The following is a 144179-nucleotide window of genomic DNA, read 5'->3' as shown; positions in this document are numbered from 1 at the left end:
GTTCCTATATCCTTATGGAATATACATTCCAATTTTATAAAAATTTGAATTTAATCCCGATTACTTTTAATATGAATAAAATATTAAACAAATCATGTAGTGGTAACCTAGCTGTAGAGGACTGGCTCTAGCGATCGCAGGTCGCAGGTTCGATTCGCGGGACTACTAACTTGTATTATAATATATATATATATATATATATATATATATATATATATATATATATATATATATATATATATATATATAATATGTATACTACTAATTCACATTTTGTGTATAAATTATTTAAAATTGACACTACTCGCAAACAAGTTTCCAGAGATTTCTAGCAGCTTCCTCTGCATACCATAACACCTCACTTCGATCGCCAACCCGACTACGTGGCCATCTTGCTATATCTTTGGGAAGGCCCATGTTCAACAGTGGGCGTCTATGGGTGGAAACGATTAAGCTTATAGAAATATTTATTAAATTAATTAGACCGAAATTTGGTAATAGAAAGTACTTTTAAGGTAAATTAATATTTTTATTCTTATTTATCTATTACTATAGATAATATTTATATTTAAGTACCTGTAATGTAAACATAAATAGTTTTTTTTTTTCTAATAAATTTGATATCTAATATTTCTAGATTATTTTATAATTTTTCAGGAATATGTTTTGAAATATTTTTTCTATTTATTTATCGATTTTTAGTTAGAGGCTATATAATTACAGCCAAGACTGTTCGCATACAAAAAACAAACATATTTAAATTTGTACAACATTATAGTTATAGTTATTATAAAATATTTTGCAGTAAGCGTACCGTAATTTTATGTACTACATTTTTAATCGTGTTACATGATTCATGATATCAATAACGTGATTTCAATTCAACATAAATGTTATTGGAAATATAATTCAAACTAAACGACCAAAGCAGCTTAGGAATTGAGATTCCATTAGTCTAGTTAGAATAACAAAGAGCTCACCGGGAAAGCCATTTTCGTTTTACTGCGAATACGTAGCTAATTAACTTATGTTGTTCTTGTTTTAAACATTCGTGAAGTAAAGACAAACTGATTTAATTTTATTCAAGTATTATATCTTTGATATTACATTATAAGAAATAATAATCTATTAGTATTCAATACAGAACTAATATTTGCATATACCATTATAATTTAGCATAAATTACATATGTTTTGTTTGTTATACATATATTATATGATATCCACTACTAGAAGTATGCTTTCCTCACAGATTTCCAATAAAATCGATAGGAAGCGGCCTGCATACAGTCTTCCGACGACCTTAACGAGGTAGTCCATTCATCTTTTATTTGGACGTCTTACTTTGCGCTTGATGGTATGTGGTTTCCAGAATTTCCCAATCCCAATATATACACGTTATATTCATATTTAAGCGATGCATGCTAAATAGCAAGCCCGACTAAATAGTCGGGTCATGAAACTAACTAATTTTGTTTGCGTTATTGATGTATATATTTATTAACGTATCTCAAACTGCAACAAAGAATTAATTAGAGTAACATCTGTACCAAAAATACCATACATTTAGATAAGCCAAGTATTTGTAAAATCAATACGTTGATACGCTTAATTATTTTTATTACTTTTTCTTATTAAGTGGTCGGGGAACTTACATACTATAAGAAAAGAATGCTAAAAGAGCCCGCTTGGCCCAAATTCGCCCTTGGTTTGAAAAAAGAACACGATAATATTAAGAGGGGTGTATTGTGATTACTTTCTCGAATTACCTTCAAAAATATTTACATAATTTCATTTCCAAATTCCATTATCACATAAATATCTATTACACTGTAATAGTGTTTTTTCCTTTCTAAGTTTTCGACGAACTTTTTAAATGTATTGCATCGTAATTCTGGATTATTACTGAGGAGTTTATAAAAAAGAATTTACGGTTACCAACAAAGAAATTAATATTTTATTAAATCTAGAGAAAGTTATATTACATATAATATTAATTATATGTGCTCAGTACCTAGTGTACCTCGTGGAAAAAGAGCCTTTTTTACTTTTCGTAGAATTTAGAAAAGATTCCCTGTAGTATTATATGCAATTATTATTTCCAGTCAAGGTATCCGTGTTACCGCTACTACGTAATAAATATTAAAACATTAATAAGTAATCTTAACTATAAAGCATTCTCTATTCCTTCATGTCCACCTTTTTATTAAAATAAATATATTAAATTTAACGTCAGCTTGAGGAGTATCTTCTAATATTTTTTTTTGTTTTTATTTCTTTATCTAAAGTAAAGCGATATTAATTATTAATAACCGATTGAATAACAAACTATGTATTAGTCTCTTTTTAGTAATTGTAATCCATACATTTATAATCTGGTGTACACATGTTTAATTACAATTTTTTTTTTCATCGTATATAAATGTTTTTGAGTCTAAATTTTTACGGTGAAATAGATTTATTTCTAAATTTGAATTAAATAAATTAAATAACAAAACGTCAACGTAGTAAGGTGTAAATTGTGTTGACGGAATACGTGATCTTCATGATAAGCGGGCCCTGCCGGACTGACTAGCGGCTGAGAGTAGCGACATTCATCCTTACTGGACGATTATTAGAGAAACCTTTAGTTGAATATATGTTATCTTTATAATATCTTTCTAGCCTTCTAACTGCCAATCTGTGGCCAAGTTTGGCCATGACTTCCCCTGGTGCCAAATGGAAATATCATTATGTACTGAGACCGCCGGCGACCTTCATGGCACTTAAAGGCAACATAGTACTCGGTGTGCCATGAGGTCGCCGGCGGATCACGTTTTTGTAACACAGAAAACACGATAGGTTTTCAAAGCCAGCTTTGAAATATGAATAAATTGTGAATTCAATACAAAGAAAGGTTTCTATATACATATTCTAATGTAAATTTTATATAAAAAGTGTGGTCTTTATGGCACTTAAAAGGCTAGAGACAATACTTCCTTTCAAATTATATGTTACAGCAAAGTTGGGCGAGCGTCTTATATTTGTATTCTTACCATCTCCCTAGAAATATGGTATGCCATATATGGTATGTTTAATTTATCTTTCAGGATTGGCAAGGAACCACCGAAGAATCAAAATCACCACCGTAGCTCAAAAGATTGCTCGTCTTAAGTGTCAGCGAGCAGGGTGCACCGCTCGTGCAACCGGTGGAATGGTTCTCAAGTGGCGACAACGAACCAATTGACTCTAGGAGGACCGACGACATTGTTATGGACGAGCGAAGTCGCTGGCAGCAGGCATCTCAAGGTCGGTCGTCGTGACGATTTTTGGAACAGTGCTATTCTTTGTCGTGCCGTCTAGCGGCTTAACACATTCAATGCCGCTGTCAATGTAAAGTCTATCATATGCCGGGATTTGTTAAACGTACAAGTGTGTCTGTACAATTTGAGTATTTGTACTAGTTGTGATTAAGTACTTTGTGTATTATGCGCATGTTTTGATAATTATTATATGGAATCCATCTTTTGTTAAAAATAGGAAAATCACGGCGTATTGTGTACTCAAACATGTACATCTCCACGGCGCCGTGTATTTGGCATTAAATGTGTTAAGAGAAGCAAAACGGACCACACCATTATCAGGGAAAGAGTCAGGAAGCAAGTCAAAACTTCGGCGACTCTTTTAGTGGGTTTTTTGTTCACTAAAACATATGCAAATAACTTAAATGATTATTATTAAAACTAAAATGCATCGTAAAAACACTTTAGTATTTATCAGGCCTTCTATTAAATACAAAAGTGCACAGTGAAAGTAGGAAATAAAAACAAAACTGATTTTTTCATGAACTGACATCTAGATTAATGAAACATGGTCTGGGATTGACATACTACTAACACAGAGTTTGTTGTATCGCGGCGTTGATTGACATTAAATTTAACTAGGTGTTATAGTTTATCGTATTATTCATAACGTTAGTTGACAGACTTGCATTGGAATTTAAGCGAGACAAACATTTTTACGAAAGAAACAAATATTTGATTGTTATTTTTTATTTTTCATTGAACATTAATTTCATGATTTACACTAACCACTTTTTAATTACAAAATAAATATAATTTAAAATATGGTTCGAAATTCTAACACAGGTATTCTCTATAGAACAGCTATATTTCTATTGGAACAAGCCGTCGTATTTATTTATTATTTCTTCAAAGGATGGTGTTCAACATTATTAATTTTAACGTCAATATTCAATATCAAGTTATAATAAAACGTTTGCTAAGTTTATTATACCAGAAATGTAAGTGTAGAATAATCCAATGCCGCACAGCGGCTCTACTCGGAACTGGGGAGGCATTAATCAATAACCTTACAAGTTCCGTTCATCCATCAAGCGCACTACTTCCTATTGTAACGGAATTAATCAATAAACAGTCTTTGATAACTTTCAAACGTTAACGTTTTAATAATATTTTAACGACTTTCATTTTATTGACAATTAAATCAGATAATGCTTCAATTATTAATTTGTTTTATGATAACTATACTATAAATTAATCCGAAGATTTTAACTTCTCGAAATCAACTTTATGTCAGACGGTAGACGCCCGCTGCAAGACGTAGGCCTCCCACATCCAAATGTGACCATTTGATGATTGACATTTTATCACGATGATGACTACGACTATTGATCCAGATGACCGGTCTTCCACATCCAAAGACTTCCCTCATATACTTACATATACTATTCTGTCGTCACACCTGACGGGGGGCCAACCCACGCCGCTTCTACTTACTTGCAGTAACCCCTTCTAAACCTTTCAGCCCCAACAGCGGTCGAGGAAGTTGGTTCATCTACGGATTTCCTGAACTCTCACTCGAAATCTTTAATAATATTTTGTAATAGTGATTTTAATACTTTAGTGTCAAACGTCGAAAAACGCTTATAACCTAAGTAGAGCTTTTCGAATGACAAAGAGCATACCTAACTCATGTCGTTTCTGTTTTAGAAAGTCAGTCGGTAATTGAACCCAATTCAAACACTATAAAGGGTACGTCGAATACAGCTATGTAAAGTTTCATTACTGAAAAGAATTCGTTTTGTACAAGAGAAAGTATTTTGAATAACAAAGCAAAGCAAACTGGATAACAACGCTAGTGAATTCACATTTATTATTTCTCTACAACTAATAAAGGATTAAATGTTCCTGAAAGAATTATATTTAATTTATTTCATAATCATATGGTTTCATATATAAATACTTTGTTGTTTTTGTGTTTGTTTTATTTTTACAGTTACACTGTTACGATATTTAATGAGTATTCATTTATTCAATTATTACTATTATTACACTTACGATCATTAACACTAGTGATTATGTGGGTAGAATACTAAAAAAAGATTAGTCTCCCTTATTTAAGGCTATATTCAACTTAAAGCTACAATAGTTTTTTTATCGATTTGAAATTACTTTCACAATATTCATAGAATAGTAACAGAGCGATACATTTGCAAGCTATGTCACTTTAAAAATAACTTACACTTTAGTAGAATTCCTTTGCAAATTTTAGTTTAATATTCATCTTAAATATACTGCGCGAAAATGCAGAGATATTAGACGGGATTGTGCGACTATAAAACCGTATGGGTAACCATAAGATTTACAATAATTACATATAATCTTATGTAGAGTAGTTATATCAAATTTATTTATTTTTCTTGTATTAACATTAGTATCACAAAATTTTTATAAGCAATTTGGCCAGATTATCGTATATATATCGACTACATAAAGCTTACAAATTAAAAAAAAATCATTTTTGATGACTAGATACATTAGTTGCTTATTATTCGAATAAATAGATCGAACTAACACTCCTTTGCGAAGAGGTTTGTATTATAGCATTCGAAACATTGCAAAGATAATACAAAATGATACATTAAAAAGGAGAGGTAAATAGCAACGAATACTCCAAAGAAGGGTTAACAAAGAAATGGAGTTTAACAACAACAAATAAGAATGGTTGCAGCTGAATAAAACAGATTGTGGCGGGTTCGTAGCACGAAATAAACTAAACTTGACTGCAGCCAACTGGAAACTGTAACAATGTAACATCGCATAGTGGAACCACACACTCGGAGTTAAATAAATAATGCATCTGTTATTCGCAATGGAAAACTTTACGATGGAAGATCCTTCTAAATTTAAAAAAAAAATTGTACTATTTTTACAAAACTCAACAAATGTTTGCGTATTTAACTTACCCTTACTCTTGTGTTTTTTTTTTCATTGATCATTAATCTAAATATAATAATTCACGTAAGTTGTTGTTATGTAAAACAGTTTCTAAAACAATAATTTTATTTATATAACAATATAAATTTCAAATCCACTCTTACCAGAAAACTTTTTATAGCGCCTGAAATAAAATTCGCTGCAATAAACATTTTGAGAGCTTTTGTGGTATGGACACGTACGCTTTGAACAAAGCTAACGTTTTGCTCAATTTACTCAACACGAAAATGCTGGTTAAAATTAATCACATAAGAGAATTGTATATTTCACGTAAAACCTTGTATTATGTTAGCTACAAAATGGATGTACTTGTTCAGTGTCTTGAACATTTACTTATTTAGTAAATTGAGTTCTACGTGTTTGTAGGTTTAATTAATACTATGTTATTAAAAATAGTTAAGTTATGAAAAACATCTTTGTTGAAAGTAAAAACACTACTACTATAGAAGTCGCATAATCTACATAAACTTGGTCAATATTCGATGAAAGGGAACAAATATTTCTTTCTTATTTTAAAATAAAAGAAAATTGATTAAGAACCTAAGGTTTTACATAAAAATGAATAAAATATATTTTCATTCCGAGAATTTTTAGAGCAACTTCATTTTTTTTAAGAACGTGACATAAATAAAAACAAAAGAGTATCGCTATAAGATAGTTTTTAACTGTCATTTTGCAGTATTTTTTACGAAACGTTCATTTTAGTTCAGTCTTAGATACATGTAAATATTATTTAAAACTTGGTACACCGTTTATGTTATAGCTACCGGCATCTTTGTCTTTAAATAGCGAAATAACTAAAGTATATATTAAAAAGCACTACATAAACAACAAGAAAATTTCAACTTAAATTAAACACAAATCACATACGCAACTGCCATTTATTTATAAAGTAAATCGTTTGTATATAGATGTGAAATTTAATTGTGTGTGATACAATTTTAAAAAGTTTACTACCACGGTATAAATATTATCCACGGATACATTTACTATAATAATAGGTTTTAATACTTTAACCAAATACATTAGACAAACAATATTGCAATTACAATTTTCGCAATTTAGCTCAATTTTTTATTTTAAAGTAGTCTGATTTCATACTGCTGACGTTATTGATTTCTTTGGTTGTTTCGCCTCTTTGGTATTCAAGAGGCGTCCGACATTGCGAACTTCGTAGTCGCCAATCGAAGCCGGAAAAATCCTTCATTCATCACGACGAGCTTCTAAAGAAAGGATTTTATACGAACCTTTCTTTCATTGTGACACTTCTTTGTCTTCTTCGGTGAATCGTAATCTCTTTTCAATTTTCTACTTATAAACTTAATCTTTAAGCGATTTCTCTTCACTTTCAAATTAATTATTGTTACTTGCAATATATTACTTATTTTTATGTTTACTTATATTTCTATTCTTTTATTTAATACTTCAGTCGTAGGTTGCCAACTGCTGGACCAAGGCCTCCTCCATGTATTTACAATAGAACCAGTAGGATGTGACCTGCATCCCGCTTCTTCCAATAATCTTAACAAGAACATCTATCCATATTGTGAACGGATGTCCAACGTCCAATGTTTGGTCGTTTAATTTGTGTAGAGAAAGTATTATTTATTTAAACAACATAGACAGCAAGAAGTTAAATGATTAAGAAAGTAACGTTTAAAGCAAATACTTGTACACTAAATAAACGAAGAAAATTATTTTAACTGTCCTTTTCTCAAACTTGATCAGAGTTCAAGTTTATTAGCCCCGTTCAAGTTTCAAGAGCGATTCTAAAATTAACTTTAACTTTATATCGGGTATTTTCAGGTGCTTACTCCTTCCGCAGATATACAGTTAAACATTTTTTACAGGAAAACTCCTTTGTAATATTATGTACAAAAAGTATTTTTTCATTCGTTTTATTTTTTATTTTTTAAATTCTATTTTCCTGTTGAAATTTACAACTAAAATTTAAGGTGCCACAGCTCGGAAGGAGTTTATTGTAAATCATTTATTACAAAAAAAAACTAAGCTCGTGACTATCCAAAAAGCTCGGTTCAGTTTATTTACTTATGTCTTCAGCCTAAGAGGCTGCCAATCTCTATGTTTGCTTAGGCGGATACTAGGGAGTAACTGGTTCCAGTATATAAAGTAATATTAGATACATGTTTATTAAAACTTGTGGCTCTTAAAGGTAGAATTTTGTGAAAACAAAATAAATATTAAGAAACACATACATATTCTATAATGAATATAATATTATTACTATGATATAATATTGATTTATTTGCTCATTATCATAATATGTTATCTCATTGTGTTGCTGCAATTCAAAAATCATCGTGTTTTTATATTAATAAGTTTTTTTTTTCAGCAACCTTACTTAACTTTGAATTAAGCGTTACATCAAAGTTAAATCGGAGCACGCAACAACCTTGGATTTACTACTGTATAAACTATTTAATTATCCGCTTTTCGATTTTTAAATGTGTAAGTAGCATAAATAGGCTTTAGCTTTTAAATATATACATTAGTTATATTTTATTACATTAGGCGCCTTATCATAAATTATAACTACTCAGTTCATTTATATAATTGCTATTTTTAAATAACAGGCGTTTACTATACACGAAATTATTTTGAAATAAACGTGAACGTAGTTAATTTTTAAATCTATACTCACTTAATTACTACACATATTAACTATTACAATACCACCACAATATACAATGTTTTAAAAGAGTTATATGTACATCTAAAATTATTACGACAGACAAAATTACATTATCCTTGAGATAATGAAACAGTTGGGTTCAAAATACTTTACGGAATTGTGCACAGTTTGACACCGGATGTCTTTGTGGTAGGTATCTTTTGCTCAAGATCTTTATTGCGATACCTTTAGAATTCTGCCAAGCATTGTTACTTGGGATAATGGCCGGGTTGGACCATTTCACGAACAGTATGATGAGACACTTCCTGGCTTTATTATGGTCTTACAACTTCCAATTAGGTTTGTTGTTTTCGTTTAATAACTGTTAGAATTTTAAAGTTAATTTGGCTTTTATTTCCATTCATTAATTGTGGTAATTTTTTATCTGGAGTTGTAAATTGTTTGAGCATTCCTGTAGTTAAAATCATTAACTATTTAAAGCATTCTCAAAGTTCAATTCAAAACATTCAAACATTCAAAAATCAGAATTATTGAGATAATCTCTCTCTCTCTCTTTCTCTCTTCAGTTTCTATCGTCGTTGTTAGCCTAGTGGGGCTGTTATGGCTTCTTCGGTCACGGAGCTAAAATTTGAATTTCCCCCTTAGTTTATGTTCTATGGTGTTTGAGGAAGCAGTCCGTTCCGTAGCTGTTGCCGTCGTTTTGTGTTGAAGTATCCTTCTTTTTAGATTTCTTGCTTCCGGCGGTCCTCTTGCAAGGACGTGCCTAGTCCGTGTGGTGACTCATTTTGGTGGCAGCCCTACTTTTGTGAGGCGGCGCTTGATCCCTTTCGGGGTCGATGCGTCGAGTAGCGGTAAAGCGTGACGTGGCCTATGCTTTGTTTTGGGAGGATTAACCTTTAGTGTGCAATTTGCCGCTGGGACAACTAGTTTGTTAGGATGGTGTTCGGCGTCTGTGAACCTACTTGACGCTTCTCTGAAAAAATCAGGTATTGTCAAGAGGTTCAAATCGCTATGATTATCGATATTTCTCTGGTATGGCTCAGCGTTGATTACATTTCGGGCGCATCGATTTTGGATGACTTGCAGACGATTCAATTTGCCCTTGTTGACGTGGGCGAAAGCGACGCCCGCTTAAGTCATTATTGGCCTTACGCCAGACTTGTACAATAATATTTTGTGTCTCAGCGCGAGTTGGCTGGACAGACGGATTAGCGGGTATAGTCTGCCTAATGTTCGCGACCTTGTTTCTCACGTTCTCGATATGTAACATGAAGTGGAGATTGGAGACAAAAGTGACTCCGAGATACTCATGGTATTGGTCGGCAGGAGAGTGTGATATGGCCCAGCTTCCTCCGCTGGGGCAGTGGCTTCAATCTAGGCTTCTTTTTTCTAGTGAAGCCTCTCGTAAAGTATATGACTTCGATCTAACCAGGTGGATATCAATTCTCTACTTCTGTAATCATTCATCTAGGTGATCAGCTGCAGCTTGGAGGCGAATCCTAATACGGATTTAAAAAATCTAATAAATAACGCCCCGAAATTCCTGGATAACATTTTAAAAATAAAAGTTTATTGTAATAAAACCATAGATTTATTATAAAAATGTAAATAATTTAGAGATATAATTAAAGTGTAATAAAAATATTGAGCAAACAGTCCGTAATCCAACAAGATGGCAGAAATTTTTGAACAAAATGAAAAGGTCTCAATGAAATATTACCGTAGGATGAGAAAGTATTTTTGAAACTCGCAAACAACTATTTTAGAAGAAAAATGGTTTTTCTGGTGGCGTCTAACGACTCTGAAGTAACGAATCAGGATTGTTTTTAAATTTATCTATTAAGATTTAATTTATGAAAATATAAACTTTATTTTACATTAAACACATTTATACACATTCCTACACACACACACACACACACGTATATTCAGATAACCATAGAACATAGTTCGAGAATGAATGGTCTTTTGTCACATGAATTGTGAATGTTTATTGTTATGTTACTTCGGTGATAAATAACCTTTTAGTGATGGAACTTGAATGAACAAGAAAGTAATTGTTGGTTTTATAGTCTCGGTTGGTTTTATAGTCTTACCTTTGATATTATCACAATAATAATATCTAAATTTAATTAGATTACAAAATTTATAAAAAATATTGGTTATTCGGCTTTTTGTCGCAGGTTTGTAATATTATAACAAATACTATATTTAGTAATATTAATATTATTTTTTTAAATGTAATTTTAACGGCTTTATTACATTTGGGAAATAATGTAATGATTTAATAATTTCATGACAATTGCAGTTGTATCCATATAAATACAAGACATTTCTGCCTATGTACTGACACGTCTAAGTACCTCTGGAAGTACACTCGCGTGCAAGCAAATCGACTCACTCTCCAAGCGTGCATTCAAAGCCTCTGCATTTGAAAACGCAGATGTATTTTTCTTAAAAATCTTTTCTTAAATCTTTAAAACTAAGTATTAAGGAAGGACTAACTAACTATTAAGGAAATTTATACGGTAGTTATTATTTCTTGCTTCAAAAATGAGTCGATTTATTTGCATGCGATTGCATAAGGCTTAGAGACTTGAATTGTGGTAAAAAATATTTCTTTCGCCGAGTATAGGTTAGTTAAGAACGGATTTAACAAAATTTCATCTGTGATAGAGTCGAAGGACGTGCATTATAAAACTGTATATTTTCAACGTACAACCGATGGCCGTTGGGGCCGGAAGGTTCTGGACTGGCGACATCGATCTGCTTGACGTGGCGTGGGTAGCCCCCCCACTAGGGGGACCATCGGTATAGGTAAGGTTGCAGGAGGTCGCTGGATGCGGGTCGTAGCTTTGGGAGATCTTTAGCGGAAGCCTATGCCTTCCAGTGGGCGCCCATCGGCTGAAAAGAAAAAAAAGAAAATTTATCGGAAATAAAAAAAATCCAATATTTTAATTAATTAAGGAAAATATTTAATTTTACTTTATAATGGTGTTAAACCTCCTTGCTGTCCTATATTACACAAAAAGACAAATATGTTACAAACATTCTTATCTGTGGCACCGTTCGTTCGAAATCTGTTCCTTATTTAAAATATTTTATTTCCATTTCGTTTATAGCACAAACGCATTAAGCAAACGTTAGATCTGTGTTGAAAATAGTTTGTGGTTATGATTGTTGCGTAGGAAGGAACGCGGAATACATTCCTTTCCGTAGGGTTTTTTATGTTCAGCAAAACGAGCAACACACGTACAATCGACAACATTAACACCGCGCCTATATCTGAGTTAAACCTGAAAACTGGCTTCTAATGTATACTGACTAACTTAAATATAAATAATATCTATTGACGTTTGCAAAAGTTCAATATAGCCTACTAGATTGCCAAGTTCAACTGACAAAGATAAAATTAGTTCATTCAACACTGGAAATTTTAACAGATCTCTTATTGATTTTGTACTCATTATTTTTGTTTTTATATTTTATATTTTTGACGTTGCGCTGCTTGGCAAGGTGTTATAATTGTGAAGAAGAAGCAGGAAGAAACTCGCGCAACAGATATGGACTGTAGTAGAGATCATTAATCGATCAGAACAACTTAAACATTGTTAAGGCGACGCCAGGTCATTCCAACCAGTTTCAATGAAAATCTTGAAGAAAAGCCAGTGTCCAGCACCTTCTGTTGAAACAATGAAAAAAGTAATAATGTTCGCAAAAACACGGCATTCGTTTAATTACAAATACAATAGAATTACCAATACGAGTGCCATTCTAACACAATCATAACATTAATTGATTTTTCCTGTTGGATGCGATAGACAACTCATGATTCTTTTTTCTGTTCATTACCTCTGATTACGCTTTTACGTTAATATCTAATAATTTCTAAAAAAAAATAATTTCTGAAAATATCCTTGCATATACTATATACGGTGTACATTATAATATTTCACACCAAATGAGGTGTACATTCATATGTCTAAAACTTTCTGACATATAATGAGTGTGCATATTTTTTTGATCAATAACATACAATGAAACTTTGTGTGGTTGTGGACTTGCTCAATAATTAACAACAACATTAACAACAACACATTAACACAGAATTATTAAGTCACTTTGGTTTTGTGTCACATATTTATAATATATACTCTTTTAAGACGAAAATTAAGTAAAGAGCCTAACCGCTAAAACAATGAAAAACCATCGTTTAATTCGGAAAAAGGAGCCTTATTTATTATCACAAAATTATGATACAACAATTGAATTTATTGAAATTATTTAAACTTAAAAAAAAAAAAAATTATAAACAACAGAGCCTTTATTCACCAATCTTTAGGTACAGAGATATTTGTCACAATCCCCGGCTTAGATTACAACCGGACCGTTGCTCTGGATTAATTCATGTGGCCATGGCTCTTACTGTTTGATGGACATTCCGTTAAAGACAGAATTAACTGATTTTGCCGCTGAGTAAATATAATTAGGACACTTTTATATTTAATCAGCGTATAAAAATAGTGTTATTGGAATACAATAAATGCTATTAGTAAAAACAGACAATTTTTTCACATGTATGAAAATATATTATATTTAAATAGATAAAGTTTAACTGTAATTTTTAGGAATCCTAAGAGTTAGATAAATTATTCATTAAATATTATATAAAATAATTATATAATCTAGTCACTAAAATTTAAAGAGAAAAGTCAAAGAGGACGATGTTTTTTTTTTACATAAAAACTGACAAACTATTTAAATTTGTTTAGTAATTTCACAGACCTTTCTTTTGATTTTATTTTATTGTAGTTGAACCACAAATTATGATGACAATTACTGTCATATACTGACATTTTCATTTTTTATTCGAGCAGTGCCCACGTTAACTACGAATATATAAGGTTAAGTTAAGGACGAAGTTACTCGTATAATAAAAAAAATGTCTCAAATTGTAAAGAACATATCAGAGACAACCGATGCTCGGTGACATAACGTCTTATATCGTGAGAAAAGTAATTCAACGAAGCATTGTTTACGACCAATGTGAACGGTCATACCAGTAAATTTAATTATGAAATGAATTCAACCGGGCATGAGTTATAGTTGATACATTTGGTTTTACACATTTAAGGAACAAATAAATATATGGAGATTGTAGTAAAGTGATTAAGAGCTGTGACTGACTACATCATATTAGGTTACGGATTCAATTCCCTAACAGCACACTTTGATAATGGACTATTACTACTGCGCATTGTCAGCAAATCGCTATTGTACAAGGTTGTCTACCAAATATTTTTAATAAGACTGGAAGAGCCCAGCATTTAACGAATGCCGAAGATCTTTACGAAGTTGTCTTTTCACCATGTAGATGGACGTCCTGCGCTTATCGGTCCATGATCTTCAAGGCCCTAATGGCCATTTATTTTGCGAGACATAGGGCATCTCCACGGCTACTTCAACTGGCCAATTCACTGGGCTACGTGCGGTTGTTACTTTCATCCATCTACAGACGTTTCCATTCCTGATTCGATCTTGTAGATATATCTCGAACCCAGCCTACTCCGTATCATGTTGAGCAATTGGAAGCTTATAAATAAGGCGTGAGAGACCGCGTTTTAATGGCGTAAGTCACAGATAATACATATTGATCGTAGAATTTCAACTTTAAATAATGAAAGATTTTCGACGACGACGTTGTCGAAGACGTACAATAGTTTTCTAAATTCTACCCAGCCAAGTAAGATTCAACAAATGACCTCTTTCTTGTAGGTCGACAATGAATGATATATAAAAATATCATAAATAAACTGATATAAAGAAGGAACAAAAACATCAAGACAATTGCTGTGACCACCGAAGGAAGTTTGAGTATAATTTATAGTCTCTCTGGGTGGAGGCGTGTAATTCTGTAGTGCGAACATTGCAACAATGTTTACAAAGATACAAATATTATAAAGGCTTGTTTAGGTCAAAAGTTTGTATTGAACAATTATTTATTTCAAATATTTAATATTGGCGAGTGGTTTCCGTGATAATTGTAAGCCAGTGAATGGAAATACAATCATCTGATAATGGTTGATAATAGGAAAAACAATATAACATGTAAAAATATGGAATGGATAAGCCAATATAATTAATAAAGGTTTTCACAGACTATAATTAAGGCTTAATTAACACGCCTTGTTCATCTTCATCGTACATATAAATAAAGGTAATTTCACAAAAACTTTATAACAGTGGAATACATTTTCTGTTCAAGCAGTTTATTACGTCATTAAAACATACAATAGAATGGATAACTCTGAAATTATACGTTCGTATAAAAGCGAGTTTAATGTTATAGGTATGTAGAATAATGGTACTTTGAAAGCGATATAAATTCCACATATGCGGGTGGATGTACTGTTATGTGGGCCACATCTCTCGTGCCCTAAATCTTTCTAATGGGCGGCTTCCGTTCACGAAGACATTTTATAAATTAAAGGACATAGCCAAGGCCTTTATGATACAGTAACGTTTTGGTCAAACAAAGATTTCTGGTGTATATAAAACATGTTCCGATTTCATTTTTGCGTAGTATATTTTATGTTATATGCATATAGATAATTAAATATTATTGGAAAATTAACAAACATATTTTACGCAATATGCTTTAAAACTATGTTTTAGTAAAAAAATATATACATAAGTTTATTTCCAGCATCATTAACTTCTCTATTGATTCCGAGCTGGCAATGAGAAAATGAAATTACGCAAGCATCGACTTGCTTCATTAGATCCCCCGTATTTCCAATGACGCTTTACTTTTTTGCTTCAGCATATATATGGCTTACTGCTGTGATGCTGAAGAAGCCTGTTTATGATTTTCAGGAGCTGAAGACAATACAATACCGCTTGTCAAACGTTTACTTTGGAATTTTGACACGCTCTAACCATGTTATCTGAAAGAAAGACAACACTTTCTGAGACTTATTATCTCGAAGTAGACTATCTATATTACGATGGATAGACCAAGTGAAAGCTCTCATGAAATCACCCTTTAATCTGTCACCCTTCCGTGAACAGAACGAGACAGTAAAGAAAGACCGAGTAACATCTTCCATAATCATAACCACTTAGCTAAGAAAACCAAACTTAGAAGATTCTTTAACTAGTTTCTTGCATGTTGATGGATTAGTTTCTAAAACTATCTTACGGTTTTGTACGAAGCACGAATGTTCGAAATATTCCACGTACATGCATTATTCGATGTTTATGCATTATTTACTCTTCTAACATGATCCTTTGTTTGGTTTTAACACAAAAACAGAACGTTGTTAATGAACTGTGTCTATTTGCCGTATCTAAACTTTGAACCCACTGACAGCATGCGTATTTCTACTATTTTATGATATATTTCATACTCACTATACATCGCTTATTTTCATAGAAAACAAAATATGTGAAGAAATAAAAGTTATGGCATATGAAGCATTGGAAAATAATAAAATTAAAACTTTATTTAGAAAGCCATAAAAATATTAGTAAAAATATGTTTTAACTAAAGAATAGATACGTCACATTATCAAATTTTGAATTAAATTAAAGAAGAATGGGAATGTTATTAAACATAGCTATCTTTGTTTTGTTCTTTGAAATAAATGAGTAAAAGCATTTCTACAGGGATGATTCCTGTCTAGTGATGACAGAATATAATTAATTAACGTACGCAAATGCTCCCAACATGGCCTAAACTTTCATTGTACTATTATATGTAGAATTTTACATTGACACAACAAGGTAAACTGTTCTTTATAATTTAAATACCTTTGTTCAGAGTTCACATAAAACTCAAGTAAGCTAATTAAATGAGTTTGTACCAAAGCTTTTAGTTTAAATTAACTTAGCTAAAAGATCCTTAGATGCATGAACAGTTTCATAGGACAAAACATGTGGTATACAATAGCAGAATATTTAAACATTAATCTGTTAACTTTCTAGTAGTTGTATTTAAAAATGTACAAGCTAGACTCGTTGATACGTTCGCTTATAAGAAATGTTTTGTTTTTAAATTCGTACAATGAAAATTATTGTTCATACGTTTAAATGAAATATATATATTTCTAAATGAAAAAAAAACATGGAAACATCATTGATTATTTTACTTCTTCTTTACTTTTTTGTTTATAACCTTTGTCCGTTTCTGTCCCTCGTCTAATACATCTGCAATTTCTATGGAATCTCGGCCATCCCTCGTCTTCAAAGGAATTTATTCAATGAAAAATGCCGAGAGTTGATGGCGACCGACCAGGTAAAAATGCTTTTACGTAATCGTCACTTCATTGCTTAGAATTTACAGTCCGTTACTGAGCTGTATATTTTGAGAACACATAAAAAAATATATATTATTCGAGAAATTTCTTTCAATAGTTACAGATCAAGTGAAATACGAAGAAGTAAAAATAATCGTGTTAAAATTTAGTGTAATAATTTATTGCCACAACAAGTAAATAAACATATGTAGTTTTAATTATTATCATCATCATTTCAGCCATATGAGGTCCACTACTGGATAAGCTTTTCTCTCATATTTCCATTAGGATCGGTTGGTAACTCTACATCCAACGCTTTCCAACGACCTTTCCAAGGTTATCTGTCCTCTCCAAAACCATAAAGTCTCCACCCAGCGACCATCCGCTCTACACGCTTTGTGGACTGTCTTATGCCATGTTAACTAGCAAATCCGCTAGGCTATGACAGATACTTTTGATCATTTACGTATCTCTTCGTTGTTTAATCGTCCTCGTAGAGACATTACGAGCATCTCCATGACTTGATGAGCGGCCATGAGTTTGCAGATAAGACCTAAAGTGAGAGACCATTATAATTTTTAAAAAACATATTATCAAACTATTAAACTTGATAAACAAATGTATTTCTAACCTTAAATATTTACGTTGTTGTCTTCTTGAACAGAAAATGAAAACATGACGAATAGAATATGTGGGTGGTCTCTTTTGGACTGTAAATATCAGCAATACTAATTGCTATAACTCTGGGCAATAAATATCTTACATTTCTTTACCTTTTGTCTCATAGTTGAACGTTTTAAAATTAATCTGCATTTAGTTATTATTGGAAAGATTAAAACTATGAAAGATAATTATGTACAGTGAAAGTATTTTATTTTTGTTTTAATATATCTAGTTCAATTTTAACCAATTCAAAAATTTCTAAATATTCCATTCCGAGATATTGTTTGCAGCCAATGTCATCTAAATGCCTTTCGCAACGTAAATTGTTTACGTAATTTATAGGAAGTTCTTTCTATTATAATTGTATATTGTTTTAGTAATAAGGATTCTAATTAGTTTATATTAAAATTATTAATTAAAACCCTGGACATCAAGCTATGAATAAATAGAGAAGAAGAACAACAACAAGAGAAGTTAAAAAGAAACTATAGAGAAGGGCTGGCGAAAATTGACAGCTGTAGATGACAAATTTCAAGCAGATTTAAGCTAAAGTAATAAACTTATGCAAGCCATAAACGATATCTTTCTTATTTAAAATAATTATTCACTTCATCACTAAAGAAAATTTTGGTCACCGTTGGTTATTATATATTGAGATTACAACCGTTGATAAGAACTAGAAGATAAACGGAAGTAACTTCTCAGCATTTCTTTATTTCATCTTGTAGGTACCGGGTCCTTAACGAACGGTACTTGGGACTGACGATTCGCGTAGTAGGTTAAAGGAGGTCTTGCAATGTACACCTTCACCAACCAGATTCCTCTTCCTACCAAACCAATATTAACTTAACTAGCCCATGCTTTAGCACCTCTTTCCAGAAATGAATTAATGTTTGCTACAATTCGAATTTAAAAATGGAAGAAGAAGGTGAAACATATCTTTAATAATAATTAAGTGTGTGTGATCGAATATTAGCAGTAACAAAGTTATAGAAAGGAGAAAAAATATAAAAAATAAACCTTGTCTTATCGTCCGCAATTTAAAATATGTATTCTGGAATTTAGTAATGTTTCCTCGATAATAAATATGAATTTCTTCAAATTTTCCCAATAAACCTTTATATAAAACCTTAAATATTATATTACAAAACGGTATAATAGTTCTGTATTGAGGCCTATCAAAGAAAATTAATCTACTTTTTTGGGATTTAATAATAACGTGGCTCTGGGCACCTACGTTCATATTTAGTTTTAATGTCTAAGTTAAGAAATAACGTTTGCGTTAGTAAAGATGCTTAGTTTGTTAGTAATAGATTATGAGGCTATAAAACATTGTTATCTATATACACTACTAAATTTAAAAAAATATTCTCTAACTCAAGTATAAAATATAGTGAATTGTAATTTTCAATTCTGACTCCGAAACACTCAACTATCCTGTAAACAAGACGACAATGAGACACATGGTATATAAAGTAATTTGCAGCTAATTAAAAACAAGTAATCCTCGTCATAGCTGAAGATGGCTCTTGAAAACGTACCATGAGAACCAACCTAAGTCATCTTAGATAGAAGACTAGTTTCATTCGCCTTGAAATGGTTACACTTACCTAGGGCTTACAATATCGGGATTCCGGGATCCCGAATACCGGAATCCCGGTATTGATTTTTGTCCGTTTTAAAAAGCCGGTGTTCATGTAAAAATACCGGTATATTGGTATAACATTAGTTGATAAAATTGAATATAAATTTAATTTCATAGGAACGAAAATTCGGTCCTCGCTTGATGATGAAACTATTGATTGTTTATGTTTTTTAAGAACATATTTTAATAAACAAAACGCAAGATACTAATTTTATTTCATAAATACTCTCAATTTAATCATATTTTTTCCTTCTTTAATTATATAATGCCATACGAGCCCGCTACATGTAAAATGTAACATACAATTTAATGTGTACTTATTTTTTCCTTCCAATTTTTTTTGGACTTATCTACTCCTACTCTCTGTGTAATAGAATAAATAATATTTTCTTATTTCGGAACAATATTTATTGGATTTCATATATTACTTGTTAACAAGTCATTATAGCAACTGAAATTAATAAAAACATAACCAATAAAATTTTATTAATAATACCGGTTGTAATGCCGGTATCCCGGTTTTTCAAATTTCAAATATCAAATACTGGTATTCAGATTTTAGTTCGGTATTGTAAGCCCTACACTTACCGAAGTGATGTTTTAGGGCATTAGTAACCATACAAGTGACCAAGAAGTAACATATCTCAGGTCATTTCTTACTATCTTTACTTAACCAAGTGTTGTTGTAAGCAAGTGAAGTTACACCTCAGCTTAAATGCTATTGAAAGGTTGTATGTGTACACCTATTACACCAAGATAAGTGAATTGGCAGTGTAAGACAGACGACCTTGTTGTGGTCGTACAAAAACGAGATATGAGCAATTTAATAATGTCTATTTCTTGTAGCGTCATTTAGGCATAGGCATACGAAATTACGCTTTAACACATAGGTGGCAAGAGATAACCATAATTATTTCGCCATGTAAATAAGACTACATAACGTGTAACAAAGTTTTTGAATGTTGCTATCTCTGTTTACCTGCTTACTGATCCAATCATTTCATGAGTATAAAAACGAATCTAATTTTTTTATATCTATCCCTTTAATTGAAATACCTTTAAGTACATAGCTGTTTCAATTCAACATAGATACACCCGCTTGACTAAGATTGCTTTATCGAGTCCAAATTACGTTTTACTTAGGAATAGATAGGTGCACGTGTAGCACACAAAGAGACTATCTTATAAATCTATTCGACAGATGTAAAAACTGGTTATTTCAAATTCACGTGTATTACAAAACTAATATTTATCGTGGGATTCAAAAAGATAAATACTTCTACGCACTCCAAAAGTATTAAAAGAATTATTAGATTTGATTTTCTTCTTTGACCGCTTTATTGAAGATATCGTAGTCTTTTTTTAATAGATAATGAAAATAACTCTTATTTCAGACACAACTTCTAAAGTTAGTAAAAAATTTTACCTAAAGGTTATTAATAACAAACTAGTACTTTAACAATTTAATCAAAATAGTTTTTTTAGTAACATACTTAACATTCCTAAGCAGTATAAATTAATAATACTAACACTAGAATAAAACTGTCTAAGTGTTAATTAAAAAAACGAATATGAGTCTTTATTTTACATTCCCATAATTAGTCATCAGTTAGCGATCTGACTCAAGTCGCTTAAAATTTATGTAATCATTATCTATTCATATAATTCGCGAATACTCAAAGCGATGTGGCCTTGAAAAGTTCATTTGCTTGTTGGTCGTCGCTGGTAATAATCATAAAAAGCCAGCTATTTGTCTTCCTGTAGCGAACTTACGAATATTTTACCCAAACACCTTTTTTATTATCGTCATTATTCGAAAAATACAATTTTATTAATGATTCTATAGAGATACTAACCTTTACTTTACCAAAGCATTAAGTAATGACTTTAATAAAAAAATCCACTGTACAGTTTGGTGTAATACATGTTTTGTAACAACAACAAAAATTAAAAACATAACTCTAAATTTCTTTGGTAAACATGTTCTTTTGTTGGTATACGGGATGATTGATAATTGCTGTAAAAGCTTCAAAGTGGTAAAGCTCATTTGTTCTCTATTAATTAATGGTACGTGATATCCGAAAATAAATGGTTTTAAAAATAATAAACGTAGTTACTGGCCGGTAACTTATTTTAGAGTGATCACTTGTGCTATATATGTAATTCATTTAAATAGACGTAAAACGTTTAAAGTTTTATTTGTCAACAAATAAGGTAGGTGTATATACATTCGCCTCTTTAAGGCTTTTGCACCTACAAACACTCTAGTAGTTATTTCAATGTTAGATTTATTTAAGTATATCGGAAGCGATTGGAATATAGAGCACAAAAGACTTATCTAAGCTGAGATATAAACAAAGACGTCTCCGCTTTGCGACCGCAATTTATATAACGATTTCCGGCTCTACATCCAAAAGATTTCAACTATACACAGTGCAATTGCGAATTTTGTTTTATATGTAACATATCTAAAATCGTTTAAATCTTAACAAAGAATTTGGTATTGACTTTTTCGTTTTTACAGAATAAACTTGTAGGGACAGAGCTTGGAGGGGGGGGGGGCTTTTAGGAACCTCAGACAGGATCGATACGTCACATGCATTACTACCGGATAAAACAGCCGTCAAACTCTTGGATCGCTAAGGCAGGCGCTCCATTGAGTGACTTACTGCAAGTACGCCCCAAGAAAATACCTAGGCACGAGCTGTCACACATTATGCTTTATAATTTGGAATTGTAATGACAAACAAAACTTGGTGATTTAGTAAACAAAACATGATAGAGATATTTTGCATTGCTATTTTGTATAAAAAAAAAAACATGGATTTTTATTTCTGTTTGCATGAAGCAGCATAAGATAAGAAACATGTCTAACAACGTATCAAAGAAATAGACATTGAACATTAATAAATTTTGTTCCTACAAGTAGGCACTGTTGGTATGTCATTGCAATTAAATACATTATGCAATAATGTTTAATGGTCGAAAAACGTGATTTAAAATTACTGGTCATAGGTTTGATCCTTGGTAGGCATACCAATGCACAATGTCTACTCCTTTTAAAAGAAAATCATCTTTAAAAAGCCTATACATTTTTGTGATCCACTAATCTACCTTGTAAAGTAAAACCCGACTTTTAAACTTTAATTAAATTTAAAAGTATAATCTAATATATAATATATGTAATCTAAAATTAAATAAAATTTGTCTATGGTGCGATAAATAAGCTGTGCAGATAAATATTAAAAGAAAGTTAAAGCTTTTGAAACATATAAATATCTCCGCGCTCTGCAATCATCTATCCAGTGAAGCTATAAATGCAAAGAGTAAACAGCATTTATCAACGACGAGAAAGATAGTCATTGAACCCATAAAATTCTAAGATTTTTGCACTTTTAAACTGTTATTTAACCTGTTGGTAACAAAAATGGAAGATGAATTATTCAGTGTTAAATGAATGATTAGATATAGGACGAGTTCAATAGTATGCAGATCGGGGCCAAGAAGTAAGATTAGGAAAAGTAAACCAGCGTAATGAGATCGACGAAACAAAGCTAGGTAATCTAAACTGACAGTCCAGAAGGAAGCACAAACTTTTGTACATTTTGTTTTCATGTTTTCGTATGGAGCAGAAATTTGAGTTACCGTCGAAATATTTATGAATAAACTGTGATTGATTGAAATTACAAGGGATCGTAAGCTGATATGGGTGATCACTTTAAGGTACTGTAATACAAATACGTGACTCAGAAATCAAGGTAAAGTCACAGATTTTATGCTTAGAGTTGCAAGGCTCAGTTCAAAATGGGCCTGCCTTATTGCCAAAACTCAGGAACCCTGATCCAATGCTACAACGGAGACCATGCGACTATAACAGTCATAGATGCGATAGAGATGATATCCTGGACATTCCGAGCAGTAACTGGACTACCCAAAACAAAGAAGAAAGGAGAAAAATTAAGGAGGTCTAATTTAAAAGAACTACGTGTTTGTTTGCTAATAAAATGGTTTATGTAATTGCTTACCTGAAATTAAACATTAAAAATTTCGATTATAAACTTTTTTTTAATTTAACGAACATTAAATTGATTCAATGATAACTGTCAAATGAAATGCGAAACAAATTTTTGGTGAAACATTAAAACAATAGTGTAATTACAACATCGCTCACGCACAAAGGACAATAACTTGTAAATCCTGTTATGGTAGCAATAATTGCGCTTCGAGTGGATGACACGAGCCCTTTTTAAAAGTACCTTTTGTTAGGAGCGTAGGAATGCTTTGTTTGCTCTCTTGAGAGATGAGAGCCATTTGTAGAAAACAACAATACTTATTTTTTAAGAACAAATTGCGTAACAGATTACCAGTAGAATTTCGATAAAGTTTTTTTTAACTATTTTTTCTTAGATAACTAAAACTCTGAATAACTATACTATGGCGATTTTCTAAAATGTTGCAATAAGAAGGAAGTATTGATTACCCAAGGCGTTTGCTTTGTTGTAAATTATACATCTTGCTTGTAATAATGTAGCTAGTAGCTAGCAACATATAATATAGAAATTTAAACTGCAAATCTTTATGTTTGCACATTTACATAGTGGTAGATTGTAAACGAAAAGATGCGTATTTTAAATTTACACATCTATGTTGTATCAAGAGTTTAAACCAGAAAATGATTATCTCTCACGAATTATCTCATTAGATAATAATAGCCATAATAATACGTTTACACTGATACGAATTGTCAGTCTATGACTGTATATCGGTGCGAATGTGTTCTCTTGTTTTTTGATAGATTCATGTTTGCTCATAAATGCTTTTTGTCCAATTTAACGTGTTTTTGGATTTATTTCTAATTATCTGGGCCATAAACTTTCAGATAGGTACTGTTAAGTTTTTATAATGTTATTTTCGTATGATACACATAAAAAGGTTATTTGAAAAATTTAAAATAGGCACATGTGAACGCATCTTTGAACTGATTTGTTACGTCCTCTGCAATTGTCTATAGTGAGAGCATAATATTATCTAAATCCTGTGAGCACAGTATAGTCACAGCGCTTAAAACTTACGCTCTACTAGAAGCGGCCAGGCAGTACAATGACGGCAGTTATTTAACGCGAGCGCTATATTAGCGCGTTTTTTAAACATTTTGGTTTATCTGGAAAAATACCTTATTTCACTAGGTATTTTTGTTGTTGCAAAATGTTTAAAAAACGCGCCAATATAGCGCTCACGTTTAATAACTGCCGTCATTGCACTGCCTGGCAGCTTCTAAACGTTAATCTAGTGAAATAAGGTATTTTTCCAGATGAAACAAAATGTTTAAAAAACGCGCCAATATAGCGGTCTTCAATAAGAAATAGGTAATGGACAAATAAGGACAAAAAAATATGAAATTGCTCTTAAGAAGATCGTAAATACAACAACGTGCTTTCTTTTTTAGTTTCAGCCGATCACGATGTCCGGTCTTGGGGTCCTAGGTATCGGGTTAAATCCAGTCTGGCTAAAGCTGATCTAAATTGGCGTCATGTCCAATACGAACAAGGTGTCCGGTATTGCGCTGCTCGCATGCAGCAACTTCCCACAACCCTAACTATTGCATCGGTCCACCTAGTACAGTGGTGGCATACGGACGCCGCCACTACCAGTTCGTGGTTGCCACTCGAAAATCTTTCGAACGCAATAGTTATCGGTTTCACGTGCGATGTGCCCCGCCTACTGTCTCTTTAGACGAGCAATTGTTCGAACTAAGTTGGTTACCGTGGTTCTTCTGCGGCTCATTCTCCTCATTACTCATTTTTAATACAATATGCTTTATTTTTGAGACATTGCGGGGCTGCATCGAACGACTAAGTAGCTAGACCAAGGTGCGTGTTATAAAAAGGCAGGTGCGAAATGGACAGATAAAACTATCTAAACTTATAAAATAACAAACTAAAACAGGTATAGCAGATGGTGTATAATCATAAAAAGAGTTTATTAAGGGGTAAACTCGCTGTAATTAAAGTGATGTATTTAAAATTATATGATTTTGCTGCTTAAAGAAATAATTAAATCATATAAATTTTATGCTAACTAGTGTCATGTAAATTCTCTTTTAAATATTTCATGCTTTACCTTGTTCGATTTTGCTGTTCAATAAGTGTATGAAAATATAATCTATGGCTACAAAAACTTTACAGATTTTTCCAGAATATAATAAAAAACTAGAAACAAAACGAATTTTGAATAGTGATAATATTTTAAATTTTGACTTAAGTTTTTCGAGTTCAAGACTATGACAATTTATACTTCTTTACAATAGATTCTCAGATAATGTTTAAAAAGCTAAATTTCTATTATTAAAAAAATAAACCTTTTTTTTGCTAAAGCTTACTACAATGTGAATGATATTATGGAATATAGGACACAGAACAAACTTTAGAATTATTTGTTTGTCTCAAAGTCATTTTAATATTTATTAATATGTTTTAATTTAATTGTGTTTAATTTCATATTATTTCTATATCTGAGTTAATTTCACCTGTTCTTCTCAAGTCTGTGATATTTATCATCCGAACAGGTGGGAGAGACTTTTCCAAGTCTACCTATTCGCCATATATAAACGCCTTTACAATAGCTCCTTAGATAATGTTCAAGAAGCTTCTATTGCTAGAATTTAAAAAAAATAGTTTGTGAGCCAAAGGTTACTACACTGTTAATAACTTAACAGAAGATAACACAGCTATTGTTATATTGATTAATGAAATTTAATTTAATATGTTTAATAATGAATCATTTCAAAAAATTTATGTATAGTCCCGTCCCTTTCGCCAGGTTTTCACAAGTCCGTGGCATTTATCAGTGAACAGTGGTTATCTTCGTGTCAATAAGATATTCATGTTGAATTATGTAATTTCTCAATTTTGCTGTTCCTAAAACATGTTTATAGCGCAGGAAAATTCTAATCACACTGTGAATCAGAAGCTAAATGAATCTAAACTTTGTGTGGCTGGGATCCGACTAAATATTTGGAGCCTTACTTTGTATCACTTTGAAAATCTTCGTACTTAGTAATCTTGCCGGACTAATGACTTGAGTTATCCGAACCATTTAGTTTTTTTAAGATCCTGCACAAATAATTTGCGTTAATTTCAATCCCAGGGTAATTTAACATTAGATTATCTTACTGTCTCTCATTTGGCACAACGTTACGGTATTTTTTTTGCAAAAATATGGTTAAATTCTTTGCTCTTTTTTATTTGGATTATTAGTCAAACGAACAATCTAAGGCTGTACATCGAATATTTTTATTATTATGTTATCTGTTGGACGATGAGCACAAGGCTTGTACTATATCATTGCTATTTAAACAAGTCTTTATCAAAAGGCCCTCAAGTGTTTACCCTAAGCTAACTTAAAGGCAATTGTCTTTATAATTTAAGTTAGGTCTAATTCATGGAATATCTACAGGACAATCGCTTACAACTGCTAAAAGCTTTAAATTTGTGAATGTACAGAATATTAGTCTTAAAAAAGCCTTAAAGTTCTTTCTATACTCTGCATGATGTGATCACTCTGAAATATGGTACAATATTTTTTTTATTTCAATGGACAGGTCAATAATTTCGGGCGATACAAGATACCAGGGCAAATAGTAAACAATGATTAATTTGAATAAATTCTAATCTAAATTTTGACGACGCTTTTTATTATTCTATTATCAATTCATTATTTGTTATTTCAGAAACTGTTGATTTTTGATAAAGTGTACTATAAATTAATTAACAGCAAATGAGCTATACATTCACCCCTTGCGTTTTTATAAAAAAACCGTGATAAATGTAACAGAAGAAATCTTCTAATTAAAAAAATTAAACAATCTGAGACTTAATTATAACACTGACTGAAGACTTAATTATATATAGACATGGACGCAAATATTAAGTTTAATATACCTGGTTTGCAAATATGAACCATTATTGCTTACATTGTAGTCTTGTGTATATAGTTTGGAACGATGTTAGCTGGTAAATATTTATTTTAGAATATCAAATGCTCGCTTAATATTTGGCCATGTTTCATATTAATATGGTAAATATAAATTTTACTACTCTTTTGGTTGTTTAACTAAGTAAACATTACATAATAAATTACCTTTTTCGACCGAAATGTTGAACATGAGTAACATAATAAAGGTCATGAAATTCTATATTTTAACCATTAAGGTAAATTCATCCGAATCTCGTTACACTAACGATGTATACACGAATCTTTAAATATCTAGATGTTATGTTTAAATGTTTATAGGTAATTATTAAATATTTTGAGCAGTGGCCCAGTGGTAGAGGACTCCTTGCAAATGTAGGACGCAGGTTCGATTTCCGGGATACAATCTTATATATAATTCACACATTGTACGTTAAATATATAGGATTGTCGCTGCTCATAAACAAGTTTCCAGAGGATGAGTAGCAGCGTGTTCAACGTAACTTAATACCACGCTGTGATCGCCAACCCGCTTTCAAAGCATTCCGATTATCGTATCTCGCAGTGGGCAGTTATGAGCTGAAACAACGACGAATATTAATCTATTATTATTATTAAATATAATATTATTGGAAACTAGTTATTAAAGGGAAAACACATACATATGTTGTGGCCACATCTTGGTTAAATTTAACTATTAAGGGTTAAAGAACAACTGATGGGAGATACAGACGGACAGTTTTGTCGTTTGAACTGCCAAATAGCTGGAAATTTTTCGGACATTGTTACATTGACAGTTTAATTTTAGAATTTCTGAAACTGTTTTGTTTTAGAATTGTGCTGTATTCACTATAATTATGTTATATATTTCGACAAATCTGACATCACTCTTTTAAAAATCTCTCCTGCGCTTATTTAAATATTTCTTTAACAACATTTATTATTGTTAAAGATAATAAAAGGAGTTAGGTGTCATATACTAAAGCTTCTACGTTCTTTTTGATAATATATATGCAAGGTGATTGTTTATAGGTGTAAAAGATTTAAAGGGGTAAATATATAACCTCATTTGTCAACAAAAAGCTATATAGCTATTCCCAATCTAGAATATAGTGATCATTTTGAAATACGAAATAAATGTCATATATATTTTTTTACTGTAAACCTTGGTTCGGTACAAAATCTGCTGACAACTACAATATGTAGTACAACGATATGTAGTAACAGAAGAATATGTAGTAATCAGACTTTTGAAAAAGCTTTTTCTTACTATATTATTAATACGTTATTCATTATTTCTGAAACCGCTGATTTTTGAAAGGTTGTACCACACATTAATTGACGGCATGAGCGATACATTTATTTGTTAAATGCTATTACGTATAACTATGCAATCTATATTAATAAACATCAATGATTTAAAAATATTTTGAAATTAGTTCGTCTTTTATTTCACACTGGCCTGCGTTTCCTGATCTAGTTGGGTTCTCAGTATAATTCGAAACTATATGTAACTAGAATTCATTCCTTGCCTACATGTAATTTTTATGTCATAAAATGATAAACTGTTGACGTTTTTGGTAATAGTTACTACGAAAAATGTCTATATATATTATTCATGTTATTTTATCATAACTTTACATATTTTATCGATCATTTTTTAAAGTAAAACAGTCGTCAAGTATGTATCACTCTTGCCTGCTTAAGCACGTCTTATTTTTTACGTGATACACAATGAAACCTTAGTCATACATTCTACATTGACTCGTTAGTAGAGAATCAGCTGGTGGTTGTTTTTTCGTCCTTACACGTGCTACTAAGTTTTTATAGCACCGACACTGTAATGAAGCGTACATTCGGAAACGACCGGCGCGCCCTGGCCAGGATATCCTGTTTGAAAATAAAAGACAACCCCACACCTTTACATTCATATGAAATCCCAACATCAACCGATTTTAATCTCTATTACGAACACTGTTGAATGAAATTAGGCTGAGAATTTTTAGTGCGTAGCGTTTAAAACAGACGCCTGTTCGGTATAAAATAAACCGGGTTTCTAATTCGATTATTTCCCTGGAAAAGGGTTTCATTTTGTGTAATATCATAAAGTTTTTTTTTCTCTATATTCATTGAAAAGAAACGCTGGTTTTGTTAAATAAAGAAAAGTTATTTCCTTTTTACAAATATTGCTTAATTTAGTTTCCTGTCTTTGATTGTTCTGATAGTAAATGCTTCTACTGCTTTATATGTTTAATTCTAGTATTATTTAAATTTACGTTATAATTTTAAACAGGATTTAAATTATATCAAAACGCAAATATTTCTTGTGCGCCATTATATTAAAACGTCATCACAGAGAGATTTCTTTGTTGCCAAATAATGATGGAAGATATATTAAATTTGGTTAATTTTCTTTGCATTACATACATTATAAATAAAACATTACTTTAAATGGCTAATATTTTAAAACAATTTCTAGGTTGCGAAGCATGCGAAGCAGATTTTTATAACATTCATTTTGAATGCATAACCAATCACACCCGCCTTGCCAATAACATCTATAGCAGCAAATTAGAAGTAGACTTCTTTATAATCGTAATTTTACTAACGAGCATGTTTATTTAAATCATAATGGCTATTTAAAAAAAAAACAAGTTAGATTAACATTTAATTCAAAAGGTAACCGTGCCTTTTAATGAAATTATAAGGAGTGAAACAATGACAGAAAATTATGACATACAAGTAGACATCAGTCTGATATGCAATTTATATTTTATATATATAATTAAATTACTTATCCACCATTGAGCTTCATTAACAAGTTATATTAATTTTTTTATTTATAAACCTCGTAAAATACGTTTAAATAAATATTTATTTTATTAATATATTTTAGTTTATTAAAGTCGATGAATATAGAATTATAAATCCATTTATTAATCAAAAATTTTCTTTCAGAGAAGGATGACATAAGCCGATTTTTGTTAAAAAAAATTCGCTTTGATATTGTTGTCCCTATCTTCATAAGCAAAAAATGATACTATATAACACATGTTAGACACACACACACTGCCCTTATCATTCGTTCCCTGTATTCAAACTCATTCACCGCCGGCAGCTGGCTTACGAAACTCGTTCACCGATCCGCGAGTTAGTATAGCGCTGACCGCCAATGAAGTGATTGTGTTCGTACGCATGCGCTGTGGTCTCTAACCTCAAATTGAACTGTCATATTTACGTACGTAAATAAACAAGTGATCTTATTGTTTCGTGCCTTTATTATAAGTCTGTGTAATATTTTTCTAATAAGAAATATTTCGATTAAATATACAGATACGTGACAATTTAGTGAATAATTACTGGTGCAAGGAATTTGCGATTGTGAGTAAGTATAGTCTTTTGTTTTTTTCCCTGCACACCGGTCGGACATGGCTTTGATTTGTTTTTGTATAGCAATTTGAAAATTATATACGACCGTACATCTATTACAATAAGTTATTTCATTGGAATAGATACATATAAGATTAAAATATAGGTTTTAATACAAAAATGATTGATTAGTCTAACGTACTTGACCCATTATGCACTGCTTTTAAGATTTTCAAATTTTATTGTTTTATTTAAAATGTTCTATAGTTGTGTAAGTCATAACTAATTTTAATATATGTAGGAAAATAAACTTTTTTGTTTTAATCGTAAATTTGTTAATAAGTGCATAATTTCATGCAAAGCATTTTGTGTTATCTTACGTAAATTTAATTTCAAGAAAAAATCATGTAGTCTTATGTAATAAATTTAGTTTAACTAGTATTCTGTGATAAATTCTTTATTAGTGGCTATTTAGCTACTAAATAGCTATTTTGCAAGTAAACAGCTATTTAGCTGTTTAGTAATTCGTACTAGTTATAGCGTGCTAGATCAAATATATTACTAAGAAAGTAATATTAAAAAAATAACATAATTCATATTACTGTACATTTAAGAAAAGCTGACTAATTTATGTTGGTTGCTTTGCTTTCTTTAAAAATTGGTATGATGAATCATCGAATCATGATAGCATATTTTCCTTGATAAAATTGTTGTCATATTTTAAAAATTTTTGCTGGATTTAATGGGACAGAACCTAAATTTTAATTTAACAGTAATGCTTGGTAAGCAGTAATTGAAAGTGAGTAAAAGTGGGTTCGGTAGTATTTTTGGCGCAGAGAATAGTTATTTTTTTTAACTTCACAGTAATAGTAACACTAATAAATGAAGCAACAATGAAAAATGCTTGTATGTACACGTGTATCCTTGTTGATACTTTGACATTTCTTTACAAAGAACCAAAGTTATGAATAGGTAGATCAGCCTATTATTATTATTATTATTAGTATGATGAAATAAATAACAATTGTAATTCAAAAATACAAAGCAAGAAAAGGTCATAAAAGCTCATTTAAATGAGAGTTCCGGCGTCTACATAAGTAACTAAAAAGTTGCTAACCGGCAACATTATTTGTCGATGACAAAACAAATTCGAAAGACTATAAAAAGAAGATACGACTAAGAGAAGGTACAAACGGTAGCAATAGTAGAGGTAGTAATAGAGAAATGCCATAATCAAATTTTACTTCTTTTGCACAGAAGATCGAATTACCCTGACTTGCTAGTGTATTATGGTGTTCCGATGCGAAGATCTTTATAGAGGTCTTAGTATCCTATGGATCTATGAGGAAAGTAATGGAAAACTTTTAGTCTAGTTCTTTTAAAAAGAGAGGCTTTTTTATTAAGAATCTGTAAGACGTTTCTACAATCCTCCGACATAAAACAAACTGAGATTTGGCTCTCTCCGACAAACAATTGAAATTCGGAATGCAAAACGAGCTACACAGTGACAGCTAAAGCCAAGGTCATCTCTTGGAGGTCCTTGTGTCCTGTCAATCCACGGTGCGTACGTCGTAGCGAACTAAGTGATTCTTCTTCGTATTTTCAGCCGCTAGACGTCCACTGCAAGGAATAGGTTTCCTCGAAAGATCAGCAAGATGACCGGTCTTGCATTGCCCGCATCTAGTGAATTTCCGCGTCTTTAAAAATGTAGATCTAAGAGGACCTATCGGGACTCACACGCCGCGTCCAAGGATTCGTGGTCGCCGCTCGAGTACCCCAAAAGCGATCGATTTTACGAGCGATTTGTTTAATTAATTTAGTGAAATCGCCTAATTAAAAAAAAAAAACGTATTTTTTTGATTAGGGGATAGTTGATTGTCCTCGGTGGAGTCTAGAGCTTATTAATTTTAATCAAGGCGGTTTAAATACTTATATTTGCCTTATATTGCCTTGGCAATCTGCATATATATGAATGAATCTCTGTTCGCCTTGATTACACACATAACTTTAGAAAGTTTTAATCGATTTCATTAATATTCCTAAGTTCCCTAATAGTTTGTAGAAGTATCTTAAGGAAAAAGATAAAAAAAATTTCAGAAAAAATAATGACAGTTGAACTTTTGCCTACTTGACAGTTCGCAATTAACTTCGTGCGTATGATAATTTACTATTAACTTCGCCCGTTGCAAATTTATATTGTTGTTTGATCTGCATTGGTAAGTAAATAAATGTATCTATTTCATATTTAATCTATCAAAAAGAGATCACCTTGGCACATTAGGGTATATTATTCGCTTTATTCTATTGGAGTGTTGCATGTGTTGTTTGGAACAGCAAGTAAAATGTTAAAAGTAATAAAGAGATAAAAGCCATTGAAATTTCCCCCGGTGCCGTCTATGATAACTTCCTAGCTTTGAAAATACTTTATTATTATTTCTGGTTAAACGAAACAATTTATCTTTCTATCTTCTTTTGCAAAAGTGATAAATTGCTGATTCATAGCTGTGTATTATCCCATTGTTATCTTGTTGGGTATAAAAAAATTTCTGGAATCGCCGCTGTATCCAACAGCGCCTTTATTTCTGCACGTTTGAACTCATAATTAAGTATATAAAGATATGCGAATTAATATAATAAGGTAAGAAAGGGTAGAAATGGGATTATAGATTAAATGAAGTGATTTGATGTTTACATCTTAAATAAACGTTAATTTCAGATTGTTTTTAAGAGATGTAATATTTTCTCTTTTAGAAAATAATTTAATTCCATTGTTGTTAAAATAATACTTAAATTTTATTTTTATCACGGATTTTTTTTAAGTTTACCACAACTCTTAAAGCTTTGTGCAATTTACAATGGCAAGAAGGTCGAGTATAATTGTGGGCATTCGGACAAAAGTGTTATGAGCAGGTAAACACGTCGCAGATACTTGTCGCGCCCTCCAGATAAGCTAAATACTGACTTCCTGCTAACTATGGTGGCCACGCGTTCACGTGTTTCAAAAGTTATAAATGTAAACGTGTTTTCTATGATCTATTTGCTTTTTTTCTATTTTTAAAATTCATTGAAAGTAGTCTAAAAAAAATTAAAAGTCTAAAAAATTAACAATAATTCTATTGCGATACAAGTTTATTTCTTTAATCGTTTTATATATATAATTTATGTATGTATAGTTCCAATGTTTCCTCTGTTTAAAAGAATGATAAAAGTACATTCAAAATGTACACATGAATACGGCAGTATTTTATATATTATATTTATAATAACTTGAATGTCCCGGACTTATTTAGAAATAAAACAAACAGACAAAACGTAATTGTATTTTGAAAAGACTTTTTGTGAGCAATTGTTTATCTATATTTGTGTCTCTAAATAAAAAAAAATGTTGTTAAACATTTATGGTTCTTTTATAATCTGTTAATTGTGGATATTATTAATTTATTACGCACGCAGTTATATAAAAACTATTAACCGGTTGACATTATATCGTTACTAACATAACGTTCAAGGAACAAGGAGTTTTTCTCACATCTCATTAAAATTAATAGTTGAGACGTGACTCAGACAGCTCCGCTGTATATGTACATACATTTATGTTTTATATTTGTTGATTAAGTCGAATACCGATGGACATTTGACCGATTGTCAACATGCGTTATAACAAAAACCTTTAGGAATGTTTGCACCGGCCGCCCCATTGGTCATTATATCTACGAACAAGAGCCATTCGAAGTAAAACACTTCAGTTCTACACGGCAAAGTTTAAATAGCTTAGGTGTATAACTACTCTCTTCTAAAGTGACATCATCAATTTATTCGACGGTTAGCTCTAACTAGAGCTTTAGGGGGGGGGGGGGGGGCACGAGTAAACAGGTAGTGCGCCTTGCTAACGATTTTTTTAATATTTAAATTCCTTATTTTTTCCTTAAAAACATTGTCAAGGGATAGGAAAGGTGTATAAGACATTATGAACTTCAACTTTCCGAGAATTAGGGTGCCCCCAAAAAGAAGTGACAAAAAATATATCTGTTTGTAATTGAAATATCATGAATAGTCCAAAATAAAGTCTTTATATTATAAAACGTCATCGTGGTTAGTTAAAAGCGTACTTTTTTTTCTAGATACCCTGGTCAAAATTAAAGTAAAGATTTCACCGAAGATGCAAAGGTACTGGACGTCATTTAAAAAGAGAGATTCTAATAGCCTAGATACTTTGATCTTAGTCTTTTAGATGTGAGAGATTTAGAGTCCTGTAGGTGCTTATTCTAGATTTTTATGGAGTAAATAAACTCGAGTTTGGTTGTATTATTAATTTAAACATATTGGAAAGTCAAGTATTAAGGGAAACTCCGTGAAGTGATTAGGCGCATATGCCCCCGTAAAAGATTTCGGTTGTTCGTATGTCCATATGATTGAAGGGTGACTGAGAGTGCTCAATTTTGGCTCGATTGCTTATTAATAGTGTTGCAATATAAGGGCTTTTAGCTAGGTTGCACTTGTAGTAATGTAGGTAAGTTAAAGTGTTGCCAAAACCGCTGTACAACGCCTTGGGTATATTCAGCGAGGTGATACTCTTACTACAGAGCGATAACGGCTGGTACTCCTTTCTGTGACGCACTAGACCACCTTTGTCAATAGTGAAACGAGTAAAACATTGAGATAACAATTTTAATCTGACGGGTTGATTTTATATTTTATTTTGCATACCAAAGATTAGAGTTAAATTATAGCAAAAAAGGTAAAAACAATAAAATAATTAATAAGTAACGAAGCTTCATACGGAATCGTCTTAATAAATCCTTTTACTTCTAGTTAACAGGTTTGTCGGTGTTGGCCATATGAAGGAGATTTATTACATTGCCGAAAAAAACAGACGAGTTAGAAATAAATTACGGCCAAGGAACACCATTTACTCTTCAGGGGAAAAATACGGTTCGTACTTTATCGCATTGCGGATAAATAAAAAATTACTGCCGCGGCACGGGTAATGAATAATTTTGGCTTAAATATGCCCATGAGAAGTGTGAAACGCAATGATAATATGTTAAAGAGTTTTTATTTTCGTTTAAATTTCTTTGTCAAAGTCAATATCTACAAAGGGTTTCTAATAAACATGCAATATGTTAATAATAAGCATTTCCTAGAAAAAAAAAGTTACTCTCTATGTCCAAGGCGGATGTTTGAAATTTTCGATCAAGCAAGATTTTTATTTTGATCGCCGGAAAAATGGATCGACGGTGATCACAACGCCGCAGTCCTATGCGCTAGTTCCAAATCAAGATCGAACACAGCGAAGATGGAACAGACAGCGTAACATAGTACGCGACAAACTTTTCAAAATGGGTTACAATCCTCAACAGCGACGCATACGAAACAGGAAGCAGTAGAAAATAAAACTACCGTTATTTCTGATATTATAGTACAACGGCATAAAATTAGTATAAATAATTGACGAAAATTATTTTAAATGTGCCGAAAGTATTAAATGATAAATCTATTTGGTATGGTTGAGAAGCAAGAAATTACAAATTAAATCAATTTTATATCATCTATTGTAATTACTAACAGCAAATACGCCTTTTCAGAATACTATTATAAAATAAATTTAAAAGTATTTTCAATACACGATGTCTTATGTAGATCTATAAGAATAGCTTTTGCAGTGACGAATTTGTTTATATGACATCGGCTAATTCTAAAACAATGTATGTATTTTTCCAAAGTTTAAACTACACTCTTTGTAAAACGTGTGATTTCGTCGAGACGTTTATTTATATTCCAAAGATTTGCCCAAAAATAGTTTTCGTTAAATAACGAACTCAGAGCCCCCACGCGTGAGTACGGTTCAACAACCGAATCGTAACTTCTCAACTCTAGTTATTCCAACCATAAAATATCACTGAGAAAGAGCTCTCCGTACGCTCGTAAATTATTGTAAGTGTGCGGGATAAATATCAAAAGAAAGGTAAAATAATCTTTCATTCATAATATCGGAGGCAGGTAGCGAATTTTGAAGTACCTGGCCATTACCGTGACAAATTCTTTAAGTTGTGTAACCGATTTATTTACAATTCGAAGACAATGGATTACGGGCCGTTCAAGTGTCCCCTTGTTCGCACTATACGTACGTCACTTCATACTTCCTTCGTTCATTCATTGAGTTACACTTATTAGTGCCAAGAATTAATGAATGAATTCTGTAATATTTTCAAAATATACCTGTTTTTTGACGGATTTTTAATATTGCCCTCTTGCCATGATTATGTAAATTAGTAGGAGTAGATTGTAGATGGCGCATAGACTTATCCTCCAGGGCTCCCACGGGAGTTTCAGCTTGGGCTACTTTCTACTACTGAGCTCTTAGATCGCTTAGTACTCGTGGCACATGTGTGTAGGTTTAGTATATACTTAAGACGCGTTTAGCATTCCGCGCCGAGCCTCCTTCTAATTGGTTGTATCTATGTACAATTTTTAAATATGACTTAGAGTTAATCTATTATTAGAATACCGCAATTTATATCAATGCCGCGCTTACTTATCCCTTAAATTCGATAGCAGCAACGGATTGGGTTATGGTTAGGGCAAGGGGAAACACACTAAACGCATTTTGAATGACAACCCAACTAGTTGTTCACTCGCAGGGTACTTTGCACTGAGACATTCCATGAAGCGTATATCTTCGCGACCTGCATACTCGGTGAAATAAAAAATGTGGACGGGTTTTTGTAATGTTTACTTTCACATTACTACATACATAATTACTTATAAATTCCTTCACAATATTATATGATATTTATAAAAGTTTTGTATACTACAAAGTAATATAAATTTTATATTTAATATACCTCAAATAACTAATAAGGTGTATAGTGAGTGATACACAAGAGTGACTCATTTGAGAAAGATATAATAAGCTTATCTTATTTTAATAGTTTAAAATAGACTTCTGGTAGTATGCTAACGTGAATTCTGCAGTGGATAAGGGAGAATAAGTTCATATTATTGCAGTGTCTTTAAAATTGATGTAAGGCCTTTAGATAGAAAATAACGCGTTCACATGTAAATGAAATGTAAAAAGGCATGGCCACACTAGCGGCAGTGGCGTTGACTTCACCAGTCATCGCGGGCTCGGCCTCGACCCCCGTGAGTCTAAACGCTGTATTTTTAGTTTCATTGCATACCTAAATAACAGAACTAGTGATTCAGAGCTAGTTATACATGTACGTAGGCAGCTATTTGTACGTTGTGAAGTTTATGGTTGTTTAAATGTGTTACAGTATGACTAATTTTGCGTTAAACTTTTCCACTTCATCATTTAACTTGGGCGACATTTTCCAGATGAGACGAATAGAAGCTTACTGTGTAATACAAAAACTTGAACTAAGATGAATTAGATAAATTGAGTTTTTTTATAAGCGAATGTCAATGTAATGTCGCTGTCGAACCATGAAGGCACTTGTATCACTGATAAATGATTGTAATAATTAAAATAATAGTCATTTGACACACATATGCAATTATAATTGTAATAGCTGTCCCTCGACCCTTTTTCGCATGGTCTCAACCATTTATTTAATATAGAGAAAAGTATTAAATTTTGTTATTTAGTTGCCGCCTTTAAGTATTAGTTTAAATATTACTTAACTACCCAAACTAAATTATTTTTGTGGAGGTCACTTTGCAAAATCCGTTCTTAGCTGACTTCTACTTAGTGAAACAGATATTCGAACTAAATTTCAAGTCTCCAAGCCATACGGTACTAAAAATATCGCGATAAGCCAGCGCATAGGTAAAAATTTTTTATTTTTATTCATGATATTATTTTGCTCGTAAAAAAATAAACGTTTTTTTAGTTTTAATCTATTACACATCTCTTCTGCATCTCTGTCCCTGTCTTTTTTTTGCTATTATGTGTTAAAAAAAACACTGAACATATGTAATGTTTTATGTAAACGACATTAGTAAGAGGAGAAAGTGTAGAAAAATAAAGCGTGTGTTTAACTTGACACATTAAGTGAAACAGTACTTCTATTATTATTAATGAACAGTTTTTGTCAGTCTCATTAAGGGTGGACTGAATTCTTTTAAACATTCTCTACCTGTACAACTATTGGAGAATTGAAAAGTTTTAGAAACTTAGTCATAAAAACGAAATCGTTTCTTAAAATTAATATAATTTAATACTATAAATGAAAATAAATTAAACACCTTGGTTTCTAGACTGTAACAAATGTGAATCGATGCTCACAGACACACGCGAGATACATTACCCTCCTTTTACGGTGTGCGTTCTTTCAACTTTCCATACTTATTTTTAATTTGATAGAATTTAACGTGCGAGTTAAAATTAAAACGTAAACTCTACCGCGCGTGTTCGAACCTAGAGCTACTTTTTAAGTTAAACATTTGACGTTTATGTTAATCTCTGCTACTTTAATAGGTACCGGGTCGTCTTTAATGTTTAAGCATTAATGTTAACTTGGTTTTTATTTACTTTAATGATCCAAGTTATCAGAACGACAATTTAGTGATTATACACGTTGACTGTACTAACTTTAAAATGGTCCATTTGCTGTTAATTAATGTATAGAACCGCCTGTCCAAAAATCAATGATTTCAAAAATAATAAATAAAATAATGATTATATAATAAAAAAAGCGCTATTACATGTTTAAATTCATTATTGTTAATTATCAATCCCTGCAGACTTTGTAGATGAGGCCTCTCGCATTTCAATAAAAAAATTAAATGTATTATATAAAAAATTAGAGTAAATATTACGGTTGTTCTTGAAGATTGATGCATAAATATTAGCACGAATACAAACTCAAGATCGGTTATTTGCATAAAAGTGCTTTTGAAGATCGTCGCAAACTTGAAAGCGTTTTGTCTGCAGACATTGAAGGTTTGTTGACTTCGTCTTGAAATATTTACCCAGTGTTCCATAAATAAAACATATTAGCCTATATGTGTATGATATTTTTGATCTATTTCATTGTCATAAATATGTAATAAATTGTAAATAAATTAATAAAGTAAATGTATATCAGTCAAAAGTTTTGTACGTTGTAATATATAAGACGTCAGTTGTATTCGAATGACGCGTCTGACGAAAGGAGGCAAGTTCAAGAGCTGTCTGGCGGGGCACGAGCTCGTCGCTTTGTTGCTCGGGTTATATCAATCACGTCGTGTAATTGTGTTGTTGGTTATGATGCACGGTGAGCGAGAAGACTGAACATTATTATACTCAAAGGAGAGATTCATATATTAATTAAATACTTTAAGGATCTCAGCGATGTGAAAATAAAACTGTGATAACCCATTAAAGCGAGTAATATTTCGATTTATTACCTTGATTGAGTTTGGATTAATAAACGCTACACTTTCTTGTGACTGATTGTTACCTATTTTAAGCTCAAACCTCGATCATTGTAGCAATGTGGTTTTTATATTTAAAAACAATAGTTTATTTAATTAAACCGTCGGACATTGTTACTTCAATGATTATAGTTATATTAACAGAGTGTTCACTTTTGAAAATAATATCAAAAACAATTTTGTGGCTTGAATAAGTTTTTTAATAAACAAAAGAACAAATAAAATATTATTTTGTTCATTATGTTACGTCCATATCGACAAAAAATACGCCTGCTAGCTTCTTTAGCTTTGGAACTCTCGACATTTATATGTTTCACTTTAATTCAGAAAGTATTTTCGAAGAGTTACAGAAAACTCCGCTATTTTTTTCTGGGGACATCCCCCAAAGAAGGCGATAAGTCTGGGCGTTGTAGTAGCTCCATAAAGTAATCTCTCTACGAGTGACATTTTTAAATTATCAATTTTTAATCAGATTAGTTGGCCACAACAGTTGTTTCACTTTGAGTTCTAAAAAACTCAAATGCTATAATATAATAACAAAGAATTTCTCAATACGCTTCACTAATACGATAGCGCCGGTTCAACGACCTCTACGTCTTATTATTATACTTTTATATTGATTCTTTTTGTATGCACTGCAAAGTTTTTGCAATCATTAGAAGAAAAAGTAGTCTATCCCGCCGGTTTAAAACAGTATCATAATTTTTTTGCGAATGTTTTTAACATGGCTAATTTTTTGCATTCTCATCCATTAATTTCTCAAGCCTTTGTTCAAATGTATACACGGCCTTAATTATAAATAATAACGATGAGTTATAGCGGGAGTCTGAATGTTTAGATTGCTTTGTATAAAGGCTACAGCTTCCGATGATCAAAGAACTTAATTGTATCATTAGTCATTTTATCTGCATTAGGTTCAGAAGCTTTATAAGTTGCTTTCCTGTTCAACATCTTGATCTTTGTGATACGATATACATTTAGCATTTTTTATTGTACATGTTAATTATTTTTATATAATATATATTTTATTTAATGCTTTTGACTAAGACATATACTTAATCTATATATTACATAAAACGAAGTCGTGTTATTAACACCATTTGTAATTCTAGAAAGGATTGTTCAATTTTTAGGATTTTTTGATTCTGTATATGACATCATCCGTTATAGAATAAAAAATTATATTGATTTATAAATAAATTTATCATTAAAGTGTAAAAAAAAAATTTAACAATATTCTGTTAATCTAAAAATCAGAAATATGCTCATTTATTGACGGAATTATTTTAGGTCATCTAATCATGAATAATACGTACCAGAAAATCTCCATATTCTATTACATACAACGTTTTTTATTCTTAGTTTATACATTAATGTAATAACTTTATTAAAATATACATTCAAGCGACGAACGAAAATATACATTCATTCACAATGATCTCTAATGGTTTTTATACCGTTCTCTAAACGTTGAGGCCAGTTATCAATAGCATCGCGCAATCTCTTCATGAGAATGAATGAATTGATAGAGAGACTGCAAATTATCAAGGCGTTTTGAGCATACCGTAGCTTAAAAATGACCAAAAATCAGTTCTGAAACTAAACTAGCGGTATTCTTTAACTCTCAATAAGTCCGACAATGTTGGTTATCAAGCATTGTAGGGAGGATGAAGTTTTATGACCCCATGTCGCAGTCTTGCTGGAACATCATTTATTTTTTTACAACAATATGGTAAAAATATCATTATAAACATTTCATATCTACTTAGTCCAAATATTTACTACCGATTAGTGCGAAAATGAGAAAAAACAACAGATATTTATACAAGAAAGACAGTGACACTGGTTTTCTGTATCAAATTGCCTTGAGTGATAAGATCGCCTATAGATTTTTAAGCATAACATCTATATATTTATTTTCTAACCTGTACAATAAAGTTATTAAATAAATAATAAATAATAAATAAATTCCAAAGTGAAATGTTTTTTTTTTTAATTGTAACAGTATTTACGGTCAGACTAAGTATATTTAACATTTGAGTTACACACGCGTTTAAGAAAGGCATGTCGTGTTGTATAAATATTCAGTGGAAAAAAAAAAAGCTTACGGAGACAGTTAACAAGGACAATGAACTTTATTAATTGGCCCACTTTATTTTGGACCGACCTTTTATACACAAAAAGGCTCAAATGGCTCGTTTCCTAGATGGTTGAATATTTATACGCGCCGTGGGAGAGCGGGAGGTGCTAAGTAACAAGGATTTGACGGTTTTAAAGAACTTCCAATGTTAATTTGACCGTACTTCTATATTTCGTTAAAGTATTTCAACCTGTAATATCTTTAAACTTGTAGAACAATTTTAAAAGTATGTGTTATAAGTGTAAAAAATCTATTACAAAACTAAAGACAATAATTTGTCATCACGCTAATTTCAAGAAGTTACGGAATTTTTTTTAAATATCGAGAAATAAGTCCGTCCTTGTATTAGGCTTAATTATTTACTGCGATAACCATGGAAAATGGACTCTTTTATTTTAAAATAGTTAATTAGTATTTCCTCTGAAATACAATTAAAAACAATCATTACTACAGTAATTTCACTTCAAGCTCTTATTAGTGTGTAGAATGTCAATGTTAATCTTTATTAAGTTTGTTATTATAGGTGGACATTTTATACAATTATTCAAAAATCTAAATTGTTTTAAAAATGTTTGTGTACGAGATTACCTTCATTCTGATGTCATGAAATAATGATTATTAAAATAGAGTTATATATTTTTGAACCGAAGAGTAAATAAATTGATTTATGCGTTTTAAAGTATTTCATTGATATTGTAACAATCATCATAAAATCATTTTAATGGCAGATAAAAGGTAATAAAAAGAGTAATTTGAATCAAGTCGAGACTAAAGGTTAATTTAGTGCTCTGAGCTTTTAATACTGAACTTAGATTGGAAGAAAAATTATCGTAAATATTTGTCTGGTTAGTTTTCGTAATCGATCTTAATCTGAAAAATTACTCAATGATTAAACTGATAAATTTGGTCAAAAATGTAACACTACATAGAGTGACTTAATGAATAATACAGACGGGGCCAACCTGCGGGTCGCGAGCCAAATGTGGCTCTGAAGGATTATCTGTGATTCTTTATAAATATATCCGAGTCCCAATTTAATTTTTACGTTTATTAATGAAAAGAAATTATACGTATGTGTTTTAAATGACTTAAATTATTGTTATGTAATGTGTAAAATCTATTGCAACTTTGCAACAAATATACATATTTTGTACTTTAATTTATTTTTATTAATTAATATTTAATGTAAAAAGAAATGAAACTTCTATTGCCTACCTTTAAAATACAAATTTAATTACGGCTTCACAAAAAATATCAAATTTTTAAAAAATGGCTCGGATTATCAAGTAGCTTGGCCACCCCCGGTATAATATATCTGATAATCCGCTTACTTACTTCTGGTTGTTGAAAAAACCTAATGCATTTTTCGAAAATATCAGTTCCTCTTATAAGTTCTAGAAGAGTCCTGCGGTAATGGATTTTCTAAAACTGTCACAAAAGTATCAATAAATGAAGAAGTCAAAAAAGACACTTTTTTAAGTTAACTTATACGGATATTAGCTTTGATTAGTTTGTTTATTTACTACCAACTATAAAAGTTTAAAGCCGGACGTACAAAGGATATGCTGTTATTAGAACTATTGCTTATTACAGGTTTGTACTTTTATAGTCAGAAAAATATCTAGGGCGATTACTGGACATTAAATCTATTTATGATTTGTTTGAGTCCAAGTGATATATTTTCGTATTTACATCTGACAATATCGGATCTAAAATATCTATTGAATTAGCAATTAAGGGCTCAACGTTCGTCTACGTTTAAATATTTACGAGCTATTAGTGGTCTGCTGTAGCTTGGAGTTAGTAAAATATATAATCTAAAAAAAGCTAGAGATTCATCATGATCATTTGTGATGTTTCACATAGGTCCTCCCCCATAAATTTCCAACAGGATTGTTTGGAAGCGTCTTGCGACAACCTTAACAAGACCAGCGATTCGTTCATTTTATTCTTTCATGTCAGTCAGTAGATGCCGACTGCAAAGCATAGGCTTCCCCCAAAGATCGCTACGGTGACTTATCATGCGCTGCCCGTATTCAGCGACTTCTCGCGCCTTAAGACATAGTCAAAGTCTCATCTTCAATCTCTATTATCTATTTTATTACCAATTGCTTCAGATATATAGTACTAGCTGATCCCGCAAACGTTGTTTTGCAAAAAAAAATTGATATTTTAATTTAAAAATAAAAAATAAGGGTTGATCGTAGAGGGGTGAAAATTTATGGTTGTATGTATTCTTGTATGCTGTATCATAAAAAAATAAAAACAAAAAATTTCGTTAAAAAAATATTTTTTTTAAGTGTGAACACTTAGGGGAATAGAAAATAGATAGTAGCCGATTCTCAGACCTACTGAATACGCATATTAAATTTGGTAAAAATCAGTCAAGCCGTTTCAGAGGAGTTCAAGTTCGAACACCGTGACACGAGAATTTTATATATTAGAAGATTTATATATTAGATGTAATCTGTGATAAAATGACGTCTAGGCAGATACCATTGTGTTCTTAAGACATAGATGATTCTGGAATTCCTGTACCGTGTAAGAAGGGAACGGATAATTATTTGCTACTTTTGTGGTAGCAACGTGGTGATGGTTTTACTTTTGATCGAGGAGTGTACGAGAGCTTGCCGATGTAGTAGGAAACGACCTCTGACTGCTTGACTTCATTACGGTCATTGTGCACAACGAGATCATGTAGAGCTAGTATAACATTCTGTGAAAAAATAGTAGATGAACGAGACTAACGATAGGTTACGGAAAAAAAAACAAAAAAGAGAAAAACGAAGTTCCTCGTATGCACCCGGTGACCTGGACGTCTTAAGTAGGTTATATCAATCCTTCAAACCCACGTGGACTTAATGAGATATTTCCTGGTCCCGCGGGGGCGTGCGAATTAATTTTGTTCGCACTATAACGCGTGGGTAGCACCTGCTCTACCCTATGTAATTTAGGCTCTAGGCCAACGCCGATAAAAATCGATGTTATATAAAGGGGTTCCAATAGTTTTGACAAATTGCGTCAAAGCAGACCGTAGCTGGTAGGAGTAATGTCAAGTGAAAACAGTGGTGCGTTATTTCTAGTTATTATATTATATTTAGTGCTATTAGTTTATTAATGACTTGTTAAGATCCTCTGATAGATCTCAAGGAAATATTTGCTTTAAATAAACAAGTAATTACTATGCAGTATTTTGATAGTAACTAAAATTTGTAGTGTTGTATATAAACATTACACTTACGATTACAATTATATTATGATGTTGAAGTCGTTATACTCCGCCATCTTGTTAAAATTTTATTAGATAGATTGTGTCTTTATGAATAATAAATATTAAATGTTAAAATATTAATATCAACGAAAAAAAATATTTTGTTTTTGAGTTCTTAAAATTGTCATAACATGACATTCCTTCGTCATTATCTTAAATGACATTTAATGAGCTGTCATTATTTTTAGTTTTTTTTTTTAGTTTTCACATTTTTTTATTTCCCAAGAAGCAAAAATGTTTGCGGTCAACTTACATCCACGTATAAAAGTATGCGGTTAGACGTAAGATAAAATGCGAATTTTAAGAATTTGAAAGTGTCCGCTACTTGAACAAATAAAAAATCTCTACTTAAATTTACTTTATTACGTGTTTGAAACAAACAATCTCTGAAGACAAATCTCACAAAACGCTTCCGAGTTTTGGAGAATTGCGGAGTTTTGTTTTGCTGAATTAGTTATGACAGTTTATGGTGCCTTTGTTATTTCACTTTAGCGAATTTTAATGCAATAAGAACTGTTTGTGTTCATTTTAACCTAGTTTAACAAATGCTTTCTCTCACATTTTATGTATTCATGTTTTATTTAAAATCTGATAATAATATTTCATTTTTGCACACAATTAAAACAGAACGAACTAAAGAAAGCTTACTGAAGTACTGACATAAATAAAATAAATTAATTGTGAAACAAAGAAATTTACTAACAATAAATATAAACATTATTTTTAAAAAAAGAGTAATTTAAGAAAACTCTTTGTTTTACATTAAAGTAGTGAGAAAAAAAAATATTTCTCATATACTATATACTGCTATTCTCATAAAATGATTATCTAATACAAGAAGAAATTACAAGGAAAAATAAGAATTACAACCAGCAGTATTACATCGGCGAAATTTTTCTCGTAACTTTTAGAAGGATTTTTCACCAAGGAAAAATAGAACGGCCACAGAGTAATAATAAGGGTTCAAAATCAAAAGAACCTATATAATAATATAATGTGTAATTATAAATCATATCGTAGAAATAAAACTGAAATACATAAACAACACAGAATACCATGTGTATATTTATTCAGTGATCTAAAATACTTTAGTGGCTTGTTATGAAATCTTACAAGCCTTTTTAAAACAAAAAAAGTTTTTACTTGCTTTACGTTTCATCCTCGGTATGGTACTTTTCAGTACAAAGTACAAACATTTATTCTAATCGATTAATTTTTTTTCTTTGAATAGCAGGCACATAATAAACTCCAATTTTTTAAATCCGAACAACTTAAAGTAATATACGTGATTGTCAATTGGGTTTCGTTCCGGAAGAAGCGAAACCTAAAAACTACGGTATTTGAAACAACTAGAAACCTTTAAAGTGCAACCAACGCTCGCCCAGCAGTAACTGGTTTTAAAATATTTAAAATGTCTTTAACAAAAATCATAGGCTGATTAGGTTTGTAATAACTAAATAGGAATAGCTCATCAGAACCTCTCATCAACAGCCTCCTCTAACTTCCGTAACATCTACACCTTGACGGCGGATTTTAGATGATCCGTCACACATATGTGGACTTCGCTATGGTGGGAATTATTTCTGCTTCCACTTGTAACACGTGGGGAGCTTCGACTCTACTGTTGAGGCACTTAGAGAGCGCCTTTAAAACTGCGATAGTATGAAAACACATTTGCATAGTTTTGACAACAGGCGTTAAAAGATGACTGTGAAGTAAAGCCGGTAGGTGGTCGGCTTTTCTTGCCCCCGCAATGAAAGTGTAGAGAAAAACATGTATTTTTGACGTTTTTTGTAAAAATGTTTAGTAGAATGTTAGGTTTTATAATTAAAAGATTTTTGAAGTGTCCAATAGTTGTAAGTAATATGGATATAAAGTATTTGACGCTTCAATTAGGGTTGACAGTTTATATTTACGTTTATCGCACAAATAAATGTCTTGCCTCCTGCCAGCCCTATGCGAACAATTAAATATTGCTCTCGTATCGAACATGTGCAAGTCTCATGTGTAGTTAACTTCTGATTTCATATTAAGACATGTCATGACCAGTTCATACATGTCGCGAACTTGACTGATCCCATAACCTTTGTTTAACGGATGCCTGTTAAGAAACATCAGTTATTTAATTAATATACGATTAATTGATATACAAATAAATTCAAACAATTTATTCAAATTTAACGAAAGTGTATTTATTATTTGCCTAGTAAAGCTTTATTTTTGTCTATTTACTGAAATTCTTTATGAGTCTGATTATTTTATCAGCATTTTAAATAATATTCAATCAAATTATTGTACATCCCATCCAAAAAACAATGATTATAGAAATAATTATATAAATAATAAGGTAATGATAATATACTAAGAAAAGGCGTTTTTAAATTCGGATAACAACATATTAAAAGTAATTATTGTTTACTATCTGGCCCTACAGGCTTATTTTTGCTAGAAGTAATTGGCCTGTCGCGTTCGAATAGAAAAAAAAAACTTTATACATACAGGTGAACGGAAATTGGTGTAAAAGCTTGTTATTGTTATGAAGTTTCTTCCTACTTAACAACTATAACACTTTGCGAAGCAGAGTCCAAATTAAAAAAAATATATTAATAATAGGTTGATAATTAACACGATTTATGTTAAAAGTGCTAATGTTGAATAAATTAATTTCATCTGTTTTTATATTTAATGATTTTTGCTGACAGATGACCTATACTTACACTTTATATACACATAAGTACATTTCACATACACTCTAAAGATTTTATGTATATAACAAAACAACCTGTATATCACAATTACAATATTTTCATTCTGTATAGTAATCGTATTTTCTTTACAGACAACGATAAAATGTTTATTCACACGTAATATTATTCTAGTTTTAACTTCGCAAACACACAATGCAAACATATTTAATTGTGTCTTCAACTCCACGGCTTATAGTTACCTAATCATGAAGTTCTCATGACACCGGATATCAAAAAAGTCGTTAGGAATTTCTCAGTCATAATAAAATAGAATGCTGTGGTTGTTCAAAAGATATGACCGTAAGCTAAGGTTGATTATTAATATTTTTTTTATTTTCTTCTTACGGTTTCTTCCTTTTTCTTCTGTCTGTTATAGATAGTCATTATCCTATTGTGATTTATGAATAAATAAATATATCGAAAGTATTTCAGATTAACCTCTTTATGGCTTTAATTTAATGTCTCAATAAACAATGAAAACTTACAAACGTAACTTACGTTTGAAAGTGAACTACTACTTATTATGTTTTCTCCGTAAGTTATTTATGTAATTTCATAAAAATCATTTCTACTTCTTCAAACGTTTAGTTATAATGTAATAATATTTTTATCGGAAACCTTTATTGTACCTGACACTATTATTTGGTTACATCCGAACACGACTTGTTTCGATTTGATCAGCGTTAAATTCTTCATAGATGTACGTGTATAGCTGTAGATTAGTTAACATACTTTATGATTTCTATTAGAAACAGCTGTTTCATCTTTACTGCATAATTCATTTCTTTACAATTTTTAAACTTGAAAATATTAAAAAAATAGAGGAACTTATCACGCGGTTCTTGAGTTTTGTACCTAGATACACATTAGTTGATTCGTTTTTTATATAGATTCGGTACATTTTATTCTCGAGATGTATTTAAAAAACAAAATATATTATTTCTATTTCTACTATGAAATTGTTTGGATACATCATAGCGCGATATGAGAAATAAAGAAGAAATTAGTAATATAACATTTGAAAGGAGTTTTTAATTTATATTCTAACATCAACCGAAATTTTCTTAAGGCCGCAAAAAATTGACTTTAGTATAAAAGATTAAAAAGAGTGGCGTAACATAACTCGCCTTTCAACAGAATTCTGCTTAAGCACAAAAGTTATTTTCTTTTAAAAACTTAATAAGTCTGGAGCATTAACTTTACGAGCACCGAAACTTGTTCCATTGTGTATCCAGTTTCAAATTATCCGAGCGATTCATTCCCTCGTACGAGTTTTAATTTTTTTCGTAGGAAGTATCTTATTAACTGGTTGCCGTGTCTCTATGACAGGCTACTGATTCACTTTTATAAAAATAAACGTACAAGCGGAACTAATTTTAAACGCTTTGTTATGTTGATGCTATTTGTAATAGTCGTACCGGTTCTACGAGAGATATCTTTATAATTGTTTTATAACCTCTTTTAGTGTCATTATGTAAACCGTTATTATCATAATTTTAGCTATACGCCGTTGAGTTTTGGGCATAGGCCCTCCTTTGTCGATTTCCGATAAGACCGGTTGCAAGCGGTCTGCATCCTGCGTTTTCCGATAATTACTCATCATCAGGTCACCTGGCTACCTTGTGAGTGGACGTCCTATGCTTACGTTGTTCAGCAGTGTTCTTCACTTTATAACTTTAATGTCCAGCGGCTGTCTGTTCTGCGTGATATGTGGCTCGTCCACTGTCACTTTGACTTCTCTATCCGCTGGTCTAGGTTGATTATTTTCGTTCATCTACGGATATCATGACGTTTAATATTAAATCTTATTAGTCAAGAAAATTACTTATTATTTATAAATCTATCGTAAACGTATTCATATTCAATATTAAGTATGTAAATGAGGCTTAATTTTGCAATTTCCGTACTATAATATTTCGCGGTAAAGTATGGATTGCTCGGCATATAATGACCCCTTGTAGCTCGAGAGCGGATATCCTCTACATATGTTTTGGAGGAAACAAAAAGAAGACCATTTTTTATCGAATCGCTACCGTTCTCTTGTTTTTGTTCACTCGTATTCGCGTGTCGAAAATTACTCATATTACTTAGGAAACTGCATATAATATTAACACGCTATTTACGCAATCTTATAGGATAACCCTATAATTTTGTATTTATTTTGAAATTAAACATTTACGTTAAAATTTAAAACCTCTGGTTAGTTGAGATGTTTATTCCTCCTTATCACTAACCATGTATTATATATATGGTGTAGTTTAAATATTATAATAGTATGTAGTTTATTTTTAAGGTATCTATTCCTGCCATTTGCTAGCTTCGTGTCCCGCATTGCCTTTTTATTGGTAATTTTTATAAATTTCATTCTAGACAATTATTTATATGGCAAATACTATTCTGGCTAAGTTACATAAGAACTATAGTTTAAAAATATGCATTTATTTTAATAAACTCGCCCTTAAGTATTTTTCGGTTCTTAGCTGAAATCTTACCGGCAAACGAAATATTTCTATAAAATTCCAAATCTCTAAGCCGTATGGTTCTAGAGATATCGTGATGAGTCAATATATTTTTTTTATAAATAGATTATTGCATATACTTTGTTTTATATTCTGTGTTCTATATATGTACTGTTAGTAATATGTTGTATGAATGTACATCCATTTTTACACCTATCACTAGATAAGACCGTCCTCTGCACAAATGTTTTTGTGATTTAAATTTATGTCCTGATGATGTACGATAAACAGTCAGTAAATATTTATATTTATGTTGCGATGTATTGCTGTCTAATTTGGTAAATAAAGTCCTGAAATATACTAAAACGTGTAAATATTCAGCGACAGTAGAATGAGGCTATCAGAGGTAATGGATTTTAGAATAAAGAGACTTATAATAATAATTCCTGATATGTATGTAAAAAGGCAGTGCATAATTTATTAAGATTTATTAAATAACGTCTAAAGCTAAGCATGGAGGAACGATAAGTTTTATTTAACTGATCTCGATTTCGTGTCTCGAGTTGTTTTCAATATCAGGTTTAATATAAGCGAGCTGGAAGCTGCACCCCGTAGCGTTCTAACCACTCAAATAACCGTTGATGATGAATGATTGCTGAGATTTCATCTAATAACGGCCTCCGCGGCTTCCAATCGACGAGACGTTCCGACAGCTTCAACTGTTTTGCTCTCTTTTCTACATCGTGTACGATGTATAATGCAGTTTCTTTAAAAAAATATTGGTTTTATTTATATTTTTCCTCCTTTCATAATATTAATCAACGTATTATGTTATTACATTAAAAAGTTTTCTAAAATGAATACACAGGAAATAATTATAAGTTGACATTGTAAATATAATACAAAATAATATGTATCGTAAGTTTAAGAAGACATAGCATGTATTACGTAAGAAATAGAAAGCAAATATTAAAGGATAAAAACAAAAATAATCAGAAACATTACTCTCCTATATTTACATTCGATATAATAATAGATAAGTTATAAATCTTTTCCTCTTATACCAACAGATAGTTTATAATTTGATACAAATTTCACGCCTACGTAATTTTAGTTGGTCTATAAAAGGACTGCATGACTAACATATCTACAAATTTTAGTTTCGTTGCTACCAAAATTATAAACTTCTCTGGTGCTTCATGGACGCTTGTAATAAAATCTGAAATTTATTAAATTTATCTTCTTAAAATTAATATAATGAAAGTATCGAAGGCTCTTTTCGAATTGATTGAGCCATCTCCAATCCTTTATCGGACTACTAGACGCAGGCAAAAGTTTCATCCATACTTTGTTGACATACCCAAAAGTCAAACTAAACGGTTTGACAGCTCGTTTTTGGTGAGAGTCGCCAAGATTTGCATCGACCTTTAAGGGTAGAGTGAGCAGGTTACTTTTGGATGGGCGTGTACCACCTCCGTCTTCATCTACACTTTCCATCAGGTGAGATGGAAGTAAATCGTCTATTCCATAACAACTATATATAAAAAAAGTATTATAATACTGCTTTTCCATGTTTTAGACGACTATTTAAATCGATATGAAATGAAATTATTCGCAACATTATGTTCATCTGTTCCGCCGTAAACTGGGTTTATTATACAGGATGAATGTATTTCTCGTTTGTCGGTAAAAAGCACAAGGTGATCATTTTAATACAAATGCGGCAGGCTGTAATAAAATATGTAGTAATTCGACATATGAAAATGATTTTTTTACTTCATTATTATTACGATATATGTTATTTCTAAAATAATTAATATTTAGAATTTGTATACATTAATTGACAGTAAATGACTATTAGCTCTTTAAACCTTTTACACTCATTTCCAATCAACCCTGTATTACACTTTTATGAAAGAACAAGCAACACTTATTGCCTTGATCCCAAACTCACCAAACTCCTATTATCCTAACATTTACATAAGGCAATGTAATACAAAACTGGCGATATTACCTAAACGAGAAAACTGATTACGAATTCACACATCCTCTCCCCGAGGTAAGCTTTATGCAAATCATGTAATGCTAGTGTGAATACGGAATACGGAGGCATTAGTTTCGAAGTCTGTTTGGTTGACTATTGAGATTGTTATGTATTTATGGATATATATTTGTTAAACAACTAATACTCTGGGTAAAATATCGACATCGCGATCCGTAGACAAATTGGCCTTAATGCTATGGGGTGGAGATCAAGGATTGCCAAGAGCAGCGTATGACGTCTAACAAGACATATAACGACCTTCCTAAGTCGTTAGAATACGCTATATGCAGTCCGCTTCCAACCTTTATTATTCGAAATCTATAAGAGAGGCTTATGTCCATCAGTGGAAGTTCATCTGAAATAATGCTGATATTTAGATATATTACCTAAAAACCTGTATAAGTGTCAACGAATTTATATAAACTAAAATAATTCTCATAAAATCATTATACAGATTGTAATTTCCTTGCTATTCTTAATACGTTATTGAACTATGTTCCTAATAGTGCAGTCTAGAAATTTAAGTGACATACTTATTAAATTGCTTTGCCGTGTAATTGGAAACGGTAGGTAAAACCTAAATTATTTCTTAATGGAATATAGCAAAATTGTATACGTCAGACTTCAGACTGTCTAAACTTGTCGACTTGTAACAGTCCAATAGAAGAAATAAGTAATTAAAAAGATAAAGATCACTTTATATATACATTAATTATCTGTGAAAAGATGCCTCTTCCTTATTGTAATCGTTAATTCGCGTCTTCTTCAAGCCTTGCTGCTATATATCCAAAGTTTGCTCCATTTACGTACTTTTAATAACATTACCAACATATTCGCTAATTAGTACCGAAATCGCTATTAACATTGAAATTACAAGTAACTTAAAAATAATAATTTATTAAAAATTAGACGATGTATTTGTTTTACCTATATTGAACGTAGTGTCTAGATATTAAATACTATTCAAAGTTTGTATTGTAATGTTGAAAACATTAAATTGTATGTAACAGTGTTATTTATCAAACCTGTATTGGGAAAAAATCAAATATTTATTAATAGTTCTTAATTATTAACCCTTGGCGCTTATCATATGTCCATTATAGTATATACAGTATATATTCGCCGAGAAGAGTCGGTAAGTAACTCGAAATTTGCTTTTTTCAATAATCCAAGAGCATTACATAAATTTTCAATACAACACGTATTATTATATATCATTAGTAGATGAAAGCGTAGCCAATTGTCCCCGAGAATCTTTTTCATTCAAATATTCTTTATTTGTGTAGTGTACCTTTGGAAAATTAATGGTTTATGACTAAATTTTAAAACTTATTTACCAAAAGGTTTAGAAAGGGCTCCGGTATCTAGTAGTAAAGCGTATACTTAACCCTACAGGATATCGGAATTCTATTCAAGAGGAGGTTGAGAATTAGAGTTGTATCTACTGCTCGCACTTCATTTCAACGATTTGATAAAAAGTAATGTTATTTTTGATGTTCCTCCCCCTCGAGTGCGTGGACTTAGAATGCGACTTTAAAGGAAGAGACCAGGTCGTCCCGTGTATGTATTTCGGAATGCGACTCGCCGTGGGCGCATGAATGGCGCAGGAGTCGTTTGTTGACTTATCGCCGTGAACTGGTTATGATGTAATGTAACGACCCCATTTAATATGGGCAAGTGATACAAGATACAACGCGATGACGTTAATCTAGTTTACGATTACATTTATGCTATTTTAATAAGCTACACAATTTTCGTAACAGCATGTAGTTGTTTGAAAGTTATGGGTTGTTTATTTATTGGTTACGGTGGACACTTTTGTTTACTGTTTGCAAGTGGCGTGAATTAGAGGAATGATCGTAAAATACAATATACGATATTACATTTTATCTCAATCCTGAATCCGGTAATTTAGTATAGCTGTTCGTAATATTATAACTGAAACAGCTTGTGTAAGACAGCCATAATATTCGTGATAGCAAATACTTATTACTACCATAGAATAACACTATTTAAATTTTTAAATAAAATAAGATAGTAAATAATTGAATATATGGACATTTCAAAACGAAATCGCTTAACAAAATACTACTGTGTGATTAAAATTAAAATATTCACATTTTTTAATTATATCGAGATGTAGTACGAAGTTAGTGGTAGCGTATTCTAAATGTTAGATGTAATTGGAGCTATGAAAGTAACATAAAAACATAATGGTTGCGTGTCCAGTTTATTTAGTCGCTTTATAAACCCATACATCTTGTTATTAAAATTCTAATAGTTTTAATCGCACAAATTTATTAATTTGAGAAGTTAACATACAAGGTTGGAGTAATATGAAGTTAAGTTTATTACTTTTAACTTCCTTAATGTTAAAATGTTCTAAAATATTCCACGACATGATCAAATTTAAAGTCTGGAACGGCGCTTAACATTTGCATTTACAAATATTTAAGATGGTAATAAAAATCGAATAAAAAAAAACGGTAATTCAAGCTATTGTCCCGACCGCCATTCACCCGTCCTCTTCAAAAACTGGCAACACTACTGACAGGTGTGTTCCCGTCTTGCCCCTTTTTTGTAACGTCCGTTCCTGTTTCAGGTCTCTAATAACCTTAACTGCCGAAATTTTGTATTATTAATTTTAAACTTTATTCCATATTACTTAAAGACGGAGATTGCATAAACAATATTCGAAATATCACGGGAGCGCTAACAATGAATGGATCATTTCCCTTACGATATGTTACAACGATTTTCGTCTAGAACGAGTAAATATCAACCTTTAAGATATCCATTTAAGTTTTAAATTTGACTGTCGGTAAATAATATCGCGTATCGGCTATAATTGTGTTAAGTTGGTTTTAATTTATTTTGGGACACAAAATCGTACTCGGTCATTGTGAGAACCTTGGAAATGTACTTCATCCACGCTTGGCCATTCAAATTTTAGAGTGTGCAAATGTGATTTTAATAAAATAAGGTCCTAAAACTTTGTCACGAAAAATAGTGAAAGTCATATTTTGTATGCGAATAAGAAATAGTATTATAGCTTCGGTTAGAAAATAGATACTAATTTACATATATTTTCAATAACCTCGTCGATTACTTTAAAACGAAGATAGAATTGTTTTAACTAAATGTTCAAATAAATAAACATTGATTTTTAAGGAAACGGTTAGTAGCTGTTGGTAATTATGTAGAGCAATTGTTTAGTTAAATTTGCAGTTCAAATCTTAAGTTATAGTATTAGTTTATTAATATATAAATATGGATCTGCAACCAGAATGTTTTTGTATAATTTTTTAAAGGAATTTAAAACAGAAAAAGTTCTATCGTCCCTCCTTCCCAATCAATATCGATCTAGTTCACAGACCCTTCCGCTCCGTGAACTCATTAGCGACGAAACTGTAAAAGCCTTAAGGCTAACAGCATTAACATCTTCAGAAACAATACATTCAATATCATGATAAGTTATGGTATAAACAATAGAATAAATATAACAAAAATATTTCAATTACACCTTCATAATCATTTAGTCGTCATTTTAGTGATGGATGTCCATTATAATCGTAAGCCTCCCCATAAATATCTATGGTGGGATACACCATAATCGCAAGCCGGCTGGGTTGGCGATCCCAGTGTGGTATTATGGTACGCAGAGGACGCTACTGCCTACCCCCTGGAAACTTGTCTGTGAGCAGTGGAAATCCTTTATTGTTAACGCATAAAGCGTGAATTTTTAAAGATTGTGTCTTGGAAATCGAACCAGCGATCCAAGATCGTAAATGACAATCCTTTATCGCTGTGCTACCGCTGTTCGAACCATTTATCTATGTGTGAACTATTGGATGAAAAATTCATTTTCAAGAAATGATGTTTTTATGTATCAATTGTATGAAAATGTTACACTAACACATTAGAAATCAACGATAGAGTAAAAACAACAGCTCGGTCGATACGAGAGTAAGATATCTATAGAACAAATAATTCGCACATTCTCTGTGAATTCTCATGAAGTTCTAACGATCAATTTCTAAGCTTCACACGCTTTAATTATATCTGAGTCGATATTGGATTCTTCTCACGTTTTCGTCGTAAAAGTGCCTTTGTTAATAGATTGGTAAGCAGCCGTTACTTTGTCTGCGTTGTTTAATTATAGCAAATTGTTTTTTCTCATAAACGAAATTAGTCTATAAGAAAATTTGTGACATTTAATTAGTGACGAACCTATTAGGGGGACCGGAAAGAAACGTCGTTTCTGTCGACTTATTTTACTGAAAAAAACTTATTGATTTTTATTGCTTCGGCATTGAAAATTTACTAAACACTACTAGATGACAAAAGGTTGTACATAACGAAGTTGAATATATTGTTGAATAGAAATAAAAACTTGTTAAAAATGTAGTTGTGTGAAATTAACTTAAGAAAGCGACATTACTTCCCGGTCCCCCTAATAATAACGAATATTTTTTACATGCGAAGATCGTTTACTAACCTTTTATATTTGAATGCATAATTTATATTTCTAAATAAATTTTATCAGTAAAAGTAATATTTAAGTAGTGTAAAGTTATAAGTATTATCAACTACAATTGATAGGCAAAAAATCTGATTATTATACGCCACAGAACATTTTGTTTAAATTAGGAGAATAAACAATGTATGTGTTGCACCAATTTTACATTCTAATAAAGAGAATTGTTAGAATTAATATGAAATATTTTATAACAGTTCTTTTATCATAAATTGAAAATAATACACGAAACTAGGAGTTTAAGTTAAAAAGGAAAAGAAATAATACACTTTTCTAGCTTATGCAATCGATTGAGAGAAAGTCATTTCCTTCGCATGCCAAACCACCATAGGGCTCGATGTTCAATTGGGTATTTGTTCTCGGACATAAAAGATTTACTTACGATTTACTTCGTCAAACAAGTGAAGTCATGTCTGATAGAATGCAATTCTCCTCGAAGGCGAGAAAGAAATTTAAGGGCTTGGATTTTATGTAAATAGATTCTTATGTCGCGTGCGAATAATCGATAAAATAATTTAGTGTATGCCTTTGCTTTGAATATGCTGCATACCTTAATTATACCCGTGGAATGACCTTATGTAATTAAAAATTACACAATAAACATATCAATTCCATAAATCAAACAGATTACAAAATAAGTTATTAAACATGAAATATTGAAGTATAATCCGATCGAATATGAATGAAATTTTAAATATCATCACAGACCATAATATTAATTCGTATTATAGGTGTAAAATTGATAGAAATATTCTTGTGGACGACATATTTATCGATTTATGTTATATAGACTACTCATCCATATTTTGAAAAAGTTTGATGCAATATTTATGAAATACAAACGGAATATGATATTAATAATCTTAGACAAATAACTCACAGAAGTAATAACCGCTTGGTTTAGGAGTTCAAAATTTTTTGCACTTCCATTTTTAGTGTTTTATTATAACCCGTTCGACCTATTTGCTGAATTTTTGGAACGAAGGGTGACATTTTGGGACCTTATGGTTCTGGGGTGGAGGTTATGAAACCACAAGCGTAGTGAAGCACGTCTATCTACAAGGTAGATAGACGACCTTATGATCCCATAAGAAATTTATGCGGGGTGCCGAGGTCCAGCTGTGATCGTTTTAAGGCTGAAATGATGATTATAATGAACATGGTTACGAATTTCATTTCAAACGCAGAAGTAATGGTACTTACATATACAATATTTTTATTTTAAACACGAAAAAAGTAAATTATCAAGGCTTCCAAAAGAACAATACACTTAAAGAGTACCTATTTTACAGATCTCGTGCATGAAACCGATTTATATCGTATGATCGGCGAATACGAGCAAAAAAGAAAGGATGTGAAACCTCACTCCGGCCCGACCATCGTACATACCGAGCGACTCAAATAAAAACTAGTCGTTGATTTATAAAAATAAACTGACTATATAGTACCGGATCAGATATTAAATATATTCGATACTGTGATTTAGAATGAAGCGTTGCTGAGAAAAATATTACAAATTCTTTACGCGATTCATTAATACTAGTTTTTAGTTAACTATTATTTAACTTTAATTTTAATTTGAGGTTTAATTCTTATTTGAAAATGACGACCCACATTTTTACCAACATTGAAAAATAATTATGTAGGTGAGACACCTATCTGCAAAATCGTAGATACGTCTTCTGATATATACTCCGATAAATTAGATTGTGTGGTGCCAACATCGTACGGACTAAATTTCAGCTGTCTCGACAGTAATTCTCTCTTACTTAAATTCTTGAGTCAATCTATCAACACAATGAAATGTGCCAAGAATCAAAGTAAAAGAGAATTAATAATAAGATCAATGAGCTTTAATTAATCAACTTTAAAGCCATATCAAATATTAAGGATGCTATAAGAAATAAATTTTAAGACAGTGGTAAATATTATTTAATATTTAACTTTTCACGAACACCACCATCTCTCAATCGACACAAATTTCAGCTAAAGCAAATAAAAAAAAAATCTTACATTCACAAATTAGCTTTTTAGAGTGAGTTCTCCCCGAAGTGTTAGAAAGTATTTCGTTATAAATTACTTCCCTCGAGAATTTCTTCGCTTTATTTATTATTCGTGTACGTTTCTACATTATTTATCTGTCTTCACTTTACAAAATTATTCAAAGAATTTTCTGTAATTTTTATATATGAGCTGATTTTAAATAAATTGTGATACGTTACTGTAAATCTATAATTCTTAGCTAAATCTTTGTGTATATGTTTGTATGAAACATCCATACCATCGATATCTATTCTTAAGATATCTGCTTTATGTCTTTCATTAGAGCGTTAACCCTTGGAAATATTTTCCACGGTGATAAACGATTTACGATAGCAAGCCGAACCGAATCGGAAACAAGTAATGTTGTAGTGTTAATTGTGGCTGGGTTGCCAGTCTCCACCACCATTATAGCTCACCGTGAAGAATGAGAGTGGTAGCATGAGACGGGACATCTGTCGAACGCATCAGTTGTCATACTTTTCTGCCTTAAGCTATTATATTTTTTAAATACAACGTTTGGGATTATTCTAAAGTTTTGAAAGCAATTTTAACGCTTTTAAAAAGCTGTGTTTTTAAATAACTTCTGTACAGTTCTTTTGTAAACGATGTTTCATGTAAAAGTATATTTAAGACCAAGTATTTAAAATAAACATTTATATTGTATTTATTTCATCCAAAGACGTATACGGTGTATTAAGGTATTGCATCTTTAAAAGTATATAAGCTTATAGGCGCTCGCAGAAAAATGAGAGAAAAAAAAAACTTACATTCTAACGTTAACAGTTGATGTAAAAGGCTATATAAATAATATTTTCGTTGTAATATAACGAATTAAAATTTTATAAAGTCTTACATTAGGTCGTAAGGCATGTGATTTCAAGTACAGTATAAAGTTATTGGTAGTCTAGTGAATTCCCCTGAACTTCTCTCACATGTCAAATTAGAGGTTCTGAGACTTGGCAGCTGGTTAGGTAATAGAAAATACTTTTAGTTGCTATGATACCGAACAAATTTAACTGCTAAAATAATGGTTTTAAGATTTTTAATAAATCATAGATTTCGTTTTGTAATTCTGCGAAATATATTTTCTTTTTATTAAAAATGCCACGTCTTGTTGAATATTTGTTACAACTCACATAAGATTTGATTTACCTTTTCAATTATGTTGACTATAGGCACGATTATAAAAAAAATAGTCTCTTAAAGATAAGAAGGTACGAGAAGGATTGAAAATTTACAGTCGATATTAAAGGTACTAATTTAGTAACACGTGGAAGTATAATTAAAAGTAGTTCTAAAACCTCATCCATAGAAGTTAGAAAACGTAAATGTATGTGATGAATGTCTTCCAGAAAGCGACAAAAGCCGGTACTGCGATAATGGCAATCAAGGTTTCATTTCCGTTCGACAGTTGTCAGTTCTCTATGTAAACGTATGAACGTTAATGCTAAACGCTGGAAATCTAATGTTTGCTTAATTTCCTTTGTTTTCTTTCTTGCAAAGTTTGCAAATGTTCTTGCATTTGTTGCATTGGCAGTAGAGAATAAGGAAGAAATGCATATAAAAATGTAAACACGATAACATATTACTTTAAATATCATTATACCGATAAGACATCCTTTGTTGGATACATGCTTCATCCAGACTTCCGCTTAGACAGGTTGTAAACGACATCCTGCGTCTTCCGAAGAACCTTACAAGAACGTCTGTCAATCTTATAAGAGGACGTCTTTCACTGCATTTGCCGGTCTGTGGTTTCCACTCCAGAACCTTAAAGACCCTGCGGTCAGCTGTTCCTCGATCTATGGGGCCTGTCTATTACCACTTCAAACCTCCAATCCGCTGAGCAATGTCTTTTACTTTCGTTCGTTCTACTTTACCATACCTGTATACGCGATTAACGGGCGGCGCTGAGATGTCATCCTAGCAAGTATTCGTTTTTTTATAGCAAGGAAAATGATATCCTGGAGTAATTGTGATGATGTATTCAAACATTACATAGAGTATTTAGAATTTACATAACCATAACAACGGCAGCGATCACATCACTGACAGCGTCCGAATTCAAAATCGCGTGAAATAATGATTTAAAAATGATTTAATATAAAAGTTTTGTAGCCGTAGAGGCTAGCAGTACGGTCTGCATAAATCTACAGTTGTTGTTTCTTTGAAAATAAGAAGCTTATTCTCTGCATAAAATGCATCACTTAATAAGAGGTTGGAAAAATGTGATATTCGTAATATAATATGATTAATTATAATTGATACAAACAAAGTATTAACCAATAATTCCAAGGTTAAACTGATATTACTCAGTGGAAAATTAAAGTCTAAATTTGTTAATCCTAAAAAGAGGAGTTGTTTATCTGTGTTTATCTGTTTTTCTTATTATCGATTTAGTTTTAAATAAAGAAAAAAAATACATGTTTAAAAGTCATTTTTACTATATCAAATTGGACAGAGTCGTGTTTTGTCCCATGGAAGTTATTTGTGTTCGCCATTTTTAATAAAAAAGTAATAAAGTTCTGTAGGCAGCCTGAAGAGATTGAGTTTGTATTATCTGTTTGAGTTAGCTCGGGGAAGTTTTACGTTCACGTTTTTGTATGTTTCTTGGCTCATGCTCGGTGGCCAATGGAATGTTCACGGTCCGAGGAGCCTTTCGTAACAGTCTTCTTGAGCGTGCTATTGCGAATGTTTTTGTGTGGACACGGCTTAATAGTTTTGTATCGCCGTTAAAAACGATCTATAGTTTTATTTTTATTGATTACTAATTTAGTTTAGGTGTTTTTTCATGTTGTCTAGATCAGGTATATACTTAAACATATTAATAGCAATGACAAATTTATTGTTAAAATATTTCTTATTTGCCCGTTACATCTGTAAATTTATTTATAATAAGGTCTCTATTTTTTTGATAACTCATTTCAAAGCTACATGGAATTTAAGATTCTAGTGTCAGTGTGTGTCCATTTACAAGCCAGACATTAAGGTCATCGGAAGATGCTGGAGACAGGCCGCTTGCATTCGGTTCTATAGGAAGTCTGAGGGGAGGCCTATATCTAACGGTGGATACCTTTACGAGTGAAATGTTGATAATGATGAAGCTATGACAATGAATGAATTTAATTAAAATGTATATTTCTGTTCGCTTACATTTTAAATAAGTTAATTATCATTATTAATTCAATGCAGCGCTAAATGTGAACAAAGTCAATGACACGGCAAACTTGCATACACTCAAATTACAATTGAGACATGATTGCTTCATAATGGATTGTTCATGCATAAATCCGCGTCGAAGTTAGCAAAGAGCGAATGAAAGGTACATTAGGCGTTCATACTACATTAATTAGTCATGAATCACCGATGTTCAATATGTTAATTGTTTCATTGTTATCTTATCGGTTTGAAGCTCAATCACCGTTAAGAATATTCTATAAAGTGAAAACTACTTTTCTTTGTGTTTCTGTCAGAATTAATATTTAAAAATATTCCACAGAAAATTTTGAAGCTGTAATCCATACCAATCAGAGCACAAATTTTCTGTTTTTTGTTGATAATTTTACTACATCGCTATAGTAATATTAATAATAATTTTTATACCTATCACAGATTTTCAATAAATTTTATTGATTTCTACAGATTCTACACTAAGCACTGCTTGTCTTAATGTCTTATTGTAAAAATTGTAAATTAAAAATTTATAACAAATAACAAAATAACAAATGTGCTGTAATAAGAACCAAATATAACAAGCACTGTAGATGGAGAAAGTATGGTGATGTGCGTAAGAAGATTTAAATGTGATGAATAAAAGAAATTGGGAAGGATGTAAGGAAAACTAAAAAGAAATTGTGAAATATTAAAGGAGGAAGATAACCCGACATTGTATATTTCCTTTCTTTGTATTTTAGCTTCTCAATAGATTAGGTTGCAAATAAAATAAAATTTATTTACTTAATTTGTCCTAAAAATAAAAATAAAGAAAAAGTTGTTTTATTTAACATTGGAACTTTTAACAGAACTCTTATTGATAGTCAACTTATTATTTATTGATTTCATTAATTTATTTTATAGTTGTGGAAAAGAAAATGAAAGAAACTATTAAATCAGGCTTCATTGAGCGATGCCACTATACACGAAAATAGCCTATTGAATAGAGAAACATGAATCTTTTTAGCATGACTTCTCTTTGCGCTCTTTCAAATTCAAGAAAGTTTGATTTGGTTGTTCCGCCCTAGTTCATTATAATTTTTTTTAAGGATTTGTATAACATTATTTTTTAATCTAAGGGCTAGCTATGTTAAAAAGAATTTTGGAGGTGACTTGTGATTAGTGGAGAAACATTAGCTTTTAACATAGTGAACAACTTGTAGTCAAGTTTTTTGGTTTGTAATAAATATTGATTAATAAGGCTGCTGTCCAAAAAACGATGCTAGTGCAAAATTCCATTTTTTCCATTCCACTATATACTTTCCCTGAGTCATTGAGAAATGTAATGAATAATTGATAACACCGTTGGCTACCCTGTTCCTTCAGGGTAATTGGTTTGGGAATTGAGCACAAGGACCTCAAATATTTCTACTGAAGTAGTTTTTTTGGAAAATTGTAATTTTGGGAATACTCCTCATGTATTTGTTTTATTGAAGTATGCTGTTTACCCTTTAAGAGTAACAGCTTCATCGGGTTTTTCAAATATCCTTACAGCAATTAAGCACCTTGGTTTTTTGGTAACCTCGGTTCGGGCCGATAGATTATATATTCCTCCAAATTAAGATTAATTCCAAGGCACAGGTAAGCTATAAAAGAATAATCACATTGTATGTATAATTCTTTGCAAAAATCTTCGTCTGATTAGAGGAAGCTAGTATGATAAGTGCTATATACATTTTAAGTGATTTATCCAAAGAGAACAATTTTCAAGCTTTTTAATGTCATTAAATAAGATCTAAATTTTACCTTTTGTAGTGTAAATATGGAAAATTTTTGCCGCAAGCTAGTTACTGCTTGCATTAAGTGACTATGTACAAGTTAATAGGAATACAAGGTTTTGTTTAGATATTAAAGTCCCTTTATTTACAAGTTTACGTTAAATAAATGTTTATTTAATAAGACTATGTAGCGTTCGAACACAACTTTTATAATCAAATAAAACATTTTGAAGTTTAGAGTACGAGTAATATCATTATAAGTGGATACAGACAGTATTACAATAATTTGTATATAAAAATGATATTTATATAAAACCGATTGAAATAAATTAACATATTAATTAAAATAAAATTTCAAATTAATGAATATGGTGCAAATATAATTCAATTCATAATATTCAATGATTAAAAAAAAGTTAAAAACCGTTCACAGTATAGCAAACATTTGCACATGAAAAATAAAAGAATTAAAAATTTCATTTTTTGACAGAGAAAATTTTAGTAAGACGTGTGAATTATTGATAACTAGTTGTGCCCTGGGCATTCGATCCGCGAATACAACAACAACAAAAAGAGTTTTCATCATTTTTTGTTTTTATTTTAATTATGTGAGTCTGACATGAATTTCGTTATTCACATAAATTCTTATGTCACCCACAAGTGGAAACGTCATCTTTCGTTTGCTGATTTCGTTTCAATTTGAATCAGCAAGAACTGTCAGGGCAATAAATGAAATTAGTTTGAAAGACAGTGGCGCCATCTGTCGACATTGGTCAAATAAACTTTGTAAGTTCTTTCCTAGGATCATGCACAACAAGCTTGCTAAAGATCATCACACGATCAAATAAAAAGTTTAAGATCTATAAATGACATACTGACAAACATTCATTTTTATATATAGAAGATTCATTATTAATTTGATTCTTACGAAAGTTCTTAGTATCGTTTTCATTGAGGCAAGTCGTATCTGCCATGTATAGACGAGAGTATATTCCTCAATAACAGGTATTATTTAAAATTGTTTTTTACTTTACCTTATTCAAATTCTTCGTATACGTGCGATTTTAGTTCGTTTCAACGAACTAATTATACGCGCAGTAAAGTATTGGGAAAAACCTTGTTAAAATAACTTCAGTATAATGACGGTATGTATCGTAAATCCTGGAAATACGTATCAATTGAAACAAGGCTCCCGTCCTCCATTTGAATTGTAATACGCTACGTATTTCGAAATCAATTAAAATACATTCCACATTAATTTACTCCTGTATTTATTTGGCAGAGAATGCCGAAGCTTAGGTATGATTTTGCTGAGCTTCTATTTGTAAAATATTAATTACATTAGTCGCAAATTATGCATATCATATATAGAACTAATAACCACATCAACTATACAGGGTGATTGGTTATAGATGTAAAAGCTTTGAAGGGTGAGAGTATAGCTCTTTTGTCAGCACATATTTTATTTTACCAACACCTTGTATAAAACTATCGCTCTGAAATATGTTACATTATTTTTTATTTCTTCGGAACGCGACGGGTCAATAATTTCTAGTACAATAAAGTCCGATTTTCGAAAACGCTTTTTTTACTATGTTATTTATTCCTTCGGAAACCATTGATTTTTGGACAAGATGTACCAATCATTAATTGAGAATAAATGAGCTATACAATCACCCTTTATATAAATATTACTTGATCAACTATCAAATCAAAGTAATGATATATCTAAAAAGCGTGTAGAATTATCTATAAAGTCAGAATAATACGACATTTCCTACCAAACTGCGACAAAGAGCAGAACCAATCAATTTCATGGATCTAAAGAACGAATTTGCAAGAAGCTGGCTGGAATGTCACGTCGAGAGGCACAGGTGCGAGGGCGTTGCACCCGCGTCGTGCCCGTGTTGCCTAATAAAAAAAAAATCAGTCGACATTTTAAAAACACTAAAACAAGCGTAAAAATACCGCAAATTGAAATATTAAGAATGACCTGTATAGATTATACATACATTATATCTAAAATAAATTTTTTAATCTACTATTTTTCGTTTCATATTTATATTTTTATTGCAATGATGGTTAATCGATATAAATATAAGTTATTGACATAGCTATGAAGACTTCTTCGAAGATATCGTTGTATTATTAAAGCAGTTGAAATCTAATTTGATTAGAAGAAATGATAATGCACTAAAAATGCGTAATATAGCATATTTTTGAATAAGCGATATCTCTTTACAGTCTTGCTTAAATAGTATAATCTTGGGTTAATGTTATTTGAATTCTGCGACATTCTGTGGCGCTTTGTATATATGAATAATAATGGCTATATATATGATGTTATTAATAATTGTATATGCATTTTTGAGAGAAAAAGTAAGTAACTTATCTGTGAAGTTGTTGTTAGTTTAAAATCACAAGCTGTGTCGAAGTAGCACTGTCGACACTTATAACTTTGGCACACTATACAAATAAAACATAAATTTTTGGGATGTTTTAAATTGTATGTAATATACATATGTATATACGGTACTTTAGATTATTTTTGTAAATTAGCATCAATATTACATTATAATCACGTGATATAGCTTTAGAATAAAGAAAAATAAATTAAATTATTTGCTTACATTAACCCTTTCAGGACCATAAGGTTACGGAACCTTATTTAATTAATTTAGCTAGATGTAATGAATTAATAGGCATCCTAAAAACATAATTTATACTAAAAATTCAAAAAAGTTTTACATTTTTTTTGGAAATTTATGGGACAAATATGTCCCTATGGTCGCTAAGGGTTACTTTCTACTTAAACTCTAAATTTTGGTTTACTTGTTGGTAAGTCTGTTTTGTTGTAAATAATGTACATTTGTTACTTAGTGTACTTTTTTTACTTGTTTATGAATAATATAAATATAATATGGCAAGTTATTTGTGGTACTCGGCGAAACAATTCCTGTTGTTAGATGATTGGTTAATGATTAGATGGATTGTTTTTTTGAGACGTTGAAGGTTCAGGTGATTCTTGCCGTTAAAGAATCGTCGTCTCTTCAACCTCGACATCAAATACCCCTTGGTCATCATCCTGTACTAGAAGTCTTTGGTCTTCGTCATCAAGCACTAAGTCATCTTCCTCATCGCTATTGTCGCCCACAAAAATTTGAAGAATTTTATTTTTTCGAAGTTCAAAAACTCCACGTCCCTTACGAAACATATTCTGAGAAAAATATGAATAAGAAAATGATAGTATTTTGGTATATCACCAAGCCAAAAGTTAAGAAATTCCGTATAAAAAGTATCCCTTTACGCCGACAGGGACATCCGTGTCCCATAATCTTTATAACGATTTATCACAGAATACAACATAAATACATTACTACTGAATATTTAGAATAACAATTTACTCACCAGGTAATGATAATTTGACATTGTAAAAACTTGAAAAGCACTTTTACAATATCGATTATTTATTCCAAACAGCAGATCATTCGCGCCAAAAGAACTCTAACGTTCCGATAACGATAAACAACAAACAGTGTTAGTTATCCTATATTGCTAGTAAAAAATAATAAAAAGGTACTTTCCGAAATATTAAAACAAAAAAATAATTTACAATGGTTACGTAAATATTTAAATAATCCATGATTTTTGCTTGGGACACCGGCGTCCCCGTGGTCGTGAAAGGGTTAAAGTATTATGAAATAAAAGAAAAAAAAATGCAAAATATTTGAAACATGAAAAGGATCATTTTATTTCACCAATCTCCTTCAGCATTATAAGGTTGATGTTGTTTCGCGGTGGGTCTCGACATTTGGCCTTTTAGTGTTTGCACTTCGCATTTCGTTTTCTAGTTGCGAAATTATCTTGAATAGGTCGTTATCCGTGAGTCAGAAAATTCAATCTGGGAATATTACACGGTATGGAATTCCGTACAGGTTATAAAATGAGTCCGTTGTTTCTTTTTTCTCTTTATAAATGTTCTTTAATTTGTGTTATGCTGTTTTTCGAAAGTAAGTGTTTTTTAATTAAAGCATACCTACAGAGTGGTTAAAGGTCCAGCTTTTAATCTTTTATACCTATTTTCAATCGACCTGTTTATAGTGGTCACCTTAAACATGTTTCATTAATATCTATTATATAATTTTTTATTGAAATACTAGGTGTGGCCAATAACTTTTGGCCGTATTAAGTCTGCATATTTATATGAATTGAATAGATAGTAAACAAAAATATTTATTAACGCTTTTAATACTAATTATTATTTCGAAAAACAATTGATTTTAGGATAGGGTATACCATATATTCATGATAATCATCACCATATCAGCCTAAACCTAACACCCTGTTTGGCCTAGGTCTGTCCCTAAGATCACGGCTAGTCTTGCGCTAACCACATCCAGCCAGTTTACGTGGTTACCCACCTGCGTCTACCATATATTATTTGGCAAAAAATGAGCTGAACATTTACCCGTTTAAACCTTTTACACCTATAACCAACCACCTTTTAAATACATGCAAATGTATGCAAAATAGATTCAGATAATTAATCTACGCTCTCATTTAGAAAGCTATTACGGCAACATGTTATATATAACCCGAATCCAAACTATTCAGATGAATAAAGCTATATAACAAATACTAGGATATAAAAAGTCCAAAAACATTAGACATTGCTAAGCAGAATATTTGATCAATATAGGTCATCTATATCCGCGTGGGCAGATAATGAACTCCTTTGTGTCAAGACATTTAGCTAGCATTATTATTTTCATATTTCATTGTCTATTGTCCTTTCATTGTTTAGTATGACTTCCCACGGCAATCTCAAATTAATCTTCTGTAATTACAACTCATATTACATAAGCTTTAAGCAAATATTCCGCTTGTGAGGACAATTTTGTACTGTCAGCTGCAGGTGTCCGCGTAAGAATTAGTTTTCCTTGAAGGCACTAATTCTCGTGTTGCATGTCCTAACCAAGTAGGTCACGATTGCGCACGGCAATTTCGCCTTTCTATACACGTCTGTACGTTCTTATTATGTTTTTGGTGTTTATTGATGATTCTTATATTGAAATATTATTACGATGCAGTAAGGATTAATTTCAACGAAGAAAAGTAAACAACAACCTAATAGTACCTATAAATTATGGTACTATTTTTATTCCATTTATTTTTGTTGTATTTATAAATAATATTTATAGAATTTTAATTTAATAATTCATCATTATCCATAAATTTCACACTCATAAAAAATAAGTAACAATAATATGTACACAAATACTACATATCTATTCATTAATAGCACAATTTCTAAATTTTTCACTTCTTGGTCACAGGACACCTTACAGATAATAGCTGTATAAAATTATAAAATAAACTACATATCTCACATTACCATTTCTTCACACACCACACCATTTCCATCTAGTGTTTAAATGTTTTTTTTTTTTTAAATATGTTCACAAATATTGAACACCAAATTCGTGTAAATATTTTTAGCAAAGCGTTAGAATCTAGAATCTGTAAAAGTCTTGCCCATTTTAGAATCCGAACAATTTAAAGCACGCCAGCTTAAGAGAGAAAAATCTAAAGTTTGATATTTATGGTATACACATATGTTTTCCAAGAATTTACCGCGTAAGTTGAATATACTGGCTTTAGTTATTGTCGATAATAACTAAACCCAAAAGACGCAATTACTGCCTCTATTAGAGACCCGTAGAGATTTTTCGAAACTAAAAATATTCACAGATCATGTACAAACCAGCATATGCACCATCTGCTTGTATTTTTGGAACTATCTTCATCCTTCATATTGGAGCACAGCATAAAGTTTCGTGTAAAGTCGACAAAGAGTCGAGCGGTTTTGGTTCGACCGTATCATGGGACTTTACGGTTTGAGGTTTAGTCCGTCCTTTCCCGGCACATTGCAGACAGTCAGCTTTTGATTTAATATAAATATGAACAAGACATAGGAATTATCGAAAGTGTTATGGTTGACCTTGTTAACGGTTCGTCGGAAGACACTGGATGCAGACCCTTTTCAACCGGCCCTATAGGGAATCTCTGAGCAAATGTACAGCTCTGGACAACCTGTGGCTGAAATGAAGATGATGATGATATAATAAGAAACAAAATATCAATAAGAGACTAGAAGTAAGTTTAAAGAAAGCGGATATATTTTTCCTAACATTTTGGTTAGATAATCGGTTGGGAAGTTTTATGTTCAATAGCTCACCACAACACCCGTTCTTGGTGGTTAGCCTAGGTTGGATCCAGATCCATCTTTGGCTCGCCTGTGGTCCACGCTGCCGCTCCTAGCTGCATGTACACAACATCAACACTACACAGCTCTACGCGGATAGAACGGTTAACTAGGTGCAAACGTGATCTTACAACTGGAATGCGTCTGTCCAGCTTCTTTTTTTAAATTCATTGAGCGGAAGGGTCCGTGAACTTAAAGCTTAGTTCCGACGAAGCTGTGAAGGCCTGCGGGCTAACAGCATCAACTTAAACCAAGCATGTTCTGCATGGTAGGTCCGTCTTTCTTCTGTTGATGATTATGGTTGTAAATAAAAATGCTAACAATTTCATTGTAATACTCTATTTGTATGAGAATTACTGTATGCTGAATGTATCATTAATTAGTCACGGTTATTTATAAATCCGTTACGAATTTACTATCGCCTATTATCAAATCTGCAGCACCAATTAAATTTTAGTTTCGTATTAATGCCCCGTGAGAATATTTTTCTTCGGTTATCGATTGCGTAAATAAGTATTTTACACGTTTCGTTTTAACGCGCAACATTTTAACGTATAGATGCCAAATGGATTTACATCTGTTACGTTCGTTTTAGTATTTTTTTAACCGATTCTTTTTAAACTATACTTGTCCTTGGTATGTTTGGTTATACATTTATTCTTCATGCTAATTTAGCTACGACATTGTACATTTCATACGTAATTAAAAACGAAACTAAATTTTCTTAAAAAAGCTATCATTATCATCATCATTTCAGCAATAGGACGTCCACTGTTGGATAGAGGCCTCTTTTTATATATTCCTATAAAAGCAGTTGAATGCGGCCTGCGCCCACCATCTGCCGGCGACTTTCATAAGGTCTTTTGTCGTATAATACAGTCTACATGTAATTGTGTCGTGCTTAATCACTTTTAAACACTCATAAATTATATATTCTTTCTTATGAATAATATCACTCTAATGTAAGTTTACAGCGCTTTTTTGGTCTCGGTTTTAATTATAGTATCGATGAACTGCACCTTGTTTTAATCTTAAAGACCCATTTTGTTTATTTATTTATAGTACCTTAACGAGAAACTTAAAGCTGTAGCAAGCTTAAATAAAACTGTATGAATGCTACAACAGAAAACCATATTTCAGTTTATGAGTATCATATAAAATCCATGAAAATATATCATAAGCTGTAAGCGTTCTTAAATATAATAATTAGGTGATTATGGAAAAATAAATAGATAAAAAGTATAAATAAATATGGTTGCCTATAACTTTAAATAAAATAATAAATAAATATATGCTATGATATAAGAACCAAATGTAATATCGAATGTAGATGAAGGAAGTAAGCTGATGTGTGAAAGATCAGAACATAAGGAATGAAAGATATTGTGAAGGATGTACGGAAAAGAGCAAGAATAAAAAAAATTGTAAAAAATATTTACACCAAAAATGTAACGTCCCTGTCGTACAAAAAAATATAATGATTAATAAATAGATCACTGTATAAGGCGGGTTGAAGGATGGAGATAGTGCTGATCCTATTTGAAGACGTAGTCGACTAAGTCGTGACAATAAATGCTTACGAGGCTATTAGACCGCTTTTAAGATTAGATCTAAGATATTCCTGGTCTATCATAGGAGCTGGGAGGGTAGAAACACAAAGTGATTTCGATGTTGCTGTGGAGCAACGAGTGTTTAGAAGGAAGCCCAGCTTTTACCCGCGATGTCTCTTGGCACTAAGTACATTACCTCGAAGCACTCTAAAGATTCTCCTACTCTGTAAAAATATTAAGACTTCAATTTAAATGTAAAACTAGATGATTCGTAGTCCTCCCTTATTCAGTCAGCTTGTCATATGCGAGAGTAGGTAAACTGTAACACTAATGCTTATACATCGCCGTATGACGTCAACTATAAAAATGCGGCGAAACCTAGGTCTTTAGCAAAGAGTCGTTTGAGTAACCAGCTAATGCAAATATTGAATATCCTAAAGCTGAACTTGTATCTAACAACGAAGTTACCTCTTACATGTTAATCTGAATTGAACATAACCGCTATAATTTAAAAACCTTTTTCGTGTTATCAAGAACATATTAATTTTTGGTCATATGAACAGTGAATATACCTTTTATTTTTTAAATATTAACATTAATTAAGCATTTTCTTGATTTAGATTAATTTCAAAAACGTTCCAGTAGCCGCCTAACACAAAAATAGAAAATTTCTTGAGTTAATATTTACAAACATATTACAAAATATATCCTTTCTTTGCTGTAGGGATTTGAAACAACAAAGAAAAGAGATTTGGACTGTTATTCTCAACAAAGCGACGAACACGGCTCGTATGTATTAACTCTGTTTTCTCCCTCAAAATACAATCTGTAACATATGACAGACTTATTGATTAGTACCATACTTGTTTACTACTGACACTACTACTGCCTTTAGCATCAGTTAAGTTGTATATCCTTATAAAATATCATGAAGTAATAAGTTACGGATAATAGTATGATGGTTTCGTGTATAAAACATTTATCCTCTACGCTAACTTTAACACACTAAAACCTTTTCGGATCTAAACTCAATTGTGACCCAGGATAATGTCCATTAAATCAACGATCCTATTTGAAATCATAACGGCCTTATTGGCGTAGTTTTAGATATCGTCGAAGCTTGATTTACTTATTACAGTAACATATTGTTTGCGTCTAGAACGGTTCAGTTAATTTTTGGATGTTTTTTACTGTTACGTGAATGTTAGGAAAGTGAATTTATTTACGTAACCTATTTACGTATTTAAATAAGTAAGACAAACATGCGGGTTGTACTGAATTTACCTTTTTGTACGATATCGATTTCATTACATATAGTTCGTTCGCGTTAAGATTACAGTAAGCTATCGTTGTCCGCTAACTTAGTCATGTCTAATCATGTTGTACCTAATTAGAAGGCTATGAGATTAGTTGAAAACATACTATCTAATGCTAGGTAGTGTTTACGTTATTATTGCTTATGACGTTAACGAACTATAGCCCAGTAAATAAACTAGCTAATCGTGCAGGGGTCTTTATTTACTACTGTTTGATATTATCTTAGTCACTCTATGAAAAGTCCGCTGAGGTGATGTAATAGATCGGGGCCACCTAAACCTGAGTAGTAGTATGTCGCGGCAAGACCTGAAATTCCCTCTGGAGCCGTCGTAGCTCGAACTACTTTAAAAGAGGAACGGAGTTGGCAAATTCCACTCTGGCAATAGTGAAAGTCTGTTCCTTAAAAAATAATAAAACTAATTTTTGGTTTTAAAAATAAACACTGCAGGATAGTCCTATCAGATTTATGAATAATAGTATAAAATTTAATGTTTTGTACGTATCTGTCTACATGTCTATTTCTATTGTTATTAAGCAACACCTGTTATTCACAGCTTATTTGATTATACTAGCCTAGTAACACGCGTTCAACGATCAGTCGTAACGCTCAATAAACTCCAGTCGATGAATAATAATCGCTAAATATTATTTATTCAAACAGCGCACGAGACTTAAACGCAATCATGCTAGTACGCAAAAACATTTCCGCAACGAACCCCATCAACCGTTTACTCTGTTTCTGAAGTGAATGCTTTAGACGGGTTCATAAAAACTTGCGTTTAAGTTTATTGTGGAAATGTGTTTATAAAAACTGATCCAACCGTTGAGCTGAGTAAGAGGTATTTGCGCGCGGTTATTCGTTAGCAACATTATTTGTAATTGCGGAAGTGTTATTAAAAGAATTGTGTTAATCGCAAGAAGTAATATTTTACAAACTGACTTCTTTAATAAAACAAGTTCTTTCAAAGGAAATGAACATATTATGTTTCCAGCATTTGAATTGACAATTAACGAAAGGTTTAATAATATTATTATTATATTGATTAGTGACGGAAAAACTTTAATTACAAATTAATGCGAATCACGTTTACAGATTGGTTTATTGGTAAGGAAGTGCATATTCAATTGCGAATAATAATTATGTTTGATACCTTTGTAATTGAATAGCTGTTGTTAAATTTATATTGGAACCATAGCGTCCAGATTTTTATATTCACAGTCTTAGAATCGAACGAATCCACAAATGCTTTATATGGTATTTATACTCCGAAAATTCAGGAAACTTAAGTCACATTCACTTCCTATGTGTGACCCAAAAATGTAATAAGTCTCCAGTGTAATAAGGTATATAAAGCAAAAATAAATTATAGTTTTACCGAAATGGCTGTACCGTGCTTTAGGTACGCGCGGGGAGACGAGGGAGTATCGGACGTTTCGTTCCGTCTGTCCGCTCATTTTTTTTCTTGGCTCCCACCTCGCCCTGGTCTACCTAAGACAAGGCTTTGGTAGCACTGTAGTTATAATAATGACAATCAGAAAATGCAGAAATGTTATACATTGATACTTAGCACGTAATACTGTAGTAGTTTTTAGTTTGCATTCTTTATATTATCTGTTAAATCGAGTAGGGTGTAATACGTTTGTCTCTTTTATTTCTCGTTGATAATTACTTTATATCACACGTTTTGACTTGAGATGTATAAGAAGCTTAAAAAGTTGTGGAAAAGTAGACAAGATGGCGACGAGGATAAGCCGGCGAAAATATTTCTCTGGTTTGTTTATAACGAGACCGGACGAAGCGGTTTCGACTTCCTTCCAATAAGTGGATAATGATCTGACCGCCTTGTTTTGCTCGGTGAGACTGCAATTGGTCAGTTTTTTATTCTATTACGCATTCTCCGGTGAATAGTTCTTTAATTTAATTGATACAACTTTCTCGAATTTAATTAAACTTTTTGATACTAACTCGAAAAATAATTTAACTTTTAATTCGTGCACAAAAATTTCTCCTTTTGTCATGGACATTCCTCGCATGCGAACATAGCGTTTGTGGAGCGAACAGAGTAGAATAGTTTGCCTCCGTCATTTTGCTGTCTGAATACGTTAGTGTCATTAAAAGAAGAGAGAATAGGCTATTAATGGAGCGATGAAACAAAGGCTGAAATCGCCACAAAGATCTACTACGTAAAAAATTATTGTTAGAAACTTCCGCGTATAAAAGATTAAATAAAAAGCTTACACAATTATAATTTGTTTTTGACTATCGATGGTTTAATTTAATCAAAATTTTTAATTACAAAATGGATTATTGATGTATGTAGCTATAAATAATTAAAGGTCATTTAACAAATTTTGATCACAATTTGAATTAATTGGGATTACTAATTTATATATATGTAAGTTGATTATTTTACGAAACATATATTAATGACTCAGGATCAATTTTTTTCTGTTTATTTTTTTACTTTTGAATTCGTATTCTCATTTTGATTGTAAAAAAAAAAACAACGTGAGGAATAAAAGTTTATGAGAAATTTAATTTCTTGTACTCTGAGGTATAAATTAACCAATTCTACATTCCATTACATTGTATTTAACTAAAAATTAACATATCTTGTTTAAATTTTCTCAAAGGTCGTAGGGTATTACTACTGTAATAATTTTTGATATACCTGTTGAAAGCAACATTATACTACGCTATGTACAAAGTGTGTAAGGCATTGTTACTAAGACGCAGCGGTAAAAACTTAGATAAAATAATTAAGGAAATACTTCCAGTTTAATTTTCTAAATTACTTAGTTCTCTCGACACATGAAGCATACTGCTACACTCTAACAAAATGTACGTAAGTCACGTTTGCAGTTAACGTAACTTAGCGTAACTGCAACGCGAAGCCGAGTAAATTACATATTTCGCGCGTACACGGCAAAGAGGTTCTATATCAAGCTCGTGGAGTTACGTGTTAATACTTTTTTTATTTCTTTTTTATGATGTGCAATAAAAATGTAGCTTACATGTTGCGTAGTGTCGTACAATGTAAATGCTTTCTTAAAATATATTCATAGGCTTTATTATTAATGTAAGAGTTTTCGAAGAAAACAGAAATCATAAAAGTAATGCTTTTTATAAAAAGCATTATGACACAATTCTAAAAATAACTAATGATATGAAGATAGAGCTTTGTCGGATTAGGGATGACGAGATCCGTATAAGAACGAAAATAACCGACATTGCCCAGCAGATTTGCAACTTAAAGTAGCAATGGGCATGCCATGCCACATTGCTTGCAAAATTGATGGCCCCAAGGGCCTCAAGCTTCTGGAATAAAGACCACGGACCCACCCAGCAGGTGGACAGAGGTCCTTGTTAAGGTCGCCGGAAGGTGCTAGATGTCACTTCCAACCGGTCACATTGTAAATCTCTGGATGAGGCCTGTGTCCAACAGTGGACGTTTAAATAATGTTGATGAATTAAATAATGAATTATCTCCACGAATCTAGAAATTATCTTCTTATTATAACTTTTTGAAAGAATCTTAATGCGAGATTATTGATAAAGCTATTTTATAAACTTAGCGCTAACTTTATGGAATCTAGATAATTTAGTTTCAGAGAACTTTGTACAAGTTGCTAACACATATTGGAACTATGCAAGAACTAAACAAACACGGATCACTAAAATGCAAGTTCCATAAAGCATTAGTAAACTCGTTATAAAACAAATGTAGTTCATTATAATTATTTGAAGAAGTATTTGTGTAGTTAGTAAGTAAATTTTGCTATAAAAATTCAGTTAGTCATGTATATTATTTTCCATACCGTGTAGTCCGATTTGAATATCGAACACGCTATTTATAATTTATTTCATTTTTATACTGCATAGATTAAACAATAAATTTATACTTTGACATAAATTGTTAGTTATCCTTTTTTTGTTTAGTGTGTTTCATGATCGTAAGATAACCTTTTTTGTTTTTGATATTGAATATTTGATAGTTTTTATATATTTCGTACAATAAATAAAATAGAGTTTTGGTCGGATCATTCACAGAGCCTAAGACCTCGCGATGACCACTAAGTAAATGCGTTTAAATGTTTTGATGCGATTTTCCTTGTGATAAGTCAAAATGAGGCTTATCACAGTCTGCTTCCGTTGCAACTAAATGTTATATTTTATAGCTATCCCATCTCGGCTAAAATAAAATAAAGATTATACTTTTAATTTGAATACAATGACGCATTTAAAAAGTAACTTAGATCTTCCTTGTCATATTATCTCTGATGGATTTGAACAGTTTTATTAGACATTATAATTTGTATGTATGCCGTCGTTCAATATCGATGCTCAAGTTAGGACCACTAAGCGGTTCAAGAAAAGAAATATAGTAAAGGTTCCAGACTTTATTAAAAAGTGCTGACGCATTATCAAAGATATCATATAAGTTACAAATGTCATTTACACTGTAGCCGCAGTCCAATAGTAAAGATATAAGAACAGATCAAAGTTATCTAAGCCAAGTATTTTACCATCCATGGTTATTAGCATCACCATCCTTTCAGCCATAGGACTGCTGGGCCAAGGACTCTCCAAATTTACAAAAGGACACTTAGGTAGTGGTCTGGGTATAGTGTCTTCCGATGAACTTAATCAGGTCGTTTATCCATCTTGTAAACCTTTAAATAACATTCATTTATTTATCAAAAACTATTTTTAGAATTTGTTCCATTCAAGATTTTGTCATTTAAAAATAAAAACCAACCTGTCTTACACCAGTTTTAACTTAGGTCATGTAAGATTTTAATATTCGAACGGGTTAAAAATTTTAAACTTTTGCATTTAAATTTTATCTTCATCCAACATCGTCTTACTCTGCGTTTACCATGATTGTAAGCTCGCCAATGAAGCCCTAAGTGAGAGACCAGATAAAAGTGACGTAAATCATCACTGGTAACACACATTGGTCGTAGACCTTCGTCTTAACGTACGGAGGGATATTGAACGAGATGTTTCGTAGTTTCCTGAATGCTGTCATATATACATGCTATAAAAGCGCAACAATATAAATTATGAGTTCGTAATGTATTATATAAGACGGTATGTGTTTTTTTTAATACGACGCGTCGCCTAGGCGCCATGCGCTAATACTGGAATGATAAGTATCGCATATAATAAAATATAATAATGGAATAACATTTATATGCAAAACAACGATGATATCAGCATTAGCGCTAAATAGGAAGCCGAGATTATTTATATTCTCGTTTTGTGTGTCAATTCATATTCTTAATTTGAATTGAGTCTTTTATTTATTTTATTGCTATGTTACACTGGTATAGCATAATTATAATATATGTTTAAGAAACAGCCTTAACTGACATAACTTTGGTGATTACGAGTCCAACACACTACCAATACGAGACGGTTTCTAAGAATTTAAATGAGAAATGAGATTAACAGCGTAACAAAGTCTCTAGAGATCAGAAGGTTGCAGCGGTTCTAGCGACAACTTTACTCTCATTTTTATATAGAGAGTAGAGAAATGGCGCATGCCGTTGCTCGGTCGTTTTTATAACATACAAAACTTACGTCTACTCTCAATGAAATGTTTACAATATACATATTCATATATATATACACATATATATATATTTATATATATATATATATACACACACATATATATTATTTAAACTAAACTTAGATTGTTCGAATCTTACTATTTCGAGACCCGTTTAATATTGTTTTTTTTTAAACTTATTTCATTATTAATGTTGTTCGAGTACGCATTATTATTGTGTTTTGGTGACGTGCCTATTTAAAATAAATAAATAAAAATCTATCAGTAAGCTGTACCAATAAACTGAAATCGTTTTATAAATATAAATAATCATTTTGTTATTCTACTCACAATCTCTTGTTGCGTATGTGCATCGAGGTTGAAAGAAGGCACTCATAAAGTGTCAAGGTCGAAGAGGATGTAAAAAAACGTCTTATATAAAATACGAATATTTGATATACTGCTGGCACTGTACCGAAGTCCAAATGTTATCTACAGATCGTTTGTTATTCTAACGAATAATTTTCTGTGAATATATAATATGTAAGAGATTTCTATCTATGTACGATCTCAACACTATATCTCTGTAAGTATATGGCTGAGAGACTTGAAATTTTGTAACAATATTTTTTTGCAGAAGAGAGATTATATAAGAATGACTTTTAGTAAAATTTCACTCGCAATTGAGGTTCAATAAAAACGTCCTTATTTTGAAACTACAGGTCTTATATGAGCAGTGATATCTCAGCCTTGCGATCATAGGTTGCCTGTTCGATTTCCCGAATATAATCTTATATAATTCACACTTTATGCATGAATTAAATAGAATTGCCACTGCGCACAATCCAGTTTCCAGAGGATGGGTAGCAGCGTCCTCTGCGTACCATAATAACATACTGCGATCACCAACCCGGTATCATATCTTTGGGAGAGGTGCAGTAGGCATCTAAGGCTGAAATGACGACGACAGCTCATATTGCCATAAAACTTAGCCAGATTTTTTAAAATGTATGTATATGAACCTTAAAAATTTGGCCTCTTCACATATGATACGAACAGCAGCGGTACAAAGAGATTAATGCCATTTTCCTCGATAAAGTTAGTTGAAATTTGTTCGAGTACAATCACTCGAGTCGTAAATTTAATTCACTATTATTTCTCAATATTACTGTATTATTTGCTAAAGCTATCAAAAGTTTATGCACATTTATCTACAACGTGTTTTTATGTAAGATTGCTGGTTTACAACCGGAAACATTACCTGTTTGTCGGGTGCGTCCTTGCGCTCTGATATGTTATACGCAGTGTTTTTTTTTTCTTTTTATTCATATTTTGGAGACGATTCTGTTGACATTACAAAGTAGAGATAAAAAACAACGTTGTTAACATTATTTAAACAGGTCAATAAAAACCTCAAATCAATTTTATCAGTGATGGAAATTAAGTAGATTAAATTCGAGCGTCGATATACAGGATGATTCGTTACAAATAAAAGCTCCAAAGGTGTGTGTTATAATGTATGGTACATCATTAATGATTTCAGAAATAATAAATAACTTTATGATAATATAATAATAAAAATCATTTTCAATATTCGGAGTATTACTTATTAAAAACTATTGTTTTCTCTCTGTCCCTGCAAACTTTATAATGCCAAAAGTTATTGCCCTAACGCATTCTATTAGAAAAAAAAATGTAACATATTTCATAGTGATCACTTTATACAGAGTGGTTGAAAATAGGTGTAAAAGCTACTACAGACAAATGAGCTATACATTAATGAATGTGAAAGCTGTGAGGCTTTCATACTTATAACAAATCACACTGTGTTATATTATCTTTGAGATTTATCCTTGAGGATTCCGTATTGTAAGACGACTACGACGAGAGTAAAATGTATAAGGATTTATCGATTTCGGAAGAGTTAAATAGAAATAAGGAAAAGTTTAGCCCAATATAAAGCCATACAAATCTTTTCTATTATTTTTTTAAGTGATATTTTTGTACTAAACATATGTTTTATTTTGTTTCAGATTTTTCATAAGTGATGAGCACAAACGACTGATTTTAAAATGATGCTCCGGGTAATATTAACGTTAACCGTTTTTTCGCTCTGCGATGCAAAACTCCCCGGATTGAAGCAAATCATTCCGCCAAACGAGCTACCGCCAAATCCCACACAAAATATTCAAGCATTGAAGTTGCTGCAATTTGAAAACAAAAACGAAAAAACGAGCCGTATAATCGATCAATACACAGCGCGCCATCGGCGAGAAGTTTTCGATTCTAAATCGTACGAATCCAGCTTAACATGGGCGCATTCCGAACGACTCGATGAAAATGGCGACGTAGTACTACGATGGGTGAACTCAGATTCGAGTATTACCTTTCGTTTGGAAGCGAGAACACATGGTTACGTCGGCTTAGGCTTTAATTCGGCGCGAAATATGAGAGGGGCGGATTTGGTGGTCGCTTGGGTGGACGATAGGAATGGCAATGCGAAAATTTTGGTAAGTTTTTTAAACACCTGCTGTTTTATTCACACGAGGTCCATCATGTAGCGTAATATACGACTAACGTTATATGAAACACTCTTAAATATCATGTTACTATTTAACGCATTATTAAAAGTTCCAATAATGCACATAAACTGTGTTTGTATAATAAGTGTAAGTGAGTTTTATACGTTTATTTTATGCATTAAAATATTCGAAATACATTGCTTGAGAATACCTTCGGTTTGCAAACTTGTAACTTGCATTTAAATTTTCTGCACTTGCAAAGAATTCAAATTGTTCTTTTTCCGACCATTCTTAGTCAAGTCATTTTCTTTGTAATTTTATTCATTGTTTTATCTGTTTTTAAATCGCTTACGTTTTCATAGACGTTTTGTTCAATACTATACTTTTTTATAAATGTTTCTTAAAAGGTAATATTTTTTTACAAATAGGTAAGGCAATAAGGGTTAAAAAAATTCAACGAAAGAAGTGTTTCTGTTATAATACACATGTAACGTTATACGTAAGCCAGTAAAAATAATGACTCTTACGTAAGTTCCTATTTGCAAGTTCCATGCAAAAGCTATTTTAATCTCGTGTAGAGGATTTTCCTACTTAAGTTGTGGAGATAAGAGCTTTGTTAGCTGTAAATACGTTTTTACTAGAGACAATAGCCCGTTTGCGGTTTTCGACGGGCATGTCAACGTCCCAGGCACCGAACCATAACCGTTGTTAACGTCCTCTTCGTTGCCGTGATTCTCGTTTCAACATAAGATTTTTCTAAATATGTGCTTTAGACTTATTCATATTTTGAAAAATATTACTATGTCTTCATTTCTATAAAATCATTAAATAATATTAGTATTAAAGAATGGATGAAATTGGCTTAGGATAGAACTAAATGGAAATTGTTGGAAGAGGCCTTCTTAAGAAGGTATCCATATCTGTAATAAATAGCTATTTCTAAAAAATATTGAAACCTAGATCACACATACCACTAACTTATAATCAAAATTGTAAAATGTGGAACAAATAAAGGTTTAATTAAACATTATTATTTTTAATCGAAACTTTATTTTTTGTTAACATCCGATCTTATTAACAGTGCATGCCTTTACTATACCCTTTTTGTTCCTTAATATCTTCTGAGAGTAGATTAAAAACATAAACAGTTACCTATTCTTTCAAACTTGGACCCAACAGAATTGTAACACAAAACATTTGAAATAATCAAATAGACCATCGATATGGCTAATAACATGCAAAGCGATTAGTTTATACAAGTTTGAAATAGATTTCGTTTATCTAAATGAGATATCGGAATTCGCTCCGTAAAATGACAACGGTATGTTATTTTCGAATGAAATACCATATATTATTACTTACGTTATTATATATTACAAACTTCTTGTGTAATATACAGGCGATTGGTTATTTGTGTGAAAATCTAATGCATAGCCAAGGGTATAAACAAAAAGTAGAAAAATATATTTAATCATTATCATCATTTCAGCCATGGGACGTTCATAGATAGAGATGATATGCTCCCAGATTTCCAATAAGACTAATTGGAAGCGGTCTACGTCCAGTGTCATAATAGGCAATATTTCTGTTGTAAAAATAAATACATTACAAAACTGTTACAGGTTTTATGCAGTCGCTTAAAACATTGGAAACAATTATATGCGTATTCCTTTAATAAAATATCCCCATTACAGTATTTTTATTTTAGAAATTTAAACACAAACTATGAGTCAAGTGAGCGAAGGTGCCTCTAGCACTTTTGCTCGCAAAGGTGCTTCTTGACGTCGTGTCTTTTTCTTGAGTGCACATGTCACTCCTGTGAAACTGTATTTTTTTAAGTAAGCTTTGAAAAATTCTTTAGACGAAGTATTAAGGGCTACTTCCTTAATAAGGCACATTTTAGTAACATTTTTTTTTCATATTTCATTCCTAGAAAATTCGAGTAGTAATAAGAAATTTCAACAAACAAACAAAACAAAAGAAACTTGTCTTTCTAGAAAATTTTACATTAAATTGCTCAACGTATATAAAAATAATAATATTTATTGCACACAATACTTCCAAAAGACACAAAATAGGGATAAAAATAAAAGAGAAATTAAACTTAATGAACTGAAGTACTGATTATAACTTAATTAGGCTGTGTACAATGTGTTGACTGACAATAAAAAATACACACTATGTTTAAAACAAGTAAGAATGAAAGTAAATAGTCCTTAGTTGTAACTAATAGAATAGTGCCTGCGTGTACGTATGAGTGCAAGCCTTCGTTGATATAAGAAGTTATTCGTTAGTTATTTTGTGTTTCAAAGCACTAACTTACTGTAACTTCTAAGTGTTTCGGTTAAACAAACCGCAAGTTGAGAGAACTTGCATTAATTTTAATTAGAAGTTTGTATCTTCAAAAATGCATGAAAATAACTTTCCCATACATAACGGTTCGAATGCATGCAAGTTCCGTAAAGATGTTTTTTTTTTTCTTTTAAAAGCCTATAACATATCACTATGTTAATTAATTATACGGAATATTGAGGTTGATGCGCATTATTTTTGGCTCGTATGTTAATTATGTGGAGACACGCAACGATATAGTTTATGGTTATTGCATTCAGTTAACATTATTGGTTGGTTATCGTGTGAACGATATGCAACGCGTGTATAGGTGATACTTCGAATGCATTGCGTTCCCTAAACCACGATCCGGTCTCCTGCATACTGATCTATTCTCACTTCAATTTATGCGATGCGCCGGGCTGTTAGACTGTCGTCTCGACGGACTAATGGAAATTCACTTCGCTTTCAGTGTAATCTCATTAATAGTAACAATGACGATCCACATTCAATACTATTGCAATAGGATCTATGTACTTTCGTTTTATCTAACATTCCTTTATATTGTTGTTTGTTGCCTAATATATCTTTTATGTAAAACAAGCATAATCGGAAAACTCATATGTATCTCAAATCTACCAGGAGAATGGTTATATATGTAAAAGTTTTAAATGGGTGAATGTATACTTTATTTTCTATCTATTATTGTATGTACACCATTAAAAAGTTAATAGTTTTAGAAATAATTAATAACGTAAAAAAATATAGTAAGATTTTTTTTCCAAATTTGTATTGCTACATATTAAAAATAATTATTGTTTACTATCTGCCCGTGCAAACTGTACTGCCAGAAAATAATTAATTGTCGCATTATGAAAATATGAATTAGTAACATGTTCCAGAGTGATTGCTTTTGATAAAGGGTGTTTGAAATTTTTTTTTGCCAATAAATGAGCACTGTCAATCTGTTCATAAATAAATATGCATCGCCTAGTTCTATTCATAAAATTCGTTCTTGACCTAATTCTGCAGAGTTTTTATAATATCAATAAGAAAAGAGGTGATTCATCGGTGACAAAAAATAAACAATTTCGAAGAAAATTGTAAAAGCAATACTTGATTTTCATTAAAACTGTAAAGCGGTTAAATATACGTAACTAGTTGTCAAATAGTTGACGCCAATTAAAATCAGAAAATATCGCGTACCCATAAATCATTGGAATGAAAATTTAATCAAACTAGTCTTGCAATGTACAAAATAAATAACTTTTTTGTTAGTAATCGTTGTTAATTTTAAAGATATTTTATTAATAAATAAAGTTGTCATTGCGCTACACAATCATAATTTATTTTTTTATATTACACTGTGACAGTCCAGTAAGTTTTAATGATATAAAAACTATCGGAGCAGCTAGTATCTATTAAATGAAACATTTTTTTTAGAAGCGATGCAACAAAATCAATTTTAAATTGATAAAAATGTTTTGCAACGAGAATATAATGTTTTTTCAATAAATTTTATGATTCACAATTTCGATAGATGTTATAAGTATGGTAATAATTTTAATGAAAATAGTTACGTATTTTCTTAAACAAAATATTACAGTAACAAGGTCTCTGGTGATGTTTTAGTGTATTCTAGAGACTGTTAAACATTTTAAAATAATAGATTACATTTATATAATCCGTTAGCAACTGGAAGTGAACATTGATTTTAAGTTGAGACGAATAGTCGTCATTTTTGAGTCTTGAAGGTAGGAATTAACTAAATGTCATCATCATTTCAACCGTAGTACGTTCAATGCTGAACATGGGCCTATGATTGTTAATAGAACAGGTTGGAACGGTCTGCATCCAGCGTATTCTAATGGCCTTAATTAAAACATAAGGGAGGAAGTTATTTGTCCACCTCGTGGTTGGACTTCCTTCTACGCCCTTCTAGCCTCAGCGGCTATATGTGCTGCGCGCTGTGTGGCCTGTAACTCTATGTTAAATAACTTAAACAACTACGTTATTCCAAAAATATCTAGAGAAATCAAAACTCGTTACTTGGATGTGTATATATTGTTTCAGTCTCACTTACTATAACTTATATACATGGATTAGTATCCGACCTAGCACGGATTAGGCAATCTCGTGAACTCTCGTCTTAAAATCCTTAATTACCAACAGCATCGAGGGCCTAGTCACACCATAGAGCGACGACCCAAGTTACCTCAGCCGCAAGACGTTTAAACTAACCGCCCGCAGTGTGAGCACTGTTCATTTCATGAAAGCTTCAAATATCAATTATTCAAACATTGACCAGTGACATTTCATCGCTTATAAATACCAGCTTGAATATCCAGAGGATCTTTCCTGTATATGTATTTATAAGAATTTATAAAAGATCATAATGCCAGATATATGGTCTCATAACTCGCTTTACGGTTTCTAAGTGCTAGTTATAGAAGTCTGACAGAAAAATACACTATTCTTGTTTAGTTTTTTTCACAAAGATAAGTAAAGATTAATTTAACCGTCACCTTAATAACTGCGACTTAATACAGCCTCGCTATACTTTTACTTTACTTCGCACTTAACAATAATGCCGGCCTTTATGTGCCGTTTCAAAATTCACAGACATTTTAATTTCCGCCTTTATTGTTAATGCGATGTTGGATTAAAAACGATGTTGGCACATGTGCGTCATACTCTCTGATGTATTAAACATTTTTGGTATATCCTGCTTTTAATGTAATTTGCAATTATTTTAACATCGCGTGATGAATATGTTTTTTGCATGTGTGTGTACCTGTTATTTTCCCACTTATAATTAAAGAAGTGGTTAAATTATCTTTTGTTAGTCCTTCAAAGTCAGATTTGCTTAGCGAATGTATTGATGACCGAAATGAAATTACTATTTTTAAGAAATATGAAAAAGAAAATCATAGATACATTGTGCTGCTATGGTTGGAATGTAAACGTCTAGCTTAATACTTTTTTACTAATAAAAACATAAATGATAATAGTAGCTTTGGATCTATCAAAATTGTAGATCAGATAAGCAAATTAAATCATATTGCCTTACTGGTAAACTTCCTTAACATTTATTAATTATTGTTCCCTTGTAATAAACTGATTAACATTTATTTATGCCGACATTTATAATTACAAAACGTCGATGTTATTTATTATTAGTTTGTTCAAATTAATTTATTCATTATAGGAGAACTAAATTCGTTTTAATAACAGCCATTAATATCTTGTTAAGATAACTTAAGAATATGTGATCAGACAAAGGAACTAAGATTAAAATATATATGAAATTTAACTAACCTATAAAATAGATTATTAAAAATGGAAGGAAACAGATTATTACGCATAAGGAACAATTAATTCAGTTTGTATGTAAAGCAATGTTTATGTGTATCTGACATAAGATTTCTATGAACCGAACGTACATGCAAATACAACAAACATGCTTAAGAATAAATTATTCGCTAAGATAGTGATCAGTAGATTATATGCGAAGATTTACTCCACGGATGGTAATAAGGATAAAGTTCGGAACAACTAACGGATATTGCCAAAAGTTCACTCGAAATCAGTTCTCTCTTCGGTTACAAATCGCAACCTGCCCATAGCAGGCGGCGTCTAAATTGACTAACTTTTGTTTTGATGCTTGTTTTACTGCTGTGTTCTTCTGACTACTTCTGTTTGTTTTTATAAACAGTTGTATAACAGTTGTTTGATAAAAACAACTTTAATAAAACGTTTTGTATGAAATTGTTTTGACCAGTTTTTTCAGTACTACCTAAAGTAAAAGCTTCGTCGGTACTGAAATAAATTATTTTAGTTGAAGTAATTTACACTGACGTTTTAAAATTTTATTTTTGAAAGCTATCATGCAAAAGAGCAATTAACATAGATTATTCGTCACACATTTCTACTTTTACTTTGTAATATAAAAAATTTCCCAAGCCAATTTAGAATCTTTCATTCCTAGCACAATCACTACATCTGATTGTAAAAGAGTTTTTCGGACGATATTTTATTTGATTTTGTGTCCTTTTTTCTAAAGCCAAAAAAGACTTCGCTATTAATTTTTGGTTTAATATTAGATGCCTTTTTTGAATTTCGATTGTTCTTCAAGACATCTGGTAGAACTAAAGAGTTGCAGTTGAATACATGTGTGTAAGTATATATATTCAAAAGTACACCATAACCAGCCTTTTCGAAACCGTATTCGTGTTAAGTCAAAGGTAATGTAACATCTAACCGCACCTTTGAATATATATATATATATATACATATATGTATATATATATATATATATATATATATACATATATATATATATATATATATATATATATATATATATATATTCAAAGGTTCGTCTTTAATTTAATTAGAACAAGTGTGGTAAGTGTCGTACATGTCCTTGATATTATGCATATTACATTATACTCTTTGTACTTCATTGAGTAAAATTTACGTTTTTTAGTATTTTTTGTACCTCACGTAGTCAACACGAGTAACAAATGGAAGCTATATTCTTATTTTCTAGTTTTGTCAAAGCGCGGATTTTATACGCAGAATTGACTGCCTTTTTTTTATTTGTTAGCAAATTTTCAACCGTAGCGTAAATTTTAACACATAACTTTTATATTCCTTTTTTATATCCATTGTTGGATGGAAAAGAGCTTTCATAACTCAGGTATCACGTAATCAAAAGTGTATATAACTTGTAACTCATTAAATATAAAGCAATGAAAAGTAAATGCCGCTTAAAAGTTATAATGACGTGGAGTTTTCCAATTCTGAGTTTTTAACAAAGCCGAAGTGTTTTTAAAAATAATTGATTATATTTGTTTCGTACTTCGTTTTATGAATGACTATCAGAAAAAGTTAATTAATAATAATATTATATGAATATATTGATCATTTTTTATTCAATATTAATCAATATTAAAAAAATATATAATTAGGTAACTCGATAGACGTCTTAACCACGTATAGTCAATTAGAACCTTAGTGATTAAAATATTTCCTGTTGCGTAAATAAATAATTTCTATGCTTTCCCAACACGGGAGCGAACAGGACATAAAATTGGTCGAAGCAAATCATGGATATCCAAGATTGATGCCAAAAACACTCAACGACTGCCCTTGTGTTTTATTTATCGACATTGAAAATGCAAGCCTCAGTAAACCTCATACCTTTTCGATAAGAACCTCCTGCAAATTATTTGGAGAGTTGTAAAGAAAGATGAATGAAATCGAAAAAGTTCTCAAGATTGGGCGTAATGATAGAGAAATATGGATAAATTTTTATTTGTATATAGATGCATAATATGCTCCCCTGATTGCTTAGTATAAAAATATTATTATACTGTCCATCGAAGAAAAATATCACGTACTACCAATTTATTTATTGTTTTAGTATCTTAATAATAAATAACAATTAGCACAAAAAAATAAGTTTTTTTTTTTTACTTTAACACTAATAATAGTTTTATTTTAATAACATTGTAACACGTTTACGATGTATTTAAGTTTTGATTAACGTAAAATGTTTGAATAATAGTGTCTGGTGTTCTAATTTAATCTGAGCTTTGTGTGGATGCGGAAAAGTATTGTTTTAAATATTTTCCTAGTGATTTTTTCATTTTCTCTCATTGTAAGATTCTGACACGCGACTTAACTAACATAAAAAAAAAAAACAGAATAAGTAGAGTCGTTTCAAGTTTTTATTTTTAATCATATTAATTATTTGGGTATATACAGATTTGTTGAAAATATAGAATTTTTTAACAGTAAGTAAAAGTAAAATAGTATAAACATTACGGTCGGTTGTAAAATTTTAATTCTCTTTACAGTCTTTTGTATTTGATTATTTTTATTATATTTCATTGTTTTTTTCTTCATTTTTCATTTGAAAACATATTATTTAATAATAAAAACACCACGGTAGCTTCATATACGTTATTATTACGGTAACAGAGTAGGCACTATATCGACAAGAAAAAAATAGTATCTGAAAGGATTTTATGTAACACATGGACGTTTTTTTTTTCAAACCATTCAGCTACTCTCAAAAAAATTGAGGCTGCGAGATAGTTTTTCGATTAACAAGAAATGTTTGAAGTGGTGCGGCCTATCCGCCGTCTGTTGGTTTAATCATGTGGGCCAATACCTCCCGGTCCCTCAAGTAATCTATTTGTGTTTTTTTCATTCGGGCCAGTGTAAATATTTTTTTTTTAACTCCGAATTTGTATTTTTACAATTTACTAACACGGGACCGTTACAATCTATTTCAACTTCACATATACCTTCTAATTTATAGTACAATCTTTAAGCTTTGATTACTGTGCTTATAGGATTTAATGTATGTCTGAAAACATTATTTTTTTAGAACTTCAATTGTTCGATATTGCTACAAACAACGATTATTATCATCATCATTTCAACCGTAGAACGTCCAGTGCCAGACATAAGTTTTTAACATGATCGGTTGGAAGCGCCTTGCGTCCACTTTCCTCCGACGATCTTACCAAAGTCGTCGATCCAACTTGTACCGTCAATGCATAATTTTGGAAAATACTTCGAGAATCTGTTGCAAGTGGCCATCTGAGGGGTTACTGTCTTCAACTCTATTTTTATCAATAAATATCGCTCTTATTATTATCAGGTCCAAAACACGTTTTAGTTCCTAAAATAGATAGTATGTACTCGTATATGTATATATATATATATAACTTACAAGCACTATAATTTTTTCTTATATTTCTTACTCTTCTATTGTTTATGTTTTGTATGGAATTTTATCACATCTCATTTTTTAACATTGTCGTATCAGTCATTGTTGTAGCCTTTTCGAAAACTTAAGTACTAAAAGAGACAAATTAAATTTTACTTTTTTACCCATAGAGAGTGTCTTCAAGTAATGAGATATTATAATTACCCTCATCATTAGCAAGTCATCACCCCGGTATCGTGAATACATTGTATGTGAGTAGTGTGTGGTGCAAAATTAAACAAAAAATAATTCCGATTATCTTTGAAACCTTGAAATCGGTATGCTAAATTGAAACTTCGCGAAAACTTTACACCTAGTCCACGGAGAACCCGCCAAAGCAACCTAAAAGTTTATTGCCATTTGTATTGATTTGAGCCAAAGCTTCCGAGGGAGCCCTCAAACTTATCCACCGCAAAGAGCTTTAGACTGGCTGCCTCAATAGCTTTGTGAAGCTGTTAATGCCAAAGTAAGCAGTGTTTATCATTGACAAAAAATTGTCTTACCAAATTATGATAAAAAAAATATCTTGTTGTCTCTATCTAAAGAGGTATGCTTCTTAAATACCATATAAATTCTCGGATTGAAAGTTAATCAAATTACCTGCACGGTACTGAGAAATTGAGTCAGGCGGTCATCATATATGTAACAAAATATACAAATACTCGCTGCACCAGAATATTTGCGTTCAACGGAAGCGAAGACCACACACTGGCCAGACTGGCAAACGTTCATCGCTTTAAACTAATAATTGTCTTATGCACATACGTATGACTTCCGGTCAATTGATCGTCTGTCCGACCACCTTTTCACAATTAGGCTAACGACACAATATAGCTTACGATTACCCAGTGTAATAATTTTAATAATTTATAATACGTGCTTGTACCTTTAAATACGATACTCGTGATAAAATTGTACGAAAATTTTATAATGCGAAGACGATTATTACTATTAGATTTAAACTTCTATTTTATTCGATTTTAATAGTTGTTCTTTCCTTATTTGCAATCACACGGTATAACTCGATCTTGACTAAGTTCCGACTTTAAATTTTAATCAGTGGAATTAAATTGAGAGTGTCTTCCAGTGACCTAGCTAAATCATTGTAAGATATTCGGTAAAGGGCGCTTCTTACTGGTCTTATTGGAAATCTATGTGGATGGCCCATGTCCGACAGTGAACGTCTTATGGCTAAAATAAAGGAAGGAACAAGCACGCCATGTTCTTGTAATATCCCTAAGATCCTAAAGACGAAGGTCAACAAACAAAGCGAGCTACCAGTTATTTAAGGCATTGAAACGTGGTCTTTAACCTCAGAGGTTATTGGCAAGCTCAAAGTAGTTCAAAATGTAATAAAGACCCTAAACTCGAGATTTTTCTGTACTCGATTGAGGAATGAGAAGATCCGTAGACAAACGAAAGTAACCGTCACAGGCCAGCGGATTGAGAAGCTGAAGTAACTGTAAGTATTCCTCAAGTTATACAGCACGGACACATGGTGGATACCTCCTTGTTAAGCTCTTCAGAAGATGTTGGATGCAGGCCGCTTCTAACCGGTCTTATTTCAATAAACGTCCTACGGCTAGAATTACGATGAAGTAAAGTGAAATAAGCAGTCGGTTATAGTGCAGTTCAACACATATTTAGAAATGATATCATACACGTCACCTTCGATCAGAACACAGTAAAATTTTTGTATGAATTGTTTCCGGATGAAATGTTCGCACCGGTTGTGCATACATACAATCTTACGTTCAAATGGACAACCTAAAATTCGCACTTCGTACGGTAAGAAAATGCTTCGCTGGTTAATTTAAAAGCGAATGGCAGGACTAGTAATGCAGTAGAATATTTATCAGTTTATAGTTTTTGGAAATTCCCAGGCAAATCAATTCTAATCGACTGCATTTAAATCCTTTCGCACGCACCTCTTGCTCGTGGTCACGTAAAATGAGTCACACAGTCCTCACTAGTCATGGTACCATTACTTAGAAACATGTCGTCGGCTGTTTAATGCCATGTTGATATTCAAAACGTTTTAAACGATTACGTATTTACACGTTAAACAATTTTTATTTAACGGTCATTTGAACTTAACACAAATAATTATATTTATCTATTTGTTTACGAAAGTAATACTTTTCACAATAACAATTCCTTCTGACTGAATTAGTGCTCGATTTATTGACACTGACTTTTGCAGACGTATTCAATATTTTCTACGAATATAAAATAATAGATGCAATATTCAGATTTATGCAAATTGTCTGTCGGATGAAGAAGATGGAATATTTAACCTGGTGGGCATATAAAATCTCTTTGTGCGGGTTTTACTTATAATAAATTACATTATCAAACTACATTTTATTACACTATTACATAGATATAAAGAAATCAAATCTGTGTTATTTTTTTCTTAAAAAATTGGTTTATAAATATTGACTTGCAATAACTTAATTGTTGAGGGTTTATGACAGCTCTTCTTGCCAGATCAGCATTCTAAGCCAATGGTTGCTTAATCCCTGCTTGACTACACTTACCTTTTGTATAATTTTACAAATATAGACGTTTCTAAAGTGCTTGTTAGTGATTATTTCAATAAGGATATTTTGAATTTTAATTTCATTTATAAAATAATATGTTTACTAGCTATCCTTCAAACTGGAACTCAATATTACTAACGCTGTAGTTTTGTCCAAAATGGGCGTCGAGATTGTAAACTTCCTATTGCCGTAAAGACGTCACCTTATATAGTAGCGTTTCAAACAATGGTCAATAGGTAACATAGTTTTTGAATAAATAATGGTTATCAAAGGTTTCTTATAACCAACTAACCCCGTTATCTTTGCCGGCGAATTCTGTCTGAGGCGCCGCACGTATGTAATCCCGGCAGTGACACGCGAATGTTATTAATTATTATATAATTATAATTCAGCATTATAACGCTTGAAGTGCTCATGTTCTACATTAAATCGTTAAGGCACGAGATCGGTGCCGTTAATACAAAAGTGACCCGCTTTTGACAAATGGTTTGAAAAGAAAACTGCGGAGTTGTAGCCGTTAGGACTTCGGAAAAACTTTTCCGTTGCGCTCACAACAGATGTATTTGTCAAGAAGAGAAAAAAGAAAAAAATGTCTATATTTCTTTGTAAGCGAAGTTTTTACGCATCGCTCAGTTTATTTATTAGAAAAATTCCAGAACCGTTGTTGCAGAACCGTAATACCTAGTTAGAAAGAGAAAGGTAATTGTATTATCTAGATTAGGTTGCTTTCTCAATATTGATGTTACTTCATAATCAACAACAATAATCTAGGGCTATAAGCTAACGTCATCAGCTACCATGTATCTAAATTTATTAGATCCAGTATTAACCACATGTGTAAAGCGCCACAGCGTCTTGGATTAATTTCCACTGTCGTAAACTAATTCCTAACATAAAGCAAGTTGTAGAGATTAACGAACTTGCCAGACCTATTAAGCATATTGATTAAATAAAGAGGAACATGCTGCCTAATGATTTACGCTGTACAGTTTATAGCCATAAGCTGCTTTAGTAAATTGATGCAAATTTATGTAATGGAAATTTATGAAATGAAAAGAGATACGTCTTGATGCGTTCTTCAAAATATATCATATTATTATCTAGTTATACTGTTGACTTTTTGAGATTTACTGATTTCATGGGTTTAAAAGGTTTGGCGCAAAAGGCGCGTGGTTTTAACTATGTTGATGGTATTAAAGTTATCTTTAAGAGAGATCCTTCTGATGACCAAGCTCGGGCTGCTACATATTGCTTATTATCGGATTAGGAGACCGCCAGGCTGTTATGTCACTTGGGTGATCCTTAGCACTGAAAGAGCTAGGTTGAGCTCTCACTTGGAACTTGTTTAAGGTTCCGACCTAAGGACGTCTTTTGTCCTGGCCACCGTATAAAATAGTCATAGTAATCAATCATCGATACGATAAAACTAAATTTTAGACCATATTTAATTTCTAGTTGCTTTACAATCCATACTTTCTTTTCAAAATTTTAACATAAAGTATAGTATGCTTTTATTTTCAAATTATTGCTCCCATCTTTGAATGTTTTGTATTTTTTTGATTCGCAATACTTACATTGATGATACCTACTAATATACTTTTACTACTATAGTAGTAGGTAGCGGCTCGAATCAAGGCTTCCCTGGGCACTCTTGAGCATCGTTATTATTATTTTAAAAGAGGTCTCAGGCTTTGCGCTCAGTCTCCGCAAACTCGCTGAATCTGCAAATGCAATTTGCGCAGCAATGTCAGTCCTGTCTAAATATATATTTACGTATGTCTGTGTATATATAATTATGTACCATGTATACGGTCTGCCAAACTAGTCGATTAAAGAAATTTCAATACATTTCTCTCTACTGTTACGTAAATAATATTGATTGCTATTCCAGCTTTAGATAAGACATTTAACCATAAATGTACTTATTATAATTTTTATTTTCTGTCTGTGGTTTTTAATACAAATTTCTATTAATAGCAGGAAGTAAAACCAATCATTATCGAATTCCGTAACAACGCTCCGATGGCAAGAGCAATTCAATTCTGATCATACCTTACGGCAACTTATTCATGCTTATTAAACTTTACCTAAAAATTCCTACGCCTTCATTCGTCATACAAAATTTAGTGATTTATAGCTTCACCCAAAAGGAAATGGTTTAAGTTTTAGTTTTATGACTCGTCAGTCCTTGAACTTTAAATATAGGTGTAAAAATATTAATTGTTAGATTTACACGATGTTTCCATCAAAGGAAGAAATATCTTCTATTTCTCTTTTATATTACCAAATAAGCAGTTTTGGCCCTAGAGATCTTTTTATTAATATATAAATTTATCTATAACTTGTTGTAATGAAAGCTTTTTATTTCTTTCCGCTATTTTGTGTTTTGTTATTTGTTTATCTAGTACTAAAAATTTAAACTACAATTATACTTTGTGCTGTGAAAGATAAATCAAGAAATTTTTGACGTCATAATAAGTGAAATTGTATAAATCTAAAGGCGGGTCGTTTATAGATATTGGAAAGTTTTAAGTAATTTCTTATATAAAAAATATTAGGAAATGAATGTCAGATGTATTAAAGGATTTTTTTATTAAAATTTAAATTAGTTTAATCAAATTTACTTCCTAATGAGTGCTTAACTTGTAACATATTTTCTCGTGTATATTAGTTCTCTCTAAACCTAGGTATAAAAGTTTTTGCAGTACCTTGTCCTGATATAAAAAAGGCATAAACCCTTTAAAATATTTGCAATTATTACAATTCTGTTACATAAATAAGAGTAAAGTAAAAAAAATACTTCTGTGGTATTGATACAAAAATAACATAAGCAATAAAAAAGGCCGTAAACGAAAGCTTCTTAATTGAGCAGAAATTCTTTAGAGCTTTTCCGAACATTGAGTAATTAATGACAGAGATTTATTACAGCGATAATAAAAAAATCTTATAAATTTGTCATAAAATTTCATGTCGTCCAAAACCGGAGGTGATAAATTTTTTTATGTTCAATTTATTGTTAAAACTCTACGCTAATTAATAATCGATAAGTTAATACCGTGCAATTTAACAGCTTATCATAACATTGTTATGACAGCCTCGTTTATAGAATTGAGATGATCACGCAATAATAAGTTCACGGAAAACTATTTCTATTCCAATGGAAAAATGTTTGATTTGCAAAATAAATAATCATTTAATAACTCTTACATTTTGTTCCTTAGTATTCTACACTGATGAGTCCACAGTTATTTCTTGTCACAACTGATTCCAGAAATAAGTAAAAGACACACACGTTACAAATGCCTACGTCGAGATGTATTGGTGGAACTTCTCTATCCCTGTCACGTCTTTTTCGGTCGGCTTACTTAAAATTCCCACAACGCTGCAGCATTTTAAACGAACTCGCTATTGGAATCATAGAGGACCTTAAACTTTACATGTCGCACTATTAAATGGGCTTCTAGCGAAGGGTAGGGTTTTTGAATGTTCCAATGCGGACGCCACTAATGTAACGATTTCTACCTTCACTTCGTTTACTACTTACAGCTATAACATTTCTAAAACTTATTTTTATATTACTAAATATTTTTTTTAATATCGATTTAATCGGCGACAAGACTCAGCAATGAGCTCTTTCAACTGCAATTTTCTAAGTGAAAAGGACAAATGATCGTAGAAAGTGTCAACAATTGTAAATAAATTAAAAAAAAGGTTTACTTGCTGCTATTTTTAATAAATGTTAATGATTTAAATGTTACTAGTTTTATTTTTCTATTTATCATAGTTGAGAATAAATATAGCCGTCACTTTGTTGCAGATGTTTTCGATGTATGTCTTTGTCCGAAAATTAAACCTAGTAATGAATTAAAAAGATATCAATGCCATCCGTGACACACCAATTCAGTCCAAAATTGCGACATGCAAGTCGTAAAATAAACAGGAGCAAAAAAACGAGAAATAATGACGTCGCAAACGGCTGTTGCATGTAAACTTATCCTTACTCGAATATTTTATGCGACAATACGAGTAGCAAATAATATGTCTTACCCTTCTCACATAACCTTAGTTTTATATTCCTAAGAAGATTCTGGAAGCCAATATCGCGCTTAAATCACTTAGCAGCTAATAATAATTCATTCGATTTATTACGTACAGGTCGATCGGAATAAAATTTCACGTTAACGCGATCCGTTTCGCATTTTAATTTAATTGTGGACAAATTTAAATGTTTATAGTGTGTCAGACACCCATTTTATGAATAATCGTCCAAAATAACTTGCGATTTTTTGGTCGGTTACGTGGCTTTCGTTTAAGTAAACATACTGTGGATAACACGTATAATAATTATATTACACGTTTTTAAGTCTCATTAGTGTTTTAATCGAAAAGAAGTAATTTTTAAGACATTTCTTTTTTATTTTTATCCTAAACACAATTGCCCACGTGGCGAAAAAAATACATACGGTTACAATAACTAAAAATATTACATTTTGCGTCCCTCTCTCTCCAAGCAATTAGTTACAGACAACTATAGTATAGCACTATAAGGACACCTAGGAGGCAGTCGACATGTACAGTGATATAGTTTAGAGTTTCATAAATATTTAACGTACTCAAAAACACAAATATATGTTATAAGTATGTGTTTCTATACATACGTATTTATTAAATAATCACATTTATTTATGAAGACTAACAATAAACATTAAAATATGTATCATTTTCTCTGTAGCTCAATTAAATTTTTTTGTCTCATATGTAAAGCAGACGTTTCCGTGTCTCATTTTATGGAAGCAAATTTGTACTGTATAGCATTGCAAAATCGTACAAGACGGTAATAACGTAATGATAATACAGTAAGAAAAAGCGATTTCGGAACTACATTTTAAAATACTGTACTGCCTAAAGACATAGACCTTTCGATAGAAAAAATTACAATTGACATTTTAATAGAAAAAATACATATTTCACAGAGATGATTTTATTCAAGGTAATTGCATATTGTTGTAAAAACCTTATTATAAATTTTTAAAGTTTATAGAAAGGACATATCGTTATAATGTAATTTTATAGTCTAACGATATAGGGTATTGTAGCTTAAAAATAACAATATTACGTCTTACATCAGTACCGAAGTTTCATATTAAATCCCACGTGCATATGATACAAACTAACTCAGCATTACGACACGTAGGAATTGGATATGTGTGTACTTGTAGTTATATTTATAGATCTATATTTCAATATTGACATGAAAAGATCGTAAAAAGCGAACACATGCATTCCTTATCTCGTTTCAATGATCGGTTTGGCATACCGGCTCGGTTTATCTTAGATCAGTAGCTACGATGCGTTGTGCGATTGACCAAAGACCAATTATATTTTAACATCTCCAGTCATATACATAAGAGTTAAATTTCTCTAGCGTACATTTAATCAGCTGGTGACGTTATTTTAGGTAGACATTCGTTCCGCTGTTTTCTAGACTTTTTTATTGTTCGTCGTAAATAAGATTCAAACTAACTTCGGTTAGTTAATATTTTAACGTATTAGTAAGACATGAATTTATCTATTTATATTGATATTAAAACGTTATATTCTTTCAAAGCTTACATCTTACAAAGAATTTTTGACATGCTCTAACAAAAATAACCGTGATCATGTGACTTACATGGTCGAGTACGTATTTTTTCAATTTAAAACTGTTACTACTGAAATTATTACGACTCGAAATTGTCAGCATATTTTAGCACGAGATCTGTTTCGTCATCATCATTTCAGCCAAGGACCATCCACTCCTCGACTAGGCCTCCACCTTGATATCCAAAAAGGCAAGTTAAAAGCATTTGATCATCATGGTCTCCCCTCCAGAATCTTTAGGCGTTCCTTTTAGCGTTCATCTGTTTCGGTATTAATGGTAGTTTATATGCATAACAAATTTCTAAATATTCGAGCAAAGAGGTTACTCATGATAATTTAAAATCATTGTTCAAATTAATCCCGTTGAAGTTAAATTTGATTGTATCAATCTATTAGCTCCATAAATATCGATCAGAATAGTACAGCGACTTCAATTAGTTAAAATTTCTATAAATTTCGTTAAAGTATCTATAAAATCTAATTTAAAGCTTGACTATTAATTTTGAGTACAAGTCGTAAAATCGAAAATATTGTATACTCTTGTACATGTTTATCACCAAATCTTAATTTATACATTTCTATAAACTTGTCACATTCCTTTGAGATTAAAATATAGCATTGTAATATATTGATAACAGGCCCGGTGGTAAGTGAAAGTTTAAAATAAGCAACCGTTCTACAGATATATAACAAATATTTTTGCCTTTCTAAAACAATTTGTTGTAAAATGAGAAATGGAGACAACAGGAAATAAAGGTGCTGTATCGAAAAGATTTAAGACGGAATACACGTGGCAACGTAAAATATCTTTACTGCCATTTTAAATTTAAAACAATACTATTGCTAATGTTTAAAGTCTGGTTCTGGAATATATATCACACTTATTAACACGACAGTATTTATACCATTTTACAACACACACATATGTATATTTATATATATATATATATGTATATATCTTTGTAGTCTACTGGTATTTATCTTGCGAATCGAATACGAAAGAGCTTATAGACCACCTTTATAGATTGAAAATAGTCACAGTTGGAGTTGCTTGTCTTGTGATACGTGGGGGTGGAGGTCCTGCATTGTGCTTGCAGGCACGTGGTTTCCACTCCAGAAGTTCAGGCCTCGCCTTGCATTTATTCTGCGCGATAAGCCTGCCGCCGAGCTATGTCCGGTACATTCGTTTGTCTATTGATCTCAACGTTGATTTCATCTCGTAGAGAAATTCTGTACATAGTCCTATCCATGGCTCCATATGTGAATTATATAATTAATGAAATAGTCCAAAATTAAAGTTGTTTCAGAAAATATTTTATCGAAATTGATGTATGGTATGTATGAAAGGCGCGTTGGAATTGAGATAATAAAATAACATACAGTATTACTACAGAAGAGTGATCGAAAACAATGACAGACGCACTGTTACTTAATTCAAAACATTAGTAAGTAATTCACGACGCAAGGTGCATGCGGGCAGACACCTGCACTTTAATGTTTATCTCTTAAAACACATGTAGAATTAATACAGTTTTTATTTCAACAACACGAATTCGACTCTATGTGACTACGATATTGTTGATATTTCTTTGATAATGGAATTATTTAAATATATTGTTGTAATATATCTTTTGGCTTATAGTTACATATATCGTTCGCCTTTAATTCAAAAACTTCGCTATGGAGCAGAGTCTAAGCAATGTCTTTGTTAAGTTTTATTTAATCAAAAAAAAAGTTGTATCAGATTTAAATCAGATATTTTAAACACCGACTTTTCTTTATTAGACACTTCCCGTGAATGACTTTTTTTGCAAAAAACAAATAAATAGCACTAAACAATAATAAAAATTTAACGATACAAGTTGGTTATGTTTATATATCACCTTTATATTATTTCTATACTGTTTTCTACATATTATGTACTACATGACGTATACTTTTTACCATATATAAATAGAATAAAATTATAGTAAACAAATACATAGCACCTATAAACCCTCAACATACCTCGTACATACTTTTATAGTAATCAATTCTCGGTTTCGTTTTTTTTACTGTTAAGTGTACTCGGGTATTACCCTCAATTAATTTGAGTTGATAATAATGTGTTATGTGTAATTAGCGTAGCGTGTCTATTAATGATAATATTCTATGATGTGTAAATTGTCGGCTATGTAGGTCTTCACAATAAATAAACAAATCTTAGTTAATAGAGGATAAAATCACTACAATGCTATAACTAGTGATAATGCAAATAGTAACATTCCAAAATATCTATTTCTTGGTAGACACATCGCGCATTGTTAGTGTGTATCTAAGAAAATTGCAAAGAATCAAAGAAATGAATTGTAAGGCGTATCACTCAAAGAATGGCATCGGCTGCGTTTGACGTTGTAGGTACACTGTTCCTATTGTGTTCCGCAATTCACATGCGCAAACCATCAGCCGGGTTCTCAAAACTTATTCTTTTGTGTGAACGTATAAGGAATTTTAATGCTTCCGCTTGAACTTTGAATAAAATTGCACAATAGAAACGCTGTTACGCAATCGTAGCGCTTTTCTTAGTCCGCAACATTTCATCAACCTGTAATGTGATTTGAATACCACTCAATGGACGCTAATAATATGTCGACCTTTCTACCAACAATAATCTAATTTGTTATTTTACTGTACTTGTTGCCAATGTTATATCCAATCACATCTAGTTCTATCGTAAACACTGTACTTTATAAGTTGTACCACTTATCTAGTTTTTATTTTAATAATTGATGATGGTTTAGTTAACCTCTGTCAAGGTCGCTTAAACGCAATTTTTTACTACTTGGATTATTGTCGAAGCTTGGATTATATTCTCCCATGTTTCTAACCGGTGTTCAACTTATATCAGTTTCGCTGGACTAATTTACTTCGAGGCACTCGGACCTTTATACAAATATCTTACTAAATCGACTAAATACCATTAAAATATCCTCCTCAAGAATAGTATAACATAATATACATTGTTAAGTTTGATTAGTACCTAATGTATAAGATAATGAAATCTACGTCTCATTATAGATTTTAAAAGGAACTAAAGATTTAGAGAATATATCAGATTTATATATTATTTAGACGTACGGGTAAGAGACCTGGTCGCTTAAATTGGCTTCATTAGATACAAGGCCACCTAAAGAGTAATGGAGAGGATATGCTCGAAGTTTGCTGCAAGATCGAAATAGAAATATGGAAATCCGCAGAAGAACTAAGTCCGACTTTGCTCGAAGAATTGTTCATCTGAAGTGGCATGCAGCCGATAGCTGGTTGGAGCCAAAAGATTCTTGAAAAGCAACCACGAGCCTTTAGACGCGGCTTGGGTAGTCCCCCAACAGGAAAACCGACATAGTTAGGTCGCGGGAACTTGCAGGATACGGGCAGCGCAGGGCTTTTCATTGCGCATTGATTTATTTAAAAATTTCAGCCGGATCTTTAATAAAGCTAATATGTTTTTAAACATTGTTTTATAAATAGATTACAATAAAATTATTAAAATTACAACGCGTATTTGTGTCAACTTTCAAACGAACTTCACAGTAAGACAACAAGAATGATTTAGAATAATTCCCTCTCCCTAGTTTCGGGATAAGCCTGCTGCTCGGTTCTTGTTTGTCGTGAGCAACACTCAGTCATTTGGTTATTTATTGCTATACTTGGTTGTACATCTAGATACCAAAAAGATTATTTAATCATATAAAATAAGCCTGAGAAGTGTATAGTATAAACAGTTAAAAAACTTAATTATTTCGACATTTATTTATTTCATCTGATATAAAAAGTTTTCTCCTTAATTTGAATACGATATTCAAATATGGTTTATCTCCGTCGCAAAATGAGCGCAGTGTTGCTTAGTTTCGAAAACAAGCCCGCAGAGACAAAACAAGGCAACATCAGTTTTATAATAAAATTTAGCGGGATTTGAAAAATCTCCGTTGTCGTGTAACCACAGCAGTGTCGAGCGATAACCGCAATGCTACTCTTCTTTTTGCGTGTATTACGTTTTCTTAAAAAGAGCAAATCATTTTTTTATCAAAATTACATTAAAGATCTTTATTCAAGTTTGTTTTAAAAAAATTTGACAATTTAAAGAAACTGAAACGTAAATATTTGAAATTAAATTAAAGCTTAAATAATTGTTTTAATAAGATATGGGTTTTCATATATACTAAAATATTACTTAGTACTTTATCAGTTAAATCCACATTATTAGCGCAGCTTTATTGTTCCCACATTACATTATTCTAATGTCTTATATCGCATCAGTCGTCTCATTTCTATTTTTTTTTATTTGTTCGTCTGATGTGGGTAGTCAGGGACGTTGGTGTATGCACAAACTGTTATAGAACTAAACCTAATTGTATAACTCGGTAACTGAACGTAGGTCAGCTGTTATATATGATGTTTAAAATTAAAACCATATAAGTTATCTTAGTCATGTAGCATATATGTATGTATAATATATATGTTACAGCTTACATTAAAGTACTTTTTTTTGCATTTAATACTTTGTTGGCTAATGTACAGAATTTTATAAATTTACGTCGACCTCGTCGTCGTTTCAGCCCATAGATGCCCATTCCGATGTATAGGCCTCGCCCCTAAGATACCCACGGGGTTTATACCATAATCGCCACGGGATTGGCGATTGCAATGAGGTATTTTGGTATGCTGGACGTTGCTGCCCATCCTCTGGAATCTTGTTTGCTAGCATTGACAATCCTTTATAATTATTGCACAGAAGGTAAATTATTTTTGTAATTTAGATTGAATGGAACCCGCGACCTATGATCGCAAGTCACATTCCTTATCGCTGGACTACCCCTGCATCCCTATGTACACTCTCTTTGTTGCTAATAAGTTAGTGTATATTTGACTTATTTATCTGTATTTTTAATTCTGTTTCTAGATCCCACGTTTCTATTAAAAACTCTATCTTTTGTAATCCATGCAACGGTTGTCTGAATGGAATCGCGGAATGCTATTTCTTTAATGTAATCGCTAATATAATCTTGAACCGCCAATTGTTATTTTGTAATGTTATTGTAACTTATATGTTATGGTTATTACATATACAATAAAGTAAAAAATCTAAATGGAAAAGTACGCAATTAATAGTCGAACTATGTATATTTTTAAAAAGGAAACTGTTTATGAAGCAAACAAAAGTGTTTACAGAATAGTGAATCGGCTTTGCCGATGAGCATCTGTAACACTCGCAGAGTAGTTTTAAGTTAAAATAGAAAAAAAAGTATTGCCAAAAATCACTCTAAAATATCAGCATAAAAAGGGTAGTAACAGATAATTACTAATGATAGGGAATACAATTTTATTATTAAATTGTAAAATTTCAGGTATATAAACCACATAACCTTTAATATATTACTTGACGGTTCAAAAGCCAAGTATCACTCAAGTGTCACGGAAACCGCAGTTAAATCTCCTGACTGATGTTGCTTTATGTTTTATTTTAACGTATTTGTGCAACATTTAGGCTTTTACATTAAGGTTATTATATTTATAATTTAAGGTTTTAATTTTTTAAATCTAACAATTAAGATAGATCGATGGGTTTGACTTATAGCAATGATACATGGTCTTTCACTTCGGGTGTCATTTGTAATCTCACATTCCCTCAACGAAATACAGAGACGGCTATCCTCGGGATTTCTTTGCGAGTTTGAATAAGGAATGAGGAGATCTGAAAATGTATGAAAGTAACGGACATAACTCAGCGAATTAGCAAGATCAGGCAGTGGGCAGGCATTGCGCACAGAACAAATGGTTGCTAATAACCCTAAGGTTCTAAAGTGAAGACCAAAAACCGCGAAGGTTTTAATGTCGTCGAAAGACGCTAGGTGCTGGTCACTACCAAGTGGTCTTATTAGAAATCTTTGGCAAGGCTTCTGTGAACGAAAGAAATGGTGTAAATATTATATTAGCTTCACTATTTTAGTATTTACAGGCAAAGGAAATCATATTTTATTTAAAAGTTCAATAATCTCTTGCAAAAATCTCAAGGCCTTACATGTTACTTTAATACGGCGTGTAATTTTATGTACATAAAAAAACAATAAAACGTTAATGTATTTTATTTTAACTCATAAAATATTAATGAAATCATGAGATAAAGCAGTTTTTACATTTTATTGTAATAATTATTTTTTTACAAACTGTATTATTCTTCATTGTTATATGAATTCGATCCATTTCGGCTTAACTTACGTGCACAAAAAATATAGATAACGTTGCGAGCTTTCCGACATTCACACGGATCACCGCAACCCAGCGCACAATAAAACATTCACGAAGGAACAGGCTTTTGCGAGGATTGGCTCGCCGATTTGAGCTACGGCAGAATGCCGGCAACGTTCCCACGCCTGTATACAAACCTCTTTATATCGCATCCTGAGCTTAATTGTTGAGATTTCAACTCGGCGGACTTATTCCCGGCGACTCCGTGTCATTTCTGGTCACTTCCGTCACGTCCAACCGGAATGTAAAGCGAGTCGATCAATCTTGACACGTATAAAGGTCTTTATACACTGTTAAATATATTTGCATATTATTGCAGCATTAGCTGTAAAACCACCGACGTTAATGATGACGGAATTACATAAAAATTTACATCCATAAACAGTTCAGCGGATTGATCTAGTAATTGTGCCATAATTAGTCGTGGAACTGCTTTCTTAAACAAGTTTCAATAACTTTTATTGGCTTGTGAAGTTTGGACGAAATTATGGTTAGCGGTTAATCGAATTTGTAATTCTGGGTGGGAATTTTTTTTATTTGGAACTAACTCTTTAATGGTGATTTTATTGTTATCTGGCGAATGGTGGATATCGACGAAGCCTACTAAGCTATTAAAAATATTTCACCAGCATGTACATCTGAACTACCTTATTTCTTAATTGTTCATCATACAAACGTGGTGTTGCACAGTATATAATTCTTTAAAACCCACAAAACCTGCTTAAAGCAACATATCGAGCAAAAACAATATCTAAAGCACTTCTGAATCGAAATACTTAACGATATGCTGACAGCTTAGGCTGTCACTCAAAGTTGTTTAGGGTCAAACCACTCCGTGGTATGCCCGCCGAAAAGACCTGCGAGGTTGGAGGCCTCACTTAAGTCTAATAAATAGGACAACGCCATGTACTGAGACTCCAAAGGACAAAGTTGTAGATGCTGAGCAAACAGTATTTGTCAATGACAAAAAAGCCTCGGTAACAGATTTGTATTACACACGGTATCACGCAAATAAGCTTGTAGTATTCTGAATAACATTCAACTGGTAACTGTATACGCTGTTACAATGAACTCTCCATGTATTGCCTCAGAATTCTTATACAGTAAACTTAATTAATAAGCTACAGCACAACAATTAAAAACCCAATTAAAGTCTAAAAGATTTTTCAATTGATTAAAGACGTCGCAAAAAATAACTTGACTTAATTTGTTAAGTACCTTTATTAAGTTGAGTCATGTTATTATATTTATTTTAATAATATAAAAATTGAATTAATGGTAAAGAAAATATATGGTTTTTACATTTTGCTCATATAACTTATGTTAGGAGATAAACTTCTACTCATATTTCAAATGTTGTTGATGTACTTTATACAGGATGATTAGAAATAAGGTTTTAAAAGAGTAAATGTAGGTATAAGTATAACTCATTTGCTGACAATTAATGTACGGCATGCCCTAACTAAAAATCAATTATTTTAGAACTAATAAATAACGTTATTATAATATAATAAAAGAAAATCGATTTCAAAATTCGAATTGCTACATATTAAAATTAATTATTGTTTACTATCTGTCGCTGTACGTTTTGAATCCTGTCGTATTCAAATTGAAAAAATTAATTAAAGTAGAATATTTTAGAGTGATTACTTTATACACGTGATTGGAAATGAGGGTAGAAGCTTTAAACGTTTTTGCTGATAAATGAGCTATACATCCACTATTTTAAAGTTTTTACACATATAACTAATCATCGTATATGCAAGTTGCTTTTTTAAATTAAACTTCTGTCTTGCCACTTACTTGTAAAATTAAATAGTACGGAGATAAAAGATTTTTATTGAAATCTTTACACGCCCACCGACAATGAACTTGAGTCGTATGTTTTAATGCATAATGTAGAAGATGCGACCTAGATACAAAAGTTATTCGCCGTCATTGTTTCCTCCTACCGCGCGAACAAACTAAGAGCGAAATGTATTATTCATTTGGTATACGAACTTGTATATAATGCTAATAATGGACTGAAATGAAATAAATCTTTATTCATCAACATCGTAACGGCTACATAGTCCAAATAAGAATCCAAAGAGAAACCAAATTTATATGTATTTAAAACATTTATTCTCGCATTCTACTAATATATAGACTACCAGATAAAAGGTCGTTTATGCTTTACTTTTTATATTCTTCTTTTTATGAACTTGTTCATTTTTCGTGCATGTTATCAAAAGATCATAAAACTAGTAATTCCATCCAATGTACGCAAGTGTAATGCCTCAAACTTGTTACACAAGAAATTTAAAAAGTATTATAAAAAAGAACTAAAAAACCTTTACTCTTTTTACTTTAAAATATTTTAAGTGATGATACAACTAGGACGATATAATAGATGAAAAACGCCGGCATCCTATATATGGCAACCTTTTTCGAAATCTCTAGTGGAGGCCTATATCCAATGAAGGTCCTGCTGCTGAAACGATAATGGTAGTCCAGCAGTAGAGGACAGAGACGTAGAGGCGATCGTTGGTCGCAGGTTCGATTTCTGGGATACGATGTTGTTCAATTCAAACTTTGTGCATTAATTACTTAAGGTTTCCACTGCTAACAAACAAGTTTTAAGAGGATTCGCAGCAGTGTCCTCTGTGTACCAAATTATCACACTGGGATAGCCAACCAGCCTGCCTAGCGCTGTGATTGGTATATCCCCCCATAGATATCTTTGGGGGAGCCCTATGCGTTGTAGTAGGCGTCTATGGGCTAAAATGACTAGTGTATTTATCTAATTACAGTATTAAGAAAACATATTTACTTCCTCCCAATGAAATGCCTCGATTGTGTTTGTGTCTGTGTGTGTTTTTCAATCAGGCGTATGAAACCCTCGTAGCTTTATTAAGTTTATTATAGTTCAACTTGATACTAGTTCCTGTCAAATTTTTATATTCTGACTTTTTAATTTTTAATAGTGATTATATATGAAATGATTCAAAGCTTAAAGTTTAAAATTAATTAAATTAATAAGTAAGTTACATTCAAGTGACAAAAATAATAAAACTTTCTAGAGAACTATATAGGTTTATGTTTCGTATTTAAACCTATATTTCTTTGGACTGTACAACTGCGAAACAGTGCTGGCGAGTTGATTGGATGTCCATTTGTTTTCGGTTGTTATATCACTGGGTGTTCCGCTACTGCGGCTATGACATCAATTTATACCGCATCGTTCCACTTCATAGCGATGTACAAACATTTGTTGTGTGTGTTTTGAAATTGTACGATGTAACAACGTATATATTGTATGACAGATATATTATACTTTCATTTATCCTCTTCTTTATACGAATGATGACAATTTTGCCGACATCGCTAACATCTTTTTGGTGAATAGAACAAACTACTAGTACAACACGGTTTATAACAAGTTACTTAAATTTGAGCAATATGTGAGGAATAACTTCTCAGCATACCATGAACTCATAGTCTATCATGATGTAATATCTGCGTAATAATGTCTTCCCTAAGAAATTCGAATACTCTCTACGCCATCATTGCGTCGTTATACGTACCTATTAACAAGACTTACGTTACAAAAAGTATATTTAAGCATCGAGTGATTATAAAACACATTACAACACAGTACCTAATATTTTAAAATTCATTTTAACATTTAAAGGAATATTTAATGGAATCAGGCGTTACCTTGCGTAAGTCCATCCTAAGTAAGAAAAAGACCAATATTTAGTCACTTCCGCACATGCAGTGGTAGTCGTGCAACAAAGTGCACCGCCCGTCAGCCCGCTGATAAATGCATATGCGGCAAACAATGCGAATTACACAACTGCCACCGTCAAATCACTAAACACGTGTTTCACTCTTCCACGGGACATCTTCAGAAGTTATGTTACACCGATTAGTGCCAAACACAGAGTTACAGAGACTCTGTGTTTGGTAAAAAAAAAATATTAATATAGATATAAGAAATGCAAGAGAAATACGTGATAAGTCGCTGTTTGCGGGTAGCGCAGGACCAATCACCGTAGAGATCTTTGGGAAAAACCAATGCCTTACAGTAGACGCCTAAATAGCTGATCTAATGACGATGATGAATTGCATCAAACGTTGCATCCTTGGTTATTGCGATCAATCCAAAAGAGTTATTTATTTTTATGTTACGTAAATTATATACATAGACTGAAATTTGGACACGTAAATACAGCAAGGTCGCGAAATATTTAGTATTAAACGAAATAGTTTTTCCTGTAACGACAAAAAAGATTCAAACACGATGTTCAGCCTATTTAGATAAACGAAAAGAAGTTACAAAGAGTATTTTAAGCTTTTAGTCGCGGATGTTATGTTAGGACAACAGTCGTAAGCCCATAAGAGCACGGTTAGAACTTTATCAATTTGGTTTGCAGTGTTGACCTTAACAATTGAAATAGGATTAGTAATTTATTCTTTGTATTTGTAAATTTAGAAACTAATTAGTTTTCGATTTCCTAAATAATTTTAACTGCAATTATTTTTTTAAATGTACAGAGTGGTTAGAGGGGTAAGAAGGTAAGGGTAGGAGGTAAGTATACATAGTATATTTGTTGTCAATAAATGTTTGAAATCATTGATTGTGTATGGTACACCCTATCTAAAAACCAACCGTTTAGAAATCTTAAATAACATATTAATACAGTAAGAAAATCGTTATCAAAATTCTGATTACTACATATCGATATATTTATTTTTCACTAACTTGCTTATTCTCGGTTGATGTTGATTCTGTTAGCTTGGGGGCTTTTACATCTTCACCAGAACTGAGTTCACGGAGCGGAAGGTTCCGTGAACTTAAAAACTTAAAAATAAACAAAGCTGGGCAGACGTGTTTCAGTTGCACGAAGTGTTTACTATCTGTCTATGCAGACCGGACTGCCAAAAGTAAATTGCGTGTCGTATTCCAATAGCAAAAGTAAATAATGTAACTTATTTCAGTGTGATCACTTTATACAATATGATAGGGAATAGGTGTGGAAGCTTTAAAGCTTTTTGCTGTCAAATGAACTATCTATTCCCCCTTTAAAGCTTATAAACCTATAACTAATCTTCCAATATATTCATGCAGGTGTCAAATGAATGACACGGCTAGATAGTGCCAATGCAACGACGCGCGTGCCATCTCCACGGACGGCTGAAGCCGGGATTATTTATTTAATATTCAAATCAGTTGCCGCAACTTAATTATTAACTTTAATTTGTAATTATTTAGCTGTATATGTTAGTAGCTAGTTAATATGGAGTCAAATCTTTTAAATTTTATTGTTAATGTATAATTTAAGAATTTATGCTTAACTTATGACTTTTATCAGATGATCCAATGGTGCAAAGAGCGGTAACTGAAAAAAGTTACAATTATAATCATAACATAAACATATTTATTTCAATTAATTATTCAAAATATTTCTTTTTATAATTAAACGAAAAATTAGCGCTGTAGCATAGTTGCGAACACAGCCCGTTAAGAAAAACAAGACAAATAAATTTCTTAAGTTTATAAAATATTAATCTAATGATAATTAATTACTTTAAACTCAAATCAGCTTAGAAAATTATAAAAAAGATTAAAATGTAGATTCTAGAAGCGAACTGCCGCGAAGAATTCGCGTTTACTTTTCAAAGTTTACGGCGATACAATCGTTTCATGTCTTGTTCGATTCAGAAGTTTTATTATCAAAAACCTTTTTTTAAGATATTGCCGTATTGCAAAAATTCTACGCATGAACTTACGTTCTTTGTTCTGACTTTCGATAAACGTAACCACATGTATTACAAAATGCCAGGTGGTTGAACATACGGCGTGGCACGTGCGTTCGGAAACGACATCTGCCAGCGAAAAAAGAGGGAAATAATTCTAGTATTATTATTATCTTTGCAGCGCACTTCAAAGCAGCTGCCGCTTTATTTTGTAATATCATCTGCTGGTTTTACATCGGTACAAATGCTACTGTCATTTCTATCATTTGTCTATCATGGTTTTTATTGTAATTGCATAGAGTCTTTTTTCCCGTGTTCTGAATTTGATAACTACATGAAGGGCCTATTAAATCGCTCTCGATCAAGGTCTTTTCGTGCAAAGGGTAGGCAATAGGCGTTAGAGCCAACCACCGTTCAAAATTTTCAAGAACCGTTAGTTCTTTTCTTACTTTTTTTTAAACACATTTATTCTTATTGAAGCGTGATTTTTTAGATAAATATATCTATGTTGTAAATTACAGATCAAATTGTGTCTAAACGATTTGTATATGATTCATATACCTCTGAGAAACATCTTTTGTGTAAATATTTATCTATTTATTTCTTTACGTTCGAAACTAAATATCTTTACTAAGTTTGTTTTTTAGTCAAACCACCTCTGTAACTGAATCACTGGATATATATTTATATCATTCCATACAGTCAAACTAGGTACGTAAATTTTCGAAAATAAGTCAAAAATCGAATCGTTTTCGTTCAAAAAACTACGACTGCTTAAAGATGAGGGTCTACCGCCAATGTTGACTTACGTTCGTAATAAATATTGCGTAGTAATCTTGATACTGCATTGTCCGATCCCTTAGAACTTGTAGTTTTTACGAATCCTCTAATTTGTTGTAATAATTTTAACATTAAATTGTTTTTATTTACAGGATTGCCATGGGTCAGAATTTGAGGATCGCGCTGAAGCAGATGACGTGCAAAACTATGAGCTTATATCAGGCTATGAGAACGCTACTCACACCACTGTGGAGTTCCGACGTCAACTGGACACGTGCGATCGACAGGACTTCGTTATAGGTGTAAGTGTTTTTTTTAAATATATTGACCACATGCAAACGCATGTTTATGTCCCTTTACAATTGTTGACCCGGTACAAACATCATGAAAGTACTCTCTTGCAAAAGTGCGGTTGGATGAAGGCTATATTATAGTAATTCTGTCCGGAGAATACAGTAGAAACACATATATTCTCTAATTTTACCATTTTGGGCAATGCTAAAGGAATATGAATATGTTATTTATTTGTTCATTTGAAAAGTAGTTAGTAAAATTTTTAGAACCAAAAATGAAAATCCTACCCATCCTACCTATACCTAAACCAAATGTCAATGGTTTCAGAAATAATAGATAACGTAATAATATTTTCAAAAAAAAAATAGCGTTAGTAACATACTGATAACTACATATTAAAACTGCAGACGTAATTGCAGACTTTGTATTGCCACATGTGTTGACCTGTCGCATTCCAATAAAAGAAATAAATCAATTCAACATAGTTAAAAGTGATCACTTTATACACTGTGATTGGAAATAGGTGTGAAAGCTTTTTCGATATAATTATCCGCATTTTTTAAAGCTTTTACACCTATATCTAATTACCGTGTATTACATTTACTTTCCATTTAAAATTTAAATTTTTAGACTGATTGAAATGTGTTTAAATCTAATAAGGTAAATAATATATTGAAAATATTTTTCTTTATAGGAAGACACTACACAAATCCTCTGGGCTCTCGGACCAAACGGATCAGACGGAGATTTGCCGAAGCACGTACAAAGTGGAACAAGACCGTTACGGCTACTTCAACCTTTATCTAAACCTGAAGATGTTTCTTTGAAACAGTGGGACGTAAGGCTAAACGGAGTAAGTATGGCTTTTGAATTCAATTACTCTTTAACCTTTTAAAGTGGAGAGTAAAAAGAAAGCTTTGCTTTTAACTATTATTAAGCGTATCATTTACAATCAAGTGAACGTTGTATTCTAGTCGTCACTGTATATACAGGGTGATTGGTTTTAAATGTAAGAGCATTGAAGGAGTGAATGTACATCTCTTTTTCTTCTTCTTAGTTGTTACATGCCCACTAGAATGTATAGACCTCCACCAAACATCGCCGCAATGTCCGGTATTACGTTGTGCGCATCCAACGAATTACCTAACCTAACTTAACCTTATGTATAGCTAATTTGCTATCAATTAATGTATCGTACCCGCTACACATATCACATAAAGAGGAAACTGAAACATCTTAGAAGCAAAGATTTATTAACTACTAATAATTCAGATTGCTTGAAGAATTAAGATCCTATCAGCGTTGATACTCTAACTATAAATAGGATTCTTTCTCATAGATCAGAATATTACAAGCCGAACTTCAGCATTATTTTAAATAAGTGTATATATTTTTTTTTAATTTCAGTTAAAAATCCCACATGTAATGGCAACACAATTTTGGTGTAAAATCTTCAAGGCGCCCACGTTGTCACAGAAACATCACATGATTGGTTACGAACCCATTATAGACAGTCGACCCATTAAGAACGGGTTTCCTGTCTTGGAAAAGAACAGCCCATCACCTGTCCACCATATGGTGCTGTACGAATGTGCTGACGACCCTGATGTTTACATGTGGAACGAGTGGTCAGACGGCCCTGGGTTTTATGGACCGACGAAGCCTTCTGAATGGTCTATCTGTGCCTCTCCTATCGCAGCATGGGCTATGGGATCTAAAGGTATATATTGTTACTCTATGTATGAACTAGATATCCCCCGCTAGCTCGGAGTGACCTGCGGCCCCTTTATGGATTTAATTTTATAACATCTAATCTAAATGATTGAATTAAAAATGTAGTATGCTTCAAATCTTATTATTATTTAACAAATTGGATCGTTAAAAAATTGTTCGGTGAATAATAAACCGTTGTTCTTTGCAATAAGTTTTAAATTAGCTTATTAATTACTATATAAATATATTTCAGGCGAATTCCTCCCCGAGAACGTAGGCATTCCGATAGGGAAGCAAGGAGGGGCGGCGTACTACATGCTTGAAGTTCATTTTGATAATCAAGCTCCGCATGAAGGTAGGTGTGAATGAAATATTTAAGATTAGCTAAGTTCGACTTAATTAGAAGATTTGAACCTTCTTATCTATATTTTAAGAGAAAAATGTAACCTAATTATCGTTAATCACTATATTAACTACTAAGCCAGAGTTGCTTTGTATGTACAAGGAGGTGAAAGATAAATGATGAATACGTGTTCTCGTTCTATACTATTCCTGATATATTTTTTATTAAAAATGATTAAATATACATACCGCTGAAGTAGACACGCTCTATTATTAACGAAGTTGTTCCCGATTAACTGTTGCGTTCGAAGGCATGCGTTTACTGTGAACTTAACTTTCTAAATCAAATTCTGAGGCCGGTAGAGAATAATAGTCCACTGCATAATAACCAACAATTAGTGAGCAACTCTTCTCAGCAGATCAGCATTTTGAACCGATAGCTCATTCAAAGATTAACTACATTGACTTTTTGCTTACTAGAATAAAGATAAATATTATTTCATAAAAAAAATTTAACTAATCCATTGTTAACTTCAGTACTCGACAGCTCCGGTATGAGAATACACTATACGCCACGTTTGCGGGCACACGACGCCGCGTTACTGGGGGCTGGTATTGGCGTATCTGCTCTCCATGTGATACCACCTAAGCAGCGGCACTATCGCACCGTCGGTATATGCGGCTCCGAATGCACTAACACGGTAATTATATTCTTTAACTGAAGCCTACCCCAGCAAGCCTCAAAGCCTAAACATCGTAAGATTTAGAGCCTTCTGTGCTCAACGTCTTTAAATCTGGCGCAAACTGCATTTTTCAAGGACCAAAAAGGCAAACCTATCAAGCATTATTACCACTTATTTATCGTCATCACAATACCAGCCGATTAACACCCACTGCAGAGCATAGACCACATATCCCACAAAGATCGTCACGATGACCGGTATTGCGCTGCTTGCTTCTTGGTCGACCTAGTACGAGGACTGAAGTAATGTATAAATTAAACAGAAAAGAAATACAGTAAAATAAAAATTAAAATATAAACAATAAGAGAATTGTCAAAAAAATATATAAAAATTGTGATAAATAGGCATGTAATATAAATGTGATAATGCTTATACCAATCAATTAATTATAAGATTATTAAGTAAATAAATTATGTGAAAAAATTGTAATTAAGAAGAAAAGACTGCCATCAGGCGGTAGAGGTTCAGATGGTGACATAATTAAAAAAGTAGGCAGTCTACCCACGCTGCGTCTACCAGCTTGTGGTCATGACGTGGTCCAAGTCGTAGACAAGACAACATTTTTAAGAAATATTTGTAATAATATTGAGGTTCTGTGGCATGAGTCTTGAAAATCTCGCTTCTGGCCAATTAAATGCCGCCTGTGTCTGTGTTAAAAAGCATTAACATTATTTCAATATTAATGCAATAAACATTGTTTTGTAGTAACTTTTTTACAACACTATGAATTGTCGTCAGACGTGTTTATCTAGTAGAACCTTTTTACACTAGTCTCTACCATTCTTCTCACATTGCTGTGTTACACTTTTCTTTTTGATTGCTTCAATCACTTTATTCGTAATAATAAATTCGTAGTGTAAGCTCAGCCTAAAAGATTATATTATTTTATTTATTATGACTATTTCGCGTGCGCATAAAAGGTGTATTTAAATTTTATGACGAAAAATCACTGTTACCTTACTGGTATTTATAGATTCCACCTTACGTTTACGCAAAGAGCCTAGATCTCATTCTAGACAGCAGCGATCGACAGTTCTCTAGGAATACTAAGACCGGGCCGCCACGTATTTTCATTACCGTGTTGGTAGACCATCGAGCTGACGCAATGGCAATCAAGAGGGAAAGTAATGGGGCAGTCATTTTCAGTGCGACCTCCTTCGTCGGTTGCTATTAGCTTTGGTTAAATTAAATGATCCACTGTACATTAAACAAATTGATTATTATCTACGGTACTTAAAGTTTATTTTTTTAATATTCTTTGTTGTACATGTTAGGATACATTTAATAAGTTTTACAATAATATACAAAAAAAGTACAATGGGCGGTCTTATCACACAAGGCAATGTCATCCAGACAACCATAGTATGGAAAAGGTAAAAGTACTAATAATGTTTACCTTGTTACTTTTGGTCGGATTTCAGATGATTCCTGATGATGGTATTACTATAGTGTCAGTACTACTTCATGCCCATGCCACTGCTAAGAAAATCACTTTGAAGCATATTAGAGGAAATGATGAACTGCCTAGAGTGTCAGAGGTAAACAAGTTTTTTCTTAGATTTTACAACATTTTTAGGGCGTACTTTATTCACGATATTTTTTTTTTTAACCAATAGGCAGTAGCTCTATTTCATGCTCTACTGAAATAATTTCGCCTTTTGGGAATTGATTTTTGACCAATATTTTTAATTGGTGATCCTATAGTGTTAAATTACTGTTGATCTAAATTTTTAATATTTTGTATTAAAACTGTACACGAAACGTATATTAACGTCATCTTGTTAAATGATTACTAATTAAAATTCCCAACAGTTATTGGCTACGAAAGTCCTTGCTTTATTGTTAATATTCACCACTAGATGACTCTGATACAATGTTAATGTAATTTGTTTTCGACAGGAAAATTCGTATGATGCCCGTTATCAACAATCCCGGATCGTACCCGGCGGTAGAAAGTTTTTAAAAGGAGATACTTTAATAACGGAATGCACTTATGACAGTACCTCTAGAGACAAACCTATATTAGGAGGTTACTCAGCAAGCCAGGTTAGTATTATATATTCTAAAGTTCATAATTAATTGAATAATAGTATATAACATTATTGATACTGCACACATGATATAGCTATGTTTTATTATTGTTGTTTGTTTAAAGCTAATAATATAAAACTAATACTACTATACTTTACTATACTGGTTAATGGTTTATACAGGAAATACTCAAATGTATTTCTCCAGCAAAGAATTTTATGGCGAATTAATGTTGTGATTCTTCTTCGCGGTTATTCCTTATTTTCTGAAGGTCGTGTCCATTTTCAAGCATTCTTATGAAATTGATAAAAAGCCGTTTCCATGTCATCCTATTCTCTTCTTTTCTCAAAGTAGTAGAAATAAGGAATACTATTATTGACTTCACTTTATTACACTAGCGGATAGGTGACCTTCCACATGGTCTTTAACCGTCATTGTATATTCAGGCGATACAGCTAAAATAGCTCAAAACTCGTTGGTATATATAAACATCGTAAACTTGTCGGTAGAGAATTCAATTTATTTGATTATCACAAATTAGTTGTCGGATATGCGCTTTGTAAATTCACGTCATCTACATTAATGGCCTGCATTGTACAAATTATAACGCATTACAATAACATGTCTTAACGAAAGAGAAAAAAAATATTCTCGTGGTCCCAATCAAAGCCACAAGATGTCGCTTAAATAAAACTTATCGTATTAATATAGCTCTTATGTTTAATATATTTTACATTTTCTAAAGATATCAAAAATTGTATACAATTACCAAAATAAATAGAACACAGTAAATGTGTTTCCAAAAAAAAAATCATACACAATTTTTAAATACAATTGAATACAATAGATGTCACTGATTGCAAACTATTTTTCTGTTATAGGAAATGTGCCTTTCGTTCGTTTTGTACTATCCACGGACTCAACTCGCTGGTTGCTACTCTATGACTCCAGCGAAGGAATTCTTCGAAACGTTCGGCGTTAAAGAGTTTTATGGTGTCAACATGATGCAAGTTGAAAACATCTTCCTTTCTTCGTCGTAAGTATAGTTACATATTTTCTTATCATCATTAACTAATATTTTAATTTGACAATACACTTCCGTATAATATTGTTAAACTATCATGTAATTTAAGAAATGCATATCTAATCTTTTAACACTATGAAAGATATTTGTAAGTCATAAAAGAGCTTAGAAATGAATTACTCTACTGTAAAATTGTATTAAGAATATTGTAGACGAGACTACAATTAAAGCAAACCTGTCTGTGCTTGATGTGAGCTCAAGGCGCGTTTTGAATCCTCGTAGCTTTAAGTTGAAGCATGTTTTATAGGAGAGTTCAATATGATCATATTTTCTACCAAATTGGGTTTTATATAATTCCTCTCATTGCGTCCTTAAGTGATCCTATGTGGATAATAACACTAATAAATAAATGAATATTTGTACACATAATATAGGGCTGTATTGGTAAGCTTTCAGTCGCATTAACGAGACATGGAAAGTGCTGTGTTCGGGATTTTGTCTATGAGATCAAATCAGCAATGATATCCGTAGATAGATTAAATTAACCGGCATAGCTTAGCTGATTGATAAGTTGAAACAAAGCAGGCCATGAAGCTTGTAGAATAGATGACCCCAGGTTCAAAAGATTCTGAAGCGGAAACGGACAGATCACCTTATTACAGTCGTCGGAAAAATCTTTTTCAAAGCCGCTTTCCACCGGTTCTATTGGATATCTATAGAGTAGACCTACGTCCAGTAGTGAACGTTCTACGATTGAAATTATAAATGATACATAACTTAATGAAACATATCGATACGTATAATTTTTTTTTATCTGCTTAAATTAGTATTTCCCCACAGGTACGTCGAGTATCTGCCTCTACCTTTAGACATCGTTAAAGACCAAATCGGCGGTGAGGAAGGTGATGATCAAGCAGTTGGATTTATGAGTGAGTATATAGATGTAAGGCCGGTTTAAAACGAATTAAACCAATCGGTTTAAAACGAAAAAAACCGTTTAAAACCGAAAAAACCCATTTTTTTCGATTTTAAACGTTTAGTGTTGACGACTATGTTTTTCTTAAATATAAACACATTATCTATTCCAAGCGTAGACATTACCTAGCTAAGTTGAAAAACTATTACCTAGTTAACTATATTGGTTATTTGAAAAGATTTATCAATCAGTTTCATTCGGTTTAAAACCAAACTCACACACTTGCACTTCTCACGCGGAGGGACGTCAAGATGCAACGTTGCCAGCTCGCCTACTCCACACCCGAACACACACACATACATAGCGTGTTGCGTGCGGACATGTTGCCAGTATTGTAAAAAAATGTACAAATTTGGATCCAATATAAAGGTACTCGTACCAAATATGCCAAACATTACTAAATAACTAAAATTTAATGAGCTGTTATAAAATTAGATTATTAGGTACCCGACTTTTTCTTGAAAGTAAAAAACTGGCTAATCTTGCACAGTCCACTCGACAACATGATGATCATACAGTCAAGAAAGTCATGAAAATTTATGAGGCGCCACTATCTTTGTAAAACTGACTGACATTTCTGTCCTAAAATTAAATATGGCAACACTTTATTTCCTTTCACGACTTTCTTGACAGACTGTGTGTGTGCATAGCAGTCGGCGGTGGCTCTCTGTCGGCAAACTCTTTGAATAGAAATTGAGGAGTGGACCTTTGAGTAGACCTTAACTACTTGCAAATAAAGGTCAAAACTCCTATCCAAAATTTCTTTATGATTTAGGTACATATTTTAATCTATTGTATGTAATATTGTTTCTTTATAATTATAGTACTTTATATGTAATATACTTACCTACATAGGTATAAACTGCATAGGTAACTAACACAAGACCAAGTATTGTCGATAATGATGTGTAAAAACACTGTTCTTATATTTTAGTAGGCGAGTTTTAAACCGTTTAAAAAGATTTATTTGGGGTTTTAAACCGCCACTTTTGGTTTTAAACGTTTTAAATCGGCTTTTTTACATCTATAAGTGAGTACAATATTATGAGCCTTACCGTGATCAATCTTATGGCACCCAAAAATATTAGTTAAAGACTTACCAAAGTTATTGACTAAAATTATTGTAAATTAAGACGTTACTTCATATCTAAAAGTGAGTAGAATGAATGCGGCGTTGCTTAGTATTAAAAATATAAGGCGAATATACGATTTCATAGCTATACTGAATGATTGGTTATAGGTGTAAATGTTTAAAAAAGGTACCAAATTAGAATTAAATTTGTAATAAATACTTATATAACATCACTAGATATAGAGATATTACGATATATGTGGAACCATATGGGGACTTAAAATTTAATACGATTATTCATTTTGCCGACTAAAGAACAACTGAAACTGTATTTTACGAAATAACACCGGCAACGGTTTGAGGGTGTTGCTAATATAGCATTAAAACAAATTATATATGTCGAATCTTTATTATTGTATTTATTTATTTACTACTAGAGCCATCTGTCGACGCCATTCGAATTACTAGCTTTTCGACATATTTCAGCCAAAAATGCCACTAGTACTATGTTAATTGATTATATTTCAGTATTTAAATATGACTATCTGTTTTTTCAGAGGAGCTCGTGATAAAAGAGCCCCTGGAATTCCGCAATAAGACTTTCATGGCTCATTTGAACGAGATGCCCTGGTCCGAGCCACTGTTAACTGAACAGATTGAGAAGACGCTGTCCCGAGGAATGCATATGACCTTCTGTAAGAAGAACGATGACTCTTGGGGAGTTGTAAGTTCTGTTTTTTTTTCAGATTTAATAATTATTATTTCTAGAATAATTTTTCATTATAAAAATATAAATTATATGTAGAGCTTATTTTTCAAATTATATCTACTTGCTATTTTAAAAATAGAAATAGTATGAATTAATAAAAATATTATTATATATAAAAGTATCATTATTTTTTCGCAGCCTATACAAATCCAGAATTATCCAAATTTTTCTGAACTGACGAATAACGACGCATCCGAAAAATCCTGCCACTACAAAAGCGTGAGGCTCACGAATGGCGTCAAGAAAACGAATTCTGCCACTAAGATATCACTTGGTTTATCCGCCATATTGTTGACGTCATTAGAATTACTCATCGCGCGGTAATGTTAAAGGAAAATCACTTTTGGAGCAAGTTGACCATTTACGTTGCAGGTTGTTTTTAAAACCCAGAATGTAACTTGAGCCTGGAAATGTTCGTTAACACTGTTTGTATTTCGTTGCTAAAACCAGTTCTAAATAAGTTATTTATCTTTATTTATTTAGCCAACCAGAAATTGGCTACAATTGTTTTCTTTTTATTAAATACAATAAAACTTAACGATACATTTTGAGACGTTCCTTTTTTGAACAACATTTCTATTAAATTTAGTATTATTTCACCAAAATTATAAACTTGCATGCTATAATTATTGATAGGCGAAGTGCACAGATTAATAATGCGCTTTGCTACAAGTTAATGCATTTATTACATAATTTTGGAATGTTTAATGTCATTTGTAATTTGAACATTTCAAAATTGTTAATTAACTTAAGTTGGGAAATTTATGTTTGTTTTTTTATTCATGATTTAAAAATACTGGCTACACTTTTATGCCATATTGTTTTAGAAGGTTTGGTCACAAGTTGACTATGTGGTATGCCATCTTTAAAGCCGTATGGTTTCGTCAATTCTTGTCCCGAAAAACAATAAGTTTGTCAATGCAGACATAAGCTGTTGTAGTATTGTAAGTGTAATTTAAAATGTATATATATTTTTTATTTTATCGCAATTCTTGAGGACGATATTAAGAGGAATTATTGTTTTATTTTTAAAGGAGTGTTTTTTTTTGTGATTTTTGTACTTATGAGTTTTTGCTCATGTGTTTGGTTTGTTACTACATAATATAGGCTTTTACTACTTTAAAACCAAATGTATTGCATTATAGTATTTCGTATGTATTCCAGAACTATTATTCCGTATGTTTAAATTCCTTTATTTCCTTAAAGACAGATTCCAATTTAAGACATTTTTTTCTATTAGTCACTGTGTTTAACTGTTTTGTAATGTGGTATTCTTTCTCGATTTGTTTTTTTTTTTTTTTTCATAAACAATGTTTCAAAGCATGAAATGTTTTATCACTACCGTTTGTAGACGAAAAACATAGTTCTAATAATTAATACTACCACTAAGGTAAACTACAGTAACCTAGTGGAAAGTAAATTGCTACATTTTTAATTAAAAGCACTGTAACTTTGAATCTCAATGGTGTGACAAATATTGGATTTTAAAAAGTCTATAAATGGTTGTAAATTCATGACAAATAATGAATTGGAATGTGAGTATTTTCTGTCCCTTATGGCTACGCCAAACCATCAAAAACATCTAAAACCATATACTTCATTATTTACGTTATATATTTTTGTAATATGAATAAGCATTTGGGCTGTGATGAGCTCCATATATATACTTGACCAAATCTACAGTCATATTTTTGTACTAAATACGATATGTAAAACAGTTTTACAATATTTTTTATATGTAATAAATATTAGTGGACATATACTTGAAACATTTTTGAAAATTTTGGTCGATTTTCGTAACGTCATAACTCTATTGTAGAGGTAAACCGTGCCAAATTAAGACACTCGTGGCAATATAAACCGTTTAATGAGTGAAATTCTGTTATTTTAATACATTTTTGTATTATTTTTATATTGAAAGTTCTTGACTAATCGAGTCATGTGCACAAAAATTGATACTTTATAATTTTGTGTATCTATTCTTTTAACCACAAACTACATCTTTCATTTAAATTTGATTTACTATGCAATTATTTTTAATAATAATGTATTTGTGTATAATTGTTGATGGATATTTGGTAATTAATTCTTTACGTAACTCATTTTTAAATTGTCAGTTAGTTTTAACTATATGGTCTCCGCATCCTCGCTTTTTCTTGTTCCTTTTTTCCTCTCATTATCCAAGGCTCTTAAAGTCAATTTCAACAAGAGAGAGAGAGTTATAGCAGCTGCTACAATTAGGACATGTTAAAGCAGCAGTTAGTATTCTTAATAATTAGAAAAAAGGAGTTATATTCGAAATAATTTGCCTCTATAAATACCGTTACATTCATTAGTAATTTCTGGATAAATCCAGTTCTTGATTTCATGACATTTCATTTTTTTAGAAGCGATGTAATTGTTTAATACAGGAAAAAATGTTTTTAGTCATGTACATGATTATCTTCTGATTACGTTTTACTATTTTCTTTATTTAAACGGTGTCTTAAAACCTTCGCTGTAAGTATACGCTTAGTAATTAAATAAGGGTTTATTTATTTAAAAAGTCAATATAATGTGTTTTATTACTTTGAGTATGCATTTTCATTGTGTTATATATAATTACAACAATGTGTAAATAATAATAAACACTTAAAATATAATATATTTTCTATTGATTTACGACTTTCCCGATGCTACTTGATCTTTGTTAGATGAATGTACTGACTGCTTGTCGCTGCTCGGTTGTGGCTTGGAGGTGATTGTTGAGGTTGTTTGCGAAGTGACAACTGCCTGTCCTTTGGCGCTACTGTTTGAGTCACCGCTTCTATTTCCGAGATCACCGTTGGGCACAGTATTAGCGTTATTCGATCCAGGTTTATTTACAAGAATTGGGTTCTCGGCGAAAGGATTCGGTCTCAACGGATAGGTTTGCGGCTGTTGACGGTGAGCTTCGAGCGCTTGCCAGTTGATGAACCAGAACGGCTGCTTGTCGATCGGTAGTTTACTAAGGCGATCTACCAGATCTCTATCGCCTAGAGCTTCTAGCGGCAACCTTTGAGTTGTACCATCACCAAATCTGGAATGAGAACACATAATTTACGTTTAAGTTAATTATTCAACAACCAATATGTGTTATTAATGATGACTTACGGCGTTAAAAGGTATTCTCTCATGTCGGACACAGCCACTCAATGAGTGATAGAGAAGACTGTTATATACACAGCCCAGCAGATTGCAAAGTTAGTGTTCGGAAGCAGGCCACATACCACACGAAACTGATGGCTGCTGTGACCTTATAGTTTTGGTGTAATGACCACAGATCGACATGCGTAGCGTAGAACGACAATGTAAAGTTCGTCAGTAGACGTTTAACAAAGAACACATCTAACCGGTCATATTAAAAATCTATAAAGAAGGCTTATTTTCAGCAGTGAACATCCTACGGCTGAAATAATGGTGATTTCAATTCTTATATATTAGTAGTATATTATTTATGGGAATCTACGTCATATTGTTTGTCATAGCTTTAAATTCATTTTTGTTTAGCATAACTATAACTTTCTATAACTTTGTACTACTTAGATTCTGATCAATTTGATTATTGTTGTTTAGGTTTGTAAGCATACATGATGCGTGTTTTTTTTAAACAGTGCGCAGCCTAACCAAGTAGTAATATTATTGTAACAAATATAACAAATTAATAATTAAAACAAAATGTTAACGGATTATGTCGAATTTTTTGTTCAATTTTTATTGGCGTTTCAAACAAGTCGCATACGTATTACCATTATATAAAAACAATAAATTTATGGTTAGTGCCATGAGAAAATTCGCATTGAAGTATTCTAGATTTTACACGTAGTAAACAAAGTTATGTGCTGAGCTGTAAGATATGCTGTTTCTTAGAAAAAAAATTGTTATTTACATTCGAAGAATGTATTCTTTATTTGAGGACGTGCAGACTTATTTTTTTTTGATGAGTTTTATTGAGTAAGCAAAGCATACTATGTGTCATTATAAACTTGGAATGTTACCATGACAAAGTTTCTTGAATATTAATACAACAGGAAAATAGAAATGAAGTAAAACATGCTTTTATAAAACATTTATGAAATGGTTGCTTCCTTGGAGGTTAGTTTATTGGTACCCTCGAGCACAAAAGGACATGTGTTGGAGTGCTTCGGAGCCATGACGAGTAAACTGGTTTCGATTTGCAGTTAGGTGTAAAAAATTGGCTTGAATATTTGATTCACATTTAAATATATATATTTTTTTTTGCATTTGCATCTTGTATATACTATTGATTAAATAGGATAACAAAGGGTGCGAGCGAGATTTTACATAAAGAGTAACATAATTTTTCGGAATTAATTTAAACCTAAGTAATCATATTTTGTTTCTTTTTTGGAATGTATTTTTTTATTTTAATTGACATTTGATTATTACTATGCTGGGTTTGGAACTTAAAAGTTGTTCTAATGTTATCATTAATCATGCAATTTTTTATTATTATTTTATTAAAAGTTCATTTGTTTCTGATAAATGACGATGTCACAATTTAATGTCTGCCAATTTATTATTTCCCAGATGTGTACCTAGCCTGTTAGAGCTTTTTACGTTCACATACATGTGAATCGTCTGCTAGTGCTCAAAGCTCGGTGTTAGTTTACATAATTACAGGCACGGCTTTATTATAAAGAAAATAGTAAATAATTTTAAAGGTATATTTACCGATTGCCAAGTTCACCGGCAGGTGTGGAAGGCTTTTCTATTTCGGGGTAACCAATCGGCCGAGAGCCTGCGAAAAAAGGTCGCTGGCCCAACACAATGTATGCGGAGGCAGCCATAATGAAAAATTGAATATAAGCCATGACCTGAAAGAGAATGTAGTTATTATTATATGGGAAAAACTATATATAACAAGTATACAACATTTCGGTTTATATTCAGTGGTACTTAAAATCTATATGTATCGATATTGACATACAGACTGATTGGGTTTAGGTGTAGATGTAGGGTCTTTAAAGTGGTGAATATATAGCTTATTTATCAGCAAAAACCTTTATAGTTTCTACACCTATTTCTAATTAACCTTTGTAAAGTGATCACTCTGAAATACGTAACATTAATTTTGTTTCGCTGGAATGGGTCAATAACGTCTGGCTTTATAGTCTACAATGACAGATAGTTAATGTGATTAATTAAAATATATATTGTAAATTTTGAAAACGAATTCTTTTAACTTATTATCGTTATATAACATATTATTTCTGAAAATATTGATTTTTGGATAGTGTTCCATATGTTAATTGGCATCACGTGAGTCATATATAAACTCCTTTAAAGTTTTAAGAACTAATAACCTTTTATAAAAGCAATCGCTAATCTTTGTTTATATTACGAAATTAAGATCATTTTCAGCTACCACTTGTGTAAGTTATATGGAAAATTCCAAAAGAACTTAATGTGACAAAAACTGGAATCTGAAGCATTAAATTAAAGTATGTCGTAAGTTGGTTCGTATGGTATAGCAACGGCAACCTTCAACTTAAGCTTGCAATATTCTTAACGCAACTTGATATAAGAAGAGCCTATTACTAACTTAGACGGTTTTTTGCAGACACTTTGGCCACATTCTTAATATATGGGAACAATGCATTTCCTCACTTTTTAACATTTAAGAAATATGTCACATTTTAAGATTTTTTACAAGTTTTTTAATTTATTACGGCATCTAAAGATATTACACGAAAGTGTATTTATAATATCGTACTTAGTTGCCCATAAGAGAATAACTAATTGTATGAAACGTAAAGAAATAAAAAGCATGTCTTTATTTCTAATTTTAACATTATGTAATCATATGTTAATTTATTCACATTCCTATGCACATAGAACACCAGATTATCAGACATGTACAGATAATGTGTTGTCAAATTTTTCTCTAAGAGATACCTAATCCTTAGATTCAAACACGGTCGATCCATGACCGTGAATCTTAACAATAATTGATATAATAAGTTTTAAGATGTAAAGAGTGTTTAACATTTCATTCACTGACCAAATAACAATAAAAACAAATAAATCAAAAATTACTAAAAGTAAATTATTCCAGTAACCATTATCATTACAATAACTGCAATACTCCAGAAACCGCGATATAAACAGTTTTGTTAACACTATAATTGTAGGCTCAAAACAACATTTAATAATACAGCGCCATTAAACACTATAATAAAAACAGAAACATAACTTATCTTTTAAGTTTGTTCTATTACCTTATATCTTAACACTTAGGTATATCCCACTACAGCTCAAGTCTTTTTTTCCTTTCCGTAACCAAAAACTAGTTTTACCTTATAAGTTACAGAAAGTTTTCCTCAAATCTGTCATGAGAAATACATAATTGAATATATACTTCTCATTATACATAATACAGAAAAGCACCGATATTTTTTTTGGTTTTTGAAAGTACTTTTGGCATTGTTTGTTTCAGAGAGTGCTTAAAACGACGAAAGGGATTTTTATGTGCATGTTTTTTTAACAAAATCCTTGCTATATTCAAATCGATTCTTTGTTTGATTTTATAGCTATGTGATAACTTACAAGCTTAATCAGATCATATGTGGTAATGAATTTACTCGTTTTGTGAAGATATAGACATAAATTCATATTATACGAAAGTAAAGAACATTGAATAGCGAATTGGCAAGCTGAAATGGGTAGGCTTCATGGCATACAGAAGAGAACGCCACTGGGATCTTAAAGTTCTAGAGAGGTGACACGGTCTAGCAAGTGCAGTGTAAGACGTCTCACCCACTAGTGGGATAGATGACCTTTTTAAGGTCGTCGGAAAGAATGCAAACCTATCTCTAGGAGGTGCCTTTGTCCAAAAGAGGATACGGCTGAAATGATGCTGACAATAATAGTTTTATTTTCAAAAACTTTAAAAATTTGGATATACGTATGTAATAGAACCTGTTTTAGGTGAAGTAATATATATTTTAAATATCGCTATGAAAATTATCACTTTATTTTATTCAAATAATCTGTTTACGACATTGATTCTTAATACACAACGCTTTCATTAAACAATCAAAACATTATTAGGTTTTTATATTTTAATTCGTCTATAATATGTGCAGGTATATGCTTAAACTACGTCGAAAGACAAAGATAACGCTGGCATTGATAAACTAATTGGAAACTATTAAGACGGGCTTATATATCAACAGAGACTCCGAAGGTTTATTTATATTATCAGTTTATTAAACACACCTACAGACGGTGTATTTTATTAAACTGCGTATTTGACCATAGGCAATATTCGATATATTCCCAAATGTAATCAGTAGCTTTGATTTTAGGCTAAAAATGATCTCAGTTATTAAAAACAAAACAGGTTCAACGATATTTTGAAGCTAAAACTTTATTATTACATAACGTGTGTTACCAGGGACGAAGCAATAAGTAGGTGAAATTAATTTTGAATCTTTTATTTGAAAAGGAGTCGCGTCCAATTATTTTCCATTACAATGAATGTAACATAAATCGCAAACCACAGAACTGTATCTATTTCAAAACCTTGGATAAGATGAATATTCTTTTCATGATAATAATATTAGAAAATATTTCGTTTTTAAGAATATCGTAACGGTAATATACATTAGGAAGAATTAATGATAATGGATGGATTATAAATTTATAAATAATTGGTATTACATTTCTTATAATACTCATATAATATTTCTTTAAGTAGCCAGAAATTGTATATTAATGACTACATTTACATAATTGAATGTATGTAATGTCAATGACCTTTTGAACTAACATATTTGCAGATTATATTTATTAACAATACACACTTTCTCAGGTCACGCTGTTATGTACATAGGTTTAAAGTAAAAGTTTAAATTTAGAAATCGAAAAATAAACAAAACTGACAAACAGATAACAACAATGTTAATCATTACTATAATAATAATAATAATTCAATTTATCAAACAGCACCAATGTAAGATATGTCTAAAACTATTTCGTTAATATATTATAATAACCAATATTATTAAATTGGACGATTATTTGAATTTTATCTTATTAAATATTCCGATTAATATTTATATGTACTACATACTCGTAGTATATAAAAACGTAAATTTATAGCATAATTCCTCTTTAAGCGTACAGGTAAAGGTTATATTTACTGCGTAATAAAGTAACAAAAACCAAAAAAACTTCTTAAAGTTTATGCATGAACAAATGAGGAAAAAATATTAATTTTGTTCAAGAAATATCTTGAGGTAATATATTAAAGTGATACTTACGAGAATTTAATGATATCTTTGTTTAACGTCCACCTTGCTCTTCAAACAGTTTGACACTGACTGGCTTCTCTGACATTTTGCAAAATATAAATAAAAAACTTGAACCTGTATTTGTCGAATACGGGTTCCCGTTACCTTAACACTTTTTTTCCTTATCACTCTTTACAACCGGTGGCTTAGTGTCATCGGATTTATACGGTTACAAATAAATTAATGTTTTTATTTGCTAATGGATTTTATTTGCGAATGCCTTTAAATTTCAAATCCATGACATATTTTGCAGCCATTATGTAGTTAATGTTTTATAATAACTTAAAATACTTCAGAAGGGTTCTATTCAATGATTTCCTTCATTTTATCATTGACATTGGATCATTAATTGTGATAACTTGTTAATTTTATAATAAAAATGCCAGAATAGCACAGTTTGACAGGAACTGGCATCAAATTGATCTCCTCTTTAATACGTGGCTACGGCATGCTTCCTACTGTAACCAGTCGGGTTTAATTCATGATCATTTTCACTAATATTGTTAATGTAATTAATAAAATAAATAACTTATAAATAAAATAAGTTAATCGATTTCCAGTTTTTACTGTCATTCAACTAATATGAATCTTTATCCAGTTTTTATTTCATCTTCAACTTTATAAATTAAATGTTATCTGCATCTAAACTTTCTTCTTCTTAACTATTGGTTACTTATTTATCACTTACTTAATCAATGATTTATTAATAAAAAAAATCTAAACCATCATTCATTGTTTTTATACAAATCAACACAATTTATTATTTATTTCAAAAGAAAGATTTTTTGATCTTTTATTTATCACAAAATTTGTACCGAGTGAAAGATATACAAACATATTCATTTACACAAAATTTAATTATAGATCACCCACATAAGTATCCTCTGAAGATAAAATCGATTAGTGTAACCGGCAGTTTCAAAGTGAAGTCATTGATTTTTCTAAAAATACATTTCTGTAATAAATTTTGAAACCGATCTCTAAACACGTATAAGGAAAACGGTGTTTACAAACACCGGCTTAAAATCTTCAACAATTAATTTGTCTTAAGGCATATGTTATTTGAAACTTATGATTTTAAGCTTTAAAGTCAAGTGGATAAGATTGGTATCAGTTTGCATTTATGATGCAATGTATGTCGCAATGTTATACATATCCGATGCACATAATCTGTTCTCTTATAATTGTGTTCAATGGAAGTGTTCAATGCATATGGATATGAGCGATTAAAACGACCTCAAAGTGTTTATCCGAGTGTGCATAGTAACCTATCCTGCAAACGTAATGGAAATTCTTATATGCGGGCATCGCGGTACGTCATTGACGAATGATTCATCTATTGGATGCATTTAATGTTTTGTTTAGTCACTCGTTCTGTTTCGGAAAACCCCATAATCAATTACCGTTAAATCTATACTAATAATTAGTAGGAATTGTTTTAGTATTTTTTAAAAAGTTTTTAGTAATGAATGAAATGGGATGCTTATAATTAAAAAAGTAATATAAAATTACAAGAAAATAGAACACACGGCATTTTTCTAGGCGACAAAAAATTTCCAATCTATTTTCAAACTGCAAGTATAAGACACCGCGATTTTATAAGATAATTTTTATCACCATTCATTATATCATCGGCCTTGTAATATGACCGCCAATAGTTACGTCTAGGATAATCTACAAAGATTGTATATAAAGAATATGTAAAAACAGACAATAGCAGTGTTAGTTTTTAAAAGTGGGCACAGAGCACACTAAAAAGTTTACGTAAAATAAGTGTTTTTAAAATATGTAATGTAAATTGAAGCTAAAATTATGATTATTGTTGCTATGTTAAAATAAAGGTTTAAATTAGGTTAAAAATAATAAGGCCGATACTTGAGAAATATAATTTATGTAAGTAGATTTTATTGTAAAAAAAAACTTAACTCGATTTATAATTTAATGTTATCTTCGGATTATAATAAGCATTCAACTGATCTTATATATATAAAAAGGTGTGAGGATTTATAGCCTGGGAATAACATATTTATTTTCTCTTGAAATCTTATGTGTCATTGATAACATATCCAAAATAATGTAAAATTCGTTTTAAGCTGGCTTTGACCCAAGTTCAAACAACCTATTGTTATAAACTCCTCCTACCCCCGCCTACAGTCACCGCACAAAGATCTAAAACCTTTAATGTATTATTAATAAGCCTCTTATAAGAATATTGTATGAGTAATGGCATTAGAAATTTACTTAGCGTGTTTGATTCATTCATTTGCTTTCATCGTAATATTTTAGGAGTATTGTCTCTGAAGATTTTACTCGTCTGTCTTATTTTAGAGACCTTTGTTTATGTTAAGCAAGTTATATATTGATATACATTTGCTTTGTTTACTATTAATGTCATAGACAATTTATATACAGCTGCCAGCCGTTCAAGGACGTTCACGACTGGACATTGGAATTTAAAAGGGTTTTAACATGTCCAGTCCAAGACGTTTAGCAGTTTAATTAGTTAACATTTTTACAATAAAATAGTAAAAATTTGTGTAGCAAAATAACGTACTTATACAGTGTTTTATTAAGTGTGCCATATCTGCAAAACAATCATTAATATAATTTTTTTATAAATACAACACATTTACAATTTCACACTATACACCGTTTGAAGAAACCTCATATTAAAATAACAGCGTTTGAAAGAACTGTCCGCTCCGGCTGTTCAAGCGGCAACTCTTTCCCACTTTACCAACTAAATTTATAAATGTTTTTTTTTTATAAAAAAATAATTAAAACAATCAAGTTTTTACAAAATTTATGTGTTTACACTACAGGTATAAATATTAAACAAATATTAGAACGAAATCACACCGATCTAAATAAACTTTAATGATTTTTATTCCTAAACACATGATCTCGTAAACTTATTACTAGAAAATATATTAATCACTACACTCTGTGTAACTTATTCTGTGTTTTATCTTTTTTAATAATATAAATTTACATAAAATACAAAACAATATTACATAATATAATGAAAATATGATCGCAACTAAGAAAACGTTCATCTTGTCCTCCGAGATAGCGGAGGTAATTAATTTTACTCCAGCGAATTTCTAGTAGCATCTTGAACAGTAAATATTCAATATAGTTTACCGCTTTATAATAGAGGATTCGATAGTATTCGAAATAATTTTTTTATATCATAACATCAAAATTACAATACTGAAATGAAAACCACATTAGGGAACTTTTCAGTTTTTACTTTCCTAACAAATAATGAGAAGATCTGTATATGAAAAAAAGTAACCTGCCTACCCCAGAGGATTTGCAAGTTGGTAATAAGGTCATATAGTACACAGAACATATGGCCACTGGAGCAGGAACCACGAACCTGATAGAACAGCATAGAACATTCACCCACGCGATCGACAGATGACTTTGTTAAAGTCATCGAATTTTGAGTGTGAACCGCTTCACACCGGTCTTAATGGAAATTAAGGTGAGGTCTATATCTAGCAGTAGACATTCTACGGCTGAAATGTTGGTAATGACCATGGTGATAAATGAGAATAGCTTTCTAAAATTTATTATAAATATCAGTATTAACTAAATAAGTTAGTTATTACTTAAGTTTTTATTATTAATAGCGTGTAAATCATAATAAATATTTTTCGAAAGTTTATTAAGCCGCTAAGGTTTCTTAGGCGGACGACCACTAGAGTAGCTGGGCTAAAGGACCCCTAAGCAAGCCGGAACTCGAAATTGCTTACTATTATCAAATTATCGCAAGAACTTCTAGAGCTATTTTATTTCAACTTCGGAAAACGCTGCCGCTCTGTGAAAGACTGGTTTTCGTATCATAGTAAAAATTATTGAACAAAGCAACTATCATTGTTTTTTTTATAATTATCTAGCAGTGTGTCGTTATTGATTGACGTCATCGTCATTAACTTTTCATCAATCATTGAGGGCCGCAACCAGACATTTTTGCTCTTTGCTCAGGAAGGAGTAGGAATCGTATTTCTTTCTAGCTTTTTTTTCAAATTTCAATTCATTCTTTCATATCAGCTAATGGACGCCCGCTGAAAAGCATGTTTCCCCAAAGGTCGCTACAATGACCAGACCTGAGCTGCCCGTATCCAGCGACTTTTTAAGAATTGGACTATATCGTCGATCCACCTATGATGAGTTTACCCGCGCTGCGTCTAACGACTCGTGGTTATCACTAGAGCATCTTTCGTACCCATGATGAACGAGCGATGTATCTCGTCCAATGCCATTTCAGACGAACAATTGTTCGAGGTACCTCAGTGAGTTTGGTTCATCTACGGATCTCAATCGTTAAGATTCGAATTACAATTAATCCAGCGTTTTATTACTAATTTCTTTTGAATGTAAAATTGTAAATTTTCTTGGCAATCTTGAATAGATAAAATACAATAAATAATATCATTTATGATTTGTTAAATATAAAGATTAAAAATTCGTAATAAACTCTTATATCATTACACGAATATTAAATATTTATATCTATCGAATGAAAAGATCAAATCTTTATAATACGTCTCAGAGTCGGAGAATACGATAGTCGTACGGAAACAGCAGAGTTCTGTACTGGCATCTCTAATGAGAGTCGTTCCATTTTTCCGTTTCATTGAAACGAGAAGCTATTCAGCTATATCTCGCAGGTAATCAAAAGAAAAATCATTTGTGTTATTACAAACAATACACTTCATAATATTGTCATGACATTAAAATGTGTTTTTACAATTTTAATACTTTTAATATGTCAGTATTACCTTACTCAAATGTTGCAAGTCATATGGACTTTTTTATCATTTCCTCCACAAAACGACCCCTTAAGAATGATTTGAATGACGCGTCTTCCGACTGAAGACCTAAATAAGGTCGTCTGTCCTTGCGGGTGGAAATCTTACGCTGCGCTTGCTAGTCAGTAGTCCCAACTCTGTCTGCCTGTTCTGCGCCCTATGTTGCATTCGATTGTTGATTATCTGATTTACATTAAGCTTTTTACCTTTATACATATAATGTCTACGTCTGTCTGGCAGCTGAGCAGTGGTAAAGGACTTATTCGACTCCCGGGATACAAACTTATACCATTCACAATTTGTGTATTAATTATATAGGGTTGCCACTGTTCACAAACAGGTTTCCAGAGAATAAACAGCAGCGTCCTCAGCGTATCTGCGATAATGGTATGTCCCCCATTAGACATGTCTATGGGCTAAAACGACGATGACGATATCTGTCTATGTTTCCTGTACCTCGTTCAATTTAATTACAAGCTTAGTAATTTTATTTTATATTGTTCTCTAATATTTAGGCATAAAACATAGCGTAAATGAATGTCACATACGGTGGACATTGTTGATTGTCGTTTGCCTGCCTTTATCAAGATGTACAATAATATTTGTTCATATTTCATAATTGTTACTAATACTGGCTACTTACTTTAATAAATAAGATAATAAATAAAGCCCACTCGAGATGGAGGTGAGAAATTATATAAATGATACATTTTAGCTAACAGTCAACAACAATACACTCTTGCGATGTGTATATCTCTATTATGTGTTAACAAAAGTTAAAGCTCTGAGAGAGTTCAATATACCTTTGTTTGTTTAGAACAGAAAGAAATAATTAATATTAGAATGATAATATATTAAGAAAAATCGTTTTCAAAATTCGAATTAACATATATATGTGTTAATTATTGTTTACAGGAACAGATTCCTACGGACTTAGTTACGCCATAAGTTTTTACCCTATCGCGTTCCAATAGAAAAAATAAATCAATGTGATATAGTTCAAAGTGATCACTTTATACAGGGCGATTAGAAATAGGTGTAAAAGCTTTGAAGGTTTTTGCTCACAAATGACCTGTGCAGCTTTTACTAGCTATTTCCTTTGTTAATATGTTGGTACATCAAATAGATATATAGATCAATAAGTATATAATATGACTTTGTAATTCACTGCGAATGACAGAGCGTTAAAGATAGCGATTTTATTCTTAATCCGGCATGCACTTTGCAAAAACGACAGACCATTAGTCCGAGGTCCTAATGACCGAGACGAACAAAATGAACCGATGTCTTTACTTATAAAGACAAAAGAATTTTGATACGTACTCATATAATCGGTGTATATGTTTCCGATGATGTTTAAAATATTAGAAAAGTTTTTTTAAAATATAGCAATTGATAAATTATTTCTATTACATTACAATAGACGACCATTGGTTTCAGAAGGTTCATGAGTGACGATCACGTGAGCATGTAAGCGCGTCGTAGGGAAGTCCCTTTGTAGCTACCTACAAAGGACCTCCCAAGACCTGGACTAAGTCGTCGGTGTACGTCGATGATGCGGTGGCGGTGAAGGCCTACGCCTTGCATTGGGTGTCTATCGGCTGGCATGATGACAATTATAAATTATCTATAAAATATGGAGCCCTCGCGTTTTTTTTTTTTAATTTTTAGCGACTTCTTTTAGTACATTATAAATAGAAAACCACAAAAATTAAATCAAACACTAATTTAAGTCTTAATTTTTAAATAATCTAGTAACAATAAACTTAAATTTATATACTCTTGAATTAATTTACAACTATCAACAGAGACCTGCCCTTTTCACTCAGTCCTGTTTATGACTTCATTTTAAATGATTTTATCTTGATTTATTCATTTCTACTCTTGTAGCATATATGTAAACCAGGTTGGTTTCTTGTGCAATCTGCTATTAAATAATTTCAACTTATTTTTATAATTTTAAATCTAATTATAAAACTCTTATCATTGCGTCGCTTTTCATTACTTGGAGTCATACCTTACAATGTTTTATCATCTGTTCCGGTTCTCTTCTGCGTGCACGGCTCTTAAAAACATTCAAGTTGAGGGTGGTACGGATTTGATCAAACCAGCGCATGAGAGTACGCCCCCATCTCATATCATCGACAGCCGGTGATAATGCGTCGTCGGAGGTCTTCGCCGAAATTTTGGGTGATGAGCCCGAAGAATTTGAATATCATCCTTAGACAAAGAAATACAACGTGATAAATATTAACTAAGTGATTGCGCATTTACTTTATGATTCAATTAAATAATAAGAATTAACAGCAAAGTGTTTAACTTAAAGTGAAATTAGACCGTTAACAAAATAGATGATGTCATTACCGAATGAACGACCGGCTGTTCCAATGAAGAGACGGTTGTGGCTTAAAATTGTTTTCATTTCTGTATTCGTAAATATTTTTCCCTGATTGAAAGGAAAATTTAATTTTGTCAATTTGCGGTCGGTCTAAATCGATGTAGCTTAATATTTGAACGCACCCTTATGAAGATATATGAATTAAAGAATTATTTTTTAAAACAACTATTATGCCTTTACACGTTTCAAGTAGTTTTTTGAAATAATTTGCTTACTAACTAGTTGAAAGTTTTTTTTTTTGTAAATCCTCATATTTTTTTGTTTCGATAACATTTAAGATTTCAATTTGGACATATAATAATGAATATTTCTCGGGTAACTAAAGAAAATCTTTAATACTAACTAAATTCAAATCATGTGCACTGGTCAAAAAATTCCGAAAAGGCTTGGCCAATTTATCAATTTATTAAGAACCTTCCTAATGCGTATTAAAAAAAAATGTATTTTCTTTGAAGAAACAAAAAATTTAAAAATCTCGCTCAAAGTTATAAAAATCGCTTTTTGTTGCCTAAACAAAACACAGAGTTAATTAAAATACTTGCTTTACAATAATTAACGTCAAAACCAAAAAATGACGCGTAAGGGTGTAATCAAACAAAAAATATTGTAAATCTTTAACTATTAGAAAAAAAATTAATCACAATGTTACTGAAGTCTTCCAGCGTACGCAACAGAAAAGAAATTTTTGTAACCGATGTTTACTATAAAGAATTCAAATCAATACATTTAATGATTGCTTTATAATACATATAATTTAAAATTTATTCGTATAAGACTTCAACAGGCCTTTTATGTCCGTACGGAATCTTTTGGACCAGAGAGAATATTTAATAAAAAAAATATATTTTGTAGTAGAATGTAGTAGTAGTAGCATAGATATCTTTGGGGAAGGTCTGTGCCTTGCAGAGGGTGTCTGTGGGCTCAAACGACATGTCATGTATAAAGTTATGATGATAGAATACATTAAAAATATAGAAATATTTTAAAGTTTATCGATTCATATTTTCATCATATTTTAATCATTTCATACAAGATTTTCTATCAAAACAATTTTATACAAAAACACGCTAACAGTAATTAAAATTTATAATAATATAATTTACGAATGAAAAGCATTCCCGGAAAAAAATGTGTTTTAAATATAAAAAAACAGTTATTCAGCATCTCCCTTAATATATATTTAAAAATAAATGTAAAAGAATAGGCCTCGTTAATTAAAAATCATTTGCTTTAATGAGATTTCAAAATTTGTACTATTACTTAATAAAATATACTTTTCATAAAACCTAATCTTAGAGAATAATAAAGATTTCAATGTTTTATGACTTTGTATCCACATTAAATTAATATTTATTTCAGTACAATGTAGCCACCGACTAATCGTTATTACCTTTCTTTACATACTATTGTTGTCATTTTTCTCAAGCGATAAGACCGCCTGTTGTACTTTTTTATGTTATTATAATTGCCTTTTACTTTTAGATGTTATATGTGCAGTAAAAATTAATAAATAAAAAAAGGAAATTTATGATTACTTGCTTATAGTTATTCAAATTATCAATAGTTATAGGGTCAAAGCCTTCCAAGCAAATAATTTGATTAATTTACAGTGAAAATTATGTTCATTTCTATTGTTCGTTACTTACTCTACCTAACTTCAACTAAGTAAATGGTTATTTAAAGTCTGTTGTAAAATTACTTAGCCGCTTGAAGACTTCCTAGATATAGAGTTACAAAAATCGGACTAGTTTCGTAAAAGAAAGCGTATTTTTTCGTTCAATCTTTCTTAATGATCCCTCTTTTTTCATCTGTCCGACTTTGTCCATAAGATAAATATATTTTATGATAATAAAACCTTAAACTTAGCACTTAAATTTTAAAATTAGACACTGGATTTGCTTATAAATTTCTTTGTTGTAAAAATTTTTCTTTAAAAAACCTCTCGTCTAACCTAACCTAACCTAGCGTAGTAAGCCTAGATTTTGGTAAGCTGAAACATTTTAATCCCCTAAATAGCTACGATTATTTTAGTCTTTACAAAAAATGAGGTTTGACGGACTCTCATTTAACCTTTGAAGCCTTAAATCAAATGCTTAATAATTTTTATAACGAAGTTTCTGTGTATACTTATTATTTTATTTTTTAATATTTTCATAAAAATAAGACGTTGTTAACGAAAAGTTAGTAAAAGGAAATATTATAATTGTAAAGGTATAATTTATGCGGAATATTAGTACACCAATATTAATAGCAGACTAATGTTGCGACAAAACAATTGCATCAGCTGTGCGTTGTATCGACGGCCATTATGTGGTTTAGATTTCTGTTCACTGAATTTAATACAAGGCGAACATGTGTTTATTTTTTAAAGTGTGTGTGTGTAGTAAATTACTAAGTATTGAGCGAATTATCTGTTAAGTATATTCTCTAATAAAAAAAAAAACGAGAAAAGCAATAAATTCCCGCTCGACTGAATATAATTTTTACACCATCGTAAAGATGCGTTAATGTCCACAGCTTGAAGTGAGATGGTCCATTAAATTGACGGAACATTATCGTGATGAATTACTTCGTATGATTGTATCTGTTTGTATGGTGATAAACTTGTAATTTTGCTTAATATGAAATAAATATTATTAATTAATTGATTATAGAGGTAATGCAACTTTGGTTCATTTGATAAAGTTGTTTTGCCTAGCTATTATCTTCATTACTTCAGTCGTAGGACATCCACTCCTGCACATAGACCTGCTCCATAAATTTCTTATTTCCAACAACCTTAACATGACCATCCACTTTGTGACTGGTTGTCCAACGCTACGCTGGTCGTTCCATGGTCTCGATTTCAGATGATTAAAACCCCAGCGAAATATGGCGAGCCAAAACAATATCTATTTCTAGTTTGTTCTACAGTTTTGCTAATTTATAATTCGATTTAGTTGAAATATCTCGACCATAGCCATTCCGTGGCTTATTACTGGTAACACACTGCTTGTAGACTTTAATCTTTAAGCATAGAGGGATATTGAACGAAAAGATTTTTTGTAAATTCCGAAACGATACATCTTGGACGAGTTGGACTCGTCCATTAACTTCTTTTTCGATGTTTGATTGTTTGCCACTGCCTCACGTTCAATTCTACAACTCTAAGTATTGAGACTGCACCTGATATTATATCATGAAACTTACTATTTTTTAAGAAAAGAATCTACGCAAAATAAGTTTCACAAATTTCTAAACAGCTAAGTTGTACATTTTAATGAATGTTTAACCTTCAAATGTGACAAAAAGGTTAACTGTGTTACCAAAAGATACAAAAAAAAACCCGAGAACGACGATGAGCTAAGTAAAAGTGGCTTTGTCTAAATCCATTTTAGCGAAATTGGTACAACAAAACCCAAGAAGTACAAACTGAGCTTATGAAGTCTTTCAACAAATCTCTAAAGATAAGACGCGAATCGTGAGAATTAACAAATTTGTTTATATCTACCCAGCATTAAGTTTCTTGTTGAATAATAAAGATATATAACTCGTAGGATAATATTTCTAAAAGTCTTATGATTCTAACACATACTGCGGTATTTTGACCACATTGCTCATATGCGGCGACAATTACTAGGAACGCTGTTAGTGAGTAATAACGTGAAAGGAAAGCGACGAATAAGTAGAAGTCTACAATGGTGGTCAGACCATATAACATAGTATATGCCGGAGTTGCCATCCAGTACTGCCAATAATTTCTAGCTAGAGATTTATTTGCCTTTTCGGAAAAATAATTATTGTGTCGTTAAATAATTACCAACTCTAAAAATTAATTTGAAAGCATAAGAATTAGAAAACTGATGTTTCGTTATTTAAAAGCAACAATAATGCATCTAATATAGCTCTTTTTAACGTATATTTATTAATAAAAGTTATTATTTATAAAAAAACCAATCTATATGTATATACATATATATTAAAATAAATCTCTATTTTTTTGGGCACGTCATATCTCGAGAAATATTTTACCGTTTTTACGGACATTTTTTTAAAAGGTGGTTATTTCTTCATAGGTTTTTAGGAAGAAAAATGGTTACAAAATTGCACTGAAACCAGATTCCGATAACAAAATATCTGAAAAAATTGTTTTGTTGTTATGTTGCATGAATTTATCTATTTTTTTTTATTTGGTCTGTCGGGATAGCTAGTACAAGTTAAAATATAACAGTTTGTTTAAAAGTATAACAACCTGCACGGTCGCGCTGTTACAAGATGTGACAGAAATGACAACCAATTAATTGACACACCCATCGTCAATATATTGCAGGTGTGCCATTGTTGCAGGTAAAGTATATTAAGTCTTTGTACTATTACGAAAGCATGGATAAAGTTTTTTGTTTTTTTTTTTAAATTAAATGCAAGTTTGGTTTTGACCGAAAAATATTGACTTAGTTATTTTGGGTATTTAGAGTGACGCGGACTGGGGCTTATACAGATGATAAAATATTTTAAAATAAATTGGCGCCAAAATAAGAAAACACAATGAACAATTATATAAAATGACAGATTCTTAATACAAAAGTATTAATTTTTTTAATTTAATTTTATGCAGTATATAAAGCCAGACAGTATAAACGATACTTATTAGCGAATAATCGCCTGCAATAGTACACTATTGCGATATGTACATTATCACTAGTTACATGTCAACAAATACAAGTTGATAAGAAACAGTTGTAAAAGCAAGAAACCGGAAAAAAATATGTTCCATAAATGGGATTCTAGACAAAATAAACATTATTAATTTACAAACTCAGATAATTCATATAAATAACCGACTACTGCTTGCGATTCCATTTAAAAGGATTAACGCAAGAAGTTTCTACGGCAACGAGCTGTCATTTGCAGTTAATAAACGATACAGTTGGATGTCGGAAAAGCGAACATTTCTCACAGTCTGTGTAACAGATATTTATCCTCGACGATAACTGTTACAGTTCTTATTGTTGAAACTTTAGTTCACTCTATTCGATATAACCTATATTTATAACTCATTCATAAAAAGATACTGTGTTTTAATAAAGCCTTCTATCATTGATACGTAATATTAATGTAACTTTTTTACATTAAATGTACCAGAGGTCCTATTTCTATACTTGTCAGATCACTTTGGGCTAAATAAAAAGGAAATATATAGGTAGATATACAATTAATTGACATGATAATATCACATACATAACAACGATGTAAAATCGAAAACTTGAAAAAAAAAATAAAAAAATAATAAAGGTTGTCTGGTAAAGATGGGCACGAGCGATAAGACCGCCTCTTGTACCATATGAAAAATTTCTTATTTTTCCTCTATTTATTGTCTATGGTGTACAAAAAAATTAAAAATATTAACGAAGCCAAGTAATGCTGAACATAATGTAACTGTAAAAATTACAACTACTTTAGATTCTTCTTATTTATTAGCTCCTCATTTCTCACATAGGTCTAAAAACAAACAATTTTTCATCGACTCGTTGACAAATAATATAAGTTTCAAACTGTTTATCTGCAGACGAAAGCTAAGGAAACAAAATAAATGAGGTAATTTTTCAGAGATGTTAAGATAGTAGAGAAAATCTTCAGTCGTTCTAAATTCAACTCCATCCCTTCAGCTTTGTTCGAATATCTTTCACATCTAATAACGTATTCATTGAACAATATATAAACATCGCAGTCGAATTATTGTAAAGAAATTTGGATTCACATTTCAAATTTAAAGTTTTTTTTATAACAACTTTTGCGGATAAAATACGACCATAACATCCTTATCCCTAAAGGACTATATGAAGCCGGAAATGTGTTAGGTAAGTTTTACTTTCCTAAATTTCAGGCATACATTTGAATATGAATGCATTGAGTAGACCAAACAAAGGCTTAAGAAAATTGGATAGAGTGGATAAAGGCACGTTGGGTCCGACAACGTTACTAAAATAGACAAGTATAAAAGGATCTTCTCTATTGTACTTTATGCACATCATGTTTTTCTCTATATCAGTACTAGAGCTGAATATCGAATGATTTTTCAAATAAAGGATTTATTAGTTCATGTGCACCTGATAGATATAACGACTAACATAACTATTGAATAGATTAGTAACGAAATGTTTTTTTTTATGTAATAATACATAACTATGATCTGTTTTATGCCATCATAAATTCGGTGAGTTTTTCCGAGTATCACAATGTCATTGGATCTTCTTGGTGTGTCTATTAATCTATATAATATACAGGATGATTTGTTGTAGATGTAAAAGCTTTAAAAGGATGAAAATATAACCAATATATTAGCAAAAAGCTTTAAATTTTTGCAACATATTTCTAATAACCATATAAAGTAATCATCCTAAAATATGTTACATTAATTTATTTTTACTTTTGGTTTGCGACAGACCAATAAATTTTGGTACTCCAAAGTCTGTAGGGACAGGTAATAATAAATTTTATTATCTTGTAATTAGAATTTGAAACGCTTTGTCTTACTGTATTATCATAACGTTATTTCTTAATCTGTTGATTTAAGATATGGCGTACCATGCATGGATGAACAGCAAGTGAACTATATATATACCCGTTTAAATCTTTTACACTCATATCCAATCATCTTGTACGTATATATTTAAACAACAACAAATAACTGCAATCTCGGTTACCCTAACCTAAAATATTCTGTGCAACCGTTCTCACCCTGTTCAAACCGATCAATACAGTTCATAAGGATTTCAAACTGGCCACGATAAGCACAAAAGATACATCAATCAACTTACCCTTGTTCAGCAATACAGTATATTTCCCTTGTTCAGCTAAGGGTAAAAAATCTTCAGATTTATTTCGACTTAAATTGCCTGTGCCCTGAAAAAAATGTTCGTTGACATTATGAATATTGTATTAATGCACAACTTATGTATAGGTTTCGCTTTTATGGTCATATTTTATTACTTTTAAATTTATTATGCGTTGCTGTTTAGATAGGTTTATAAGCGAATTTTTAAGAAATAAATCAATAACTTGTGTAAAGTATAATTGGGATTATTCTTAAACCGAGTACCCGTAGTTTTTTTATATGTAACCGATATAGCCCAGACATTTGACAGGTAGCTGCTGAGGATACAAGATTCTGAAGTGGATACCATGATGGGCGAAGAGTGGGACGTTCATCCACAAGGTGGATATACGACTTTGTTAAGGTCAACGGAAGACAATGAATCGGTACAAAGAAAAAAACCAGTGAACTTTCCACAGTTTAAATGATGATGATAATATATCGTTTATGTTTAATTACTTCCTTAATTATCTCCACATATACACAACTGCTTACTAGTTATAAATATTAATTTAGGTTATCAGGTAGAGCGTTCCTCTGAGACATTAAGTTGGCCAAAATTTCTCTAGAAAGAAAAAATGCTTGTTTCGATTATTCTCAAGCAAATATCGATATTATTAATAACAGGCAAAGTTTTTGTTTTTCGCAAAGTTGATATCAAGTTAGAATTCACATGAGGAAAACATCTATAATTAGATTTGGCTGGTTTTATTAGTAATTTTTGCGAGTAAATTATTCATACGTAGAAGAAATCAATCAGTGAGAAATTGCCAATCATTTGACGGAAATACTGGTGAATGCTTCAGAGTTGGCTGTGCTTTTAATATTTTGATACGAATAAAAACGTAACACAATAATATCAGAATAAATGTAATATTTTAGTAACTAAGAACAATATCAGATATTTAGACAGATTTTTTAAAAGTGAAAAGAAAATATTACGGATGTAGTAAACAACATATGAAACAATATCAAGAAAAAAAAGAAAGAATACCCTCCTCCTTCCATCGTTATCTTCATTGCTGAGGATCTTAACTCACCGATCACTGATCATTTCTACCTTGAC

The 144179-nt window shown here is 31.6% G+C and overlaps 2 protein-coding genes across 2 annotated transcripts; one reads left to right on the top strand and one right to left on the bottom strand.

Annotated features, from left to right (window-relative positions):
- The first annotated feature begins 30662 nt into the window (after positions 1-30662).
- LOC137918831 (MOXD1 homolog 1-like) lies at positions 30663-123218 on the top strand. The gene is made up of 13 exons (XM_068761750.1): positions 30663-30891; positions 81149-81625; positions 111895-112044; positions 112731-112889; positions 113444-113756; positions 114003-114104; positions 114629-114792; positions 116256-116372; positions 116734-116880; positions 117747-117901; positions 118730-118818; positions 120495-120661; positions 120845-123218. The coding sequence occupies exons 2-13, from the start codon at positions 81188-81190 to the stop codon at positions 121028-121030; spliced, it is 2187 nt and encodes a 728-aa protein (XP_068617851.1). The 5' UTR covers positions 30663-30891; positions 81149-81187; the 3' UTR covers positions 121031-123218.
- Positions 123085-129077, bottom strand: LOC137918830 (uncharacterized). The gene is made up of 3 exons (XM_068761748.1): positions 129013-129077; positions 125420-125562; positions 123085-123764 (listed from the first exon to the last, which is right to left on the bottom strand). Exons 2-3 carry the CDS (start codon positions 125557-125559, stop codon positions 123365-123367), a joined length of 540 nt encoding a protein of 179 aa, XP_068617849.1. The 5' UTR covers positions 125560-125562; positions 129013-129077; the 3' UTR covers positions 123085-123364.
- Between the last annotated feature and the right edge of the window lie 15102 nt (positions 129078-144179).

Source organism: Battus philenor, unplaced genomic scaffold (assembly GCF_028537555.1).
Source record: "Battus philenor isolate CCGP_79_NKW_IND1 unplaced genomic scaffold, ilBatPhil1.0.hap1 SCAF_15, whole genome shotgun sequence".
Taxonomy (NCBI): Eukaryota; Metazoa; Arthropoda; class Insecta; order Lepidoptera; family Papilionidae; genus Battus; species Battus philenor.
This window is presented reverse-complemented; position numbering and strand designations above follow the sequence as displayed.

Bases quoted from the DNA above. Each gene is read 5' to 3' on its own strand.
- LOC137918830 (XM_068761748.1), bottom strand. From the start codon at position 125,559: ATGGCTTATATTCAATTTTTCATTATGGCTGCCTCCGCATACATTGTG. The intron at 123,765-125,419 runs GTAAATATACCT...TTCTCATTCCAG, and splicing joins GCCGGTGAACTTGGCAATCG to ATTTGGTGATGGTACAACTC.
- LOC137918831 (XM_068761750.1), top strand. From the start codon at position 81,188: ATGATGCTCCGGGTAATATTAACGTTAACCGTTTTTTCGCTCTGCGAT. The intron at 81,626-111,894 runs GTAAGTTTTTTA...TTTTATTTACAG, and splicing joins ATGGCAATGCGAAAATTTTG to GATTGCCATGGGTCAGAATT. The intron at 118,819-120,494 runs GTGAGTATATAG...CTGTTTTTTCAG, and splicing joins TCAAGCAGTTGGATTTATGA to AGGAGCTCGTGATAAAAGAG.